The 143369-nt window shown below is 46.5% G+C and overlaps 1 protein-coding gene across 5 annotated transcripts; it reads left to right on the forward strand.

Moving 5' to 3' along the window:
- The first annotated feature begins 35592 nt into the window (after positions 1–35592).
- Positions 35593–95248, forward strand: LRIG2 (leucine rich repeats and immunoglobulin like domains 2). 5 transcript variants are annotated; one of them, XM_062191982.1, is made up of 18 exons: positions 35593–36023; positions 52538–52603; positions 62043–62117; positions 62276–62410; positions 62916–63059; positions 63175–63318; positions 63791–63934; positions 64107–64250; positions 67633–67713; positions 68750–68821; positions 68960–69028; positions 77033–77196; positions 80121–80441; positions 81806–82087; positions 83942–84391; positions 85624–85773; positions 87402–87695; positions 89749–95248. In XM_062191982.1, the coding sequence occupies exons 1-18, from the start codon at positions 35794–35796 to the stop codon at positions 89970–89972; spliced, it is 3189 nt and encodes a 1062-aa protein (XP_062047966.1). In that variant the 5' UTR covers positions 35593–35793; the 3' UTR covers positions 89973–95248. The 5 variants fall into 5 exon arrangements, 4 of the variants coding, with proteins under 4 accessions (XP_062047966.1, XP_062047965.1, XP_062047968.1 ...); XR_009865956.1 differs by lacking the exon at positions 89749–95248 and adding an exon at positions 86639–86794 and having other exon boundaries at positions 35759–36023; positions 87402–87483; XM_062191981.1 differs by having other exon boundaries at positions 35759–36023; positions 87405–87695.
- The last annotated feature ends 48121 nt before the right edge of the window (positions 95249–143369 follow it).

Genomic DNA, 143369 nt, shown 5'->3' on the forward strand with positions numbered 1-143369 from the left:
TTCCAGAAATAAACAATTTGTAAGTTCTTATTTATATATTTGAGAGGTAGAGCGAGAAAGTGACAGTCAGATGGAGCGTCCATCCACTGGGTTATTTCCCAAGCACCTGCAATGGCTGGGGATGGACTAAGGCTGAAGCCAGGATCTGGAAACACAATCCAGGACTCCCATTTGGGTGGTAGGAACCCAAATATGAGTCAGGGGCTGGAACTGGGAGTCAAACCCAGGTACTCCCATGTGGGAGAAGGGAATTTTTTTAAAAAAAACAGATTGATTTATTTAAAAGGTGTGTGCGTGTGTACACTCACACACAGATCTTCCATTCACTGATTTACTCCCCAAATGCCTGCAGCCATTAGGCTGGAACCAGGCTGAAGCCGGAAGCCAGAAGCCAGGAGTTCCATCCTGTTCTCTCCCACGGTGGGAGGGATCCAAGTACTTGGGCCATCATCTGTTGCCTCTCTCCCAGGATGCCTTAGCAGGGAGCTGAATTGGAAGCAGAGAAGCCAGGACTCGATCCTGTAGGCATCCCAAGCTGTGGCTTGATCTGTTGTACTACAACGCCCACCCCAACAGGGGCATCTTAACCACTGGGTACTGCATGCTCTGCAGGCTGTATTCTTTTGATTGTTTCTTTGTTTTATATATATATATATATATATATATATACACACACACACACACACACATATTTTTTGAAGGAGTTCAGAGAGGAAGGAGAGACACAGAGAGATCTTCCTTCTGCTGGTTTACTTCCCAGATGGCCTCAATGGCCAGGGTTGGGTTAAGCCAAAGCAAGGAGCTTCTTTCAGGTCTCCAACATGGATGGCAATGGCCAAGACCCTTGGGCCATCTTCTACTGCCTTTCTCAGGTGCATTAGCAGGGAGCTGGATTGGAACTGGAACAGCTGGGACGTGAACTAACGCCCATATGGGACGCCAACATCGCGCAGGTAGCGGCTTTACTTCCTATGCCATAGTGCTGGCCCCAGGGCTGAATTCATAATTCTAAATGCAACTTCATTATTTTAGCTCTTGATCAGGACAGCCTTTGGTTTGTTAAGCCCACATACACGTATCTGTTGTTTGTTTTCTTAAGATTTAATTATTTATTTGAAAGGCTGAATTACAGAGAGACAGAGACAGAGAGAGAGAGAGATCTTCCATCCGCTGGTTCATTCCCCAAATGGCCACAAAGGCTGGAGCTGGGCCAGGCTGAAGTCAGGAGCCTGGAGCTTCTTCCAGGTCTCCCAAGCACGTGGGCCATCCTCTGCTACTTCCCCAGGCACATTAGCAGGGAGCTGGATCAGAAGTATAGCAGCCAGGACTTGAACTAGCACCCACACAGGATGCTCAATTCACGGGTTGTGGCTTCACCCACTATGCCACAATGCTGGCCCCTTAATTTTATTTATTTAAGAGAGAGAGAGAGAGAGAAGGAGCTCCAAACTCCTGGTTCACTCCCCAAATACCTGCAATAGCTGGGACCAAACCAGGCCAAGGCCAGGAGTCAAGAATGCAATGCAAATCTTCAGCATGCATGGCAGGGACCCAACACTGGAGCCATCACCTGCTGCCTTCTATTGTGCACTCTAGTGGGAAGCTGGAATCAGAAGTCAGAGCCAGGACATGAACTCAGGCACTCCAATATGGGATATAGGCACCACAATGTGTCTTAACTGCTACATCAAACTGCCTACCCCCCCCACATACTCTAATATGGACATAATGCAGTACTGGATATCATTCATTATTGGTTATGCGATAACGTACATCAAAGCTACCATGGATGAATTAAAACGAGAGACTTCCAAGTCCACCATGTGGCTGCAGGGGCCCAAGCACTTGTCCATCCTCTGCTGCTTTCCCAGACACATTAGCAAAGAGCTAATAAATAAAGCAAAGAAATAAAGCAGCTGGGACTTGAATTTGCTCCCATATGGGATGCCTATGTCTCAGGCATCGGCTTAACCTGCTATGCCACAGCACTGGTTCCTCATGAATGATTTTTAAAGGCTTCCTGGAAATCAATGGAGAAGACAGGAAAAGCATTCACTCAGCAAGACAGCTTGGTGGAGAAGGATTTACCAACATGTATGATAAAGAAGTAGACCACAGTGAAGGTCATTGAGAAGAGTTAAAAAGGAGGCATTGGAAGAATAGGTTGAGTCACCTACGGAACAAGTGGAAGGTGAAGAAGAGACTGAAGCAGAAGCAGCAAAGTGGACATTACAGAGATTTGCTCAACTGTGTTTCAGCTTCTCCAGACAGTTAAAGGGCAATATTGAGGAATACAATCCTTGGATGGGACTCAGCATTGCAGTCACTCCTGTGATCACCAAAGGATCAACCTCAGCAGCCCCGCTTTGATGATTTCAACAGGGAGAGATGTTGGAGCTTGGACAGTGACATCCCGGGGAGGGGAATGGGGTGCGGTTAAACCACCACTTGGCATGCCCACATCCCACATCTGAGTACCTGCCTCTGCCTCTGATCCAGCTTCCTGCTAATGCCCATCCTGGGAGGCGGCGGGTGATGGCTCAAATGCTTGCCCCCTGCCCCTGTTTTGATTCTAGGATTGGGTAATGCTTCATTCCATACATATTCATAGCATGTGTTCTGAGGGCTGAGCAGAAAAGCTTGCCTTTGGAGAAAGAGAAAGACTGAAGAAAGCAGAAACAAGGAACAAAAAGCAGATTGGTCTTTCCAAACCTACTTTTGTTGTAAGGTGAGGACAGAACAATAGAAAAATAACTGATTGGCTAACAGTAGGTTATTTCAGTTGCCTAGGAATTGTTTATCATGTCGATTGATACCGGCCTGTTGAGGGCATTTAGTTGTTATCCATCTAATTCTGAATTCTTGGAAGAGTCAGATAAATAGCTTGGTAACATGGAACTAGGAACAAACTGCTCCTAAAAGCCTGCAAAGTCTGCAGGAGAAACACCCAGTGAGACCTGTCTGAGCAGTGTCGGGACAGAGCTCTGAATCTAGCCACCAGGCCTGTGACGAGGGTGATGTGGCCATTGGGTCTGTTTCATCTCATCTACCTGGAGCCACCTCATGTAATCCTTTTTTTTTTTTTTTTTTTGGACAGGCAGAGTGGACAGTGAGAGAGAGAGAGAGAGAGAAAGGTCTTCCTTTGCCGTTGGTTCACCCTCCAATGGCTGCCGCGGCCAGCGTGCTGAGGCCGGCTTACCGCACTGATCCAAAGCCAGGAGCCAGGTGCTTCTCCTGGTCTCCCATGGGGTGCAGGGCCCAAACACTTGGGCCATCCTCCACTGCACTCCCTGGCCACAGCAGAGAGCTGGCCTGGAAGAGGGGCAACCGGGACAGAATCTGGCGCCCCGACCAGGACTAGAACCTGGTGTGCCGGCGCTGCAAGGCGGAGGATTAGCCTATTGAGCCACGGCGCTGGCCAATCCTTTGTTTTAATCTCTACGTTCCTTACCTCTTCCCAGAACAATTAATCAGCAGCCTTCTTTTCAGGGCCAGTGTTTTTAACCAATCATGTTCTAAAACAAGTAATCTCTAGCCTGTGAGAAATGTGCTCTCATTTATATAAAACCTACCCTTTCAGACCAAGCTGATGGATGATCCCCGTGTAGCGATAAATGAAAATTTGCCATCATGGAATACATAAAATCTGTTTACAATCTGACCACTTGGGAACACTTCCCAAGACTCTGAAAACTGTTGGGCAAACATGTGTCGTGGCACAGCAGGTTAAGCCTTGGCCTGGGCACCTCCATCCCATGTTGTGGTGCTGGGCTGAGTCCTGGCTATTCTGGAACATGCCACGCATGGTGGAGACGTGAATGGAATTCTGGGCTTTTGACTACAGCCAGGTCCAGCCCTGGCTGTTGTGGGCGTTTGGAGAATGAACTGGCTGATGGTAGATCTGTCTCTCCCTCTCTATCACTCTGCCTTCAAGTAGATGAAAATAAATAAATATTTTTAAAAGTCATGGTTCTGGTGTCTCCTGAGCTGAGAGCACTCTCATTCTGCCCTGAATAAGTCTTATAATAACTTTTTCACAGAGTCTGTTTGTTTCTGTTGATGGAACTTTAGCGTGAGTGATTCCATTTTTATTTATTTATTTTTTTTTTTTGACAGGCAGAGTGGATAGAGAGAGAGAGAGAGAGAGAGAGAGAGAAAGGTCTTCCTTTTTGCCATTGGTTCACCCTCCAATGGCTGCTGTGGCCGGCGCATCGAGCTGATCCAAAGCCAGGAGCCAGGTGCTTCTCCTGGTCTCCCATGCGGGTGCAGGGCCCAAGGACCTGGGCCATCCTCCACTGCCTTCCCGGGCCATAGCAGAGAGCTGGCCTGGAAGAGGGGCAACCGGGATAGAATCCGGCACCCCAACCGGGACTAGAACCGGTGTGCCAGTGCCGCAAGGCGGAGGATTAGCCTGTTAAGCCACGGCGCCGGCCTCCATTTTGATTTTTTAGCCTGTTGGGACCTAGAGCAGGAGCTTGGCCCAAAACAACGGCCTCCTGTAATTTTTATTTAATAATCCCAGTGTCTAATGCAGCACCTGGACAGAGCAGGTATTTGAATGTTGGTGCTGACTTTGATGTCAATGCCCTTTGTAAAAAACAGGGCAGTTGGGGCTGGTGCTGCCGCGCAGTGGGTAACTGCTGCCTGCAGTGCCAGCATCCCATATGGGCACTGGTTTGAGTTCTGGATGCTCCATTTCTGATCTAGCTCTTTGCTGTGGCCTGGGAAAGCAGTAGAAGATGGCCCAAGTCCTTGGGCCCCTGCACCCACATGGGAGACCTGGAGGAAACGTCTGGCTCTTGGCTTTGGATCAGCCCAGCTCCAGCTGTTGCAGTGATTTGGGGAGTGAACCAGCAGATGAAAGACTTCTCTCTCTCTGCCTCTGCCTCTCTGTAACTCTGCCGTTCAAAATCTTAAAGGAAAAAAAAAGAAGAAGAAGAAGGTGACTCTGTTTGCATGCAGTAGAGTGTCTGTCCTAGCAAGGGGGAGGTGTTACAAGAGAAGGCTGCTTGGAGGTTCCTGTGTTTAAGCAAGAATTCCAGATGTGAGGCAAAATGTAGTGGTAAGCATGGTAGCCAGGATTAATGAACAGAATGCACCTGACAGACCAGGCGGGCATCTCTGGAAGGAACTGAGGGCCCAGCCTGCATTCAGACTGGAGTTTTTACAGATACGGGTGTGGCCGTGGCCCAGAGTTTCCCCTCCCCACTGCCCCTTCTGGGATACTGGTGGACAGAAGGCTTTCAAGAGCATGGAATTTGTGAAATTCCTCCCAGGACTTATCAGCGTGGTGTTCCTGGACCTGGTAGTAGCCCCCTTGGTGCAGGGCAGGGAAGATTCCTCTAAGCTGCCCCTGGGACCCACCTAACAAGGTTCCAAGACTTCTGACGTGCAAACACTGGTCCACTTCCAAGGCTTGCTTGTGCCTTTCTTTCTTCATTCAACTGCACAGAAATTCCCATTTTGGATCAGTCTCTCTCACACACAGAGGCTAATGTCTACCTTGCCGGCTCATGCCACCAGCCTCTGTGACTCTGGGGTTCTGGGGTCTGGCAGGTGCTCTGGACGTGGAGTGCCAGGGAAGAGGAGGACAGGCAGCAAGGTCTTCGTCTGTATGCAGTAGAGTGTCCATGGCTGGGTGGGGTGGGGTGGGGGGTAGGGGATGGGGTGGGGTGCTGGGATTCTCCTGATCCCTGGATAAAAAGAACACTCCATGGGAGGGCGCCTGTTATCTGACCTCATCCCTCCACAAACAATACTCTACTTCATGCATTCTCTGCTCCTTCCCCAAGGGGAGGGGCCAGCAGTTGGCCATCTATGAGGTCTTCTGGCCTGGCGTGGAGAGCATCTGGACGTACTGTTCTGGGGGAGTCATCTTATCAGGATTCTACCCAGGCAAACCCCCGGCTCAGTATAGGACTGTGCTACTCAAACTGTAGTCCTCACTGGCATCATCAGGATACTAGGGAAGTGTTAGGAATGCAAATTCTTGGGCCCCACCCCAGACCCAGTAAATCAGAATTTCTGGGTGGCACCCAGGAAGCTGTTTTTTTAAGAAGCCTGCCAGGTGATCTGTAAGTATACAAAAGTTTGAAAAGTACTGCTAAATGGAATACACACCCACTGCCTCCCTCACTACACACACAGACACACACAGACACACACACGCACACACACAGCTGCCTGCGTCTCCCACAGCTGCTAATGGAGCTTGCTCATTTTCCCGGGGTTTCCCTCGGCATGGCCCTGGGCTTTGTTTTTCTCCACCGTGGATCTTGTTCATTTCCTGCCGCTTCCCAGAGGTTAGGAGAGGAAAGACAGCGGGAATGAAGGCGGGAGGGAGGAGGACGGGGTTAACTAAGGCAGCAGCGGAGCTTCCAAGAACCAAAAAGAAAATGCTCCGTGACAATGTTCCTTTGTGAAAAGTTGAGCTTTATGTTGATGGAGCTGCAAGTCATTAGCAGCCGAAGCACAAGGCGGGAGCTGCCCCGGTCACTCTCCGGGGCCTGATCGCCCTCTGCTGCCGATGGATAAATAACGCTCTGGGGCCACAGCTTGCCAAGGAAAAGAGGAAGCGTCTCTGGGGCCCGGGTGGGGAAGAGGACGTGACCAAGGCCAAAAAGTCACGAAGGCCTCACTTCAGGCTGCGGAAGAATCTTGTTTGCAGGAAAAGAGGCCGTAGCCAATCGGCTGATGTTTCCAGGACTCATCCGACAAACAGTGGGCTCCTGCCAAGAGCTCCCCGGCTCCCAGGATTCCCGGCTCGCAGCCTGCGCTGGCTCTGCAGCCCTCTCACAGCCTGCCTGCCACCGTCACCTTGAGCAGGAAGGGTGTTTAGAACTGGGAGAGGCACAGGCAAGAGCAGAAGCGATAGGAATCTTTGGTGTGGGGCATTGAGGGGCGTGGAGGGTCCAGCCCAGGGTTTTTCTTTTCTCTCCTAATCTCCTTGTCTCAGGCTTGCTTTGTTTCCTTTGTACCAGTGAAAGCCCTCTGTCTTTGGGTCTGCCAGGGAACTCTGGCCCCACAGCTGTGGAGTCAGCCCTTCTCTCCAACTTTATTGCCCCACTTTACGGCAGCGGGGAGGGCTGGTTCATGTGGGTCACCGGTGGAGAGGGCAAAGATTTGTTCCCAGAAGAAAAGCTCAGGCGCAGCAGTGGCTCCTGCCAGCCATGGGCAGTGACCCATTTCCTGCTACCTCCTTCCCCTGCTCCTTCCCAGCCCCTCTGCCTGCAGCTGGCCTGGGGCTGGTCCCACAACCCCGCCCCCTCTCTTGGGACTTCTGTAGAGCGAGGGGCTCCCGCTGGGGAGATACCCTCATGGCCAGGTCTGGAAAATTACTTAAACTGCCCTCTAAGAGCTGGGTGGGGGGAGGGGAGGGTGGGGGAGGGGTGCAGGCAGAGAGGGTGAAGAGCCAGATCCTTGAGAATGTTCTGGCAGCACCCTGACATCCCCCCGAACCACGCTCAGACATGGGGTGAGTCGCCCTACGCGAGGCCCTTCAGCCAAGACAAACACTACTGGATGGAAACGTGATTGCTTGGCTTTTGGTCTGTCTGAAATATCTGGCTCTCTGGACCACTGTAGTTGGATACATTTATCTGTGCGACCCAAAATATATGCTGGTTATCTACATGTATTAAAATCAGAGCATCTGCTACACTGCCTTGAGGTCATGATCCTTGATGGGCAATTTCAACTCCCATAAGTAATTCACTGTGAGCAATTTTATGCCTGGAATTGGACCAGAGGTCCAAGAAGGGGCAGGATTGCGGGCACTTTGGCTGGTAGAGAGGTGATCTGGTCTCTGCACACACAGACAGGCAGAGATCAAGTGAAAAAGAATGGTTATTAGAAGGCATGAACAGCTACATAATTCGCAGGGCCCAGTACAAAACACAAATGCATGCAGTGCCTCTCATTCTAAAATTAAGAATCTCAAGATGGTAATAGTGGAATACTCAATTAAGCCTGAAGCCCCTTCGTCTTCTTCTTCTTCTTTTTTTCTTCTTAAAGATTTATTGGGAACAGTGCTGTGGTGCAGCAAGTTGAGCTGTGGTCTACAGCGCCGGTATCCAATGTTGGCACTGGTTTGAGACCTGACTGCTCCACTTCCAGTCCAGCTCTCTGCTAATGCATCTGGGAAAGCAGCAAAAGATGGCCCAGGTGCTTGGGTCCCTGCACCCACATGGGAGACCGGGAAGAATCCCCTGGTTCCTGGCTTTGGCCTGGTCCAGCCCAGGCTGTTGTGGTCATTTGGGAAGTGAACTAACAGATGCATGATACCTCTCTCTCTCTCTCTCTCTGCCTCTGGATTTCAAATAAATAAAAAAAAAATTTTTTTAAAGATTTATTTATTTGAAAGTCAGAATTACACAGAGAAAGGAGGAGAGGCAGAGAGAGAGAGAGGGCTTCCATCTGCTGGTTCACTCCCTAGATGGCCGCAACGGTTGGAGCTAAGGTGATCCAAAGCCCGGAGCCAGGAGCTTCTTCCAGGTCTCCCACTCGGGTACAGGGGCCCAAGGACCTGGGCCATCTTCTATTGCTTTCCCAGGCCATAGCAGAGAGCGGGATCGGAAGTGGAGCAGCCGGGACTTGAACCGGCGGCCATATGGGATGCTGGTGCTGTGGCATAATGGGTAAATGTTGTTTGTAAAATGTTTTTTTGACAGGCAGAGTGGATAGTGAGAGAGAGAGACAGAGAGAAAGGTCTTCCTTTTTGCCGTTGGTTCACCCTCCAATGGCTGCTGCAGCCGGCGCATCGCGCTGATCCGAAGCCAGGAGCCAGGTGCTTCTCCTGGTCTCCCATGCGGGTGCAGGGCCCAAGCACTTGGGCCATCCTCCACTGCCTTCCCGGGCCATAGCAGAGAGCTGGCCTGGAAGAGGGGCAACCGGGATAGAATCCGGCGCCCCGACCGGGACTAGAACCCGGTGTGCTGGCGCTGCAAGGCGGAGGATTAGCCTGTTGAGCCACGGCGCCGGCCTGGGTAAATGTTTTTTAATTTAAAAAGATTTATTTATTTTGAAAATCAGAGTTAACAGAGAGAAGGAGAGACACAGAGACAGAGAGATCTTCCATGCACTAGTTTACTCCCCAGATGGTCAAAAGCTTCTTCTGACTCTTCTATGTGGGTCATCTTCTGGGCCATCTTCTGCTGCTTTCCCAGATGCATTAGTAGAGAGTTGGATCAGAGGTGGAACAGCCGGGAATGGAACCAGCGCCCATAAGGAATATGGGTGTCCCAGGCGACAGATTCACCTGCTACGCCATAACGCCGGCCCCCAAAGTCCCATTCAAGAGTGAGGTCCAGTGTGATGGCACAGGTCACAGACGCAAGAACCCCGCTCTGGCAGGTTGTCCTCTAAAGCAGGGTGAGGGCAAACGGTCTTGGGGAGCAGTGGTGCTTCCCGTTCAGTTTAGTGTAATTTTCTGTGATCCTCAGCGCATCTGTCACGCTTTGCTTCCGGGAAGGGGGCAGTGGAGGGGAGAGAGAGAGTCTTCCATCAGCTTGTTCACTCTCCAAATGCCTGCAACAACCAAGGTAGCCAGGCTGAAGCCAGGAGCCAGGAACTCCATCTGGGTCTCCCACGTCATCGGGTGGCAGGGCCTAAGCACCTGCTGCTTTCCCAGGCGCATTAGCAGTGAGCTGGATTGGAAGTAAAGCAACCAGGTCTCAAACTGGCGCCCATGTGGGATGCCGGCATTACAGGTAGCCACTTAACTCAGCCACAACGGCTCCCATGCCTCCACCTGCCCCCACCACCACCTGCCCTGGCCCCTGGCAGGCTTTCTTAGGAACACTGCAAATGCCAGCAACATCCAGGCTTCCTGCCACAAACAAACCAGAAGGAAAAGGGAAATCTGGTAGGGATCAGCTTCTCATTTTCAGCAGCGAATGACTCGGAGTCCTTGGAATGTGTATACGAAGGAGAGCATGACCTGGTTCTGCGGTCCTGGGCTGGTGAGGTCTTGGAACTCCTGGCTGCGTAATCAGGTGTAAGTGGGATGATGCGTTCCACAGCTTGTTGTCTACGTGCAGTCTTTTATTTTTCTCGTAATCGCTTGAGACCATAAAGCCTGTAAGGGCAGGGAGTCCAGTATCTCCCTGGAGATCCTCTAACCCTCTCCAAATTGTCCGAGAACTCAGGGGCTCCAGCTTGTCTGGCCAGGTCTTTGGGAGAGCGTGGGGGAGGCCGCATTCTGGTGTTTACCGAGGCTGCAGACTGCGCTGCTCCGGTTCTGCTTTCTTTCCTTCCCCTCCCAGATAGAATCAGTGTTGTATCTGGGGGTGAATGAGCTAACTACATCCTTCCTGACTTCTTTCTCAGAATTAGGAAACCCTGATTAGCATCCAGAACTGCATTTGGGGAGCAGCAGGCTAAGCTGTTGCTTGCAATACCAGTGTCTCATATGGAAGCTCTGATTCAAGTCGTGGCTGCTCCATTTCTGATCCAGCTCGCTGCTGATCACAGCTCCCTGGGCCTGGGAAGCCAGCAGAAGATGGTCCAAGTGCTTGAGTCCCTGCCATCCACGTGGCATCAGACCTGGCTGTTTCAGCCATTTGGGGAGTGAGCCAGCAGATGGAAGATCTCTCTGTCTCTTCTTCTTTCTGTCTCTGTCTCTCCCTCTCCCCTTTCTCTTTACCACTCTGCCTTTCAAATAAATCCATAAATCTTTTTTAAAAAGAACTTAAGTTTTCATAGTTATCAAGTCATTAAAATATCAAGACCTATGCAACAAAAATGAAATTAAACATTGAGGAAGATAAAATATGTTTAAATAGGTTTAAAATATATTTTTAAGACGCATTAAAATATGTATTTATATGTTTATAAGTCACAATAATTAAAATTGCCATTTACAACAAGAATTTATTGTTGCTGCTTCTTTTTAAAAAAAATGTATTTTATTTATTTGAAAATCAGAGTTACAGAGAGAGAGAGAGATCCTCCATCTGCTGGTTCACTCCCCAAATGACAGCAATGGCCAGGGCTGGGCCAGGCTGAAGCCAGGAGCCAGAAGCTTCTCCTGGGTCTCCCATGTGTGTGCAGAGGCTGGAGGACTTGGGCCATCTTCTGCTGCTTTTCCAAGATCAGTAGCAGGAATTTGGACTGGAAATGGAGCAGCCAGGACTGAACCAGTGTCCATATGGGGTGCTGATGTTGTAAGCGGCAGCTCAATCCATTACACCGCAATGCTGGCCCCTGCTGCTGCTTCCTTTTAAAGGAGTTGACAAAATGCAAGTTGATGGAAAAACAGATCTGTTTTGGTTCTTGCTCACCCCAAAGCTCGTTGGGGAAGTGCAAAGGAAGAGATTTCAAAGTGGCCTTTAAGGGGTTGGATGTGGGGGACATGCTCACAGGCCAGCAGCATACAAGTCACAAGGCTAGCCGGGCAAGGAAGCCTTGGGCTGGAGTTGTGCTTAGAGAGGTCAGCTGCTTTGCCTACCAATATGGGGCACCAAATTTCTGGGGAGGTCAAGGGCAGAGGCACCTGAAGAGTAGAGGAGCAAGGAGGCTCTGGGAAGGAAAGGATGGTCATGCTCGGCTCTGCGCTGTTTGTCTTTCCACACTGTAACCCCTCCCCCTCCCCATGTCTGCACACACACAAGTGCCTTGGGCTGGCAACTAAGAAAACAAAACGTGTGCAATGCTTGTGTCACACACTCTTCCAAGAAGAATTTATGTAATCCTCGCAGGACTCTTATTATTCTATTTTTGTGGTTGAAGAAACTGAGGCACAGAGAGACTGAGTAAGTTGCCTAAGGTTGCTCAGGGTTGATGTATTTAGAAACTCCACTGGATAGGAATGTGCCATTATTTATTTTCACTAGGTCCAAAGCATTATACCTGGAATACAGAGAAATTTGTGCACCTGGACTGACTGTTGTTGATCTGTGTTCTGTTTTTCCCATTAAACTAAGGGAGCACTGGAGGGTAAAACTCCACCCACTGGTACTGTGAAATAACAAGAGACCAACAGGCAGAGGGCACAGCAGTACAAAACCCCCAGGGACAAGGCTGGGATGAGCCTGGGGTGAGGACGTGGACACTCTCTGAAATCTCTGAGCCCAGAGGTTTTTGTTTTTATGACTGATGATTGATTTGAAAGGCAGAGTGACAGAGAGAGAGAGAGAGAGAGAGAGAGAGAGAGAGAGAGAGAGAAAGAATGAATCTTCCATCCACTGATTTACTACCTAAATGCCTGCAGCAACTAGGGATGGGCTAGACTGAAGCCAGGAGCCAGGCACTCCATTTGGTCTCCCTCATGGGTGGCAGGGGTCTAAGCATTTGAGCATTTGGGCAATCATTGGCTGTCTTTCCCAGAGCCTTAGCAGGGAGCTGGATTGGAAGTGCAGGAGTGGTGGTGACCGAATTCCCTGTACCACATCGCCTGACTCTGGGCAAAGAGGATTCTATTCCATTGTACAGTGGTTTCAGGGAGGATGGTCAGCAAAGGTCACCCCTTGAATGGAAAGTTACAGATATTTTTACTTTAAAAAATATTTATTTATTTGAGAGGCAGATGCTCTGACATAGAGAGGGAAAGAGAGAGAGAGAGAGAGAGAGAGAGATCGTCCATCTGCTGTTTCACACTCCAGATGGCTGTAATGGCAGGTGCTGGGCCGATCTGAAGCCAGGATCCAGAAGCTTCTCCTGGGTCTCCCACGTGGGTGCAAGGTCCCAAGTGCTTGGGCCATCTTCCACTTTTTTCCCAGGCCATTAGCAGGGAGCTGGACCTGAAGTGGAGCAGCCTGGACTGGAACCGGTGCCCATATGGGCTGCCAGCACCACAGGTGGAGGCTTAACCTACTTAACTTTAGCTTAACAACACCAGTCCCAGATAGTTTAACTTTTAAAAACTTTTTATGGGTTAAGCTGCAACCTGCAATGCCATATGGGTGCTGGTTTGAGTCCCAGTTTCTCTGCTTCTGATCCAGCTCCTTGCTAATGTGCCTGGGAAAGCAGCAGAAGATGGCCCAAGTCCCTGTGTTCCTGCTACGCCTGTGGGAGACCAGGAATGAGCTCCTGGCTTCAGTCTGGCCCAGCCACAGCCATTGCAGCCATTTGGGGAGTGAACCAGGATGGAAGTTCTCAGTTCTCTCTCTGTCTCTCTATCTCTCCCTCTCTCCCTCTCTCTGTAGCTGTTTTTCAAATAAAATAAGTAAATATTTAAAATAAATAAGTAAAAACTTTAAAAAAATTCTCAAGGAATTGTGGTAAAAATTAAAGGGTGTCAGAAGGTTGAAAACATGAAACCATTATAATTAATTTCTTTTTTTTTTTTTTTTTTGACAGGCAGAGTGGATAGTGAGAGAGAGAGACAGAGAGAAAGGTCTTCCTTTTGCCATTGGTTCACCCTCCAATGGCCGCCGTGGCCGGTGCTCTGCGGCCGGCGCACCGCGCTGATCCGAAGCCAGGAGCCAGGTGCTTCCCCTGGTCTCCCATGGGGTGTAGGGCCCAAGCACTTGGGCCATCCTCCACTGTACTCACTGGCCACAGCAGAGAGCTGGCCTGGAAGAGGGGCAACTGGGACAGAATCCGGCGCCCTGACCGGGACTAGAACCCCGTGTGCTGGCGCCACTAGGCGGAGGATTAGCCTGTTAAGCCATGGCGCTGGCCTATAATTAATTTCATAAAAGAGAAAAAGAGGAAGAGGGGAGGGTTCCAGAGCCTCACAACAGAAGTGGGGTGCTTACTCTAGGTGGGGAAAGTCTCAGAACAGTATATTAGATAGTTTATAACAGTATATTAGATAGTTTATAACAGTATATTAGATAGTTGTGGATACTTCATTTCAAAAAGATGCTGACACTTAGAATGTGTGTGAGTTTTCCAGGAATACTTCACATCAAGTTTTTCACGTTGTTTATGTTTGATAAAATTATCAGATGTATAAACTAGGGAGATTCCTAAATTAGTGCAATGCCACATACTGTATTTTTATTTTAGCAAGATATTTATGGAGTCCCTTAATATCACTTTGGAAATGATTAAAAAAAAAAAAAAAACCGTGACAGGATTCTAGTAAATTTTCTTGGGTTGTGAGGGTTAAATATTTCATGGCTGTGATTTAAAGCTTTTTCATCATATCTCAGCTTGTGTTTTCATAAGGACTTAAGAAGGCATTCTTATGAAACTTGTAGATGACAAATTTGGGAATATATATATTTAAGGAATTGGATATGAAGGTCAAAATTCAAGAAACTCTTATTTTTTAAAATAATTACCCCAAAGCAATACAGATAGTATTGTGTTCTGCAATGAAGTCTAGAAATTGATTAAGCAAATAGGAGCCTGTGAAGGAATAGGCCAAGGGAAATTCCTGTGAACCCCCAGAGTGGGGTTCTTAATTGTTTTTCATGGGACTGCTAAGATAGGCAAACAACTAAGGAAATCAAGAGCCCCTCACCCCCACAAGCCACCTCTGGAGCTCTGTGTGGCTGAGTGACGCACTTGAACAGAGTCCTTCAAAAACAGGGGCTATTCAATGAGGTGGTAACCCACAATTTTTATGTAATTATTTTTGTAAATGTTTATTTATTTGAAAGGTAGAGTTACAGAGAGAGAGAGTGGGAGAGAGAGAAAGAGAGAGATCTGCTGGTTCGCTCCCCCAAATGACTTCAACAGCCAGGGCTTGGCCAGGCCAAAGCCAGGAGCCAGAAGCCAGGAACTTCATCCTGGTCTTCCACGTAGGTACAGGAGCACAAGCACTTGGGCCATCTTCTACTGCTTTCCCAGGTGCCTTAGCAGGGAGGTGGATTGGAAGTGGAGCAGCTGCAACTGGAACCGGCACTGCTATGACATGCCAGTGTCACTTTCATAAATCAAGGCATAACAGGATGTAGTATGAAAAATGTGTGTTTCTTTTAATTTCATTTTTTTCCATAAAACTTTTGAAATATGCTGGTATTTACCCTAAATTGTACAGTTATAATTTGGATTTGAACACAGATCTGACTGACTTTAGTGCCTGTGTGTGTGGGTACTATGCACGCTGCCTTCCAGGAGAAAGAAACCCAGTCTACCAAGTCTTAAGTGAAATTGTGTCTTAACCCCTATGGTTAAAGACCCTGAGCCTGTTTAGCTTAGAGAAATAAAAGACCTGTTTTCAAATATTTTCAGTGCTTCATGTGGAAAATATGGCTCCTGAGATTATAATTAGGGCAGCAAGGCAGATCAATGATCTGCTCCACTTAAGGAAAGACCTTATAATACTTGGAACTATCCAAACGTGGAAAGAACGCCTTAGCAAGAAATATTTGTGTCTATGTGTGCCCGGGTTGCTAGGTGCTGGGATGCCGCAGTAACAGAGCGCCTGCCCTCCAGAAATTCCTTGCCAGTGTTTCAAAGCATTCAAGGAAAAGCTGACCAGTGCCCCTCTCTGGAATCCTCGGACAAGTGATGGTATTTCACTTGGGCCTCTACTCGGTGGGGACTTGGACCCGTGAAATCTAAGGCTGCAAGTAACTCAACAATTCCTATTTGCAAACACTCGGATAATTGGATGCTTAAGATTTTATACAATGTGAGCTCTACACACGCTGGGAAAGAAATAGCTCAAGTGTTTCCACTCTACTCACACCCCTCCTCAGTCACAGCTGTGGCTGTTGTTTTAACAGGCATTAAAATCAGACTGGTTTGTATGTGTACACAAAGACCTGTAAGTGAATGTCCAGAGCAGGTTTTTTTTTTTTTTTTTGTAACAGACAAAAATGGGAAATGACTTAAATAATGAATGGATAGATGAACTGAGGTAGACTCATCAGATACAGTTCAAAATAATCAACCACTGATAACATGTAGCAACATGGGTAGATCTCAAAAACAACTACACTCTGTGGAAGAACCCAGGAAAAAAGAGAACCTGGAGTGCCACTTCATTTATGTAAAATTCTACGATATGTGCCAGCACTGTGGCGCAGAGGGTTAAAGCCCCGGCCAGCAGCACCGGCATCCCATATGGGTGCTGGTTCGAGTCCCAGCTGCTCCACTTCTGATCCAGCTCTCTGCTATGGCCTGGGAAAGCAGTGGAAGATGGCCCAAGTCCTTGGGCCCCTGTACCCGCATGGGAGACCTGGAAGAAGCTCCTGACTCCTGGCTTCGGATCAGCTCAGCTCTGGCCATTGCAGTCATTTGGGGGAGTGAGCCAGTGGGTGGAAGACCTCTTTCTCTCTCTCAGTCCCTACCTCTCTCTGTAACTCTGTCTTTCAAATAAATAAAATCTTTTTAAAAATTCTACAATATGAAAATTGCTTTTAAAGATTTATTGTTTACTTGAAAGGTAGAGTTAAGAGGCAGGGTAGGGGAAGAGAGAGTGAGAGAGAGAGAGAGAGAGAGAGATCTTCCATCTGCTGGTTCATTCTCCAGGTGGCTGCAACGGGGAAGGCTGGGCCAGGCCAAAGCCAGGAGCCAGGAGCTTCTCCAGGTCTTCCACATTGGTGGCAGGGGCCCAAGCACTTGGGTCATCCTCTGCTGCTTTCCCAGGCACATTATTATCCCAGGCCCAGGAGCTGGATTGGAAGAGGAGCAGCTGGGACTCGAACCGGCATCCATATGGGATGCTGGCACTACAGGCAGCAGTTTAACCTGCTGTGCCACAGCACTGGCCCCCTTGTATATGAAAATTATAGAGACAGAAGGCAGCTCAGTGGCTGCTTTCAGACACGGTTGGTGGGCACAGGATGGACTACAAAGGAGCACAAGGAACTCTTAGAGGACGATGGATATATAGTGCATTTTTTAAAAATGTATGTATTTATTTGAAAGACAGAATGACAGAGAGAGAGGGAGAGACAAAAGACATCTTCCATCTGCTGGTTCATTCCCTAAATGGTTGCAACAGCCAGAGCTGGGCTGGCCTGAATCCAGGAGACTGAAACTCCATCTGGGTCTCTTACGTGGATGGCAGGGGCCCAAGTACTTACAGTCTTTACCCGCTGCCTTCCCAGCCACTTTAGTGGGGAGCTGGGTCAGAAGTGGAGCAACCAGAACCTGACCCGGCACTCTAATGTGGGATGCCAGGTCCAGGAGCAGCGGCTTAGCTCACTGCGCCACACGCTGGCAGCTGGCTAGAGCATTTCTGTTATGCATAGTTGGTTTATGGTATGTCTATTACACTTTGAAAATGCTAAAGTTTTAAAAAAGAAAGCATGTGGAAGGAAATACGGGAAACCATCAGCAGTAATTAGCTCTGACGTTAGGACTGCGGCAAGGAGACTTAATTTTCCTTTTTGGGACTGTTTACATTTTTTTACAGAAAAAAAAATCCACAGAGTGAAATAAAATGTTTTAAAAAATAAAACTGTTCACGTGGGCAAGAAATGTCAGGCTGCCTCGAGTAAAAAAAAAAATCAATGAATTTGGAAAAAACGTTTCAACATAGGTTGCATGGAGCACAAGAAAGACTGCAGGGGGAATGTTGAGAGGGGGCGTGATGACTGAGAACAGGGAAGGCTGAGCTGCGAGCTCTCTAAAGGCTTCACGTACCCTGTGTATGGGGTCAAATTCTTTGGAACTCAGCACTGATCAGAAAACAACGTTCTGCTTCTCTGAGATTAAAATCGAGGTCATGAGGTTAAGAAATCTGTACTTTGTTCACCCTCAACAACCCGGACTCAGTGCTTAGAACAGGCTGGACATCAGAATGGACACTAATTGTCATAGTTGTGGTCATTCATTATAATCATCACCTTCATAATCAACCTGTGCAAGGCTCTGTGCCAGAGGACGTTAGACGGAGTATTTTTATTTAATCCTAAAAGTCATCTCTGCCACCGATATGATTTTCAGTCCCCAACGTCCTGTTGAAGAAATGGAGTCAAAGAAAAATCAAGGGGGCGAGCACTTGATACGTGGGTTAAGATGGCATTTGGGACGCCTGTGTCCCATATCTGAGTGCCTGGGTTCAAGTCCTGGCTCCACTTCTGATTGCAGCTTCCTGCTAATGCACACCCTGGAAGCAAAAGATGATAGCCCAAGTCCTTGGGTTCCTGTCACCCATGTGGGAAACCTGCATTGAGTTCTGGGTTCTTGACTTCTGCCTGGCCCAGCTCTGGCCGTCACAGGCATTTGGGAAGTGAAGCAGCAGATGGAAAAATATCTCTTTGTACCTTTGTCTCTGTACCTTTCAAATAAAAAAATAAAAATAAATAAATAAGCAAGTTAAAAAAGAGAAGTATTGAACCTGATGTTACAGAGCTAATAAGTGGTAGAGCTGGAGTTCTAACTTGGGTTCTTCCAGATCCAGTTTGCTTACCCACAACTCCAACCCTGTTCTTGAGGCACTCATGGCTGGAGTGGGGGAGGAGAGATTGGTGTAGAAACACTTGGATCCCACTATGTGATAGGCGCTCTGCAGGTGTGTACAAAGTCCCATGGAAGGATAAGGAGAGAACCTCAGCCCTCCCTGGGGAAAGAGGCATTCCAGCTGGACCCTGAAGGACACGTGGGAGCGCCACAGAGAAGGGGAGGGGAGGGGCGGGGAGGGCGGGCAGAGGGAACTGCATGCAGAAAAGGCACTGGAGAGTGAAACAGGAGCGTGTCAGGTATGGAGAAGGTAATTCATTCGAAGAGCGCAGAGGGTGGTGCGGTAGGAGATGAGACTGGAGCCGGTTCGGGGGCAGCCTTGATGGCTGTTGGGGAGCCACAGGCAGTGTGGGAGCAGAATGACAGGGCCAGAGCTGCAATGACAGAGCTGATGTGATTCCTCCTCAGCAGCTTAACATGGAGACCCTGAGACCCTGAGCTCAAACTGGTCATGACTTTGAAAGAAGAGAAGTGACTGCTCTGTTTCTAATTTATCTGCTTTTGTTTAGAGAAGTCAGCTTTGGGTCCCTGGTTCTAGAACAGGCAGGAAGAGGGGCTAGCAAAACACTTGGCATTTTCATGCAAAACAGAAGAAACACCAGGCCTGCTGCCCTGTGCACGATTCCTGCCACCTGCATCAGGAAGATTACTCTGTTGTGAGGCTTCCAGTTTCAGCTAATCAAAAATAGGCTCGGACCAGTAGTTTATTAGCCCATGACGCTGCAAAGTCCAGAGGCAGCCAGCTCTAAACAAGGCTAGATCTGGAAGTACAACAGTGTCGCTCTTTTCTGCTGTCCTCATGCTAAATCTGACCGCTTTGTCCCACGATGGATGGTTAAAAACAGCTTCCAGGGCACCTGCCTTCTCGTTTCCTGCTCAGCAGCAAAGACAGTAGCCTTGTCCCATCATTCCACACGACAGACCTGAGAACCACTCTGATCTCAACAACTTGGGTTACATGCACGCTCTCAGCGAATCCTAGCAACAGTGGATAGAATGTGTTACAAAATACTCACTTTTCAGTTACCTTAGCCTTTAGGTGTGTCCTGCATGGCCCCTAGGGCCGGCGTCCCCAGGACTGCAGACCGCTGGGAGAGTGGAAAAGGATCCATCAACGATCATCCTGCACAGTCCTGTAATAGAGACAGAGGTCCCGCCAGCGTAAAGCTTTGATTTTCACATAACTTCATCCCCTGATTTTTAGTAGCTCTGAAAACTTCACACTCATGGCAGTCTCTGTGTAATCCAGCGATCCTCAACACCTTTGGGGATTCTGATGTCATCAGCCTAGACATCAGTGTTTTGTTTTCAACTCACCAGGTAATTCTAAGGAGTAGCGAGGGCTGAGAACCACTGCTTTAATCTTTCATTATTGCCACTTCTTCAGTCATAGGCTTAGTTTTCTGTTCAGCCCACCTATGCTGATTCTAAACAATTCAGAATAATGCAGGTGTTATAGTCTAAACGTGTTTCCCAAACCTCACGTGTTGGACACTTAATCCTCAAAGTCCTATGCTGATGGTATTTGAGAGTTGGGACCATCAAAAGCAGTTGGGTAACCAGGGCTGTGCCTTCATGAATGGGTTAATCCATTCATAGGTTAGGAGACTCATGCTTACCACAGGAGTGGCTTTCTTATAAAATTGAGTTCTGTGGGACAGGCATTTCCCCTAATGCATTTTTTTTTTTTGACAGGCAGAGTGGACAGTGAGAGAGAGAGAGAGACAGAGAGAAAGGTCTTCCTTTTCCGTTGGTTCATCCCCCAATGGCCGCTGCGGCCAGCGCATCGCGCTGATCCGAAGCCAGGAGCCAGGTGCTTCTCCTGGTCTCCCATGCAGGTGCAGGGCCCAAGCACTTGGGCCATCCTCCACTGCACTCCCGGGCCACAGCAGAGAGCTGGCCTGGAAGAGGAGCAACCGGGATAGAATCCGGCACCTCGACCAGGACTAGAACCCAGTGTGTGCTGGTGCCGCAGGTGGAGGATTAGCCTATTGAGCCGCGGCACAGGCCTCCCCTAATGACTGAGATGCCTGTATACCACAGCTTGAGTAGCTGCGTTCCATTTGGGCTCTGGCTCCTGATTTGAGCTTCCTGCTGATGATGCAGGCTCTAGGAGGCAGTGGGAGGGCTCAAGGGCTTGGGGATCCCAGCCACATATGTGGGGGACGTGCTCCTGGCTCCTGGCTTTGGCTTGGCTCAGCCCTGGCTATTTCCTCCGCTTGAGGAGTGAACCCATGGATAGGCTCGCTCTCTCTCTCTCTCTCTCTCTCTCCATCTCTCTGCCTCTCCAGTAAGTAAGTAAATAAATAAATAACTATTTTTAAGCAGTGGGCACCCTGGCTCCTCTGCACTGTCTTGCCATGCAATGCCCTCTGCCCTGTTGAGATGCAGCAAGAAGGTCCTTGCCAGATGCCTGTGCCCTACTTTTGGACTTCCCAGCCTACAGAACTGTGAGCTGAATAAACCCAATTCCTTTCAAATTTTTAAAAAAATATTTATTTATGTATTTGAAAGACAGAGAGAGAGAGACAGAAAGAGAGAGAGAGAAATCTTCCATCTGTTGGTTCACTCCCCATATGACTGCAACATCTAGGGCTGGGCCAGGCTAAAGCCAGGAGCCAGAAACTCCATAAAGGTCTCCCATGCATGTGGCAGGGGCCCAAGCTCTTGGGCCATCTTCTGCTGCTTTTCCCAGACCCATTATCAGGGAGCTGGATTGGAAGTAGAGCAGCCAGGACTCGAACTGGCACCCATATGGGATAGTGGCACTGCAGGTGGTGGTTTAACCCAGTGCACCACAGCGCCGGCTGCAGTTAACCCCTCCCCCCCCCCTTTTTTTTTTGACAGACAGAGTGGACAGTGAGAGAGAGAGACAGAGAGAAAGGTCTTCCTTTGCCGTTGGTTCACCCTCCAATGGCCACCGCGTTGAGGCCGGCGCACCGTGCCGATCCAATGGCAGGAGCCAGGTGCTTCTCCTGGTCTCCCATGGGGTGCAGGGCCCAAGCACTTGGGCCATCCTCCACTGCACTCCCGGGCCACAGCAGAGAGCTGGCCTGGAAGAGGGGCAACCGGGACAGGATCGGTGCCCCGACCGGGACTAGAACCCGGTGTGCCGGCGCCGCAAGGCGGAGGATTAGCCTAGTGAGCCGCGGCGCCGGCCGCCAAAACCCCTTTTCTTACAGATTACGTGGTCTCAGGTATTTTGTTCTAGTGATAGGACATGGACTTAGACAATAGGCAAAATAGTCACACTTATTAAGACATATTCCAGGCACACTGCAAGTTTTACATGTATTGTTTAATTCCATCCGCTCAACAAAAGAATATTATCTCTTTTTCACAGATGAAAAATCTGAGGCCCAGAGAACTTAACTCAGCTCTCCAAGGTCACGTGTCTCGTATGTGGTTAAGACTGGACTTGAACCCACACTGCTCCCTAACTCCACGCACTTAGTCCCTGTTACTCACTGTTTGTTCTAGAACTGTGACTCTAAGAACTTTCATTGATAGCTCAGCATTCTACCACCCTCTTTAGTCTCTGATACACCTGGGTATTAGGGCCTGCCAGGCCACATGTAGGTGGGGTTTTGTTTTGAAACCATCTCTTGGTGCCTTCTTTACTACCTGCCACATTTTATATTCGTGGTATTGTACATACTTGGGTTACACTTAGCATATATCTACACATATAAAATGGGTGTGATCTAAATATGTGTTCAGAAATTACATATTGTGCACTTAGAGTTTATATCTAGAAACACACGCCTATGTTTTACACACATATAAAAGTTATGGCTGTGGTAGAGGAGAGGGAGCAGCACCATGACCTTCCACCCCATTTTGTCCAACCTATTAATAACCTGTAAAATGGGGAGACAGTCCTTGCTTGTCATTGCTGTGTGAGTATCAGAGGATCAAATGAGATCCCACACCGACTCAGAAGGCTTGCTCGTACTTTTTTTTTTTTTTTTTTTTTTTTTTTTGCCAGCTAGTCAGCTGTCTGCATGAACTCCAGCCAACATACATGATGTACTGGGTAGTGTTGCATCTCTGTGGCTCCCTCCATAGAGCCATAAACTCCCTGCCTTCCCATTTCTCCTGTGTTGACAATCTTCTGGGCTTTTCTATGAGGAGCCTGGGGCAGAGGTCAGGAATTTTATAGGAAGCAGGGTAAAAGACAGAAGGAAAGGCCTTTTTACAATTTTCATACTAGCATGTTGTTTTTTGTTTGAACTACAAAATAAGTCACTGTTGGCTAGGGTAGAAGGAAGTGAGCACTTTTATACAAAACTGGTAAAAAAAAATTTGGGGGAGAGCTAGTTGTCAAATTGGAGATCAACATATCAATCCCATTTTGTATGCTATAATCAAAAATATAAAAACTCAAGCCTATATTTAGACAGAGTTTTACTCAGCAAAAAAAAAAAAATCCCAAAAAAAACAACAAATGGCTAACAGTGGCAACCCCTGGTGGGGGGTGTGGGGGGTGTGGAAGGGCAAGTTGCACCTGCTCCTTTGTATTTTCCTCTCTCCTTTGAATTAGCTTACACGCACTTATTACTTTTTTGCAAAAAATGAAATAAGTCCAGAGCAGAGTAAGCTACTAGATGGGTGCCAGAAGGGGTTCTCTGCAAGGCCAGCTCCCGGTCCTGGGAGGGCGTGACCCCTGCTGGCTTGCCCCCTTGTGCTGTTTTGCCCCACATGCCCAGCTGCTTAAGCAGCAGGTTCCCAGTGGCTGGTCAGCTGGAACTGCTTTAGGAGGACAAACAGGAAGGACACGGCTGCTGGTGCAGAGTACTCCGTTGGCCTCATTGACAGGAACCAACTTTAAACCTTATCTTGTTGAGGGGCTGAGGAGCGGCTGTTGTATTGGCCCAGTGGTTAAGTTTCTTGGGACACACACATCCTACCTAGGAGTGTCTGGATTCGAGTCCCCACTCTGCTTCCAGTTCCAGCTTCCTGAGAATGCACACCCTGGAGGGCAGCCAAAAATGATTTAAGTAGTTGGGTCCCCACCATGCACGTGGGAGAACTGGACTGAGTTCCTACCTTTGGTTTGGCCTAGCCAGGGTTGCTGTGGGTGTTGGAGAAGTGAGTCAGTGCATGGGAGCTGCCTTTCAGAGACATCAAATAAATAAGTAAAACATTTTTTAAATGTTGAGATAAATGTCACACTGTTCGCAACTCCACACTTCTGCCTAGGTCAGGCAGTGAGCTGGATTCTGTCTGTGTGGAAGGAACTGTTAAAATTTTGCTGCTGACGAAAGCGTAGCAGGTTTCCTATTCAGAACATGAGTTTTGTGAAGCCGTCTTTCAAATGCCTCCCTCAATACCCAGAGTGTGAGCCCCGGCTTCCGATCCAGAATCCTGTCCTGTTTTCCTGTGCTGTGGGCTGCTTCCATCTCCATCGCTCTCTGTCTCACTCTTCCAGCTTCTTTCTCTCTCCATGCCCAGTCCTCTCATTAGTCCAATTAACAAACCGTGGCTGTCATTGCAGTTCAGCCTGAGGAACAGGGTCTCTTGGGGACAGATGTTATGGTGGGGGCATGGTGGGGGAGCCGTAGGCCGTCCTTACATCCACAGGGCAGTGGGATGAGGGCCCAGAATTGGCAGCAGATGGGCCTCCCTGTGCCCCATCTCCTGGGACATCATCAGGATAATCAGTGAGAACTTCATTAGATACAGCGAGGGCCTGGCTATTTGGCAGAGCATCATGGTCCCATTCAAGGACGAGAAGATTCTGCCCTAGAGATAATGACCAGCCTGCGGCCTCTGGCCCTCTTCCACCCACTGCCCTTCGGCTCCCCACTCCCCGCCGCCGGGCAGGCACACACGTGCGTGCGTGCAGGCACGCACACAAGGCCCCTGGGCTTGCAGTCACCCGGCCTGGGTGGCTGACAAACAGGGTGAGGCTGGAGGGCCCGGAAACGCACGACTGCCCCTGCTGATTGCTGAGAATACCCAAATGCTGAGATTCCCAAGAGCCCATTAAACCCTCACACATGCCTCATCCAGAGAGCTGGTTCCCTCCCAACTCTGGTAGGATCAAGGATCAGTCTGGGGAGTGGCCGTGAGCCAGTTGGTTAAAAACAAGAAAATAGGACCTGCTGCAGGTGAGCAAAAAAGCTAAGCGGCTCAGGGACAGGTTGGTTTGCTGGGTACCGGCTGGAGGTCAGCATTTTCAGTTCTTTCCTCTCCACACCTTCAGGCAGTAAAACTGGAGTTTGTGCCAAGGTGGGGTGTGAGGTTGGGGGTGCAGGGTCGAGGTTTGATGAAAAGTCAGCCCAGTTATTTTCTCAACTAATTACATGTACTTAGCTCCTCAGGCATATATTTGGGAAAAAGGGGGTCCATGTGACACTCATTCTGCTGACACCTGGCTCCTACCTGCTGTAGTGTCGACATTCCTGTTCACCACCTGGAATTATGAGCTTCTGTGCTGGCCTCAGACCAAACAGAATGGGCCAGATGCTGTTTTCTTTCACTGCTTTGTCTTTTAATCCCCAACCCCTACCCTGCTCAACCACAAAAACACATGTGTTAGTATAAATGACGTTACTGTAGACATCTCAAAAGTGCCCATGGACTGGTCACCTGAGCATTACCTAGCAACCTGTGAAGAAGTTAGACCTGGAGCCAGTGCTGTGGCGTAGCAGGTAAAGCCACTGCCTGCAATGCCAGCATTCCACATGGGTGCCAGTTCAAGTCCCAGCTGCTCTACTTCTGAACCAGCTCTCTGCTAAAGTGCCTGGGAAAGCGGTGGAAGATGACCCAAGTGCTTGGGTCCCTGCACCCACATGGGAGACCTGGAAGAAGCTCCTGGCTCCCAGCTTCAGCCTGGCCCAGGCATGGTGGTTGTGGCCATTTGTAGAGTGAATCCACAGATGAAAGACCTCTCTCTTTCTGTCTCTTCCTCTCTCTCTGTAATTCCGACTTTCAAATAAATAAATAAATCTCTAAAGAAAAAAAAAAAGGAACTAGACCTACTGAACGAGAAACTGTGTTGGGCCCCTCCAGCTTCCTGAGTAGTAAACAAGCCCTCCAGACGATTCTGATACTTGATGAAACGTAAGAGCTCACTGTTGCATGTTTAAGGATAACTTGAAAAAAATGCCAATGCAGGGAAGGTCATTGCAACTGATTTGTATATGAGACTGTTCTCAAGCCTACAGGAATATAAATAGGGATTTTCATGGAATTTTGCTTCTGTCACTGGAAGCTCACATGCAGAGGCTGATTACTTTACCTCCCAAGACAACCCAAATCACGTGCTCACACACACACACACACGTGCATGCTCACACCCTTGCATGTGCGCATGTGTACATGCTCACACATACATACGCGCATGTTCTCACATGTATGCGCATGCTCACATACACATACGCACATGCTAACACACATAAACCCATCCCCTATTTTCTCTCTTTAAAGTGCACATTCTTGAATTTGATGTTTGTCATTCTTATGCACGTTTGTACCACATGTTTACTATATGCTATCTTTGAAAAATTTTTTTATTATTTATTTGAAAGGCAGAGTTACAGAGAGAGAAAGAGATATAGAGGTAGATCTTCCATTTGCTGGTTCACGCCTCAAATGGCCTCAATGGCTGGGGCTGGGCCAGGCCAAAGTCAGGAACTCCATCTGAGTCTCCCCCATAGTGGCAGGGGCCCAAGTACTCAGGCCATCTTCTGCTGCTTTCCCAGGAGCATTAGTAGGGAGACGGATCAGAAGTGTAGCAGCCAGGACTAGAACCAACACTTGCAGGTGGCAGCTTAACCCTCTTTACCACAATGCTCTCCCTTACATTTTATGTATATATATAAATATTTATTTACTTATTCAAAAAGCAAAGTGATAGAGAAAGAGAGAGACACACACACATACACACACAGAGCCTCCATCTGCTAGTTCATTTCCTAAATGACTGCAACAGCCCAGATGGCCCAGGCAGAAGCAAGGAGCCCAAACTCCATCCAGATCTACCATGTGGGTGACAGGGATCCAGGTACTTGGGCCAAAATCTGCTGGTTTCTCAAGAGCATTAGCATGAAGCTGGTTTGGAAGCAGAGCAGTGGGGACTGAACTGGTGCTCTGATATAGGATGTTGGCATCACAAGTGACAACTTCAACTTCTGCTCCACAATGCCAGCTCCTACATAGTATTTTTTGCATTTTGGAACTACGTGTATTTTAAACACACTGTACTTAACTGTTAGACCTTTGCTTTTTTCTACTTACCACTAAGTTTTGAGACTTATCATTGGTGCTATTATGTCTACCTTTTTACTTTCTTTTTATTTATTGACTTTTTAAAAAGGTTATTTTCATTGTACATATTTAGAGGATACTGTGTGATAATTCAACACATGCATTCAGTGGATGAAGATTAAGTCAGGTTAGTAAGCATTTCCATCTCTAAACATTAAAAAATGTTTGAGTGAAAATTTGCACTCTCTACCAATTTTATTGTTGGTGGAAATTTAGGTCAATTCTAATTTTCAGCTTTTATAAACATGCTGCAACTGACATACACATATCTATCTATCTGTCCATAGGTGTAAATCCCTTTTTCCCAAATAAATAGTTTCTCTAGGAAATAGTTCCTTTGTCTACGAATGGTGTTTCTGGGTCATGGGTAATGAGCATCCGTGACTTTATCAGATCTTTCCAAGTTATTTCTAAACTATTGACTTAAGCTGCTACAAAAACAGGGTACCAGAGTTCCTGTTGCTTATGGTCAACATTTGATGTTGTTAGACCTAAATGTTTTGGTTAATTTTGCTAATTTTTGAATGGGAATGATATTTTATTGTAGTTTTAATTTGCATTTCTCTGATTACTGTGAAGGTTAACATGTTTTATGTGTTTATGTGATCATTCAGGTTTCTTTGTGATTTTATGTTTATTTCTTTGCTTATTTTTCTGTTAGGATATCTTTTCTCCATTGATTTGTGGAGCTGCTCTCACTCTTTTGCTTGTTTGATAGATTCTGGATATGAATTATAAATGTTTTCTTTTGATCATGGCTTGTATTTTCGTATAATTTCTGGTGTTTTGTTGCACTGATATATTTCATTTTCATATAGTCAGATTTATGAAAAGTTTCCCATGGAGCTGGGGTTCTTTGAGTCATTTTTGCAAAACTATTTTTGTTAGAAAAGACCAAAATGCTATAACAAGGAGACCACAAAACACAGCGGCATTTAAAGATCAGACACATTTAGGTTCTCTCACAAAACAGTCTGAAGTGGCTTTTCTGTCTGTCCCTTGGCATTCAGGGACCCACCTTCATGTCCCTTTGTGGTCTGCCTTTAAGATCTTTATTTTTTTTTTCCTTTAAGATCTATTTATTTATTTGAAAGGCAGAGTAACAAAGGGAGAAAGAGAGAGGAAGAAAGAGAGACACAGAGACAGAGATCTTCCAGTTGCTGGCTCATACCTTAAATGGCTACAACGGTCAGGGCTAGGCCTGGCAGAAGCCAAGAGCCAAGAACTCCATCTAGTTCTCCTGCATGGGTCATCTTTAGCTACTTTCCCAGGCACCTGCAGGGAGCTGGATCAGAAGCAGCACAGCAGGAACTAAACTGGCACCCTGATGTAGGATACCAGCATCATAAGAGGCAGCTTAGCCCCCTGTGCCACAATGCCAGCTCCAATATGTAATGCCTTTTTTTAAGATTTGTTTTTTTAATTTACTTGAAAGGCAAAGTTACAGAGAAGGAGACATACACACAGAGAGAGAGATCTTCCATCCACTGGTTTACTCTCCAGATGGCCTCAACCACCAATGCTAAGCCGGGCTGAAGCCAGGAGCCAGGAGCCAGGAGCTTCATCTGGGTCTCCCATGTGGATGCAGGGGCCCAAGAAGTTAGGCCTGCTTTCCCAGGAGCATTAGGAGGGAGCTGGATTGGAAGTGGAGCAGCTGGGACTTGAACTGGTAGCCGAAAGGGATGCAGACATCTCAGGTAGAGACCTAACCTGCTACGCCACAATGCTGGCCCTGGTATCTTAAATCTCAGAGCTGCAAGTAGCACAGATCATGCCTGCTCACATCCCATTGTGAGAACTTAATTTCATAACAATACTCCTCTTGGGGGAGCTGAAAAGTGAGCCCAACTACAGCATGCTAACTATAGAAAAAGGGAGAAGGAGTTTGTGGTGGTCTCTGCTATACCTTCTCTACCCTGAGGGCATAAGAGAATTCTCAGTATTTTTCTTTTAACATTTTTGCTTTGCACATTAAGCTCTTTATTAGGGTTTTATTTTCATTAGAGTGTGAGTTAGGAGTCTTATTCTTCTCTTGTGAATAACCAGTTGTTCTGGCATATTTGTTGATTAATCCATCCCTTATTGCTTTGTAGTGTGACCTTTGTCTTACTTTACCTTTCTTTGTGTACAGAACTCTAATTCTGGACTCATCATTCTATTTTGTTCTGTTTGACTATCTGTCTATCCCTATACCTCTTCCTCACTTTCTTCATCATTAAAGCTTTGTTGTAACTCATTCTCTGAAAGAGTAAATTCTTTGCCTTCATTTCTGTTTGTTTTAGTCTTGTTTTTTAATGTCTTTATTTATTTTCATATATTTCAAAGGCAGAATGACACAGAGAAAAGATCTTCCATCTACTGGTTTAATTTCTAAATACCTGCCACAATTAGGGATGGGCCAGGCTGAAATCAGGAGCCAGGAACTCCATCTGGGTCTCCCACGTGGGTGGTGGGGGCCCAAGTACTTGGGCCATCTTTTTTTAAAATGTTTATTTTATTTATTTTGATAGGCAGAGTTACAGAGAGAAGGAGAGACAGAGAGAGATAAGTCTTTCATCCACTTGGTCTGCTCCCCAAATGTTCACAACAGCCATGGCTGGGCCATGCCGAAGCCAGGAGCCAGGAGCTTCTTTTAGGTCTCCCGTGTGGGTGCTGGCCCCCAAGCACTTGGGTCATCTTCTGTTGATTTCCCAAGTGCATTAGCAGGGAGCTGGGTCAGGAGCAGAGCAGCCAGGACAAGAACCGGTGTCCACATGGGATGCTGGCACTGTAGGCAGCAGCTTAACTCGCTATTTCACAATGCCTGCCCTGGACCATCTTCTGCTGCCTTCCCAGGTGAATTAACAGACCTGATTGAGTTCCTGGCTCCTGGTTTCGGCTTGGCCCACCCGTAGTTGTTGCAGGTATTTAGGAAGCAAACCAGCTGGATTGGAAACAGAATAGACAGAACTTGAACCAGTACTCCAATATAGGATGCCAACACTGGAGGCAGCAACTTTAACCTATTGAGCCACAAGCCACCGTGCCACAATGCTGGCCCCTGAAATGTATTTTATCATATTCAAGTTTATCTCTCTTTTTTTTTTTTAAGGTTTATTTATTTGAGAGGCAGAATAATGAAGAGAGAGACAGAGACAGAGAAAGGGAGAGAGAAGGAGATCTTCTATCTGCTGGTTAATCCCTCAAATGCCTACAACAAATGGCCTAGGCCAGGCAGAACCCTGAACCAGGAATTCTGTCCAGATCTCCTACGTGGGAGGCAGGGACTCAAGTACTTGACCATAATCTGCTGCCTCCCAGGAGTATTAGTAGGAGGCTGAACCAACCAGGAGTGGAATAGTCAGGAATTGAATCAGGAACTCTGATACGGGATGTGGGTATCCTAAGTGGTGGCTTAACGCCTTACACCACAAAGCCAGTTCCCCATATTTCTTTTCTTTCATGATTAATGATTGTTTTCTATCTTAAGATATCCATTTCTATTCCAAAGTGAAAAAAATAGCCCATAATATTTTCTTCTAAAAGCTTCCTGGCTTTACCTTTCATTTTTAGATCTTAAATTGATTTTTGTATACAGTATGAGAAAAGATCCACTTTTACTTTTCTCGTGTGTTTATCTAATGATCTCAACCCTGTTTCTTTATTAATTTATTTATTTTTAAAGATTTATTTATTTACTTGAAAGTCAGAGTTACACAGAGAGAAAAGGAGAGGCAGAGAGAGAGAGAGAAAGGTCTTCCATCCGCGGGTTCACTCTTCAGATGGCTGCAACGGCCGGAGCTGTGCCGATCTGAAGCCAGGAGTTTCTTCCAGGTCTCCCACGTGGGTGCAGGGTCCAAGGAGTTGGGCCATCTTGTACTGCTTTCCCAGGCCATAGCAGAGAGCTGGATTGGAAGTGGAGCAGCCGGGACTTGAACTGGCGTCCATATGGGATGCCAGCACTGCAGGCTGCGGCTTTACCTCCTATGCCACAGCGCCGGCCCCCTCAACCCTATGTATTAAGAAGTCCATCCTTTCCCCACTGCTCTTAAGTCCTACTGTTCATAAATCAAGCATCTGATCAACTCTCTGATACATACACAAGCCTATTTAACTTTCCCTGTGGTAACAGTAGACTTTTAAATTATGATAGCATTAAAACATATTTTGATATCTAGTAGAATAAGTTCTACACTTTAACTGCAAGTGTGTCTTTGCTATTTTTAAATCTTAAAATACCATGTGTATTTGGGAATTATATTGGGATTGTATTAAATCTATAAATTCACCTGAGAGAACTGACATCTTTCTAGTAATGATTCTTTCATTCTAAGAGCACGATATACCTCTCTATCTATTTAGGTCATTTTTTATACTTTTCACCAAGAAGTGATTCAATATGTTTTATAATGTTCTCCATACACTTTTTCTCTTTCATTTCTTTATTTTATCTAGGTATCTTTTAGTTTTTTATTACTACCAAATATGCTATCTTTAAATGGCATGTGGCCTAGTGGTTAATACACCAGGTTAAGATACCCACACCCCATATCAGAATAGCTGAGTTGGATACCTGGCTCCACCTCATGACTCAGCTTCCTGATAATGGTATGGAGGCAGGGGTGATGGCTCAAGTAGTTGCGACCCTGCTGCTTATGTGGGAAACCTGGAGTTCTTTACTCCCAGCTGTGACTTGGCCCATTCCCAGCCATTGAGGCCATTTGGGGAGTTAACCAGCAGATTGGAGTGTTTCCTCTCTCTCTCTCTCTCTTTCTCTCTCTCTCTCTCTCCCTCTCTCTCTCTCTCCCTCCCTCCCTCTTTCTCTCTCTCTCTCTTTGCCTCTCTGAAACACATTTATACACAATTTATATTTCATAATTGCTAATTTATTAGAAAAATTGATTTTAGTTTGTTGATCTTATAGTGGAAGCCACTAAATGCCTAGAAGAGTTAGAAAAATCTTTATAGAGGAAGAAGCCAGAAGAGTAGGAGATGCCTAGCCAGAGCTGAGGAAGGGTAACCAGCAAGAGGGACAGCATATAGAGCTGACATTCATGGCCCAGTGTATGAAAGGCAAATAATTTTCTGTGGCTGGGATATAGGCAAAATGGTGATGAAATATAGGAAATGTTAGTTGGGTTGGGCCCTGATTGTAGAGTGCAAATTGTAGGAAAAAGAACATAGTTTTTTATTACAGGCATTGGGGAATCATTAATTTTTTTTTCAGTTTTCCAAATCAACCACATTCATCACCAAACATTAGGAGAAAAATGAAATGTTGGGAATATCAGCTATTTTTAGGCAGGAAGAAGCTAACACCACATTTAAATCAATATGGTTTGGAAAGATCATTTCAGTGACCTCTAGAGGCTGGGAGAAGAAGAGACTGGAAGACAACAGATAGCTTCAGAGGTTATTGCACTGGTACCCATGAGAGATGAAGGTCTGAACAAAGTGGCAGTGAAGAGGTAGGGAAAGATCTGAGATATTCCACAGGGGAAATCAACGGAGTCTGGTGACTGATTAGATGTGGCAGGAAACAAAGAGGGAAAGTGTGGGTAATTCCGAGTTTTCTAGCTTGAGAGAATGGAATTTATTCCGTTAGCTATGAGTTTGCAGAGTGAAGATCTGAGCTAATGGGATTAAGGGTAGCTAAATTTGAAACGGATAGGGTCTACCTCAAAGTCTGGAACCAAAGATCGAAAGGGAGTAGTTTTGTTTTTTAGCAATTTTGAGCTGGGGTATTCTCTGCTTCTGGATCCTGCTGAACTCTTAAACACTCTGGCATTGTGGTGCAGTGGGATACCCACGTCCCTTATTAGAGTGCTGGTTCAAGTCCCAGCTCCTCTGCTTCCAAATCCAGCTTCCTGCTACTGCACACCCTGGGAGGCAGCAGGTGATGGCTCAACTACTTGGTTTCCTACCACCCATATGGGAGACCCATACTGAGTTCCTGGCTCCGGCTTTCAGGAATTCCTGGTTGTGGGCATTTGAAGAGTGAATCACTAGATGGAAGCTCTCTCTCTCTCTCTGTATCTCTCTCTCTCTCTCTCTCTCTGGCTTTCAAATAACTACAAACAGGATCAGGTGTTTGGCACAGCAGCTTAAGCCACTGCTTGGGTTGCCTGCATCCCATATCGGAGTACCTGGGATTGAGTGGTCCAGGTTCCTGCTAATGCATATAGGAGGCAGCAGATAATGGCTGGAGTACTTGGGTTTCTGCCACACATGTGGGAGACCTGGCTCCTGACTTTGGCTAGGACCAGCCTTGGGTGTTGTGGGCATTTGGGGAGTGAACCAGCAGATGGAACAATCTCTCTCCAGCAGATGGAACAATCTCTCTCTCTCTCTCTCTCTCTCTCTCTCTCTCTCTCTCTTTCCCTTGTGTCTGTCACTCTGCTTTTCAAATTAAAAAAAAAATATTTAAAATAAAATTCTTCCCAGGTACTTTGGCACCCAAGGTTTAATTAGACAATTCTAGGGTAATGAATATAAAACCACTTTATTCTATTGTTAATGAGAAATTAACCACTAAGATCTGTTAAAAATGTATATTAACAAAGTCTAAGAATATTAGGGCTTATTCTATGTCTCTCTTTATTGCTATGTATATTGACATTTCTCATAATAAAAACATTTTGAAGAAAAAATTAGGTAATTTTATCACATAGGGTTTAAAATAATTTCACTACCTATTCATTCATCAAGCATTTATTAGGTGTCTATTATGTACCAGGTACCGTGCAAGTCAATACGGGAGAACACAAAGTATACAAGGGTACTTCAAAACATTGGTGGAAATGGAATTAAAAGATAAGTTCATTTTGGTGTAAAGCAGTAAAGGAAAATGTATCTTATGAAAAAATTGTCTGTGGCTATAAGTGCTATCAGAGTGGCAGCAGGAGGTAAGAGCTGGAGGAATTCTGTAGACTGGGGTGACCCACACCATTTATAGATGAGGACACAGGTTAGAGAGCACCAATTTCTGATGGGCTCAATTGGCAGTTTCATAGGAAGATCTGAAACTATAATGTGGAGGTGCTAAGCTGCCCCCTTTAATTGTGGGGCTCCTGCCTATGCCCAGTTTTTCTTTGGAGGTTGTCAAGCCTGCCCAAAAGCCAGGGGAAGGAGGCTAAGAGGAAGTCTCATTGTGCCGTCATGGCTTTTAAAGTTTGGTTTGGATGGGAACATTGGCTGTGGCCTTGATTCCACAAACTATTTCAACATTTTAAAAATGGAAAAGGGCTTTTAAAAAGCATAATTATGAGCGCAAATCTGCCACGGGGAAGATTGATTTTAGTACTTTCTGTAATAACCCTATGACCTGGGCATTATCATTCTTTTTAACTTTCTTAGGTTTTTAATTTATAAGTCAGAAAATCCATACCAGAGTCAAACTCACCTCTGCCACCAAGTCATTTGTTCTAAGTTCTCTGGGCTTATTTCCCCACCAGGAACGATTTCTCACAGTCACTGAGGGATCAAATAAGACAACAGTTACCAATGCTCTGTTTTTATTTACTTTTTAAAATATTTATTTGTTTTTATTTGAAAGGCAGAGTTACAGAGAGAGAGGCAGAGACAGATCTTCCATCTGCTGGTTCACTCCCCAGATGGCTCCAATATCCAGGACTGGGCCAGGCCAAAATCTAGGAGCCAGGAGTTTCCCCCAGCTTTTCCAAGGTCATCAGCGGGGAGCTGGATGGGAAGTGAACACAAACCGGCACCCATATGGGATGCTGGCGTCTCAGTAGCAGCGTAACTCACTCAGCTCACTATGCAACAACTCTAGTCCCTCTTTATTTATTTATTTTTAATGCTTATTTATTTATTTTCATCCACTTGAAAGGCAGGGCGGCAGCAGCAGCAGCAGAGACATCCATGTTTCAATTGTCGGTTCACTCCTTAAATGCTTGCAACAGCTACGGCTGAAGCCAGGAGCCTGGAACTCCATCCAGGTCTTCCACATGGGTGGCAGGAGCCCAAACACTTGAGCCATCACCGGCTGCTTCCCAGGATGCATCAGAAAAGGTTCCACGACTGGAACCAGCACTCTGATACGGAATGCAGGCATCTCAACTGTCTTAACCCTCTGCACCACAAGGCTTGCCCCCCACCCCCAGCAAATGCTCTATGACCAGTATAAATGCACTACATAATAGGGAGCTGCCACATTATTCTCAGAATCTCTTTTATAATCTTGGATATAATACAAGGCTGGATAAGCGCAATGTGACTAGACTCCACTGCTCCCAGTAAATTTCCCGTAGCCTCTGCTTTAGGATAAATAAAAAAAAATTTCCTCATACTCAGCTTTTGCTTCGTTGGCTGCTCAACCCTCTCTTTATCATATTCTTGTCCCACTTGCTTTTCTGACAGCATCGCCCAAGGCAGAGGAAAGAAAGGCATTTCCCGTAGAGACATGCAGGTGCGGTCCCACCAACATGCACTGAACTCCAAGCTAGGACAGAAGCTGAGGAGGTGCACAGATTATTAACAGTCTCAGGTGCCTACAGGCCATCCACAGAGGACGATGAGCTTTGTGCAGGAGAGGGGGAGTTACCGCCCCCTTGCAGGGCAGCAGGCGCTGCAGCCGAGCAGCAGGGGGCAGAGCAGAGCTCTGGAGGCCGACCTGGGATAAAGCTCGTCTGGGAGCTCCGCGCCCCATTCAGGTCTGCGGCTTGCAAGGCAGCCCTTCTGCCGTTCCCTTCGGGGAGCCCTAAGAAGATAAAGTATCTTTTCCTGTGACGACAGCAGGTATGCCGCCAGGCAGGACTTTGGACTCAGAGCGCCTCGCCCCAACGTTTCCTCTTAACGGAGCCACGACGCCCTCCAGCGGAGGAAAGGCACCTGAGGGGCACCCCAAAGTTTCGGGGCACCTTAACTTCCGGCTGCTGGAACAGCTCGGCGGCCTCTGGCCTCGCCCCCTCTGGAGTCCCGCCCCCGACGCAAGCTCGTCATTGGCACCGATTGGCTGAGTCGTGTGCGTGGGGACGTTGCGTCGCGGGGCGGGGCATACGAGGAGGTGTCTGTAGGGCCTCCGTCGTAAGTCCGCCGGCCGCCGCCCCCGCTGTCGTGCTGCTTCTGCTACTCACCTGCTTTTCGAGGGTTCAAGCGACCGCCGCGGCAGGGGGTGGTCGCGCAGACGCCAAACGTCTCTCTGCCGAGCAGCGTTTTGTAGCTGGCGGCTGTTCTCGGCCCGGTGCAGGAGGGGTGGGGGCGGGGGGGCAAAAAATGGCGCCGGCGCCCCTAGGCGGCCTGGAGGTGCAGCTCCTGGGGTGTCGGTCCGCACCGCTCTGGCGGCTCCTCTTCCTCGTCCAGGCCGTTCTGCCCGCCGCTGGGGCTGGCCTCTGTCCCGCACACTGCTCTTGCCGCATTCCTGTGCTGGATTGCAGCCGCAGGAAACTGCCCGCGCCGGCCTGGAGGGCGCTGTCCGGCCCGCTGCCCCCCGACACGGCCAGCCTGTGAGTAGAACGATCGTGCGGAGAGACCCAAGCGAGGGGGAGTGCCCTCTCCGCCGGGGACCGGAGGGACCCGGGCCTGGGCACAGTGCGTGGCCCGGGGCCTTAAGTGTGAAGATGAGTGCCTTTACGATGTTGTGAACTTTATTTTGAGTGGTGGGAGGCAGAAGAGGCTAGGGCGAGGGTTACTGGAGACTGGTATGAAGAGCAGCGTGGAGATTCTCGGGGCCAGGTGGTTTCTCTGGGCTGGGGAGGGGTTGAGGCGGGGTCGTTGGATTTGAAGGGCTCTTCGGGTCCCAGGCACCAGTGTTGATGGAGGGGCGGGTCGAGCACGGGAGGGTCCTCACTCTGGGCTGCAACATTTGGTGTGATCTTCAGCTTGAAGGAGCCTCAGGCACGTGATTTTGGGGTCACGATCGTCGTATGGACTGTCTTGTGTGTCTAGCAGTCACAGTGGTTCGTTGTCACCTGTAGTTATGGTACTTAGTAGGGTTGAAAACTTCATCATGTGTCAGGCGCTCTAGTGCTAATCTGGAATATCTTAACAAAGTAGCATGTTTGTTTTAACTCAGGATTTAGGTAAAGAAGGGGAGGAGTCCTCATGATTTTTACAAAATGATGTGGTGCTTGTTTTCAGTGCCTTACCTTGTACCAGAGAACCCCAAAATGAGTCGCTTGTGTTTATGTCTGAGAAGCAAGTACAGTGTTGAACGAATTCTTCCGGAGTTTTGACAGCTGAGTTTTCATCTTGACAGGCTTGTATTAGAGGCACCTGGAGAACTGCTTAGAGACAGGCTGGTGGCATTGGGAACAACAGGAGGTATTAAACACTGCAGTCATGGGCCTTCCTAACCGCTAACATAGTCATTTCTCTGCTGCTTAGCTGAGCACGTTTATTGACAGCCTTCTAACAGTCTCTAAAAATCTGTCATCATTGAAAAAGAGTAGCTTGAGGTGCAGTGACAATATGAGGGACGATTGGATTTTCACTGGAAATAGTATACAAAGAGAAGGCCTGTGTTGCAAATTTATGTGCTTGCAGATAGGTTATGTATTGAGATGGGAAAGAAAGCCACCTCATACATCCATTGAGAAAGTTAGTGTAAGTGACCGAATGTAGTAAACATAGAATCACTGTATAATAAGATGGTTTCTGTTGTTTTGTGATAGTGCCACCTGCAGCAGATGCTGGTTCTGTTGACTTAAATTTAAAAATTCGTATCTGGGGGCCAGTGTTGTAGATAAAGCTGCTGCCTGCAGTGCCAGCATCTCATACGGGCACTGGTTCGAGTTCTGGCTGCTCCACTTCCTATCCAGCTTTCTGCTATGGCCTGGGAAAGCAGTAGAAGAAATCTTTTTTAAAAAAATTAATATCCATGTGCAGCATAGCCTGATTTAAACCTAACACAGCATTTTTCTTACGTAGCACATGCCCTTTCCTAAAAAATTCTTGGAACAGCTACTTGATAAAAGCAATAAATCTGGCACAGGTTTAAAAGCAACAGGGTTTCATTTAACTGTAATTGAAATTAATGTGGCCTCTTTTCAAAGTTCCTCCATTGGTAGGTAAACAGTAATCAGAAGTATTGCTGTGTGATATATTTATTTTATATCTAGGTTTGATTTTTTTGCTTAATCAAGACAGATTGCCTAAAGCCAAGTGACATTCAAAATTTTTTAATGTCCCATAATGAAATTGACATTTTCATTTGAAATGAAATGCCTTGGAGAGCAATTCTGTTGCAGAAATGTAATTGTATGGAAGTCTTACATTAGCAGAACAACTCTTAGACTATTAAAAGATATTATACTGTTTAAGTTGGGAAATGAAACATTCATCAGCAGTTGTGCTTAGCTGTAAAACCACAAAGTACACTTGGGTTTCTTTACATAATTGTGAATTATTTTAAAATGTTTGTATTTACTTGAAACGTAGAGAGACAGAAATACATAGAAATTTTCTATCCACTATTTCCCTTCCCCAAATACCTGTAACAGCTGAGGCTGGGTCAGACCTAAACCAGAAGCCTGGACATCATGTCACTATGTGGGTGATAGGGACCCAAACACTTGAGCCATTACCTGCTGCCTCCTGGGGTGCACATTAGTAATAATCTGAATCGGAAGCAGAGGTGGAACGCGAACCCAGGCACTCTGATATGGGATGTGGACATTCCAAGTGGCATCTTAATCATGGTAACAAACACTCTTGCCCTGTAATTTTGAGAAATTTTTTTTTTAATGACTTACTTATTTGAAATGCAGAGAGAAAGAGAGACAGAGAGAGACCTTCCTTCCTTCCTTCTTCTGGTTCATTCCCCAAATGGCTGCAATGGCCAGGGCTGGGCCAGTTGCCCAGAACTCCATCTGGTTTCCGTACATGGGTGGCAGGGGCCCAGGCAATTGAGCCATCCTCTGCTGCTTTCCCAGGCATATTAGCATGGAGTTGGATCTCCAGTGTAGCCACAGGGAATCAGCTGGCACCCATATGAGCTGCCAACCTTCTAAGAGGTGGCTTAAGCTGCTGTGCCACAATGTTGGTCCCTGAACTTATTTATTTATTTATTTATTTATTTTTCCCAGAAACTTTTAATTTAAGGAATACAAACTTCATACTTTCCATAAATACAACTTTAGGAATATAGTGATTCTTCCCACTGTACCCACCCTCCCACCCACACACACACCCCTCTTCCTCTTCCCTCTCCTATTCTCATTCTTATTTTTTTACCAAGATCTATTTTCAATTAACTTTATACACATACAGTTAACTCTGTACTAACAAACTGTATGAAAAAAAATCTGTTCTTCAGCAGTCGAGACAAGAGCTGTTCAAAGTCATTGCAACTGGAAGTGTTAATTTCACTTATATAGATAACCTATGAGGTGCTCTATTAGTTATCACAGATCAGGGAGAACATATGGTATTTGTCCTTCTGGAACTGGCTTATTTCACTAAGTATGATGTTTTCCAGTTTCATCCATTTTGTTGCAAGTGACAGGATTTCTTTTTTTTTTTAATTACTATGCAATATTCCATGGTGTGTGTGTGTCACATAATTTCTTTATCCATTCTTCAGTTTATGGGCATTTGGGTTGATCTTAGCTATAGTGAATTGAACTGCAGTAAACATGGGGACAGATAACTCTTTCATATACTGATTTCATTTCCCTTGAGTAAATTCCCAGGAGTGGGATGGCTGGGTCATATTGTAGGTCTGTATTCAGATTTCTGAGGTATCTCCATACTGTCTTCCTTAGTGGCAGTACCAGTTTACATTTCCACCAACAGTGGATTAGGGTACCTTCTTCCCTCATATTCTCGCCAGCATTTGTTTGTTGACTTCTGTCTGAAAGCCGTTCTAACTGGGGTGAGGTGAAACCACATTGTGGTTTTGTTTTTGTTTTTTTATTTGTTTGTTTTTTGACAGGCAGAGTGGATAGTGAGAGAGAGAGAGAGAGAGAGTCTTCCTTTTTGCCGTTGGTTCACCCTCCAGTGGCCGCCGCGGCCGGCACATTGTGCTGATCTGAAGCCAGGAGCCAGGCGCTTCTCCTGGTCTCCCATGCGGGTGCAGGGCCCAAGAACTTGGGCCATCCTCCACTGCCTTCCCGGGCCATAGCAGAGAGCTGGCCTGGAAGAGGGGCAACTGGGATAGAATCCGGCACCCTGACCGGGACTAGAACCTGGTGTGCCGGCGCCGCAAGGCGGAGGATTAGCCTGTTAAGCCACGGCGCTGGCCCACATTGTGGTTTTGATTTGCATTTCCCTGATTAATGGTGATCCTGAACCTTTTTTTCATGTGTTGACCATTTGGATTTCCTCTTTAGAAAAATGTCTAGGGGCCGGTGCCGTGGCGCAGTAGGTTAATCCTCTGCCTGCGGTGCTGGCATCCCATATGGGCGCCGGTTCTAGTCCCAGTTGCTCCACTTCCAATCCAGCTCTCTGCTATGGCCTGGGAAAGCAGTAGAAGATGGCCCAGGTCCTTGGGCCCCTGCACCCACACGGGAGACCAGGAGGAAGAGCCTGGCTCCTGGCTTCGGATCAGCGCAGTTCTGGCTGTTGCAGTCAACTGGAGATTGAACCATCGGATGGAATACCTCTCTCTCTCTCTCTCTCTCTCTCTCTGCCTCTCCTCTCTCTGTGTAACTCTGACTTTCAAATAAATAAATAAATCTTTTTAAAAAAGAAAAATGTATAATTACTTTGCCCATTTCTTCACTGGGTTGTTTTGTTGTTGTTGAGTTTCTTGATCTCTTTATATATTCTGGTTGTCAATCCTCTATCAGTTGCATAGTTTGCGGATAATTTCTCCCATTCTGTTGTTGCCTCTTCACTTTGCTGAGTGTTTCCTTTGCAGTGCAGAACCTTCACAATTTGATGTAATCCCATTTGTCGATTTTGGCTTTGATTGCCTGTGCCTGTGAGGTCTTTTTCAAGTACTCTGCCTGTGCCAATGTCTTTCAGGGTTTCCTCAGTGTTCTGTAGTAATTTGATGGTATTGGGTCATAGATTTAAGTCTTTAGTCCATTTTGAGTGGATTTTCGTGAACTGTGTAAGGTAGGGGTCTTGCTTCATACTTATGCATGTTGAAATCCAGTTTTCCTTGCACCATTTGTTGAAGAGACTGTCCTTGCTCCACGGATTGATTTTAGCACCTTGTCAAAGATAAATTGGTAGTAGATAGATGCATGGGTTGATTTCTGGCATTTCTCTTCCATTCCATTGGTCTATCCATCTTTTTTGTGCCAGTACCAGGCTGTTTTGGTTGTAACTGCCCTGTAGATGTCTTCAAATCTGGTATTGTGATGCCTCCGGCTTTGTTTTTGTTGTATAAGATTGCTTTAGCTATTTGGGATCTCCTATGTTTCCATATGAATTTCAGCATCCTTTTTTCTATATCTGAAAAGAATGTCCTTGATATTTTGATTGGGATCACATTGAATCTGTAAAATTACTTTTGGTATTATGGACATTTTGATGATACTGATTTTTGCAATCCATGAACATAGAGGTTTTTCCTATTTTTTTTTTGTATCTTCTGTTTATTTCTTTAATGTTTTTAAATTCTCACTGTAGAGATCATTGACACCCTTGGTTAAATTTATTGCAAGGTGTTTGATTTTTGGGGGAGCTATTATGAATGGGATTGAATTTAGAAGTTCTTTCTCAGCCATGGCATTCTCTGTGTATACAAAGCCTTTTGATTTTTGTGTGTTGATTTTATATCCTGCCACTTTACCAAACTCTTCTATGAGTTCTAAGTCTCTTGGTGGAGTCTTTTGGATCTCCTATATATAGATTCATGTCATCTGCAAATAAAGATAGTTTGACTTCCTCTTTCCCAATTTGTATCCCTTTGATTTCTTTTTCTTGCCTAATGTCTCTGGCTGAAATTTCCAGAACTATATGAATAGCAGTGGTGAGAGTGGGCATCCTTTTCTGGTCCTGGATCTCAATGAGAATGCCTCCAACGTTTCCCCATTCAATAGGACACTGGCCATGGGTTTATCATAATTTGCTTTAATTGTGTTGTGGAAGGTTCCTTCTTTTTCTTTTTTTTTGACAGGCAGAGTGGATAGTGAGAGAGAGAGACAGAGAGAAAGGTCTTCCTTTTTGCCATTGGTTCATCCTCCAATGGCCGCTGCGGCCGGCACATTGTGCTGATCCGAAGCCAGGAGCCAGGTGCTTCTCCTGGTCTCCCATGGGGTGCAGGGCCCAAGAACTTGGGCCATCCTCCACTGCACTCCCGGGCCATAGCAGAGAGCTGGCCTGGAAGAGGGGCAACCGGGACAGAATCTGGCGCCCCGACCAGGACTAGAACCTGGTGTGCCGGCGCCGCAAGGTGGAGGATTAGCCTGTTAAGCCATGGCGCCGGCCGGAAGGTTCCTTCTATATTCAATTTGCTTAGAGTTTTCATCATGAAAGGGTGTTGTATGTTATCAGATGCTTTCTCTGCATCTATTGAGATAATCATATGGTTTTTGTTCTTCAGTTTGTTAATGTGATGTTGATTGGTTTGCAAATGTTGAACCATCCCTACATACCAGAGATAAATCTCACTTGATCCAGGTGGATGATCTTTCTGATGTATTGTTGGATTTGATTGGCTAGTATTTTGTTGAGGATTTTTATGTGTATGTTCATCAGGGAAATTGGTCTGTAGTTCTCTTTTTCTGTTGTTATCTTTTTCAGGTTTAGAAATTAAAGTGATACTGGCTTCATAGAAGGAGTTTGAGAGGATTCCCCTTTTCAGTTTTTTTGAATAGCTTGGGAATTATTAAAGTTAATTCTTTAAATATCTGGTAGAATTCAGCAGTGAAGCCATCTGGTCCTGGGCTTTCCTCTGTTGGGAGGGTCTTTATTACTGATTCAATTTCCTTATTGGTTATTGGTCTGTCTAGGCTTTCTATGTCATCATGGCTCAGTTTAGTTAGGCTGTATGTGTCTAGGAATCTATCCATTTCTTCTAGGTTTCCCAATTTGTTAGCATATAGCTCTTTGTAGTAGTAATGATTCTTTTTTAATGATTGTAGTAGTAATGATTCTTTTAATGTAGTAGTAATGATTCTTTTTTATTTCTATGGTGTCTGTTGTTACATTTCCTTTTTCATCTCTAATTTTATTGATCTGGGTCTTCTCCCTCTTTTTTTTTTATTTAGTTGAATCTGTGGTGTGTGAATTTTGTTTATTTTTTCAAAAAACAAGCTTTTTGTTTCGCTGATCTTTTGTAATGCTTTTTTGGTTTCAATTTTGTTTATTATCTAGTTTTAATTATTTCTTTTCTCCCATTAGTTTTTTTTTTTAAGGATTTATTTATTTGTTTGAAAGTCATAGTTACGCACAAAGAGGAGAGTCAGAGAGACAGAGTGGGGGGGTCTTCCATCCGCTGGTTCACTCCCCGACTGGCTGCAACAGCCAGAGCTGCACTGATCTGGAGCCAGGAGCATCTTCTTCTGGGTTTCCCATGCAGGTGCAGGGGCCCAAGGACTTGGGCCATCTTCTACTGCTTTCCCAGGCCATAGCAGAGAGCTGGATGGGAAGTGGAGCAGTCGGGACTAGAACTGGTGCCCATGTGGAATGCTGGCGCTGCAGGCGGCGGCTTTACCCGCTACGCCACAGCGCTGGCCCCACTCCTACTAGTTTTGGGTTTGCTTTGCTGTTGTTTTTCTAGGCCTTGAGATGCTTTGATAGCTCATTTATTTGGTGCCTTCCTAGTTTCTTAATGTAGGCAGCAATTGCTATAAACTTTGCCTTTTTTTGCAGCCGGCGCACCGCGCTGATCCGAAGCCAGGAGCCAGGTGCTTCTCCTGGTCTCCCATGGGGTGCAGGGCCCAAGCACTTGGGCCATCCTCCACTGCACTCCCGGGCCACAGCAGAGAGCTGGCCTGGAAGAGGGGCAACCGGGACAGAATCCGGTGCCCCGACCGGGACTAGAACCTGGTGTGCTGGTGCCACAGGTGGAGGATTAGCCTGTTGAGCCATGGCGCCGGCCTTGCTCCACTTTCAATCCAGCTCTCTGCTGTGGCCTGGGCCATGTTAACGTGTTCAATGCATGTGAAAAAAATTTAAATAACTGCACTCCGTCCAAATTATTAATTTCACATTTGTAACAAAATCAAGAAAAATAGAATACTTTGTAAACCAAGTTTTTAAAGGTGTGTATGTTCTTTATCTCTCCTTATTTTGGATGTCTCCAGCTTTTCCCTCCCAAAAAAGATACTGTAATTACATTCTTTATAACAAACAACTGCCAGAATAAGTAGTGGTTATTAGTTTTAAAGGTAAACCCCAAACAGTGTAACAGTAGTAAAATGTGGTATATGTAAATTGTGACTGTATGCTTCTTTAAAAATTATTTATTTATGGGAAAGAATTACAGTGAGAGAGGGAGAGAGAGCTAGGAGGTAGATCTTCCATCCCCTGGTTCACTTCCCAGGTACCCAGGCTGATGCCAGGAGCTTCATCTGGGTCTCTCATGTGGGTGCAGGGTCCAAGCACTTGGCTTGCTGCTGCTTTCCCAGGGAGTTGGATTGGAAGTAGTGCAGCTGGGACTTGAATGGGCGTGCATATGGGATGCCATTGCCACAGGCAGCAGTTTAACCTGCTATGCTATAGCATTGGCCCCCGGCTACAAGCGTCTTAATTTTGAGTTTCTCTTATACATTTTACTTTTTACATGTCTATTTCAAAATCACTAACTAACTTGCTTATATAATCAGAATTCACAGCAGTAAAAGTATAGCCAACTCTGAGCATAAATGTGCTTATTTGAGGAGATCATAGACTTGGTGCCGGGTTAAACTGTGTGGGAATTAAGGAATTATGGATTTAATTAATAATGGGAATCCAACTGATACTTGGCTTTGATTAGACTTTTTCTACCAACAATGTAAGTGATGAGATGACTTTGTTTTTAATATCCTTTACTTTTAAGTATATTTATAACTTAGTAATTATAATAAAATATAAAGTCTGATAAAAAGATATGAACCCAGTTGACACCCAGGATATGCTCATAATGATGATGGTGAAAAATGTCAGCTTTCTTTTATTTTCATATATAAGCAGTAACCTTTGTTCCACTATAACTGAACTACTAGTTTATTCTAAATGAAGAACAGAAGATATTAAAACATAGAGGGGAGGGGCCTGTGCTGTGGCACAACAGGTTAAACCTTGCCCACATTGTATATTGAAACACCTGAGTCTTGGTTGCTCTGCTCCAACTATAGCTTCCTGTTAAGGTGCTTGGAAAGGCAGCAGATGATGCTCCAAGCATTTGGGCTCCTGTGACCATGTGGGAGACCTGGATGGAGAACGGGCACCTGGCTTCAGCTTGGGCCAGCCCTGGCTGTTGGGAACATCTGGGGAGTTAACCAGCAGGTAGAAGATCTCTCTCTCTCTCTCTCAAGAGATGAAAATAAACATTCTTCAGAAGAAAGTTTAATTTAGGGTAGTATTATTGCCATAGAAATGCATATGAATGCTATAGAAAAATCTTACTCATCCAAAGAAGATATCCACCTGGTATTTCCAGCCATCTTTAGTGCAACCTCAGAGCAAAAATGCTTCCAGGAAGCGTTGAGTGATAGAGGAAATCCTTACTCAGATCTTACTTACTCCTAATTCAGACAGTTCTAACAGGCACCAGGTTTAGTCTATGACAATTGATGAGAAGCAACAAGTTAGAAAAAAATGTAAGTAACCTATTACAGACAGGAAGGCTGACAATTCCAAGAAGCGGAAGCTTTTAGTGTCAGCTGTTAGTGGTAAAGGAAAAGCAAAACTATAGACAGAATTTTAAGAGTTGTTTTGAATTTCTTTTTTTTTTCTTTACTCCAACAATATTCAAGGTCATCAGCATGTTAAATCATGGTATTTGAATATAGTAACCCACAGTAGCAGTAGTATTTAAAATGTATAGTCAAGTTCCAGCATCCCATATGGGCATCAGTTCAAGTCCTGGCAGCTCCACTTCTGATCCAGCTCCTGCTAAAGTGCCTGGGAAAAGTAGCAGAGATGGTCCAAGTGCTTGGGCTCCTGTGCCCACATGGGAGACACAGAAGAAGCTCCTGGCCCAGCCCTGGCCATTGTGGCCATTTGGGTAGTAGCCCAGCAGATGGAAGATTCTCTTTCTCTCTCTCTCTCTCTCTCTCTGCCTTTCAAGTAAATAAACCTTTAAAAAAATGTGTAGTCAAATTACAAACGACCAATTTTTTAAAATTTTATTTAGTATTGACTAGACAGTACTTGCATCTGCAGGTTCAAGTGCCCACAAATGCTGGAGCTGGGCCAGAGGAAAGCCAGGAGCTAGAACTCCATCCTGGTCACCCAACTGGGTGGAAGGGGCTCAAGCACTTGAGCCAGCTTATGCTGCTTTCCCACGTGCATTAGCAGGGAGCTGGATGAAAAGCAGAACAGCCAGGACTCAAACCAGCCCTCCAAGATGGGATGCAGGTTCTCAAGCGGTGGACACCCATCCCATTTTATTTATTTATATTTTAACAAAATGTTTTTAAAAGATTTATATATTTATTTGAAAGGCAGTTAGAGAGAGAGAGAGACAGGCAGAGAGAGAGAGAGAGATCTTCCATCTGCAGGCCTTGAAGCTGAATAGCCAGAACTCCAGCTGCCACTCAGATATGGGATGCCAATGTCATAGGCCATGGCTTACCCTGCTACATTCCAACGCCAGCCCCACCTACCCCATTTTAAAAGTAAATTATACTAGGTATACTCTAACAAGACAGGGATTTTGGTTCACAAAAGAATGGACAAATTATGCTATATAAATAAGTGAAGAGTTTTCATACTCAAAATTATAGGTAGGATATTTTCTTACCCTTTAATTTTTGCAATGAGCCCCCTTTTCAAAGGTTTCATTATTGTTGAAGTTCACAATTCTACGTAATTAGTGCTACAGATTCACAAAAACAAAAGATTGCTGATGACTCAGAGCTGGGTGTACGTGCCTGCAGGACTTCTTTGCATTGGCTTGCAGGACTGGATTCATCTCGAGCTGTTGTGATTGCTCTGTACATCCTATAAATAATTTACACTCTTGATGGCGCTAGACGATTACCGTAATGGCACCTCTGGCTCCACATGATATCAGGAACTTTAATAATTTATCATTTATTACAGCACCATCACTATAGATTACCATGAGTGGGAGGTGAGATTGTGACAGACAGGGCTTTCTCTTAAATCTTCACTCCTCAATCATCATGTCCATAAATATTCAGATTATTAGTGTATTAGAAAAGAAAATAAGGGGCCAGCACTGTGGCCAAGTGGGTAAAGCTGCTGCCTGCAGTGCCGGCATCCCATTTGGGCGCCGGTTCAAGTCCCTGCTGCTACCCTTCCAATCCAGCTCTTTGCTGTGGCCTGGGAAAGCAACAGATGGAATACCTCTCTGTCTCTCTCTCTGCGCCTCTGCCTCTCTGTAACTCTGCCTTTCAAATAAATAAAATAAATCTTAAAAAAAATAAAAGGAAGATTAATGACAGTTACAAAGCTAGGTTATGTTTCTCAAACATAGATTACTTCAAGTGCTTAAGTACATTTTAGGGACACTTCAAAGGGAAGTACTTTGCAAGATAGTACTACATTTTCAGGGCTCTGGCTTTAAAAAAGAAGAAAAGACCTACCATCATTAACTTAGCTAAACTAAAAGGAAGTAATGATTAGACATTGGGAAGGACAGTGAAAAATTACAATTTTAAAAATTATCCATATTATTAATCAAAGAATATTATATCTGGTATTTGAAATATTCAGGTTTCAGTCTCAGTCTTTTTGGAGTACATTTAAAAATAAATAGGATGGGGGGCTGGCACTGTGGCACAGCAGGTTAATACCCTGGCCTGAAGCACTGGCATCCCATATGAGCGCCAATTCAAGACCTGGCTGTTGGGGCCGGCGCCGTGGTGCACTGGGTTGGTCTTCCACCTGCGGCACCGGCATCCCATGTGGGTGCCGGATTCTTGTCCCGGTTGCTCCTCTTCCAGTCCAGCTCTCTGCTGTGGCCTGGGGGGGCAGTGGAGGATGGCCCAGGTCTTTGAGCCCGTGCACCCATGTGGGAGGCCTAGAAGGAGCTACTGGCTCTTGGCTTCGGATCGGCACAGCTCCAGCTGTTGCAGCCAATTGGGGAGTGAACCATCGGATGGAAGACCTTTCTCTCTCCCTCTTTGCCTCTCCTCTGTGTGTGTAACTCTTTCAAATAAATAAATATTTTTTAAAAAAATATATCTTTATCTGTTGTGCCAGGCTGTGGCACAACAGATAAAGCTGTCACCTGCAGTGCCGGTCTCCCATATGGGTGCTGGTTCAAGTCCCAGCTGCTCTACTTCTGATCCAGCTCTGCTATGGCCTGGGAAAGCAGTAGAAGATGGCCCAAGTCCTTGGGCCCCTGCACCCGCATGGGAGATCCAGAGGAAGCTTCTGCTCCTGGCTTTGGATCGGCCCATTTCCAGCCATTGCTGGCCATTTGGGAAGTGAACCAGTGGATGGAAGCCCCCCTCCTCTTCCTCTGCCTCTTTGTAACTCTGCCTCTCAAATAAATAAATAAATCTTTAAAAAATAAAAATAGGATGGGGCCCAAATTTGTGGCACAGCAGGTTAAACTGCCGGCATTGGGTATCCCTTATGAGCACTGGTTAGAGTCCCTGCTGCTTCACTTCCAATCCAGCTCTCTGCTCATGCGCCTGGGAAAGCAGCAGAAGATGGCCCAACTAATTGGGCCCCTCCCACCCACTTGGGAATTCAGTTGGCATTTCAGGCTCTTGGCTTTGGCCTGGCATAGCCCTCGACATTGTGGCTGCTTGGGAGTGAACAAGCAGATGGAAAACTTCTCTTTCTGTCTGTTCCTCCAACCTCTCACCCCCAGGAAACTCTGCCTTTCAAATAAATAAATAAATTTTAAAAGTATTTTTATGAGGAACAAGAATACATCTGTGCACTCTTGTATGCATATTAATTTATTCAGTTCTGGTGAAGAGGAGTAGCTGAGTTGATACTGAATTTGTTTACAGTTTTGGAGTGACTCCACCTGAGAATTGTAAATGTTGCTTTTCGGAAAAGAAAAGGTTACTGAAGTTGATAATGTTTCTGCACTTAGTGCAGTGCTGATACATGGACCAATAAATGTTTTTTGCGTGACTATCCAAATATCAGATCGATCATATATTTCCAACTGGATATCTGCTATGTTGATAACTTAAACATCTGACTGATATATAGTAGTTGTTTTCTATCATAGTACTACTAGGAATGTATTTCATTTTACCTTTAATTTTTTTAAGTCTCATTCAATGTGGATTATTTGAGAAGGTTGTAGAGAGATGTATTAGATAGGATTCTGGGCCGGCGCTGTGGCTCAACAGGCTAATCCTCCGCCTAGCGGCGCCGGCACACCGGGTTCTAGTCCCGGTCGGGGCACCGGATTCTGTCCCGGTTGCCCCTCTTCCAGGCCAGCTCTCTGCTGTGGCCCGGGAGTGCAGTGGAGGATGGCCCAAGTGCTTGGGCCCTGCACCCGCATGGGAGACCAGGAGAAGCACCTGGCTCCTGCCTTCGTATCAGCTCGGTGCGCCGGCCCTGGGCGGCCATTGGAGGATGAACCAACGGCAAAGGAAGACCTTTTTCTCTCTCTCTCTCTCTCTCACTGTCCACTCTGCCTGTCAAAAATTTAAAAAAAAAAAAAAAAAAAGATAGGATTCTGATGTATGAGGCTATTTCAAAGCATACATCCTTAAGACATTATCCTATAGAGAGGCTTCAAAGCATTTCAGATATCTATTGGATTCCATCAAAAAGTCTATAGGTTGTTCAAAGGTACAGAGAAAAATACTCTTTCTCCAAAGAGAGACCCTGGACATTTTCTGTAATACTGACTCATGCATATATAAATTGGTTTAATTTTATTGCTTTAGACTTCTTTAATTTAAAAATGATTACCTGGTCAAGAAACCTGGCCAGTGGTTATTTGTGTCCATGATGATTGACATCTATAGGAGAACTATAGGGCATGAGTACAGTTAAGAGTTACACTGCTGGGAAGGCTTTGTGAGCACTATTAAGATTTAAATGAGGGGCCCTTGCTGTGGCATAGAAAGTTAAGCCTCCATCTACAGTACTGGCATCCCAAATGGGTGCCTGTTCAAGTCCTGACTGCTCCATTTTGAATCCCGTTCTTTGCTAATGTGCCTGGGAAGGCAGTGGAAGATGGCCTATGTCCTTGGGCCCCTGGGAACCCTACCCCGCCTGCCCCCGCCGTGGGAGACCTGGAAGAAGCTCTTGGCTCCTGGCTTCATCCTGCCTCAGCCCTGCAACCATTGGGCCATTTGGAGAGTGAACCAGTGGATAGAAGATCTCTCGCTCTCCTTCTCTCTCTATTGCTGCCTTTCAAATAAATAAATATTTTTAGAAATTTGAATGAATGCTTTTAATCTGTAGGGGGGGATAGTTGCTAAACTTTTATAGTCATGAGATGTAGAAGTAGATCATACTTTGCTAACCTGCCACAAAGATGATATAGCTCTTAGTTTACCAGACCAGCCAGTTTGGGGCAGAAAATGGAATACCTAATTTGAATTAGAACAATTGAATTTCTGTTGAAATGCCACAAAAGAACAAAAATCTCTTCATTTGTATGACAGTCTTTTTGTGTTGTTCAGTAGCAGGTGTGAGTTGAATGAAACTATATTAATGTTAGATTTTAAAAAATATTTGTCATTTAAAAATTATGTTTGTTTATTTTCATCTACTTGAAAGGCCAAGTGACAGATAAAGAGGGCGATCTTTGGTTTGCTTGTTCACTCCTCAAATGCCTGCAACAGCCAGGGCTGAGCCAGGCCAAAACCGGGAACCAGGAACTCCATTGGGTCTGCCTTTGAGCAGTCATCCACTAGCCCCCCAAGAAGCATTGTCAGGAAGCTGGGTTAGAAGCAGAGTAGCTAGGACTCAAACTGGCACTCTGATAAAACTGACACTTTTATATGGGATGTGGACATCCTAAGCAGTCACCTACCTAGCTCACTGTGTCACATCCTGCACCCCACAGAATTTATTTTCATTTCATTTTAAAAACAAACACAGGGAGAGGTTTTCCATCTGCTATTTCATTCCCTAAATGCCTGCAACATCTAGGGCTGGGCCAGGCTCAAGCCAGTAACCCAGAATTCAATCCAGTTCTCCCACGTGGGTGTCAGGAATCCAGTAAGACCCTGAGCCATCACCTGCTGCCTCCCAGGATGTACATTATCAGGAAGCTGGAGCAGAAGCAGAGTAGCGGCCTCAAACCATGCTCTCTGCTGTGGGATGCAAACATCTTTGGCAGCAAGTTAAATGCTAAGCCACACACTTCTTCCTGAATATTAGATTTTTATGTGGAGTGAATTCATGTTTTTACCTTATATTCCTAACACCCCTCCATTCATGAGTGTCCTTGAGCATCTTGGAATAAAGGCTTTAGAATTGTAGAAAAGTCATGGCATGCTGTAAATTGAGCTCTTAAGTGAAAGTAGTTTGGATTTACAGATGGGCAGGCATGAATCTAGCTAAGAACAAACTGTTCTGCTGTAGTAAAGACATCATTGAAACCTGCATGTATCTGTCAGCTGCCTGTGGGGGCACAGTGAGATAAATTGCTCCTTAATGTTTCCCTATTGCTGACCGTATTGTAACATGTAGTACATCTCTTGGGCAGACAGCTTGTGTTGGCTGGATTCTACCTTAGCCTTGTAAAGATGCCAGGAAGCATCAAGGTGAATTTTTTAAAGCCTGTTTAGATATTTAGATACATGACTAATTTCAGCGAAATCTCTTACTGTATCTAATAAGCTACTTATTAGAAGCACAATAGAATTTCAAATTGATGATTTCTCCATTTATTGGTTGTGATCTTGGATTGGCGAGTTAATAATCTCTGTACCTCTTTCTGTATTAGGAAAGTGAGGATTGTAAAACTATTTGCCTCCTAAGGTTATTGGGTGGATAGTCAGTCAGTATGTGTACAGTGTGTAGGAGAGTTCCTGGCACATAATGGTAGCTGCCACCATCATCATCATAAGCATCATCATCCTCTCCCTGAAACTGGATTAGCTAGACGATTTTTTTATTTGTTTTTTTTTTTTTTTGGAATCAAGGATGTGGTCAACTCCAATTTTGATATAGAAACTCAGGATGGTGATTTATAAAATCTGTCTTCAAATTTTATTAGAGCAAAAATAACATTATTTAATCATTACAAGGGATGATACGCTTTTAAAATAGCCATTATGGAGTGATCAAGATGTATTGTTAAGTGAAAGAAACAAGGGGCAAAATAATATGTGAATTATTCTGTCATTTTTGTAAAAGTTTGGTGGTACATGTGTGTAAAATATATCTGGAAGGCTACACAAGAAATGGTACATTTTTATTTCTTGCTTTTGGGAAGGGGGTTGGATGGCTGGAGAGAATGATGGGAGATCTGTTGCTATATACCCGTTTATGGTTTTTGATTATTGAACCAGATGAATATACTCCCTAATCAATTAAAAAAACCCTGTTTTTGAGAGGTGAATAAATTTTTATTCACAAATATTTCTGTTTGCACTATTTAAATTCACATTGAATAGGATTTAATTTTTTTTAAACAGGCAGAGTTAGACAGTGAGAGAGAGAGAGAGAAAGGTCTTCCTTCCATTGGTTCACCCCCAAAATGGCCGCTGTGGCCGACGCACTGTGCTGATCCAAAGCCAGGAGCCAGGTGCTTCTCCTGGTCTCCCATGCAGGTGCAGGGCCCAAGGACTTGGGCCATCCTCCACTGCCTTCCTGGGCCATAGCAGAGAGCTGGACTAGAAGAGGAGCAACCAGGACAGAATCCGGTGCCCCAACCGGGACTAGAACCTGGGGTGCCAGTGCCGCAGGCGGAGGATTAGCCTAGTGAGCCATGGCGCCGGCCAGGATTTAATGTTTCTATATTGGTTTCATTTTTACTTTCCAACACTAACAATGTTATTATATCTTCTTTTAGGGATTTGAGTCATAATCGATTGTCTAACTGGAACATCAGCTTGGAATCGCAAACATTACAGGAAGTGTAAGTTATTTTTAATTATTTAAAGTTATGTTAAATTCCTTGAGGTTATTTAATAAATTGTCTTGTTGATAGCTGCCATCAAAAAAATGGAAAAAATAGAGGTTTAAAAACCTGAATAATTGTCCTTGCTTTATTATCACATATTCTGTGGGCATTGGGTTAATGATTTCAAGTTGCAAACTATGTAAAAATACCCTTCTACTTCCCTGGACCAAAAGTAAGATTTCTCCCCTGTTGGGAGTAAATACAGGTTGTTTTTTTTTTTTTTCCTCCAAGTTTTCAGCCAGTGAAACTCTCTATTGTGTAAATTCTTTTAATGTCTTGACTTGTCTAAGATGGATGCATGATGAATGAAGTAGATTTCTATGATAGTATTTTATATCATTTGAGAATATGATATTTAATTCAGTTTTCCTCTTAACTGAAGTTTTTCTTTTGGTTATTTATTTAATTGAGAGCCAGGGAGACACACAGAAAAAACTGCCTTATGCTGATTTACCCCTCAAATGTCCGCAGGGGCCTAAGGTGAAGCCCAGAACTGGGAACTCAGTCTGGGTTTCCCGTATGCGTGGCAAGAACTCAGTCATTTGCGCTATCACCGCTGCCTCCCATTATGTTAGTAGGAAATGGAAGTCAGGAGCCAGAGCTGGATATTGAACCCAGGACTGATATGGAGTTCAGGTGTCTTAACTGGCATCTTACCCATGAGGCCAAATGCCTCTGAAGTTTCTCCTTTTTTAAAGATTTATTTATTTATTTGAAAGGCAGAGTTACAGAGAGGCAGAGGCAGAGAAAGAGAAAGAGAGGTCTTCTATCCACTGGTTCACTCCTCAGATGGCCACAACGGCTGGAGCTGTGCCAGTCTGAAGCCAGGAGCCAGGAGCTCCTTCTGAATCTCCCACATGGGTGCAGGGGCCCAAGGACTTGGGCCATCTTCTACTGCTTTCCCAGGCCATATCAGAGAGCTGGATTGGAAGTGGAGCAGCTGGGACTAGAACTGGTGCCCATATGGGATGCCGGCGCTTCAGGCCAGGGCGTTAACCTCCCTTGCCACAGCGCCGGCCCCAGTAACAATCAACATTTTTTACCAGGAACCTCCACTGCAGGAAAATACTAGCTTCAAAAGCAGACCTCAGCAGAAAGAGCAACAAAAACATCATCAGGCCATAGCTATGGGCAAAACTATAAATGTTTAGCAGTGACTTGTAATAGCAAATCTGCATCATTTAGCAAGATGATACTAGTAGCATCATCCCTGTTAAACAGCAGGGCAGCAGCTAGGGCTTGTGTGGTAGGGCAGACCAGACTTGTTGGCCAACAGCATGAGGTCCATCAGTAATTCCTCAATCTGGTGGAAGATGTGCTAGAGCAAGAGGCCAGCCTTAGTGCCCTGAGGTATTTCCTTTTGCCTATGCAGGACATAAGCCATGATAACAGGTACAGCATCTAGTAGGATCAATGGAGATCAGTTGAGGTGGGCTTGAGGTGCTTCAAACTGTGGTAAGAAATATTCAGTCTACTGTAGTGTCTCCTTTCCCAGGCTTAGCATTTGTGGAGTTCAAAACAACTATATTTTGTGTACTAATAACTTGGATACTTGGACAGCATGGCAGTTAGGTGTACATCCATGTACAGGTGTACATGGACGGTCTTGTTCTTTTTTTTTTTTTTTTAAGATTTATTTATTTATTTGAAAGTCAGAGTTCCAGAGGGGCAGAGGCAGAGAGACAGAGAGGTCTTCCATCCGCTGGTTCACTCCTAAGATAGCTGCAACAGCTGGAGCTGCACTGATCTGAAGCCAGGAGCCAGGAGCTTCTTCCAGGTCTCCCAAGCAGGTGCAGGGGCCCAAGGACTTGGGCCATCTTCTACTGCTTTCCCAGGCCATAGCCGAGAGCTAGATCGGAAGTGGAGCAGCCAGGACTTGAACTGGCGCCCTTATGGGATGCTAGCACTGCAGGCAATGCTTTACCTGCTACGCCACTGTGCCCCTGCCCCTAAAGGCTTCTTATCTTTCTGCTTTAACAGGCTGTTTTTTTCTCTCCAGCAGCTCTGCTGCCAGGGGCATGTGGCAGATGAATGTGCCATGACATATCATGTGTTTGAGCCCAGTCTCGAACAGCATATGTTGTAAAATGGATCCCTTGGTCACTGTCAGTGCAGAAAGGGAACCCATAGACCACAGTTAGAGCTCCACTACTTCACTTCCCAAATGCCTGCAGTAGCAGGGCCAGGGCTGAAACTAGAGTCAGGAAACCAGGTCTCATGTGGGTAAATGGGAACCCAATTACTTATTTTTTTTTTTAAAGATTCATTTATTTATTTGAAAGAGTTACAGAGAGAGAAGTTGAGAAAGAGGTCTTCCATCTGCTGGTTCACTCCACAGATGGCCACAATGGCAAGGGCTGGGCCAGGCTGAAGCCAGGAGCCAGGAGCTTCATCCAGGTCTCCACATGGGTGCAGAGTCCCAAGTACTTGGGCCATCTTCTGCTGCTTTCCCAGGCTCATTAGCAGGAAGCTGGGTCAGAAGTGAAGTAGCCAGAATGCTAACTGGCTCCCATATGGGATGCTAGTGTTGCAGACAACAGTTTAACTTGCTACACTGCAACTCTGGCCCTGGAATACAATTACTTGCTTATCCATCATTGCTGCCTTCCAGAGTATGCTTTGGTGGGAAGCTGGAGTCAAGAGCCTTTTGAAAAATATTCATTATTTGAAAGGCAGAGTCATGGAAGGGGAGAGGCAGAGATAGAGGGAGGAGAGAAAGAGAGAGCTTGCATCTGCTGGTTTACTTCCCAAATGGCTGCAATGGCCAGAGCTGGGCCAAGCCAGAGCTAGGAACCTGAAACTCCATCTAGGTCTCCCACATGGGTGGTGGGGCACAAGCACTCAGGCCATCTTTCCCTTGCTTTCCCAGGCACATCAGCAGAGAGCTGGTTCAGAAGTGGAGCAGCCAGGACTCCAACAGTGCTTCTATGAGATGCTGGCATGGTCGGTGGCAGCTAAACCTGCTGTATCACAATGCTGACTCCGAGTCAGGAGCCTTGAATCAGACTCAGGCACTTCAGTGAGGGACATGACTGTCTTAATCACCAGGCTAAATACCTGCTTCCACACTTCTCAAGACCTTTGATAGTGTTAGTTTGGTTAGCGTTCTTGCTAAGAAAGGCTTGCAAAAGGCCAGCAACTGAATCTATATATAGGTTAAGGCATATTTGTGTCCCTTACTATTTGGCAAAGGGCCAGTGTAATCAACTTGCCAGTCTTAAACAGGTTGGAGGACTCAATATATCTGTATATATCAAGCTGCAGGGCCTGGAGCACCAGTGTACCTGACCTTGGGTCGTGGCTACCACCAACTCTCTATTATAGAGGTAGCCCTGCTTTAATTAGGTTCCATCCTGTTTAGCACTCTTCTGTCCTTTTTTTTTTTTTAAGATTTATTTATTTATTTGAAAGAGTTACACAGAGAGGAGAGGCAGAGAGAGGTCTTCATCCGCTGGTTCACTCCGAATTGGCCGCAATGGCTGGAGCTGTGCTGATCCAAAGCCAGGAGCCAGGAGCTTCTTCCAGGTCTCCCATGTGGGTACAGGGGCCCAAGGACTTGGGCCATCTTCCACTGCTTTCCCAGGCCATAGCAGAGAGCTGGATTGCAAGTGGAGCAGCTGGGTCTCGAACCAGCACCCATATGGGATGCCAGTGCTTCAGGCCAGGGCTTTAACCTGTGCCACAGCGCCGGCCCCTGTCCTCTCTTGGTAATGTACCCCAGCTGCCTGGAGCAGACTAGGACCCGTACTTTAGTCAAGGCATCTGCAGTGAGCCATTTAATACATGATAGTTAATTGTGCACCAGGTTCACGTAGCTCTTATATTTGTTGCCACGTCACAGCTCCCCAGAGAGGATTTCCTGTAGTACATCATTGTTTTTTCCAAGGTGCCATCCACAGTGTAGGGTCACAGTACACTGCCCAGTCGTCAGCACAAACAACCAGTGCCATGGTTCATGAATTACTGTTAGCCCTACTACCCATAGTTCTGCCCATTGGCTGCTCAGATTTTCCCCCTTCTCAGACCAGATTATATCATTGAGTTATACTACAGCAGCAGTCTCGACTCTTGTGGTCCCCCTGTTTGACACATGTATTCTGAGCATGTTTAGGTTTGAGAGTCGCCTCTTGCGCTTGTGAAAGCATAGGCACTGGGGTAATCACCTTTGATGATGAGATAGTTTTGTAAGTCACCAGGCCCAACAACTGTCCATAGATCAAGAGTCAGTCAGCTGTTGGATAGGACACTTCCCTGTTGTAAATGTGTAAGACCCTTACTAAAAGGTAGAGGTTTGTGCTACAGTGGACTGAGGCTGGTAAAACAGGCCGTTTGCCTCCCCCCTTTATAGGTAGTCCAGTGTACATTGTGACTGGTAAAGTCCTGGTCAGTGGCTCCAGTGCCTGGCATTGTATACCAATATACATTATATACAGTGTTCAGCAGTTCCACTAGGAACTGTTGCTCTGTAGGCATGTATCTTACCTGGACCGGAAACATAGAGGTATTTTTTGTCCTTATTGCTCTTGCCAAAGGGCTCAGCATTTTCCATCAGTTGTACTGGTAACATCTAATTGGATTGGCGCTCCTGGTAGAGGGGTGCCCAAGGGATGTGCTATCAAAACTTGACTTTTGAATTCTTCCTTTTGGAGGACTTTTCAGTCCCATGTGTTCCCCTTTTTAATTAGCCAGTCTAATGAGTGTAGGCGTTGTGCTGAATGGGGGGAGAAAGCCCAACAGTAAACCAAAAGCCTGAAAAAGCATGTGTGTCTTTTACCATAAAGCGTACAGAGAATGTTTGCATTTTTTATCATGTATGATTCCAGATACTAAACAGGTTTCATCTGACCAGAGTACCCTAAGAAATTTCACAGATCTTGAATTCAGGGCCTTGAAGTTTGTTGAGTTTGATAGCTCATCCTCTAAATTGGAGGTGGGTGCAGAGGTGACCCACTGTAACCTGTCGGAGTGCACAGTGTTCATCAGTTAACACAAGATCAGCATAAGGCAACCATGCAGTGCTGATAGGAAAGGAGAACAGGGTGAGGTCCCATGCCACCACACCATGACAGATAGGGGGAATATGTAGATATCCTTGGGGCAGTTTCTGGAAAATTCACTATCTGCCCTCCCACATGAGGGCACAGCAACCTCGGGAATCTGCTTGTAAAGGAGTGATGAAAAAGGTTTTAGCAAAATCTAAAACAGCAGGAACAGAACCAAGATGGGATGTTAATTTTTCTATTACCTGGGTAATATTGGGAATGGCAGCATGTGTGGTAGACACTGCCTTATTAATTCCCCAGTAATGTGCAGTCATTCTCCAAGTTCCATGAGGCTTTTTTTATGGCTAGCCAGGGCTGTTAAAAGCACTGTTCACTGTATTGCCTGGCCACAGAGCTGGATCATCTTTTGTCTGTGGAAGTAGAAAGGAGAGTTTAGAACTGCTGGTTCGGCTTTAGGCCTCCCCGTAGAACAACTGATACCGCAGCTAGTCATTTGTCTGCCTTTTCTTGGGAAACACCAGGACCAAAAAGGTTGTGCCCTGTTTGTTTTCTGGTTGCCCAGCCTGGTCTTTATTTTTCTTTTTCCCAAGCTTAGTTTGTTCTCTCTTACCCTGCTGAGTGACAAGGTACATTTTTCACAGCTGGGTTCAGTCTCTCCCACATTGGTTGTAGCTTCCCCAGCATCATACACAATCTTTTCCTTCAAACAGATTAAGGAGAGAGAAACAGAGCTTACTCTTCTTCTGGGGCTGCTTTTTGGCAGCTCATTTTTCACACTGGTGTTACCGGCTCATTGGGCCTGTGAAAAGCCTGAGCACTGGATGCCCTGCCTCATCTCCAATTCCGTTAGGGTGCCCTGAGCTGCTCCCGTTATTCCAGGGAGATGTCTGCCTGGTACGTCTTCATCCAGCCAAGCATACCTCATTCCCATTTTGATCCAGTTCATAAAGGAATGATTTCCTTGCGCTTGGTGGGCATTTTGCAGATGCTGCCTAAGTGTTGGGTTGTGATCTTAACTCTGTTTCAGCTTCACTTCCTGCCTAAGAAATATCTCCTTCATATCCCAGAGTCTCATCATCCAGGTGGTCAGATTCTCATGGGAGCATTTTTTTTTTTTTTCCAAAGTTTTTGCATTGGCTAGCAGTTCTGTGAAGGTATGTTCTTAGATCATTAAGGGCTCCTCTACAGAGGGTGCCTCTTCTTAAGCTGGCTGCCACACGAGTTGGGCTTTGGAAAAGAATGGGGACTCAGACACTGAAGGATCCTCCTTTCCTGTCACCTCAGCATCATTCTTGTCCTCACCCTCCTCCTTCCAAAGGATTCTAGTTCTTCCCGCTCAGGTCATGAGACAATAGCCCTGACTTGTTGTCTTCTTCATTTCCTCCCTCCTATTCAGACAAAATGGCAAGCCAAGGTCTCTAATTTAGAACTGCTCTTCCATTTTTTTTTTTTTTCTGACAAATTAGAAGCCTGAAGGGAGGCAGAAGGATGCATATCTTTTTGTAATTGTAATTTTTACTCCAAATGTTTGCCTTTGCTGCGTAGCCAGTTGTGCCTTGGAAGGTAGCTGAAAAGCCCATGGCAATGGCCAGCCCGCTGTGGTGGCAGCACATTGCCCTTCCTTACCACAGTGACTTAAATATTCAGCAAATAACTGAAACACACAGTGGGCTGCAAGCCATACCACTGCTACTCACAGAGGCAGATAGCTCTGCCAGTGTTGCCTTTTCCTTACCCATTTCCTCAGTCCCCTGTCTGGCTCGCCAGTTGTTTTGGTAAAATCCAGAGTAACAGAACTGGCTACCAAGGTACAAGGTACTGTGGAACCAAAGAAAGAGGACAAATTCCATATGAACTTTATTGGAGATGGGATGAGAACTTAATAGACTCAAATATGATCTCAGGTGCCTAAAAGACATATGAATCTTCACAAGCCAGGAGGAAAAGATTTTATAGAGACAGGTGGCTCAAGGCTAGCTGTAATTCACTTGGACTTTTTGAAGAAATATTAACATTCATAAGAGATATTCCAGGCATCAGATAAGAGTGGCAGGTTATCTTACTTACTTTGTCTACCGCATACGACTTGGGATAACCTTCAGGGTCACATAGAGAGCAGTGGTAGTTGCATTTAAAATGGCTGTTGTCATGTCAACCTGATGCCCTGTTATGCACCATTTTGCCTTTATACTGAGTACCTTGAGAACTGTCAGATTTCTTCTTTTTAAATTCTTTACTGACAGGGTAATAACTTCTTCATACTGTTGTCCCTATATTCTCTTTTGCCCGGCTCCAATTTATTGCTTCTTAGAGCTGGCATTGTGACATAGCAGGTTAAGCTGCTGCCTGCAATGCTGGCATCCCAGATGAGCACTTGAGCCAGCACTCTGATGTGGGATGTCAGCATAGCAGGTGGCTCACCAGCCCCTCCATGAGATTCATTCCTTTGATTGATTTCTTGGCGGCCTTTTACTTCCGGTTTCTTCTGTGTGTTCTAGATTGTTGATGTTGTTTGATGATTGGAAACCAGGTTAATAAAACATGATTGTAATAAATTTGATAAAAAAAAATGTGAGACAACCTGTTAAAAGGATTGCTGGAATAGATGTGACATGCTATCTGTAAAATTAAGCCATAGATTCCAACTCTGAGTGGTCAAATCTCATTTTTGTCTCAGGCATCACTTTCTAACTTTGAATAGCTATTTTTTTTAAGTTCCATTTATTTTAATTTGAAAGAACAATAGTGAGACACAGAGAGATCTTCCATCTTTTGGTTTACTCCCTAACTGCCTCAACAGCCAGAGCTTAGCCAGGCCGAAACCAGGCCGAAACCTGAAACTCCATCTGGGACTCCCAAGGGGGTGGCAGGGACCAAGTACTTGAACCATTACCTACTACCTGCTAGTGTGTGCATTAGCAAGACACTGGATCAGAAGCAGAGTGAGGATTCAGATCCAGGTTTACCAGTATGGATGTGGGCATCCCAGTGGTGGTGGCTGCAGCTTCTGCTTCTTCTTCAAAGATTTATTTATTTATTTGGAAGTCAGTTACAGAGAGGAGAGAGAGAGAGAGCGAGCGAGCTTCCATCCACTGGTTCACTCCCTAGATGGCCTCAGTGACTTGGAAAGAGCCAGGAGCTAGGAGCTTCTTTAGGTTCTCCCATGTGGGTGGCAGGGTCCCAAACATTTTCATCACCCTCAATTGCTTTTCCCAAGTCATCAGCAGGGAACTGGGTTGGAAGTGGAGCAGCCAGGACTTGAACCGGTGCCCATATGGGATGCTAGTGTTGCAAGCTGGTCCCCCAAGTGTTTTCTTAACCACTGTGCCAGGTAGCCACCCCAAACTTTGATAGCTTTAGAACCAAATTGTGTGGGGCCGGCATTGTGGTATAGCAGGTTAAGACACTGTCTATGACACCAGCATCCCATATGAGTGCCAGGTCAAGTCCTGGCTGTTCTACTTCCAATCTCACTTCCTGCTAATGGCCTGGGAAAGCAGCAGATGATGGTCCAAGTGTTTGGGCCCCTGCACCCACCTGGGAGACCTGAAAGAAGCTCCTGGCTCCTGGCTTCTGTTTGGCCCAGGTCCAGCAATTGCATTTGGGGAGTGAACCAGACAATCTCTCTTTCCCGCTCTTTGTAAATTTCAAATACATACATACATACATAAATCTTTAAAAACAACCCAACAAAGTGTGTGTGTGTGTGTGTGTGTTTACAGAAGGAAAAGGGAGGGAGGGCTCTTTAAGTACTTATTAGCTATCATAAATGAAGGTATTCAAAGACTTGCAGAGACTAAAAGTATTTATAATTTCCTAGCTTTTCTAATATTGATATCAACAATAAAACAACACTAAGAAAAAGCAGTTCTTATTAAAATCTTGTAAATTCTCAATAAGAACATTTTTATGCTAGTCTAATTCATTTTGTGTCATATAGGTCTTTTCAAATTTGGTGTTTATAATAAAGAATATCTGTTGTGGCCATTGCTGTGGCATAGTGGGTTAAGCCGTGGTCAGCAGCACCAATATTCCATATAGTCACCAGTTTGAATCCCTGCTGCTCCACTTCCTATCCAGCTTTTGTGTCTGGGAAAGCAGTGGAGGATGGCCCAAATCCTTGGGCCCCTGCACCTACATGGGAGACCCGGAGAAATCTCCAGCTCCTGGCTTTGATCTGCCCAGTCCCAGTCATTGTGGCTATTTGGCGAGTGAACTAGTGGATGGAAGGTATCTCTCTTTCTGCCTCTCCTTCTCTGTCTGTCTGTCTCTCTCTAACTCTGCCTTTTAAGTGAATAAATATACCTTAAAAAATATCTTAAGCTGAAAACTAGAATTCTAGAGGTAATGTTTTTCTTACAAAGCTTTGTATCTGTTTTCTCCTTGCCTAGGAAAATGAATTACAATGAATTAACAGAAATACCATATTTTGGAGAGCCGTCATCTAATATTACTCTACTTTCATTGTAAGTGATTAAGATTTCAGATCTTTTACGTAAATTATGGACAATGTACAGTTTGTTTTCTTGTTTAAGTACTCATGTTATTGATCCTAATTATTTAACTTTCTTACGTCCTGGGGCAGATCATTAGCAATAGCTTCAATATAATGTTTATTTTGTAGAGTCCATAATCTAATTCCAGAAATAAATGCAGAGGCATTCCAGTTCTACCCTGCTCTTGAAAGTTTGGACCTCAGCTCAAATGTAATATCAGAAATCAAGACATCCTCATTTCCTCGAATGCAACTTAAATACCTGTAAGTAAAAAGAATTTACATTAGATTTACTTTAATGTGCATACTTATTGTTGGTATCCCAAATATCTGTTAAAAAAGTGTAAAAAAAGTAAAGTCAAGTTTTTGGATTATTTTTTCTTGTTTCCCTCAAAAGAAAGAGAGTATTATTCTCAGAAAATACTAGCAAGTACCTAGGTTAATTTTTGAGGTTTAAATCTGATTTTTTTTAAACCAACAGCTTTGTTAAAAGCAAATAGAAGTGGTTGTTATATAATGATGATGATAATTAAACATGTATGCTAGTGTTTTCTAGTTTATAAAGCATATTCACACATACTGTTTCATAACAACCTACATGAAGTAGGTCTCATCCTAATTTTGTAGATGAACAAAGCAAACAGTGAACTGTTTTGTAAAGTTGTTGTTAAGTGATAGAGCTGGAGCCCAGTCATAGGGCTGCTTTCCACTGGTAGAATTTTTTTATTTTACTCTATGTTTTTTTTATCTGTTGTCTTTTGCATTTTAGAAATTTGAGTAATAACAGGATAAGCACCTTGGAAGCTGGTTGCTTTGATAATTTATCAAGTTCTTTATTAGTGGTAAAGTTAAACCGGAACCGAATTAGTATGATTCCGCCTAAGATCTTCAAGCTGCCCCACCTCCAATTCTTGTAAGTAACTAAATAGAGGAAGAAGTAGAATTTTTTCTTAGTCTTTTTCTTTATAATTATTGTTGGAGCAGTTTAACAAAAAAATTTTCTGACTGTAAGACTATTTTTGTTAAAGGGAACTTAAAAGGAACAGGATTAAAATTGTGGAAGGTCTTACATTCCAAGGGCTTGACTCCTTAAGATCTTTGAAAATGCAGCGAAATGGAATTAGTAAACTTAAGGATGGAGCATTTTTCGGCCTGAATAACATGGAAGAACTGTAAGTACTAGAAAGGAGCCTGGGACTTTTCAGTGCCGAGCAGCTGGGATTGTTGGCTTGGTTATACGAGGGTACATTCATTCTTTCTCCATCCTCTGATGTGAAATAAGTACACACAAAGCTTTTTAAGTTTGGTTAGCCAGGTGGTATTTTGATTAATTGTTCTTACAAACTTCTCATCTAAAAATGTTTACATTCCCTTAATGTTCTGGCTGATGGAAATTCTGAGAATTTATTCAGAATAGGAATCCTATACCACTTGGCACGTTGATTTTGGAGATCTGCCATTTTAGATAGTCTTACTGTCCTCTAGCACTAATTTTTAAGTAAGATACAAGTATTTATTGAATAGAATTTGTTGGCTCATTTGGATTGAAGAGAGGTATATGTTCTTCTGAGAAATGAGATTTAAAACTACTTGTCATTGAAATGCCTCGTTTTGAAATGTGCTTTCTCCTCTCTAATTCTGCAGAGAACTGGAACACAATAACCTTACTCGGGTGAATAAGGGGTGGTTGTATGGCTTGCGAATGCTACAGCAACTCTATGTGAGCCAGAATGCCATTGAAAGGATCAGCCCTGATGCTTGGGAGTTCTGCCAAAGACTCTCCGAACTGTAAGTGTTGGGTAGCGTTTCTGGGGAGGCTGCCAGCCTAGAAGGGGTTGGAATAAAGCATTCCCATGACCAGTAATGGTATCTAACACCTTTCTTTCTTAGAGTGTGCAAGAATTTGTACGTTGAACCAAAATATAATGAGCTGCTTTCCTTCCATGTTTCCTGTTTTTAGTGATTTGTCTTATAACCAGCTGACCCGCCTGGATGAGTCTGCCTTTGTGGGCCTGAGTTTACTGGAGAGATTGAATTTAGGGGACAACAGAGTCACTCATATTGCTGATGGTGTATTTAGGTTTCTTTCCAATCTTCAGACACTGTAAGTATATCCATTTCCCTCCCTCTCCCTTCCCTCCATGCTAAATTTTTTTAACATGATACAGAAAATTAAAACGACTAATCAGTCTATAGATTTATGTATGCTAATATTTTGTGGTTCTTTTGTACTATGCCTTGAGGCAAGACAATCTTACTTGTCTCTGTCCCCATAAATAAGATTTATTTCAAAACTGTGATAGGCACTTTTTTTTTGTACTTTAACTCTGAGTTAATGACCTGAACAACAAAGCCTCTCTCATTGTGCCACTTGCTGTGAATAAAACACAGTTGCTAGCGTCAAGAGTGCAGTCAGTCATTTTCTTGTTCCCTTGACCCTGGTGATGTACCACACTGCTGTTTAAGAGGATGCAGGATGAGTGGGAGGAGCAGCACTGTTCACTGTTGCGGTTTGCTGCAGGACAGAAGAAATTAACACTTATTATCTGATATGTGCCAGGTACTTTCAGATGCCAGAAATTTTACTGCTGTTTTCTTGAGGAGGTTGAGGTTCAGAAGCATCAAAATAACTTGCTCAAAATCACATACTTTGTAAACGTGTGGGCCAGAAATGGAACCCAGGTCTACCTGATATGAAAGGTCATGTGTGCTTTGTCATCCCACCAGGTAGCAAAATCCCGTAGCTTTTCCTGGGCACCATTTTTTTGGGTCTCTTCCTCCAGTTGGAGAAGGACCTAGGACTAGATAGTTGCTAAAGACAACTTCAACTCTAAAACCCTGTGGCTCTGTAAGTTAAATGTTTTATCCTGATCAAGGAATAGGATTTGTTGAATGAAGCAGTATTTTAATGAAATACAGTAATCTCAAATAGAGCAGAATCAGAAAAAACAGTAAATAGTAGAATTTGTAACTTCTTAAGTTTCCTCTATAGTGAACTTTCTGGTCATCAAGTTTAGAATTGATAAATGATTTCAGAAAAGAGGCTCCCAATTTTGGGATCTAGCCATCAGTGAGAAGGGCAGCATGATAATTTTGTGAAGGTGTATGTGTGCACATGCACAGAGGTATGGTTTTTTTATAAGTTCCTTCTGATTTGTCCTTATAAAATTAAAAATAATTTTCTTTTTTTCACTTTGCTGCATTATCAGCAGTGAAACTAGAGTGGAAATTGGTCATTAGATGCACCTGCAGCTTTTTGGCAGTTCAGGGAGTAACAGTTTTTCACTGGTTACTGCTTGTATAATTAAAATTTATGGATATAGTTGCAGAAGTAAATGATTTCCTAGTGCCTCAGAAATAGTTAAGGTAGAACTAGGATTGAATCTTAGAAACTGCTTAGCTCAGTGCTTTTTTTTTTTTTTTTTTTTTTTTTTAGATTTATTTTTATTTATTTGAAAGGCAGAGTTACAGAGAGGCAGAGGCAGAGAGAGGGAGGTCTTCCATCAGCTGGTTCATCCCCCAAATGGCCACCATGGCCAGAGCTGAGCTGAACCAATCTGAAGCCAGGAGCCAGGAGTTTCTTCCAGGTTTCCCACATGATTGGAGGGGCCCAAGGACTTGGGCCATCTTCTTTTTTTTTTTTCCTTTTTTTTTTTTTTTTTTGACAGGCAGAGTGGACAGTGAGAGAGAGACAGAGAGAAAGGTCTTCCTTTTGCCGTTGGTTCACCCTCCAATGGCCGCCGCGGTAGCGCGCTGCGGCCGGCGCACCGCGCTGTTCCGATGGCAGGAGCCAGGTGCCTATCCTGGTCTCCCATGGGGTGCAGGGCCCAAGGACTTGGGCCATCCTCCACTGCACTCCCTGGCCACAGCAGAGAGCTGGCCTGGAAGAGGGGCAACCGGTTGGGCCATCTTCTACAGCTTTCCCAGGCACATTAGCAGGGAACTGGATTGGAAGTGCAGCAGCCAGGACGCGAACCAGCACCTGTAGGAGATGCTGGTGCCACAAGCCAGGGCTTTTAACCAGCTGTGCCACAGCGCTGACCCTGAAAGAATAAATTTCCTTTTTTTAAGAAAATACACTGACTGCTGTAATACATGGGAATATCATTCTTGCTTCCCAGGGGGTATATTAATTGCTTTGAAGCTGTGAAGCTCTGTATTTGATACTATTCTTTGCCAACTGTTTTAAGTTTAAAGACTCTAGGGGAAAGCTTGGGTCTCCCAAAAATCTCAGTTGTCTTAAATCAGATTTGTAAGCCATATCCTCTGTATCTTGTGATCCTCCTACTTTAAAAAAACTTTTAAAAAATATTTATTTATTTGAAAGAGTTACAGAGCAGGAGGATAATATAGAGAAAGTGATTTTAATCCACTGGTTCACTCCTCAAAAGACCAAAATAGCCAGGGCTGGGCCAGGCCGAAGCCAGGAGCCAGGAGCTTCTTCCAGGTCTCCCACATGGGTGACAGGGGGCCAAGCAGTTTGGCAATCTTCTGTTGCTTTCCCAGAAACATTAGCAGAGAGCTGGGTCAGAAGTTGAACAGCTGAGACTTGAACTGGCATCCATGTGGATGCCAGTGTTGCAGGCAGTGGCTCAACCACTGTACCACAATGCTGGCCCCAGTTCTCCTTTTTGCAGGACCCTGTCTATCATGTTTAATATACTGACACAATTCAGGACTCTGTAACACTCAAAAAAGCTACTTTAAGTTGTGGCTACAGGGCTGAATCTGTGGGCGGCAAAGCACTCTCAACACAGAGATAGAATAATCAGAAATTTATTTATAACTAAAGAGAAAGAAATAGTTAAGAGGAGAAATCACTGTATCGGAGGAAAGATACCAACACTTGAAGTGTTATGGCTGGGGAATCCCAAAATAGTGTGTCTTCAGGATCTGGATGGGAGGTCCTGGGCGGAGTGTCTTCTCCATGGGTGAGATTTTGAAGTTTTTCCCTCCCAAAGCCTCTTAAATATCATTGTGAACAAAGGTGGCTTTTACCCAAGAGTGCTTGTGTGACTGGGGTGTTTATTCTTCCAGGAACTGGCTAGGGACCAGGGGGGACCACCACCACCACCCCACCTCCCTTAGTTCATATCTCAACTGAAAACAGAGCTTGTTTTTCTGTGCAGGTGAGTCAAACCTACAGAAAAAAACAGCACCTGCAGCTCTGGGCTGTGGAATTTATAGGGCAAACAAGGGTCATGGAAGATCTTTCTCTTCATATGAATCCTTTAGACTGTTAGCTAGGAAGATCGTACTCCTGGCAGGTGTCTTGATTTATTTATCAAGGCCAGCTTAATTCTTAGCCTGTGAGAGTCAGTTTGAACTAAAAAAAAAAAAAAGCCAGGATTAAGTCTTCATCATAAATAACTGCTAAAATAAGAATGAAAATCAGTATAAGTCCATTGACACTGCCATGCCCAGATGCTGACCAGCGGTGTGATGGTTGTGCTTTCATAACCTATTTTTCTCTGACATTTTTGTAGAGACTTAAGAAACAATGAGATTTCCTGGGCCATAGAAGATGCTAGTGAAGCCTTTGCTGGACTCACAAGTCTCACTAAATTGTATGTATTTCTATTTGTGTCTACAAAGCGTGTTTTTGGGTCCCAATTGTAAATGTAATGAGTTAGTTTGATAGTGCAGAGCCTTCTGACCACTCTGCTGATGGAGGGGGCTTTGTCAGGTGACTGTTTTTGTTGGTGATGTTGGGGCACTTTTTATTGACAAAGTGTTGCTGTGGGCACTTAGACAAAAGTTACTCATGGAACTGGAATTTCTATTTAAGTAGAAGAAATGCACTGAAAAACCATAGTTGGACTGTTCATCAGTTTAATTGTGAGATTGGTGAGTGATTCATCTAGCAGAAGGGGAGGGTTTTCTCACATGAAGATTTTAGCTCTTCCATGAGAAAAGTTTCTTCCAGCATTCACACTATTTTTTTAAAAAGATTTATTTATTTATTTGAAAGGCAGAGTTATAGAGAGGCAGAAAGAGAGAGAGTCAGTTCACTCCCCAAATGGCTGCAATGGCTGCAGCTAGGCTGATCCGAAGCCAGGAGCTTCTTCCGGATCGCCCATGTGGGTGCAGGGGCCCAAGAACTTGGCCCATGTTCTCTTGCTTTCCCAGGCCATGGCAGAGAGCTGGATCAAAAGTGGAGCAGCTGGGATTTGAACTGGTGCCCCTATGGGATGTTGGCACTGCAGGTGGAGGCTTAACCTACCATGCCACAGCACTGGCCCCCACAGTTTTGTCTTTGATCTGATCTTTTGCCAAGAAGAGAGAAATGGGGAATATAATCTGTTTTAGTATATGATAACTACCAGTTAGCCGGTGGTCAGGATGGTTGTCCAGAGGTACCTCACTGGGCTCCAGCATCTTAATAGAAGGATTCATGCTGTGCTTTGCACTGGTTAACAGTACAAGTTCATAGCTTTCTAAAAAGATGCGTGTTATCATCAAATTATTTACATAAAATGTGTATATTTCCTTGCATGTACATCGACTATACCTCAATGAACCTGTTAAAAAACAGCAAAAATGAATTCTTATACTGATTTTCACTTTGTACAGACATGTTTAATGAATTCAATTTCATTTCAGAATCTTACAAGGAAACCAGATTAAATCAATTACAAAGAAAGCATTCATTGGTCTTGAATCTCTTGAGCATCTGTAAGTATTTTTGAAATACATTTAGCTCATTAAATAAGTAATCTTTGTTACTAGAAGAGGTTTTTCTTCACCATTTTTAGAGTGTTTATATAACTTAATTGTAGAAATGGTGACTGGTAATGTTTCATTTCTCTTCAGGGATTTGAACAACAATGCTGTAATGTCTATTCAAGAAAATGCTTTTTCTCAGACTCACTTGAAAGAATTGTAAGTAACTTAAGCCTTTAAAAATTTTTTAAAAAATCATCAATGAGATCATTGTTTTAAGTGCCCACCCTAGAATTGCTGTTTTCTTTAAAAATTATTTATTTATGTTTATTTTCATTTATTTGAAAGGCAGAAAGAGATGCATAAAAATCTTCTGTTTGCTTGTTCACCTTGCAAATTCCTGCAGTAGCCAGAGCTTGGCCAGGCTGGAGCCTGGAGCTTGGAATTCAATCCAGGTCTCCAGCGTGGTGGCAGGGATCACAGTACTTAGTGCAGCACCTGCTTCCTCCGGTGGTGTGCTTTATCAGGAGGCTGGAATCGAAAGCCGATCTGAGACGTGAATGCAAGCACTGTGATTTGGGATGCAGGCATTCCAAGAGGAGTCTTACCCGCTAAACCCCTCAAGGTTGCTGTTTCAGATAAAGTAGTGAGGGAGGCTTCTGAAAGCACAGCAGTTGAACCAGGACCTTAATGAAATGAAGTGACAAACCACGTGAATACTGGGTGAAGGGCTTTCCAGTCACAGGAAGTGAAATGAGGTCAGAGAGTAAAGCAGGAGCCAGGTCATGTGGGGCCTAATAGGTCATAAGGAATTAAAATTTTTTTCCTAAATGCTTCAGGGAATTTTGGACAGTTTTGGGAAAATCCTTAGTCCAGAGTCTGGCGTATAGTAAAAGTTGAAGAGTTTTTTTTTTTTTTTTTTTTAAAGATTTATTTATTTATTTGAAAGTCAGAATTATACAGAGAGAGAGAGAGAGAGAGAGAGAGAAAGAGAGGTCTTCCAACCGATGGTTCACTCCCCAATTGACCACAACAGCCAAAGCTGAGCCGATCTGAAGCCAGGAGCCAGGAGCTTCCTCCAGGTCTCCCATGTGCATGCAGGGGCCCAAGGACTTGGGCCATTCTCCACTGCTTTCCCAGGCCACAGCAGAGAGCTGGATCGGAAGTGGAGCAGCTGGGTCTCGAACTGGCGCCCTACATGGCATGCCGGTGCTTCAGGCCAGGGTGTTAACATGCTGTGCCACAGTGCCGGCCCCAAGTTGAATAGTTACTATTTTTTTTTTTTTGACAGGCAGAGTGGACAGTGAGAGAGAGAGAAACAGAGAGAAAGGTCTTTCTTTGCCGTTGGTTCACCCTCCGATGGCCAGCGCACCATGCTGATCCGAAGGCAGGAGCCAGGTACTTATCCTGGTCTCCCATGGGGTTCAGGGCCCAAGCACTTGGGCCATCCTCCACTGCACTCCCTGGCCACAGCAGAGAGCTGGCCTGGAAGAGGGGCAACCAGGACAGAGTCCGGTGCCCTGACTGGGACTAGAACCTGGTGTGCAGGCGCCGCAGGCGGAGGATTAGCCTACTGAGCCGCTGCGCCAGCGAATAGTTACTATTAAAAACAAAAATTACAGTGCTATGAAAACCATCATTTGTTGTTTTCTGCCAATTTTTTTTAATTATTATTATTATTATTTTTGACAGGCAGAGTGGACAGTGAGAGAGAGAGACAGAGAGAAAGGTCTTCCTTTTGCCGTTGGTTCACCCTCCAATGGCCGCCGCGGCTGGCGCACTGCGGCCAGCGCACTGCGCTGATCCGATGGCAGGAGCCAGGTGCTTCTCCTGGTCTCCCATGGGGTGCAGGGCCCAAGCACTTGGGCCATCCTCCACTGCACTCCCTGGACACAGCAGAGAGCTGGCTTGGAAGAGGGGCAACCGGGACAGAATCCGGTGCCCCGACCGGGACTAGAACCCGGTGTGCCGGCGCCACAAGGCGGAGGATTAGCCTAGTGAGCCGCGGCGCCACCCTTTCTGCCAAATTTTTAAAGTGGCATATTTTATTTTTTGGTAGGGGAGAGATATGTTGATATTTTGAATTATTTCTCCTAGGCTTAATTTATAAGGGTACACTTTACTGCAATTTAGTACTATTTTTTTTTTTTGCCAATGATAATATCAGCAAGAGGATTCTTTTTACAATTATTAATTTATTTTCATTTATTTGAGAGGCAGGGGAAGAGAGAGAGAAAGAGAAGAAGGAATTGAGGGAAGGAGAGAGGAAAGGAAAGATCTTCTGTCCCCTGATTCACTCCTCAAATGCCCACAACATCTAGCTCTGGCCCAGGCCAAAGCCAGGAGCCCACAACTCCAGCTGTATGTTCCACGTGAGTGGCAAGGACCCAAATACTTGAGTCATTATTTGCTGCGTCTCAGGACACATTAGCAGGAAGCTGGATCAGAAGCAGAGTAGGTGCCACCTGAGCCAGGCACTCCACTGTGGGATGCCTGTGTGTCCTGAAAAGCCACGGCTTAACTCACTGCACCATAGCACTTGCCCCAAGTAAGCTTTAATTCATTGTAAGAACCCAATGTAACATGTAATTTAGTTAGTAAGTGAAAACAAATATAGCTTGAATCTTCAGAGAGTCCTTTAGTAATTTGAGAGTTGTAGCCAAAATTCTTTGCTTGACTATCCTGTAGTCAGGCTCTTGAACCTTCTCCGTTCCATCTGAGTGCTTCATTGTAAAATTCAGTTTTAGCAGGAAGCCACCCTCAATATCTAGTCACCCTTCATCTGATCAGATTCCTCACCCTGCAGCATTCCTCAGTGATGTCTGATCACCCTGGCCTGTGTTTAGCAGGAGTCATATAGGTGGATTTAGCTAGAGTCCTTACTCCTGATGTTACCTCTCAGTAATTTTCCATACAGCAAACCCCACCCATCTCCTTTGCTATAAATTCATCCTTCCAAGGCTGAATTGGGAGTTGAGCCCAGTCTCTCCCCCTTTCAAAATTCCATTGTCATGGTCCCTGTACTTACTGTGGTGGTCCTGAATAAACTCTACCTTACCATGCTTTAACAAGTATCATTGAGTAATTTTTTCTTTAACAGTTGTGGTGCTGTGACTTGGATAGGATCAGATTCATCATTGGACCCCCGGACCTCTCACCCAGGACCCCAAGTGTGCACCTTTGAAGCCTTTGTCTTCACTCCTGACTGATTGATCGGGGATCCAATGGTGAGTCAGACTGATGAACCATTGCTCCGGACGGGTGTCCGTTGAAGCTGGTAAGGAAAGATTTTGATTCTTAGGATTCTTGTATATACTTTGTTTTATTTATTTATTTATTTATTTATTTTTTGACAGGCAGAGTGGATAGTGAGAGAGAGAGACAGAGAGAAAGGTCTTCCTTTTTGCCAATGGTTCACCCTCCAATGGCCGCTGCAGCTGGCACATCTCGCTGATCTGAAGCCTTGAGCGAGGTGCTTCTCCTGGTCTCCTATGCGGGTGCAGGGCCCAAGGACTTGGGCCATCCTCCACTGCCTTCCCGGGCCATAGCAGAGAGCTGGCCTGGAAGAGGGGCAACTGGGATAGAATCCGGCGCCCCGACCGGGACTAGAACCTGGTGTGCTGGTGCCGCAAGGCGGAGGATTAGCCTGTTACGCCACGGCGCCGGCCGATTCTTAGGATTCTAAGCGTACTCTATAAAGCTGGGTTAGAGTCTCAGGCTTCTTTGATATAGAAGGTCTTTTTCTTGACTCTTTGCTTTTGTAGGGATTATTCCATGACTCCCTGGGCTCTTTGGTATTCTATGAGGCTTCTCTTCTCTTTTGGATCCTGCTTCTCCCATGGGAATTTTTCTGTCACAAAAACCTCCTCTTCTCAAATACCTGCAGACTATGTACTCTACCAACTCTGTCCACCTCCTTTTTAGGACTTCATTAGCCTCTTTGGGAAACTTAAGATATCCCCAGACTGGCTGCACCCAAGATCTCTTCCTTCCCATTGCTGCTACTCCTTCTCCTTCCTCTTACTAACTTTAATCTTCCATCCAGTTCCCTTGAATGTTCCCTCCAATTTCCATGAATCCTTTGATAAGTCCCCCTGCAAATCTCCACCTCCTTCAGCCCGTTGTCCACTGTAGCCACTCAGTTGCCTGAATGTCAGCCCCCTACCTCCTCTGGGAGTCTCAGGGGACTCAGGGACGTGCTAAAACAACTACCTGAGACTAAAAAGGAAAAGGGGTAATTGAAGGTAGACAACATACCTTATCTACATACAGGTGGGCTTTGGAGATACACAGACAGCCCGCAGATGTCTTTTCCCATTTTCCCTCCTGGCTTGGCATAAATAAAATTGCTCCCTTCTGCCGCCCTGTAAGCTGAAGCTGGATGACTTGATATAAACTGCAGAGCAATCACCACCATCAGTCATGCGTGGACAGTCTTCACGCCTGATGACACCTTGATGACATTGCAGAGACATTCACACTGCAAGCCAGGAAATTGGTTTGTCCTCACTCCACCTAAAGATGCTTCAAGCCCAGCATCTAGAAATCTAGAACTGCCTTCTGGACTCATTTATCTGGTCGTTAGTGAACGGGGGTGGCAGAATGAGACAGTGGACCTAGGTTGTTCAAAGGAAAGAAGAGACATAGCTCAGCTTTCCTTGAACGAGATGGCATGACAATGACTCCCTGCACGTCCAGCACTCTTAACAAATATCACAGAGTAGTTTTGCTCTTAACAGTTGGCTTGAACCAACTACAGGAATTCTAATGCAATGTTTTGAGACGTTTTGATTGCTTTTAGTTACTTAAAACCTAAGCCATTTTTAGCATACATTTTTGGATCAACATATTTTTTGATATTTCTCTACAGTGCTTCGCATAAACATTTGGAGGTAGGTAAAAGAGTTTAAAATGTAAATTCAGGGGCTGATGTTGTGGTGCACAGTGGGTTAAGCTATTGCTTGTGACACTGGCATTCCATATTAGAATTGGTTCAAGTCCTTCCTGCCTGGTCCTGGGAGACCAGGATAGAGTTCCTGGCTCCTGGCTTTGTTCTGGCCCAGCCCCAGCTTTTGCAGTATTTGAAGAATGAACCATCAGAAGAAAGACCTCTTTGTTTCTGTCTGTCTGTCTCTCTGTCACTGTGCCTTTCAAATAAATAGTCTTTAAATACAACTTTAAAAATTTTTTCCATTGGCCAGTGTTGTAGCACAGCAGGTTAAGCCAGCACTTGGCAATGCCAGCATCCCATTTCAAAGGACCAGATTGATTTCTGGCTCTTCCACTGGGAAGACTTAGCAGATGATAGCCCAAGTAATTGGGTGCCCATCAACCATATGGGAAATTCAGATGGCATTCATGGCTCCATTGGCTTGACCCAGATCTCGCTCTTGTGGTCATTTGAGGAATGAACTAATGGATGGAAGATCTCTTTAATTCTGTCTCTCTACTTTTCAAATAAACAAATTAATATTGGTAAATACATAAATATTTTTCTGTTAAAATTATGCAGTCGTAATAAAAAATTAAAAAATGTAGTTAAACCAAGAAGGAGAGAGAAAGATCCTTGAAAGACGATCATGATATTTTAGAGTAAATCCAACATTTATTTTTGTTTTTTTAAATATTATCTTTTAAAAGATTTATTTATTTATTTGAAAGGCAGAGTTACAGAGAGGCAGAGGCAGAGAGAGAGAGAAGGGTCTTCCATCCACTTGTTCACTCCCCAGATGGCTGCAACAGCCAGAGCTGCACTGATCTGAAGCCAGGAGCCAGGAGCTTCTTTTGGGTCTCCCACATGGGTACAAGGGCCCAAGGACTTGGACCATTTTCTGCTACTTTCCCAGGCCATAGCAGGGAGCTGGATTGGAAGTGGAGCAGCTAGGACTCAAACTGGCACCCATATGGGATGCTGGCACTGCAGGCAGCAGCTTTACCCTCTATGCCACAGCGCCGGCTCCAGTCCAACATTTGTTGAGAGAGTACCAGGGTACTCTGGCACTTGTGAACTGAGTGAGTTTGTGTGTGAGTGATGGAAAGAAGCAAAAGTGAAAGAAGCGACGAGAACTACCACAAATTCAGTGTTATCTATGGCCAGGCACTGTGCTAAATGTTTTAATTAAACATTTTTTTGAGGTAGGCATTCTGCATCCTGTTTTCCAGAAAATAAAAACTTAATTTGGAGATATTTAGTATCTTGTCTTGATAAGAAGTTAAGAATATGAGTCCAAGTCTCATATTTCTCTATGAATGAATGAAAAATTAATAATTCTTAAATGCAAAAGCTAACTTTTGACTTATTTAATTATAATTACCCTTGAGAGGCCAGAGTTGTGGTGCAGTAGGTTAAGCTGCTGCTTGTGATGCTGCCATCCCCTATTGGAGCACTGGGTCCAGTCCTAACTGCTCTGCTTCTCATCTGGCTCCCTGCTGATACACCTGGGAATGCAGTGGAAGGTGGCCCAAGCACTTAGGTCTCTGCCACTCAGGAGACTAGGATGGAGTTACAGGCTTCTGGCTTCAGCCTGGCCAAGCCCCAGCCATCATGACTGGGGAGTAAACCAGCAGATGGAAGATCTTTCCTCTCTCTCTCTCTCTTGTTATGCTTTTCAAATAAATAAAATCCTAGAAAGGACTTCTCTTGATAAAATGTAACTTTTGAGATAATCTTAGGATTTTGATTATGTGCATAGAGCAAGAAATTATATTGTTCTCAGAATTGCTTTCCTTGTGTTAAGTGGCCAGAACATATAAGGTGCCACTGAGAGAAAACACAGATTTTTTCAGATAGGTTTTATGGACCTATGAGTGACTACAAACAGTTTTTTAGTGATTCTTGGTTTAAGTTGCAGTACACACTGCCACAGGGCTGAAGTCTTTTTAGTCTTGATGAAATATTTGAAAATAATTAGGGGCCGGCGCTGTGGCAGTGGGAAGTTTCCACCTGTAGTGCCGGCATTCCATTATGGGTGCCAGATTCCAGTCCCGGCTCCTCTACTACCAGTCCAGCTCTCTGCTATGGCCTGGGAAAGCAGTAGAAGATGGTCCAAGTCCTTGGGCCTCTGCTCCCGCATGGGAGATTCAGAAGAAGTTCCTGGCTCCTGGCTTCAGATCAGTCCAGCTCCATCCATTGCAGCCATCTGGGGAGTGAACCAGAGAACGAAAGACCTCTGTCTTTCCCCATCTGCCTCTGTACCTCTGTAACTCTGTCTTTCAAATAAATAAATAAATAAATCTTTAAAAAAAAAGAAAGACATCATCTTTCTAAAAGAAAAGAAAGTAATTATATATTCTTCACAGCAGAGATTGTTCAGTGGTCTAATACAAATATATATGCTTTTCTTCAGACTTTTCCAAATTTTAAACCTCAAAACTGTAAAGAAGGCCCAGTGAATATCCATTTTCCTTTAACTACATTTACCAATTGCTAACTGTCTTGCTAATTTTCTTATTTATTTCCTTTAACCCTTGCTTTCTTCACACACAAACATATGTGTAAATGAGCACTGTTGTTTTTACTGACTGTTTAAAAGTTGTAGGCATCATGACACTTCACTAAATATCAGCAGGTATTTCTCAAGAATATGGACGTTTTCCTTCATTACCATAATATCATTATTACACACTAGGAAGTTACCTGTGATAAATAATGATATATTTAAAAATATATTTGTATAAAATGAACACAATTTTATATATTTCATATATACAGATTTCAGAGCATGATGATACTTCCTCTCCTAACCTTCCTCCCACCCTTGCTCCCACCCTCCTTCCTTTCTTATTTTTTATTTTAATTTTTATAATGACATGCTTTCAGTGTGTTTTATAATCACAGGCTTAACCCTCCAGCAAGTAAAGAATTCAACAAGTAGTAAGTAAGGAAAGCCAGTGTTTCTCAGGAGTATAGGCCAGGGCTGTGCAGGTCGCACTCAGATTCCCCAGTGTCAAAGATGTCCTTTGCAGATTCCTGTTTTTCCAGTCAGAAGTCTCACACTTGATTTGGTGAATGACTCTTCAGTCCCCTTTCCTCTTGGTCTCATCGTGTCTCTTTCATGACAGTGACGTGTTTGGAGAATTGAGGCTGACAGTTTGAATTTGTTTTCTCGAAAGATTCCAGGTGAACATTTTGGCAAGAAAAATGAATAGGTGTGTACCAAGGTTTTAGCACTAAAGAAATGTAGAATGAAACAAAGGTCTCTTTTCCTCTTTTCTTCTCTGCAGGATTCTGAACACAAGCAGTTTGCTCTGTGACTGCCATTTGAAGTGGTTCCTTAAATGGCTGGTTGATAACAACTTCCATCATTCTGTGAATGTAAGCTGTGCGCACCCTGAGTGGCTGGCCGGGCAAAGCATCCTGAATGTGGACATGAAAGATTTTGTCTGTGGTTTGTATTTTTGTTTAAAAATTTTATATATTACACACTTAACTATCTCAACAACAGATAGTTGCAGGTTTTTGGGGAGTGGTTAAGATGCTGCTTGGGAAAGTTGCATTCCACGTATGAGGACTGGGGTTCAAGCCCAGTTCCCAGTTCCAACTTCTGCTAATGCATGTGCTGGGAAGCAGAAGATGATGGCCCACGTGGATGGGTCAGATTGATTTCCTGGCTCCTGCCTAGCTTTGCTGGCTGTTGCAGGCATTTAGGGCATGAACCAACAGGTGGATGATCTCCATGTCTGTCTTCTCCTTCCCTCTCTCTTTCTCTATCTTGCTCTCTCGCTCACTCTCTCTCTCAAATAAAAAAAGCATTAAAAAAAATAATAAAACCACAGTGCTTTCTCACTAGCATGTAGTATTTCTATATCTATGTGTTCTTCTCCAACCATGTTTCAGTTTTTATGAAACATGGTTAATGTTTTTATATTTTTTAAAACATAGGTTAAATTTTGTATTAAAATTTTTTTTTAAATTAATTTGGCCAGAAACAGATCTGCTATCTGTTGGTTCACTCTTGAAATACCCACAACAGCTAGGGCTGAGCCAGGTCAGCACTGGGAGCCAGGATTTCAGTACAGGTCTCCTCCATGGGTGACAGGAATGCAATTACTTGTGCCATTGTCTGTTGCATCCCAGGTTCTGCAGTTGCCTGAACCAGGTGTTGAACCCAGGTACTCTGATATGGGATGCAAGCATCTTAACCACTAAGCTAAATGCCTTCCCCAAACTTTGTAATCTTTTTTTAAATATTTCATAAATAGTTTTTCCCTCTGTTTTTAGTGATACTAATGTAGGATTTAAAATGTAGGATCTTAGACTGATAGCTACTATTGTTCTTTTCTTTTAATTTTTATTTATTTAAAAGGCAGAGAGAGAAAGAGAGCGCACTCCCATTCCCAAATGCCCACAGTGGCTAGGGTGTGGCCAGGCTGAAGCCAGGAACCTGGCATGCCATCCAGGTCTCTCATGTAGGTGTCAGGAACCTAGATACTTGAACCATTCCCTGCTGCCTTCCAGGGTACACATTAGCAGGAAGCTGGAAGCGGGAATAGAGCTGGGACTTGAGCCCAGACTCTCTGATATGGGATGCAGGCATCTCAATTACTGCCCCATTGATCAGTTTTTACAGGTAGCATAATAGCACTTTTATAAATGTAGGCCTTTTCCTTTAAGGGGGATTTTTTAAAAACCCAGGAGGAGAGTTTATCAAGACAATTTTTTTTTTTTGTATGAACATTTTTAGTAGATCTTGAAAAGTGCTACTAGGTATTTTCCGAAAAGATAGTTTTAATTTATATTGTCATCAGCATTGCTGTACATAGATAATAGTGTGCCCATTTTGTGCATTTGTGTTTTTTAAAGGTTTATTTATTTATTTGAAAGGCAGATGACATAGGGAGAGATACTTTAATCTGATGGTTCATTCCCCAAATGGAGGGCTAGACCAGACTGAAGCTAGGAGGCAAGAACTCTATCAAGGTCTGCATGTTGGTGGCAGGAACTCAAGTAAATGAGCCATCATCTGTTGCTTTGCAGGCTCATTACCAGGAAGCTGGATCAGAAGTGGCATTCGGTTATGGGATGTAGGCAGCTGAAGCAACAGCTTAACCCATGGTGCTGCAATACTGCCCTACCGCTTGTCACTTTGATAGCACAGTGAGATGTTATTCAGTGACAGCATTAGTGAAGAAGCATATACATGCTTCTCTGAATCAGTCCACCAGCATTTTTCTTTCTGAATCTGTAGTGTATTAGTCCTAAGCTAATCTTCAGATGTACATTTGACATGTTTGGAATTTTTCGCTGTTTTCGTTGAAAACCATGTACATAGAAGTACTTTCAAATAGTGTATTGGTGGGTATTTATTGTGAATTATAAGTTCATGTCCACATTTTATATATTAGCACAGAAAAGACAATGACTGTTATACTCCTCTTTACAAAAGAGGGTACTTCAAAAAGTTTCTTGGAAAAAGGATTTTAAAATGTTTATTTTAAATTCATAGTTTTTAAAATTCTTTAGATTCATAGCTTTTCCCATAGTATGCATTTTTCATGAATTTTTTTTTTTAAAGATTTATTTATTTGAAAGGCAGAATGACCAAGAGAGAGTAAGAAAGAGAGAGAGAGATCTTCCATCCACTGGTTCACTCCCCAAATGACTGCAACAGCTGCAGCTGGGCCAGGCTAAAGCCAGGAACAGGAACTTCATCCTGGTCCCACATGGGTGGCAGGGGCCCAAGCACTTAGACCATCTGCTGCTGCTCTTCCAGGCACTTTAGCAGGAAGCTGGGTTAGAAGTAGAGTAGTCAAAACTCAAACCAGCACTCCCATATGGGATGCCGTAATTACAGGGAGTAGTTTAAACTGCTGTGCTGTAACAGTGGCTCCATTTTCCATTAACTTTTTTGACTCCTCATACACATGGATTTTTACTTTATTTTGTACCCAGATAAACTTATCTTTTAATTCCACTTTCCTTGCATGTATCATATACATATATACGAGGGGTATAGATTAAAAACTATTTTGAAAATCTAACACATTTTTTATTTCTCTTCAGTAACTGATAGTGTTTAAGGCACTATCAAGGGGCACACAAGTGACAGCAAGGGAATAGGGAAAAGAGTACTGATTCCTTCAGTCAGGAAATGTGAGTTCCAGTGTGTTTTTAAGCAAGTCATTGACTTGTCTGGGCTTCGTTTTTCCACCTTTGAGCAGGGAAGTGTAGATTCTAGCTACACGGTCTCTTTCAGACTCATATGCTACCTTGTAGACAAGACACAGAGTTTTACAGTGTTTGCTTTAAAATTGAATCCAAAGATGTAGACATCAAGAACTGACTTGGTTACTGCTACATTTTTTCCTTTAGATGATTTTCTGAAACCACAGATAAAGACACACCCGGAAACCACAGTTGCTCTGAGAGGAATGAACGTGACTCTGACATGCACTGCCATGAGTAGCAGTGACTCACCCATGTCTACCGTGTGGCGCAAAGACAGTGAAATCCTGTACGATGTGGATATTGAAAATTTCGTTCGCTATTGGCAGCAAGCTGAGGCAGCTCTGGAATATACTAGCATCTTACATCTCATCAATGTGAATTTCACAGATGAAGGAAAATATCAGTGTATTGTTACTAATCATTTTGGTTCCAATTACTCTCAGAAAGCCAAACTGACTGTGAATGGTAAGGAATTTTGCTCCTTGATTTTTATTTATTTATTTATTTTTTGACAGGCAGAGTTAGACAGTGAGAGAGAGAGAGTGAAAGGTCTTCCTTCTGTTGGTTCACCCCCCAAATGGCCGCTACGGTTGGCACGCTGCAGCCGGCGCACTGCGCTGATCCGAAGCCAGGAGCCAGGTGCTTCCTCCTGGTCTCCTATGTGGGTGCAGGGCACAAGCTCTTGGGCCATCCTCCACTGCTTTCCTGGGCCACAGCAAAGAGCTGACCTGGAAGAGGAGCAACCGGGACAGAACCGGCGCTCCAACCGGGACTAGAACCCGGGGTGCCAGCGCCGCAAGCAGAGGATTAGCCAAGTGATCCGCGGCGCTGGCTGATTTTTATTTTTGCTGTTACTGTTCAGAAGGATTTTTCATGTTCACTTCTTAAACCACTCGACCAAGAAAATTAGACTAAACCTGATATTTGATAGGGGGATCTCAGAGGGCATGGGTGGGGTTTTTGAGTTAGCCTGTCTGCTCACCTATGGTTCCTAATTGGGCTTTGGTTTTGAGTGGTAAGTTCATGGTCCTAGGACATAAATTACTTTCACTGCTGTTTATGCTTTTGAAAACATTCTTTTAAAATCCTCAATTTGCTTCCTAGAACCTTAATTCTCTTCTGAAAACTATGAAATGTATTCCCAAGCTGTTCACAGGGTCTTCTAGTAATTGGGAATATTGAGAACACTTCTAGGTCCATTGATCGTTATTGTCATCTAAATGTTGTCACACATTTTTAAAAGTACTGTCTTATTTCCTATGGCTATAGAAAACTTCTCAAGGATAGCTGGTTTTATCCACTGTCTATCAGGTTGAATAACCATGACATTTTAGGCTTTGTGCAACCACAAGATGTACTTGTGTCTTAATATTATGTGCTTTTTTTGAGATTTTTGAAGGCATACTTTTTTTTAAACATGCAGTTCCCTTGACAGCTTTGTAGATGTTAGCTTGTAAAGCACTGTTTATCTTTGAAGTGAAAGAGTCGTAGTAAGTATCAGGATCTAAAATACAGAATTCAGAAAGGTTTGTGGCCTTTTGCTTTTCCTTTTCCCATCAGGATGATCAGGTAGGTGTGTTGTGCATCCTAGAAAAGTTCATCATCATTGTGCTCCAGTTATGAGCTTCTGGGAGAAGAGGTGGCCTCTGATCTAACACTAGGTTCACTGTCAATCCAGAGAGTGTGTCTTCTTCATAAAGCAATGGAGCCCAACCACAGTTGGTAATTTGCCTACCAGAGTCTCTCATGTATACTGGGGTGTGTGCATGGATACGTATGTGTCTGTTTTCCTCCCAGCCACTTTATCTTGATGTTCTTTGTTGGAACAGAGATGCCATCTTTTCTGAAAACTCCAATGGATCTAACCATTCGCACTGGTGCCATGGCCAGGTTAGAGTGTGCTGCAGAGGGACACCCTGCACCTCAGATCTCCTGGCAGAAGGATGGTGGTACTGACTTTCCTGCAGCTCGAGAAAGACGTATGCATGTCATGCCTGAAGACGATGTCTTCTTCATTGCCAATGTGAAAATAGAAGATATGGGGATCTATAGCTGCATGGCCCAAAATATAGCAGGAGGCCTCTCAGCAAATGCTTCCCTAACGGTTTTAGGTATGTCTGCTGCTCCATGGGTCTCTGCTTTTCTTAGAGACTTTCTGGAGCTATTCTTGTTTTTAATGGGCAGGAAAAATAATTTTGAGATTTCAGTTGTGATTCTTACATCTTTGTTATCATATTTGGCTGCTTTATGAAAGGGTTATCTCAGCTTAGGAGTAATTAGTGGGTCAGATAACTGAAATCTAGGTAAACGTTTGAGGGTAACATTAGAGATGTTTATCACATGAATTAAACCCTTTATGAGCCAGCTTGTCCTCTTTTTTTTTTTTTAAGATTTATTTATATGAAATGCAGAGTCACACAGAGAGGGAGAGACAGAGAAAGAGAGATCTTCATTTACTGGTTCACTCCCCAAATGGCCACAGCTCTGGGGCTGGGCTAGTCCAAAGCCAAGAGTCCAGAGCTTCTTCCAGGTCTTCCACTTGGATGCAGGGGCACAAGCACTTGGGCTATCCTCTGCTGCCTTCTCAGGCACATTAGCAGGGAGCTGGATAAGAGGAGAGCAGCCAGGACTTGAACTGGTGCCCACGTGGGATGCCAGTGTTGCAGGTGGTGGCCTTATCCGTTAATACCACAGGCGGAACTCGTCCATTCACTGTCTGATTACCCGAATGTCTACAACAGTTGTGGCTGAGCCAGGCCAAAGAGAGGAGTCCAACAATGGATTTCAACACGAGGAGTCCAACATGGTGGCAGGGTGCTGCTGCGATCCAGGTTACACATTAGCAGGAAGCCGGAATCAGAAGCAGATCCAGGACTAGAATCTAGGTGCTGTGTTAGGGGATGTGGCTGTCCCTGGAGGCATCTTTACTATTGTGCCAAACACCCACCCATTTGTGTATTTTTTATTTATTTATTTACTTGAGAGACAGAGGGTTAAAGAGCTCCTATCTGCTAATTAACCCTCCAAATGTCTGCAGGGGCCCTGGGCTGGGAATCAAAACCTGGAGCTGGGAACTCAGTGCAGGTCTCCCCCATGAGTGGCAGGACCCAGTCACCTGGGCCAGCAACTTCTGCACGTGGTCTGCATTAGCAGGAAGCTGGAGTCAAAGCCAGAACTAGGTGTCTAACCCAGGCACTCTGATGTGGGACAGAGGCATCCTAGTCACCAGGTGAAATGCCACCCCTAGACTTTGCTTAAAGTAAGTTTTTATGTAGTTAAATACACCTACTTTTTCCTGTAATAACGTACTACAAGGGTTGCTTTGTCCTTAAAAGTGTCTTCTTAAAACGTCATGTGGTGGGGCAGGGGACAGCATTGTAGTGCAGCAGGTGAAGCTGCTGCTTGTGATGCCAAAATCCTGTCTGGGCACTGGCTCAAGTCCCAGCTGCTCCACTTGCTATCCAGTTGCCTGCTAAGGCACTTGGGAAAGCATCAGAAGATGGCCCAAGTGCTTGAGCCCTTGCCACCCACGTGGGAGACCCAGAAGAAACTCTGGGCTCCTGGCTTCAGCCTGGCCTGGCCCTGACTGTTGCAGCCATTTGGGTAATGGACCAATGGACAGGTTTCTCTCTCTGTCTCTCCCCCTCTGTAACTCTGCTGTTCAAGTAAATAAAATCTTTTTTTAAAGAAAAAATCATGTGATTTTACTATAATCATTTCCATGCTAGATTTTTGAATGTTTTCTTTAATTATTAAAAATTACAAGTAATTTTGTAATAAACATATTTGTGTATTAATCTTTGAATTCCTTACTTAGGATAACTTGCCCATTACTGAAACATTAACTTCCAATCCCCCTTTGAGTATATGAAAGTACCATTTACATAATACTCTCACTTGTGTAATTTTGTGGGATTTAGGTAATAAAATTGCCTAACTTGATTTTTTTTAAACATTCTTGGTAGAAACACCCTCCTTTATTAGACCCCTGGAGGACAAGACAATAACCCGAGGTGAAACAGCTGTATTACAGTGCATAGCTGGAGGCAGTCCTGCCCCTCGTCTTAATTGGACCAAAGATGATGGACCACTGCTGGTGACAGAACGACACTTCTTCGCTGCAGCCAACCAGCTCCTCATCATAGTAGATGCTGGGCTAGAAGATGCTGGAAAATACACCTGCATTATGTCTAACACCCTTGGAACAGAACGCGGCCACATTTACCTGAATGTCATTTCATCCCCTAATTGTGACTCTTCTCCGGGTAGCATTGGGCATGAAGATGATGGCTGGACCACAGTCGGCATTGTCATCATTGTTGTGGTCTGCTGTGTTGTGGGTACTTCTTTGATCTGGGTCATTGTTATTTACCACATGAGAAGGAAGAGTGAAGACTATAGTATCACCAACACAGGTAAGTGATAGCCAGATGACATCTAGGCTTGTACTTAAGAATGTAGTCTAGGATGTTGCATAATATGCAGTATAGCAAATTGAGGAGCTGTGGTACACTACTCCATATGGAGTAGAAGGAAGTTGTTCCATTGACGTTTCCAACTTCCTTGGTATAATAGAGCCTCTTTGAGGAATATTTTAAGAATTTGTGAACAGTCCTCCAGAACTTTGCTGTTACAAACATGTTTCTTTGATGCCTAAAGCAGAGAGTGGAGTTCTCATGTCTGTGGTCCGTCTTTAACCGCCCTCACCCTGAAATCTACAAGAGAGGAGATCCAACCAAATAGTTGTAAAAGTGTGTTTATACATAAGGGTTTCACCTTCAGGTGTGGTTCTTTTGGTAATACTTCTTTTTTTTTATTTAAAGATTTATTTATTTAAAAGGCAGAGTTACAGGGAGAAAACGGAACAGAGAGGAAAAGTCAGTTTCTGTCCACTGGTTCAGTCTCCAGATGGCTGCAGTGGTCAGGGCTGGACCTGGCTGAAGCAAAGAGCTTCATCTGGGTATCACACATGGGTGTAAGGGCCCAAGCACCTGGACCATCCCTTGCTGCTTTCCCAGGCACATTAGCAGGGAGTTGGATTGGAAGTGGAGCAGCCAGGACTTGAACCGTTGCCCATATGGGATGCTGGCAATGCAGGTGGCACCATAGTGCTGGCCCCTCTTTTGATAATACTTTTAAATGAAGCTATGGGAAAAATTATTTATTTATTTATTTATTTATTTATTTGACAGAGTTGTAGACAGAGAGAGACACAGAGAAAGGTCTTCCTTCCGTTGGTTCACTTCCCAAATGGCCACTATGGCTAGCGCTGCGCCGATCCGAAGCCAGGAGCCAGGTGCTTCTTCCTGGTCCCATGCGGGTGCAGGGGCCCAAGCACTTGGGCCATCCTCCACTGCCCTCCCGGGCCACAGCAGACAGCTGGACTGGAAGAGGAGCAACCAGGACTAGAACTGGCGCCCATATGGGATGCCGGCGCCGCAGGCGGAGGATTAACCAAGTGAGCCACGGTGCCAGCCCCTGGGAAGAATTATTGTGACAGACGGTTTTGGAAAGTACTAAGAGTTGTTGGGATTCCAGGTCCCTACTGTTTTCCTAGCCAATAGTATTAAAGTGGAACATATTCCCAAAGTAGTGAGTGTTGGCATCAGCTGCCTGGCTCTCTGAGTTACAGATATCTCTTTTACAGAGGAGCTCAATTTGCCCGCAGACATTCCCAGCTACTTGTCTTCCCAAGGAACCCTGTCTGAGCCACAGGAAGGCTACAGCAACTCGGAGGCAGGAAGTCATCAGCAACTTATGCCTCCTGCCAACGGATATATCCACAAAGGCACTGATGGTAAGGACACGCTGTTGGTGGTGGTTACAGTTTCATCCTGTCCTATTGAGTTAGTAGTATGTAGTTTCCACATTAGTCTGAAGCAGGATTTGAAGTCAGATGCCCAATGTAAACATTCAGCCCATATAAAATAGAATGAAAATTTCTGATTTGTTTTTTTAAGGTCTCTACTCTTTGAAATCTGCGGTAAATAACACTGCCTTCTAGATTAGACTGAATTACTTCTAGGTCTCTTCCAGTTTTTTTTTTTTTTTTTTTTTTTTTTTTTTTTTTTTTTTTTACAGGCAGAGTGGATAGTGAGAGAGAGAGACAGAGAGAAAGGTCTTCCTTTGCTGTTGGTTCACCCTCCAATGGCCACTCTGGCCGGCTCGCTGCAGCCAGCACACCATGCTGATCCAAAGGCAGGAGCCAGGTACTTATCCTGGTCTCCCATGGGGTGCAGGGCCCAAGCACTTGGGCCATCCTCCACTGCACTCCCGGGCCATAGCAGAGAGCTGGCCTGGAAGAGGGGCAACCAGGACAGAGTCCGGTGCCCTGACTGGGACTAGAACCCGGTGTGCCGGCGCCGCAAGGTGGAGGATTAGCCTATTGAGCCACGGCGCTGGCCATCTCTTCCAGTTCTGATATTCTGTTGTTTGATCATGAGTAAGCAAGTCACTCTTCTTTTTTTTTCCTCTAAAGATTTTATTTATTTATTTATTTAGTTAGTTAGTTAGTTACTTGAAAGGCAGAGTTACAGAGAGGCAGAGAGAGAGAAAGGTCTTCCATCCATTGATTCACTCCCCAAAAGGCTGCAACAGTCAGAGCTGGGCCAACCCGAAGCCAGGAGCCTGGAGCTTATTCTGGGTCTTCCACCTGGGTACAGGGGCCCAACCACTTGGGCTATCATCTGCTGCTTTCCCAGGCACGTTAGCAGGGAGCTGGATCAGAAATGGAGCAGCCAGGAGATGAACAGGCGCCCATATGGGATGCTGGCACTGTAAGTGGCTGCTTTACCTGCCACACCACAGCTCCAGTCCCAGTAAGTCACTCTTTATGTCTCACAATATTGCCTTTCCTTTATCATTCTGTTTTCAAAACACATAGTCCAGGGAGCTCTTTTTAAACCTTTTCTTCTGTTAGTCACCCTCTCGCCAGAGAGGACTCGTCTGTGAGACACTTTCATTAGGTTGCTTTTAGCAGTTGGCATTGTCTGACCTCTTGGCTCATGAAAGTAACATGGTTTTCATGAAGTGAATTCTTCATAAGTATCAGTTCTTAGCATTAGTTTGCTTAAACCAAGTATGTGTCTTACAGCGCAGTGCTAGCCTTGTCTTGGCTCCCTTGACTGGAGCTTGACCTGCCAGGATGGACAGAGATGGTTTAATGTAAGTATTTCAAGGCCATAGGCTCTGGAGCTGGAGTGCCTGGCTTCAAATTTCAGTTTCTTACTCTGGCAATAGTACCTTGGTCAGGTTACTGAATTTCTTTGAGCTGTAGTGACTCTGTCTTCCATGGAGATGTTGAGGAATAAATGGGTTAATTCATAGAAAGGCTTGAAACTTCACCTGGTTTGTAAAGTAAGTGCTAGCAAATGATGATAACTGTTAAAGAAAAGTAATGATTGACAAAAGTTTCCATGTCGTCAGTAGGTGGCACTGGTCCCCGGGTGATGTGCTCAGATTGTTGTGAGAGTGCCAACATCTACTCCAGGACCCGAGAGTATTGTCCGTACACCTATGTTGCTGAGGAGGATGTTCTAGATCAGACATTGTCCAGCCTAATGGGCCAGGTACCCAAAGAGGCATATTTGACACATCCTCCCCAAGATGCCACAGTCCTGGAGAGCCTGATAGCATCGGTAGACAGAGAGCTGTCTGCCTTTCCCACCAATCATGAGAGGATGAACGAGAAGAGACTGTCCTCCTCACAGATGAACAGTGGTAAGGGGTGCATTTTTAAAGTTTTGTTTTCATTTTTACCTAATTGCTTTTTCCTTGTCACATAAGCAGCACTGTCATTTGACAGGAAGCAAACAAATGGGTATACTTGAGTAACTGGACTCTGTTACCTGGCATAAACTACAGTCAGAGAATGCTACCTAGTAGTGTTACAAAGAAGTCTGCATCTACAGGATGAAGACTTCTGTGGGGTAACCAGATGACACTACTGAAAACTCAGAGGCCACCAGAAAAAGCCTTAAGAACAGTTTCATAACGAGCATTAATTTTTTCTTCCATCTTTAAATGATGGAGATTTAAAATCCTAGGAGTATAATTTAGGCATGATTTGGTGAAGGTTTTTACTGAAAAGATTGTGAAATATTTGGTTGCTGTTCTCTCGGGTAAATGTTAAATCTTAGTAAGTGTTTTCTTTCTCCTTTAAGGTCTGATCAGGGTCTTAAGTAGGAAGCAGTTGTGAGGTAATATCCTTTGTCCTATGTGGCCCAGGAAAAGAAATGCATGATATACCGTACAGATTGGTTTTTAGTAGCAACTTGGTTAGTAAAACAGACCTCTTTCTGTACCTTGGAAGGCAGGTCAGCATGTCTGCCTGTCAGTCCAGCCTGTACAGCTGCCCCTTCCTGTTAGCATGAAATGAAGAGCCCTGGAGGTGGGCTGGGGTAAGAACTACAGGGTTACAGAGAAAGGCCAAGTACACAGTGGAGCTTCTGGGGACAGGTCTGGCAGGAGTGATTGATACACCTGAGACCTAAGATGTGCCCTGTGGTCCTGGAGACACCGTCTCTGAAGGTCTCTCAAGAGGGTACATACAGGCCAGAGAAAAGGACTTGCTAAAGGTTGTCTCTTAGCTTTACATCCAGTGTCCATGAAAAAAATGTACCAACACAAAGTCCATTTTTCCATGTCCTAGTAGAGTCTCCAAAAAAGGGTTTCGGAAGAACCAAAAACGCAGTGTACCTTTTTTCTAATCTTGGGAATGTCTTCATCTTTAATCTGGTCTGTGAGTGCTTTGGGGCATTGCCAAGTTTTTATGGAGGGGGCTTTAACTTGTCCTCCAGGGGTGGTCTGCAGACCATCGGCATCAGCTGTCCAGGAGCTTGCTAGAAAGGCACAGTCATGGTCCCACCCCACACCTCGTGAGTCAGCGTGTATGTGTGACGAGATCGCCGGGTTCTGCAGTGGCGTGTGCAAGCTGGAGAAGCCCTGCATTCCACATGGGTTCTTTTTTAGTGCTGACTGTGTCTCCAGAACATTTTCCTGACTTTTTTCAAAACGCACCCTGTGAAGTTAGTGTAACTCTCAGTGAAGAGTCGTTGGGGAAGAGCTCACTGTATGATGGTAGTGTACATTTTGGCAACCAAAGTGCAGATAATTGATTAAACTTAGCTACTTTGGGTTATTATTTAATTATTATATGCTAGAAGTTGGGAGGGGATGGTTGTTTTAAAACAGTTTTAAAGCGTGTTTAAAGATGTAATGGCTGCAATGAATTGACGGTTATTATGTGTGTCATGAAGCTCTCATTACAACATGGATACCAGGAAGCCTCTTCTAACCCTTTTTCCTATATCTGATGTTTTATTTTAAAATGTTTATAGCAACAGAACCACCAGAGTAGCAGGTAAAAAATGATAGAATGAAAACATGATAGAGGAGGATAACTTGAAAAAGTTTGTGGAAAATGGAATTAAAAGTTTATCTTATTGCACAGTTTGGGAACCTGTGCATTGCATCTTCCTAGTATACATTTTCCATGTACTTTCTGAAGAGCCCTAACATGTAGGGCATGCTCTCAGGGAGTGGTTGGTTTCATTGAGGAAAGGGTTTGATAGGCTGTGCTTGCAGGTTTTGGTTTGTTTGATTTTTTCGGGTGTGGCTAAGAATTGGCAAGTACACATTGGGGCTCAGTGTCCTTCCTCAGAAAGGCTGGGCATGTGTATCGCGGATCTGGCTAGGACAGTAGGTTGGAGGAAGTTACTTTGGAAGCTCGGGCACCGTTGAGTTGATAATTGCTGTGGTTTGTTCTCCGAAGCCCTGCAGCATCCTCTGTGGAACGTGAACAGAGACCTGGGCCTGCCTCACCCTCCCTTCTCCCAGCAGCCAGGCTTTGACTCTCCACAGCTCCATCCAAAGGAAGGCCTGGCAGAGAGAGATCCAGACTGCTCGTCCTCCCCCGTGTCCTGCCACAGGTTCCACGACCACGCTGTCACTTCCAGGAGGACTAGGGACATTCAAAACTGCACTGAGGGCACATGAAACTCACTGCAGGGGGAAGTGAGGGCCGAGACTCAGAGTGGTGCATTTTGTATTTACTACCTCAGCGTTCCGAAGAAACCCCGAAGTCAGCATTGGTTTTGCTCTTGGTTTATGATTACACCTGACCGCACCAGGGTGGGCCAGGCGTTTGTTTGGGCTTGTGCCTGCTGAAGAAAGGGTAACAGCTGACAGAATGGGAGCGAACAGTCAGGCACGCAGCCCCGGCAGAGGAAGGTAAGGGCGAGTGTGCTTCCTGCTGGCTCCACGGGCAGTGCCGGGTGTGTGTTGCCCGTGCGGAGGTCTCATTGCTGCTTCATGGTCCAGATCCTTCCCATCTTCAGAATGATCCTGAGAAAGCGTCACTACTTTGATGTTCTGCTTTGCCTTCGGAGAACGGAGAACGGAAGTAACTTGGGGGCTTCCCGGAAGTGTGCCTGGGAGTCTCTGGGGATTTGCAGCAGCCTGTGGAGATTAGGGCTTTGATATTCAAAGTCTTGGATGGAATTTGGGGGCTTGACCAGCTGGTACCAGGTCAAAGGTTTTTGTATTGTGAATTTATTTTTGTCCCTATTGCCCAGGGATTTCATTGTAAATATATGTGTATTGATAAATAATTTTTTATTCATTGATCATATGTGTTGGTTGTAGTGTAAATATTTTTATATGCCAAAATTACATATAATATCCAGTTATAATATTGACAGTAGCTTGTCAGATCATGGTCAGATTTTTTATAACTTGGCTTAATGAGATCTAAAAACTTGGTGTGAAGATCTCAGAACATATTTGTTTAGAAACGTGTTTAGAGGCAGGATGCCTAGTGGCTGTGTGCACACAATGCAGTCTTGATGTAATTAACCGCCTTCTTCCTGCCTAGAGATGCACTGTGTGATCGTTTGCCATCTGTGTATGAGTGCCAGGTGTTGCTCCCCTTCTGGCATGAAAGGCTCGCCCTTTGAGCTGGCAGTGCGTCACAGCTGTGCTCAGAGAGGGGTGCTGGTTGTGGGAGTGCCGTCTGCCGGCAGGCTACTTCCTTGACGGGGAAACCGAAGATTGCTGCTTTTCTGTGCTGTTTTAATCTCTGTGCCGTTGCGCATGGTATACTTTCAGAAGGGAAGCATGCTCTTGGGAGAACAGGCAGAAATTCCTATGCCATTAATAGTGGTGTGGTCCTCCTTCTGTAAGTACAATAAGCCAAAATGTTTTCTTGGATTTCTGATATCAAAGAGCTTTATATAAACAAAGAACACTCTCATGGAATGTAATGAAATTCTTCCTTCTTTGTGCTTACACAGGCTGTCCAGTTCTTTCCTCTAAATCTAATCTTAGTTACTTACTAGACGGCTCTAATCACTTAAAATGTATGTAAGTCATTGTGTTCTGAACTCAGAACTGCTCAGCTTTTTGTCAGAAAGTGCAGCTGAGTTTCCTCCTTGTTTTTACCCTAAGTGTGTCTAACATGGCAGCAGCACTTTTGAAAGTACTGCAGTGCCTTGCCTTTTCCTCTGTATGCTGTCAGCCTCTGTTTGTTTTCACTTGGAACCACTTAACTATCACAATGTTCCCATCCCCTCAATCTGCACTCCCTCCTCTTGTAGGATTATAGTGTGGCTTGTCCGGGGCTCACTCGGAGCTGAGAGACTGCTCCTTACCAGCAGTGTAATCGGAGGTCGCGTCCCTTTGCTTCGCTAGGCTCTGTCTTCTCATTTGTGAAATGAGGGCATTTACTGGATGCTCTGAGGCCCTCTCCAGCTGTCACATTCTGGGAACCTAATTCCCTCCCGGAACCAAAGCGGATTATGTGACGTTAATAAAAAGCTGCTCTCATGAAATGTTCGTTAGAGTAGAACAAGAGTGATGCTGCTTACTCTGACTTGAGCCAGATTTATCTCCTTTGTAGCGGGAGTAATGGTCTAAGAAATATTCATGAGGAGGAAAAAAAAAAACCTTCTTAACAGTACCAGTAAAGCTGAACCCCTGAACAGGCCTGCAGCTAGTGCTGTGGTGCCCCCAGGCATCAGGATCCGCTGCGGCGGATGTGTTCAAGCTGTCCCTGTAAGATTGCACATGCAGGCAAGTTCTGACAGGCTTTCTTGAGTAAAAAGGTGGAGTTGAGGCTCGGCTGCCAGGGAGAGCCAGGAGCATGAGCTGTCGCAGGGGAGAGGGCAGAAGAGGGCCCGTGAGCCTGTGCTCTGGGCATTAGCCCCTCCCCCTGGCTCTGTTATGCCAACTCAAGTAGTTGAGATGTCCCCCCAGATATTCCTACTTTGCCTGAATAACTAGTCTGGGATCTGGTGAAATGTGAAGTAGCTGTGGTCTTTTTTAAAAATGAAGAAATTCTAATCCTAGGAAAAGGAATTCCTGCAATTTTTCATGACAGCCTGTGTTTTAAGCAAACAGTGCTTTACCCTAAAGATAAACAGGATTAGTGACTCATCCATGTTTCTTCCTGGCAGTGCGTGTCTCCTCGTGCTAATTCCATGGGATGTGGCAAAGCAAGGCAGGCTGAAATGCAGAGAGCACCCACCCCCACCCCACCCAGTTTGTAGTCCAGTGGCTTTTTTTTTTTTTAATTTATTCATTTGTTTGAGAGGCAGAAGCAGAGAGAGAGGTCTTCCATCTGCTGGTTCACTCCCCAAATGGCCACAACAGCCAGAGCTGGGCCTATCAGGAGCCAGGAGCTTCCTCTAGATCTCCCACAAGGGTGCAGGGGCCCAAGGACTTGGTCCATCTTCTGTTGCTTTCCCAGGCACATTAACAGGGAGCTGGATCAGAAGTGGAGCAGCTGGTCTTCAAACCAGTGCCCACACGGGATGCCGGCACTGCAGGCAGCGGCTTTACCTGCTACACCACAGCGCTGGCCCCCAGTGTTATCTTTGTGCCCCTCTTAGGCTGATCCTCCCAGTTTACCTGGAAGAAGCAGCAGTATTTTGCTTCAACTCCAAGGTTGTTGCCAGCATAGGATCTACCCCTCTGCCACTGATTTTCTGTCCTGGTAGCTTCTCAAGTACTTTTTGCTTTCCAGAATGCAAATTGTCAGAAACCTAGCCCAATGTACAAGTGCCCCTACAGCACCACCTCAGACTGCTCCAAGTGTGGGTACTTCTGTCAAGTAGTGGGCATGTTTAAAAACAGCTGCCTTCACATTGCCCACTGCAGGGCTGTACAAGGAGCACTCAGATGCGAGTTGTTTAGGCCCCGTTATTCATTTTCCGTTGCAGAAGGACTTAAAGGGTTGTCATGTGGAACGAGGAGTTTATTCCAGAGGACAGGAGTCACGTGACATGCAGGGGGTGTAGAGTGTCCTCGCTGGTAACCCTCTATCAGCGAACACATTTATGGAACAGTTGGAATAATCAGCCTTTCGGGAAGGATAGGTAATCATCGGTGAATAGTGTTGAAGAAATCCTTGCACTGAAATGGAATACGGGCAAGGGGACTGTTAAGGAAACTCCCAGAAGCAACCTGATAGTCTTAAGAACTTTGTCTTGCAAAATCCTCTGTGCTGGGTTTAGAACACTTCAGAAATTTTTAAAAACTGAATATTGGGGCTTTGATGAACCTGATTCATGCCTGAAATCATGAAATTCAGAACTTATTTTTTTAAAAGATTTATTTATTTATTTAAAAGGCAGAGTGACAGGGAGAAAAAGACAGAGACAGACATTTTCTATCCGCTCATTCACTCCCCAGATGGCCAAGGCTGGGCCAGGCTGAAACCAGCCAGAACTCCATCCTACGATAAATACTGCATATTGTGCCCATTTTCCTGATGTGGAAATGGAGGCTTAGACATACATGCCAAGGGATTTCTCAAGGTTTCAAGATTCAAATCCTTATCATTGACTACAAAGTACATGCGCTTTTTTTTTTTCTCTCCTTTTTAAAGCTTTATTTATTTGAAAGGCAGAGTTACAGAGAGAGAAAAGGAGAGAGAGCTTCTATCCGCTGGTTCACTCCCCAAATGGCTGCAATGGCTGGGGCTGGGCCAGGCTGGAACCAGCAGCTTGGAACTCCATCTGGGTCTTCCACTGGGTGGCAGCGGTCCAGGCACTTGGGCCATCTTCTGCTGCTTTCTCAGGTACATTATTAGCAGGGAGCTAGAGTGGAAGTGGAGCAGCTGGGACTTGAACTGGTGTCCATATGAGATGCTGGCATAATAGGCAATGGCTTAACCCACTGAGTCACTATGCTGGCCTCCATAACATATTCTTCTGAGGAAGTCTATATATATAGTAACACAATTGGCATTACTGTAATACAATAATTAAAACCTGTAGCGTGTCACTACTGTCCTCTTACTCTTTGGTTGACTTTGTTTCTTACCTGTGGGACCACAGTTGAAATGGGCTTGGGATTTGTGATCAGCTTATATCCAGTATTTTACCCAAGTGTGTTGACAGCCTTTTCTAATAATTTTAATAGCCACAGAAATGCTAGTGTTTTACGTGCCGCCCTCCATTTCTCACTTGTTAAGGAATGCGGATTATGGAGGTAATTGTGGCAACAGTTGGTCTTTAGAAGGTGAAGTGTTTTTTTTTTTTTTTCCCTTCCAGCCTGCAAGTGACTTCCATTTTTCTGTTCCATGGTCTGTTTCCCAGATCAGTGAGGCAGATTTTCCCCCCTACTTCTACCCTAAACTTTTTTTGTTGTTTGGAGGACAATCTAGGATCAGTTAGCCTTGATTTTCTTTCTATTTGGACATCTTCCTGCTTCGTTGACAAAAGTTAAATTTCACAGTTAAGAAAGATATTACAAGCTGCTTTAAACCAAACAACACCTGAAAATCCAAGAACCATCTGGAGGTTTTGTGGATCATAAGGTACAGGTGTGTGTGTGTGTGTGTGTGTTTCAGGAGTTAAGATTTGACCTTCCCTCAAGGTTGTGTATTGAGTGTTTCTGAGCAGGCCTGGTAATCTTCAAGGGGCGGGGCGGGGCGGGGCGAGGGTGAAGCAGCTTACCTGAAGCTGTTTTCAGCTGAGCAGAGCCAAGTGCTCTCCTACCAGCTGTTCTTGTCCTTCAAGAGAAACTGATTGGGTGGTCAAGTGCTCCTGACCTGCAGTGTGGCCTCCTGGTCGGTGGAAAGGTGGATTCCCCTTTGCCTTCCCAGCCCCAGCTTCCGCTCTGACAGACAGAGAGAAGCGCAGGCCAAGTTGTTCAGTGTGACCCTCCCCTGGTATCTAGTTACGTTCCTCACATGTAAGAATGTATATTTTACAGAGCATGTGTTTGTCTACTTGTTTGTCCACTGTGATGTGTCTTCAATAAAGCTAAAATCCGTTACGATTTCCTGGTCTTCTCTTCTTGGGGTGCAGGGGTGCGTTTGGGAGTTCGTGCCCTCTCAGGGGGGACTTCCATTTGCCAAGCCAGGTAAAACGGGGTAGAGGTGCCTTTCTCTAGTTCTTGCCACATTACTCTGCCTGGCGCCTGCCACGGGCCACACCCTGCAGCCGTGAGCTTCCAGAGGGCAGGCCCCGTGTGCCCACCACAATGCCAGATGCCTGGCAGGTGTGGAACCATACACTTACTGGTTGATGAGAAACCAGTTCAGAGAAGTGTTGGAAGGCAGCACTTCAGTTTGCTAAAGCTTTCACTGGCATGATTTGACGGACATGCGTGTTAACATCAGCCTTGTCACTGCGCCGTCTCGTTGGGGCCAACGCCTTTGTGACTGGTACCTCTGAAGGCCGGGTGCCGGGACTGACTCCGTGGTGGATTTCCACCGCACCGTGGGCTTCACGAGGCGCTTCCCCCGGGCCTTCTCCAGTTGAATCTCCCAACACTCTTAGCCTGTAGATTGGGTGGACAATTTTAATCTCACATTGAGTAGTTAAAGAAACAGGGTTGGTGAGATCATCACGTACCCAGGGTCAGAAAGCCTTCCAATAATCAAGCCAGGATCCGAATCCAGATTTTCCAGCTGGGATGCAGGGTGTTCCCCACTGTGGTTCTGCAGTTCTGAGCAGACGCCTGTATAAACACGAGCAGAACCTCGGGCGTGAATCGCTTCCACTGTGCAAGTTTGGACGAGAATGTTCCCTGGCAGCTGATCCTTACTAAATCTCTGATGGAGAAGTAAGACTGTTATTCTCTTGGAAGGTGAAATGCAAAAGTGTTAGAGTTTTATTGTGTTTTCGTTTTGGGGTTGGGGCGTGCCATGTCCACAGTTACGAAGGTCCCTGTTCACACACGCAGGTGTTACAGAAGCTTTGACCGCGTGCTTAGCTCTTGGTGCTGCAGGCCAGTGGCTACAGGTCAGCAGCTTTGTAAAAATACAATGATGACTTTCTAGAAGAGGAAATCGAAGATAAAATACAAGCATAAAGGTTTTATAGATTCAATAGACACAAAGTTATTCTGTCAAACTGCTTTTAAAATGTGTAAATACCTACACATTTTAAATACACAGTGGTGGGCTTGGCCCGGGTCTGCCAGCCACGTTGGGAAGACTTCTCTCACCATGCAACGATGCAGTCACGTGTCATGATAGAGTTTGGTTTTTCTCATTTCTGGGGGTTCTTTTAAAAACTTTTTCTATTATTTATTGGAAAGAGAGAGTTCCTATCCACTGGTTCACTCCCTGAATGCCCTCAACACCAGGGCTGGGCCAAGGCAGGAGCCAGGAACACAATCCAGGGCTCCCACGTGGGTGGCAGGAACCCAGTTATTGCAACCATCACTGCTTCTTCCAAGGGTCTGCACTGGCCAAAAGCTGGAATCAGGAGCCAGCGCCAGCGCCAGCGCTGGGAATAGAACCCAAATTCCAATATGGAACCCGAGCATCTTAACCACTAGGCTGAACGCCTGTTCCTGGGGTTTCCTTTAATCTTGCTGGTAAGGAATGGTTGACACAAGACCGGGCTGCTGCCTACAGGCCCTTCTGACTGGAAGCCACGACTCCTGCTGCCGGTCCTGCTGTGTCTCTGGCCTCTGACTTAGGAGGGAGATCCTATCAGGAGGGGACGCACCGTCTGACCCTGTTTTCTTCTGCTACCCTGCTGCCTTGTTTAGCCAATCAAGAAACATTTTTTGCATCTCTAAGATAGAGATTTGCCACTATTCTTTAGTTCCCAGACCATCACCAGAGCTAGCTGTCCAAGTGCTTTAACAAAAAGAGGGAAGCATTAGTCAGGGTTACTCTGGGAAGGAAGCAATGCCCTTCCAGCACACACATCCTGCCTTCCCCTCTCAGATGGTTAAGCACTTGAGCTGCTTAGCACTTGATTGTCACAGTGGCCCCTCTGAGGGAGATGCGAGTAGTCCTGACTTTGAAACGTGTTAAGAAACCTGTTTTCATTCCCATTTTTAGCAAGCAACAGAACTAGGAGTTGAAATTAGGTCTTTTTGATCTCAAAGCACAACATTCCCTATGCCCAGAAAGGAACAAAGTGAGCTTTGACCAAGCCCTACTTTATTGTAGGGGCTCTCCCTCTCCCTCTCCTTTGAATTGTTTATTGTTTTGGCTGAATTGTGCCTCCCCCACCTCCCTAAAATTCACGTATTGAACCCTAGAACGTCACACTGTGATTTTCTTTGGAGATAGGATGAGGTCTTCCATCCACTGGTTTACTCCCCAAATGGCTGCAAGGCCAGAGCTGAGCTGATCAGGAGCCAGGAGCTTCTTCCAGGTCTCCCACGCGGGTGCAGGGGCCCAAGAACTTGGGCCATCGTCTGCTGCTTTCCCAGGCCATAGCAGAGAGCTGGATCGGAACAGGAGCAGCCGGGACTGAAACTGGCGCCCATATCGGATGCCAGCACTGCAGGCTGGGGCTTTAACCCCTGCGCCACAGCACCGGCCCCTGGAGATAGGATCTTTAAAGAGGTAATGCAGTTCAAATGAGGGCCTTAGAGTGGACCCTGATGGGATCTGACTGGTGACAGGAGATCCAGCGTGGGAGGCCCAGAGGAGAGACCCAAGGGATGTGGGCTCCTGGACAAGGTGACCGCCTATGAGCCAGACAGCCCCCAGAAGAAAGCAGACCTGCTGACACAGTGACCTTGGACTACTAGCTTCTGGAACTGTGAGAAAACAGTGGAATGGCAAACTAACACAGACTCCCAACACCCCAGCCAGGTTGGGAGCGTTTTCTGTGGATTCTGCAAATAAGGAAGTTGACTGGGTTATGTGATGTGCCTGAGGTCATGTGCTACACCTGCTCCAACTGAGCTGCACTGGCCTCACCCCAGCTGGTCCTTCGTACATGGAAATGCACAGTAGGCGCTCGACACTCTCAGACACCCCAAGGGGAAACGAAATGAAGCCAGTGAGCAGTGCTAGCAACTGTGCAGTGCTGACCCTCTGCACACGCCCAGCCTCACAGAAATTCAGACAAAAGGCATGTGCGCTGCATGGTGCTCGCTGGAAAGCAAGACACCGTCTTTATGGCATGAATGAGCACATCTGGGAACAAAGAAAAGTTATTTGGAGCATTCAAGAGTAAGTACTTTGGAGCCCCCTGTCTTGCTCTTCCCTTCAAAGAGAAATGCCGTTTTTGAATTGGAATGTAGAATGACTGGCTGTCTCTTTTCCAAATGCTTCATCAAAGCCCCTGTGAATTCCTTTGTCTTGCAGACAGTAGGGATGTGGGTAAGGTTGGCAGGGATGGAGGCGAGCTTGAATAATTGATTCGCTGGGGCAGCTCCAGCGACAAGTACAGGGGTGAGTTGCATGGCAGAAGCGGCTTAGTGCAGAGCAGAGAGCCCATTGTCCGTGGCCTTGTTCCGCACACAGGTGACCTGTGGCTCGGGGACTGCACAGATAGCTCTCCATAAAAGGACCGTAAGGGTAGGATTCAAGTGTGTGATGCTGAGAGCTTTGGACTTCTGGAGCAGTGGAGTCGGGGGAAAGCAGTGCACCCTGTTGGCAGGGGTCTGCCTCGCGGCTCTGCCCTGGCACGAGGGCCCGTGTCCTCTGGCACCCCTTCCAGTCCTGAGTCATCTGTGGTACCTGTGCCATTTCCAGAAGTCCCCTGAACACAGAAGACGAAGCCGCCAGGCAGGGAGGCAAGGAGAAGAGGAGCACACTGCGGTGCTGCCGCCCGTGGGCAGTCCTGAGGCCCTAAGGAGCTCGCTGTGTGCCTTACTTGGTCCATCCTGGAAAGGCAGGGTGACCGAGGGAGAGAGAGAGATCTTCCTTCTGCTGGTGGTTCACTCCCCAAGTCCCTAAACAGCCAGGCCTAGGCAGGCTGAGGCCGGAGCCAGGAACTCCCATCTGGGTCTCCCACGTGGGTAGCAGAGACCCAAGTACTTGAGCCACCACCTGTCGCATCCCAGGGGGCACATTAGCAGGAAGCTGGGTTGGAAGTGGAGGCGGGACTCGATCCCGGCACTCTGATAGGACAGCAGGTGTCCCAGGTACGGCTTAGCCGGCTGCACCACAACGTCCAGCCCGGGGGACAGGGAGTTTGTAAAGGGAACTCCCGGTTACAGAGATGGGCGGCTTATTTTGCCCAGATGCCCTTTAGGTGTCTAAAGTCCTGTCCACGATGGTTCCGGAAGGTGGTGGTGATTAGGAGCAGCTTACAGCTGCCTCTGTGGCTCTCACAGCCGGGTGCGGCCTTAAGAGGACCTTTGCTTAAGAAAAGTGTGCTTCTGTTCTGGTTTCCCTCTCTCCCTGTTAAACCCAAATGTTTCCTCCATCGATGCTCTTCCTGCCCTTTCCCCAACCCCCAAGAAAAGCCCGTGTGGGTACAAGAAGCAAGGAACCAAACTCCCGCCAGTTTGCCGTCGGTGGCGGGAGTCCCATGGCCAGGTAGGGCCAGCCGGTTTGGGCACGTGAGGACTCCTCACCAGCCCAGGCTGGAGGTCCCTGGGCCCTGCGTTGAGTGCGTGGGTTACAAAAGTCAGCAGTGGGCTTACTGCCTAGGTGCCTTGGGCCTCATTCGCCTCATCTGTGAGATGGAGATGACCACGCCCACCTTCCATTTGCTGGGAGGACTTGCTGAGCTAATGCACAGAAAGTAGCTCGGTGCTCCCTGACTTGGAGCCACTGCTAACTGTTGTCACTCGAGTGCAGCACTCCCTCCCCTGTCCCCAGCTGGGTCCGCTCAAGATGGAATGCAGAATGGTGGCAGTTTTCCCAGTGAGGCATTTCAGTGAGAGCTCCTCCAGATATCTGGGTTCTGAGCTGGATTTTGCTTAGAAACAAGAAAGAATCTCCTGAAACTATGATGAAATGAAAAGTATATTCAGGGGCCAGCGCTGTGGCGTAGTGGGTAAAGCCACCGCCTGCAGTGCCGGCGCCCAATATGAGCGCCAATTTGAGTCTCAGCTGCTCCACTTCCCATCCAGCCCTGGCCCAGCTATGGCCTGGGAAAGCAGTAGAAGATGGTCCAAGTCCTTGGACCCCTGCACCCACGAGGGAGACCTGGAGAAAGCTCCTGGCTCTGGCTTCAGATCAGTGCAGCTCTGGCCATTGTGGCCAACGGGGGAGTGGGCCAGCGGATGGAAGACACCCCCCTCCCTCTGCCTCTCTGTAACTCTGCCTTTCAAATAAATCTTAAAAAAAAAAAAAAAGAAAAGAAAAAAGTGCATTTAGCTAGGAGTCTGTTGGACTGGGAGTGACCAGCTCTGTCGCTCATGGACTGCATGATCTTGGGGAGACCTTTGACTGCAGGTTCTTTTTTTTTTTTTCTTTTTAAGATTTATTTATTTGAAAGCAAAATTAGATCTTCCATCTGCTGGTTCATTCCCCAAATGGCTGCAACAGCTGAGACGGGGCCAGACCAAAGCCAGGAGCCAAGAGCTCCATCCAGCTCTCCCATGCGGGTGACAGGGACCATCTTAATGCTGCTTTCCCAGGTGCATTAGCAAGGAACTAGATTGGAAGTAGAGCAGCCAGGACTCGAACCTGTACTCATGGGATGCTGGCGTCACAAGCGGTGGCTTAACCCATTATGTCACAACGCTGGCACCTGACTACTAGGTCCTGTTTTGTCTTTAAACTGTCGACAGGTGCTCTCAGAAGCTTTGAAACAGTATATTTCTTCCAGGCACAGCAAAGCCATCCTCGCCACTGCTTGCCATGCGTCTTTGTTTCTTCTAGCTGTTTTCCAGTGGTTTTTTCCAGCACACAACCATTTTACCCAGAGAACAATAATTATAGACGCTCACATGGGAGTGTGTAGGGCAGAGAGCCTGCTAGGCTTAAAAGAAGTGGGAAACAAAGCGTGGAGAAATCGTTTTGTGTGGGAAGCGCTAAGCCTCCCGGAATACATCCTGGGTGAGACTCATCCTTGACCCCAAGCTCCCCAGATCCCCAAGGACCGTGTGAGACTTCCCGCAGCAGGCTGGCTGGCTTCTCAGGACTTCTCAGTGAGCTGAGCAGCAGGAAGCTACACTCCTGCCTAACGAAGGAATGACCAGAAACACCAAAACCAAGGGCCGGGGGCGTGGTCAAAGCAAAATCTCGCTCAGTGTAGGAGCCTGCCTTCCTGTTGGTGGCGCCAGGCTGTTCTTCCTCACCATTCAAGCTGGGACCCTGGGGCCGCTGGCACCATCCAACTTGCATGGTCTTCGGGCTAAGACAGTCAGAACCTCCTCTGAACTGTCAGTTTCTCTTTGATGCCTTGTACGTTCAGTCAATCACTTCCCAATAAATGGCCCAGGATACATGTGCACTCATCCTCAGAGTCGGCAACCGAGTCCAGCCAAGCAGAATCTGCAAACTCCTAAGAAGGAGCCCTGCCCCCACCTCCACCCCACCCCCTCCACGGCCACACTGGCCTGCAGGGCTAGGCAGAGAGCCTCAGCTTCCAGGTGGGAGAGGAATGGGTGGGTTGGTTCTGGAAAGCAGGGCAAACTAGAGTGCTTCCTTGGCACATTTGCTCTTCGAATGTAGATTTTTATTTATTTTAAAGGTTTATTTTATTGGAAAGGTAGGGTGACAGGTAGAGACTGATCGTTCATCTGCTGGTTCACTTCCTAAAGGGGTACAACAGCTGGGGCTGGGCCAGGCCGAGGCCAGGAACCTGGAACTCCATCCAGGTCTCCCCGGTGGGTGGCAGGGGCCCAAGGACTTGGGCCATCTTCTGCAGCTTTCCAAGGCGCATTAGCAGGGAGCTGGATCAGAAGTGGAGCAGCCTTGGTCCCAGAACGGGCGCTCGGGTATGGAATGCCGGTGTTCCCCGGTGTCCCCCGCAGCGGCTCACCCTGCTGCACCACATTGCCAGCCCCAAATCTAGATTTTAGAATATGAGAGGACACTGGTCCCAAGCTACAGATGACCCACGCCATTGAGAAGCTGAGACATTCGGCCCCTGGACATCTCATCAGCAGACCGCACAGGGCTGCAAAAGGAACTGACGGTATCCTAAGGGTCGTGCCATTTTCTCGCCTTTTTGTCTTTCGGGTTTTATTGAGACATTTAGAACTGATCCTCCACGGCGGCTTGAGCCAGACTGGCCTCCAGGTGGCGCTTCGGCACCGAGATTGGCGGCGGGCGGCCGCTGGCGGCCGCTCAGCCGCGGTTCCTAGCGGATGCCATCAGATAAACGGATTCATGGGAAATCGGGCCTCTCCCCAGCACGACACTAGGAAGGCCTGCCCTTTGTCCCTGCCCAGCCCGGGACTCCGGCGAGGTCAGGGGCGGCGCAGGGTCCTGCCAGGGGATGGGAGAGCGAGACCGGAGCTGCAGGCTCCCCGGCGTTCGGGAGGCCGCTCCCAGGCCTGCAGCCCGCGACGGAGCGACTGAGCACCGCCCTTGGCTGCACCTGCCTGGCCGCCCGCCGAGGTGGAACTTCTCCGCAGCCCGCAGCTCCTCCCTGCCCCCACACCCTGTTCCCACCTTGCGCGGGTCTTCCAGGACTGCAGTACCTGTCAATACCAGCAGAGGGCGACTTACCCCGGGCAGCGGCTGATTTCTATAGTGGTTTCAGGGCTTGGCACCCGGGAGGTGCTAAAAATTACATTTAAGGGAATGCTGAGCACATTTAAGGGGACAGTAAGTGGTGGGGTCCACTCTGTAGGACGTGAGCATGGCTGCACTAGCTGCCGATGCCCTCACACGGGGGTCCAGTAGAAGGCACAGTGTGCAGGAACCTGAAGGGGCCGGCGCTGCAGATCGGGGAAGATACCCCGGGTCAGGCACTGGGGCCCTGGCTGCCTGTCAGGTGGATACTAGAGGATGTGGGTGGACCTGGGGAGCCTTCTCTGAGGCCTTCCTAAAAGGATGGGCAGGGACCTGCATTGTGGCACAGTGGTTACGCCACCACCCACTATGCCAGTATTCCATATAAGTACAAGTTCGCGTCCCGGCTACTCGGCTTCTGATCCACCTCCCTGCTATTGTTCCTGGGAAGGGACTAGAGGATGGCCCAAGTGTCTGGGAAACCTAGCCATTGTGGCTATTTGGGGAGTGAACCAGCAGATGGACGATTCCTCCTCGCCCATCTGTCTCTTCCTTTCTGCCTGTAACTCTTTCAAATAATTTTTTTTTTTAAAAGCATGGGACGGTCAGCACACTGACCATCAAAACCGTTCCATCTTTATCTGACATTAGTGTGTCTTGGATTAAAAACTCTGAGACAGTTTCGTTGTTACCCATCCTATCCTATTCCAATCCATGAGCCGCACTTTGTGTGCCTGGTTTAATGTACATACCACTGGTGATTTAGGATCCTACAATGAGACTGCACAGGCTCCAGCCCCAGCTCCCCTGCTCCCTAGCTGTGTGACGTGGGTCAGCCATTTAACCTCAGTGTGCCTCTGTCTCTCACCTTGTAAGGGACAAGCACAGGCGTGTTTAACTCATGGCATTATTGTAGGGACTTAGAGGGTCACTTCATACAGCTGGGACTGTGCCTGGTCAGAAGGTGGAGGTAAGGGTGTGTCCAGCGGGTGGCTTTGTGGCACCCGGGGCTTGAGAACTGGTCTGTGTTCGCCCCATGGGGGCTCTCGCAGTTTTGTAGAATTCCTTTATTTTAGCTGCCAGGTTCTCAACTTTCACCCACTGGTTAGAGCTTCCTTTATTTTTTCAAAAAAGATTGGTTAATTAATTGATTAATTAATTTGAAAAATAGAGTTAGAAAGAAAGACAAAGATCTTTCATCTGCTGGTTCACTCCCCAAACCAATGGCCTGGGCTAGGTCAGGCTGAAGCCAGGAGCCAGGAGCTTCTTCTAGGTCTCCTATGTGAGTGCAGGGGCCCAAGGACTTGGGCCACCTTCTACTGCTTTCCCTGTCCATAGCCGAGAGCTAGATCGGAAGTGGAGCAGCCAGGACTTGAACCAGCGCCCATATGGGATGCTGGTGACACAGGCAGTGGTTTTGGCCCCTAGATTATAACTTTCTTGAGGTCTAAAGAAAACAGAAAGTGATTCGAAATATTTTTCTGCTGATGGGAGCAGTGGCATCTTTTATGTCATATACAGCCTTTCCTGGTGGCTCTGAGAAGTGTTCAAGGGCTTCCTTCTCTGCAACAGTGCACATAGCAGGTGACTAATAAATGCTTATGGCTGGAAGGGAGGAAGGAGATACTGTCTCAAGGAGGACAACATTCATTAGTACAGAGCGGTGTCTACGGGTGAGGTCCCTATGGAATATGTCCTTGTCCCCTTAGATCCTCTGACTGGGCATGAAAATCACCAAGGAAATGTGATCAGCTCAGAGCAGGAGGGCGGGTGGAGGAGGAGAGGGGGAAACTGGAGCAGCCTGTAATCTACCAGACACATCGGGCTTTCCATCGCACTTGGTTCCACTGGCTCAGGCCAAGTTGGAAACCTTGCAGCTGCCCTAAGACACTCGGGCATCTCCGGTTGCTGCCGGCTTGGAGAGTCACCCTTGAGGGAAGCTTGTTGTTTGTTCTCTGGCCTCTTAGGTGCCCTGCTTTGTGGCTACAGACCTGCCAGCTCACCAGACACCGCTGGGGGTTTCCGCAGGACAGAGATGGCAGGTGCAATGCTCCCAGCTTTGCACCTAGTCAAGCTTTTCTGACCATGGCAATCTTACTCCAATTCTTCTACCAGATTATACTTCTAATAGGTCCTCACTCACAACCCAGCTCCTCCAGCCCGAAAGCCTTGGAGGAGACAGACTGTAACCAGAGATGACTCTGGTGAAGGTTCCTTAAGGGGGTTGAAACTGAAACTCACAGAGCTTTTCTAGTAAACACTCTAGCCATTTAATCAACCAGGTCGTTGGTGGTAAATAGGACTGTCTCAATTGCCTGCCAACTCGATTGCTCGATAAAGCCTGCCTGGGGAATTGTGTCGAGAAGGATTCTGAGTAGCGTATATCCTCACATCTAGGGCTGAAGGCAGGTGCTGGGATCAGCCAGCCATGTCCGTCCCAGGTAGCCCGAGGACAGGGAGGCATGTACCTGCTGCACAGGAGGCTGCTTATTTGTAAGTTGGAAAAGTAAAGATGGTTGAGTGGTCCACTCTGCTGATTCAGTTCAGTCACAGTAGACTTCGAGCGATTCAGCTCTAACACCTGGTGCTAGCTCCGGGAGGAAGGCAAAGAAGGAATTAGGGTGGGGACGGAGGAGTGTGCTGGTTCCACGTCTCTGTAGCACCTTGTCAGAATTCTAAGAGTCAGGTAGAGAGCCGGAGGGCAAGAAAACTTTCTATGTTGTTCCAAGTTGGAGTTCAAGACCTGGGCAGATCCTACAATAGATTCAAGCCATGGGCAGCCAGATGGAAGGGCATGGAGTGTTTCCCAAACTGGGTTCCATGAATCACTTAGTGTCCACAAGATGATAGAGGCAATGGTGGGTAATAAGGGAGTTCTTGGTTATTCAAGTTGGGAAACCTCTCAAAGAAATTCAACAGAATTAACTGTAGCTGTTGGCTGAGGGAGTTATAAAAGAGAAAGGCAAGAACCTATGACAGTAAGAGAAGTCGGTCGGCTCAGATTTGGAAAGGCTGGGGAATTGGTTCTGACCGGGAAGCCCGGAGGAGCTGCTGGTGGGAGAAATGACCCACTCAGCGCTGGTGTTTGGAAAGTACCTGTTGACGACATGGATCAAAGACTGAAGGAAGCAGGGGCTGGGGCTCCAAAGGCTACTCCGGAAGCCGTTCTGTGGGGTGCACACAAGACTTGTGAACAGGCCACCTAGGGCAGCTGCAGTGGGGATGCAGTGGGTTCCGGTCCAAAGCCAGGAGACGTTTCACCAGCAGGACGCCAGGGCCAGCCTGGCGGCGGGCAGCACACACAGCCGTGAAAGGCTGTGCCATCCAGGCCTTCACCACGGCCCTGAGACCAAAGCCAGCAGGGCTGGGGCAGATGGGTGAGATAGGGACTTTGGTTATCCGGATGAAACTCTGGACAGCTCCCAGGCGCTGGTGTGGCTCCTTGGCAGACAAGCGGCCATTGTCTGTCGGGGCCACCCAGCTCCTCGGTCTAAGGCTAGGGGGCAGCTGAGACCTTGCCTGGTTGGTGGCTTTCCACTCACCCTGAACACCAGAACCCTCCCAGGAGCTCAACAAAATGCAGGCTCTCGGTCTCCATTTCCGGAGACTGGATTTCATAGCAGAGCCTGGGAATCCGCATTTTGTGATGTCTCGTGTAGGGTCAAATGTAAGCACTATTTAGACCCCTGACTGCCTTTTATTGGTGAGCAAACTGAGGGCCTGAGGGGAGCAAGGACTTGCCCAGGGTCACAGTGACAAGGGCACCAGTCGGCGACGGTGCTGGGACCAGGAGCCTGTGCCTGGGGCCCCTCCAGTGTGCTGGGAGCTAATGGTTGCTCCTATGGCTCAGCTCCAGGCTGAGGGTTACACACTGACTAAGCAGTTCAGAAACTTTTTCCTGTGCCCACCCTGTGAGCCCAGCCAGGAGATGTGCTGTGTTGGGTGTAGGATGCACAAGAGAGAGGGCCAGGGTAAACCAACAGTGGTTCTAAGAGCGCACGTGTAGTGCAGCCCAGCCAGGGCGCCAAGACTGCACCTGTGAAACTCATAAGCCTCACAGAGCACACCTGACATCAGTATCACCCCCATTGTGCAAAGGGAGGAAATCCAGGCGCAGCGAGGTGCAGAGGGAACCATTCCCCTGGCCCCAGGGGCCCGCTGAGCTGCCACTTCCCTCACGCCATGCCCTCAGAGCTGGCCTCTTGCTCTCCCTCCTCTCTGGGAGCCTTCACTACTGAGTGGCGTGGGAGTTTGGCTCCTGGGTCTTCCCTGAGCTGAGCCGGCAGGGCTGGTGGGCAGCTGGCAGTGTGTGCCAGGGTCCTGCCGTGCCAGCAGGCTGAGTGGGGCCAGTGGGACAGCCAGGCAGGCCAGGGAGGGATGCTGCTGCCCTTGCCAGCCCCACCTTGCTACTAGAGAGCTGGGCATTTTCACATATGTAATGGGCAAGGGCAGCACTGCAGGGTTGTGGGTTTGTTTTTTTTAAGATTTATTTATTTGAAAGGCAAAATTAGAGAGAGAGAGAGCGCTTTCATCTGCTGGTTCACTCCCCAAACGACTGCAATGGCCAAGGCTGAGGAGCCTGGAGCTCCATCCAGGTCTCCCATGTGGGTGCAGGGGTCCAAGCACTTGGCCCATCTTCTGGCTGCTTTCCCAGGCACATTAGCAGGGAGCTGGATGGGAAGTGGAGCAGCCAGGACTCGAACTAGCACTCATATGGGATGCCAGCATCATGGGTAGCAGCCTACCTAGCTGTGCCACAATGCCAGCTCGGAGTTGTGGGATTTTCAGGAAGCTTTTGGTGATGGTGGACATAGGTGAGGCACAGTGACACAGGTGAAGCCATATTCAATCTGTCACTCAAGGACCTTGATTGGTTAGCACTCACTTGACAAAAAGCCCCCCTTGAGTTTGGTAGACAAGTTTTTCTCTCCTCGAGGGCCCGGCAGTGAGTTCTCTGGGCTGTGTTTCTACTTTGCAGTGGCTGCTAGGAAGCTCAGGATTCTCTGTTGCTAAGGTGACCGCTCCATCTGATTTTGAGTTCTCTTGATAGAACAAGTTTCCCTGTCTTTAGTTTTCTCTCTGGCTTTAATGGCTATTAACCTCCAACCCAATTTTAACCCAATACTATGTACTTTTAATTTTCAGTCCCCTCAAACAAGCAGAAAATAAAGGACTTAAATTTCTTTGTTTCTGTACAATGCGCTGGATCAAAAGTGGAGCAGCCAGGGCTTGAACCAGCACCATATAGGATGCTGGTATTACAGGCAGTGGTTTAACCCACTGTGCCAAAGTGCTAGCCTCTGGAAGTTTTTCTAAAGGATTTTATTTATTTATTTGAGAGGTAGAATTATAGATAGTGAGAGAGAGAGAGAGAGAGAGAGAGAGAGAGAGAGAGAGAGAGAGAAAGGTCGGTCTTCCTTCCGTTGGTTCACTCCCCAATTGGCCGCAATGGCTGGAGCTGCGCTGATCTGAAGCCAGGAGCCAGAAGCCAGGTACTTCTTCCTGGTCTCCCATGCAGGTACAGGGGCGCAAGCACTTGGGCCATCTTCTACTGCTATCCCAGGCCATAGCAGAGAGCTGGATTGGAAGAGGAGCAGGCGGGACTAGAACCGGCACTCATATGGGATGCTGGCGCCAAAGGCGGAGAATTAACCTGTGCCACGGTGCCGGTCACTGGAACAGTTTTTATCAGGAGACATCTGGGGACATTTTTGGTTGTCACAGTGGAGAACTGCTCACTGGGGCATTGCTAAACACCCTTCAATGCCCAAATCAGCCACCGAAACAAAGAATTCTCTGACCCTGCATGTCAACAGGGCCACAGGAACCCTACAACATGCCAGCCACTTATCACTCATTGCTTTAGGGGCTGGTGTTGTGGCCCAGCGGGTTAAGCCACCACCTGTGACAGTGGCATCCCATATGACCACCAGTTTGAGTCCCAGCTCTTCTACTTCCAATCCAGCTCCCTGCTAATGCACCGGGCAAGGCAATGGAGGATGGCCCCAGTGCCTGGGCCCCTGCCACTCATGTGGGAGACCCAGATGGGGTTCTTGGCTCCTGGCTTTGGCATGGTCCAGCCCTGATTATTGGGGCCACTTGGGGAGTGAACCAGTGGATGGAAGATCACTCTGTCTCCCTCTCTCTCTGTCACTGTGCCTTTCAAATAAAAGAATGGAATCTCTTTAGGCTTGCTTTAGCCTGGTTTCCTGTCCCTTATCTGTTTGGATGACTGGGCACAGCTCAGAGTGGGCTGGGTGGTTGTGTCCATAGCAGTGCATCCTGCCTAAGGAAGCACACACCCTGGTGCTCCCGGAGCCTGGCAGGGGGACGCCTTGTGGGAAAAGATGGCTGTGAGCAGGAAGCAAGATGCAGAAGCCACCCATTGTCACTGCTGGGTGGAAGAAAGGCAGGGACTGCAGAAGGAGCTTGCAGGCTTACGTCAGGGTGAGTGTGCCATCCCTTGAGTAGAACCATCCAGAAAGCCCTGGGTCATTGAAGCCTCAGACCCCAAGTGCTTCATGTGCCCCCATGCACTGGCTGCTCCCACTCTGTGCCCATGGCACCTCTGCTCCCAGCTTCCCAGACACTAACCCTGCCCTATCTGGTCTTTGTCTGTGGATTCCTTCCTCCGCACCCCTCCACCACACCTGGACCCCCACTTGCCCTGTCGCCCTCCAGCGCCCGGCACACTGCTGGTGCCATGTGAGTAAGTGGCAGCCGAACGCTGTGAGTGCAGCCTTTGTGCGCTGCTACAAAGCTCCTCCTAGAGCTGGCAGCCTGGCCACCCCTTTTGGAAGGCTGTGCTATGGAAAAACCCTGCAGGGGAACAGGCAGGGCTGGGCTGGTGGATGTGGGAACTCGGGAGTCGAGCATGGAGCCCAGCGCAGGCTGGCATCACATGTGTCTCCGTGGTGGTGCCTGGTGCGGAGCTGGGCAGGCATGGGGCTGGCTGGCAGCCGTGATTTGCTCTAAACACATCACTGCTCTGCCCTGCTGTCCATCTGGACAGACAGAAACCACTTCTCCCAGTGGGCCGAGGGGGCGGCCGCAGCCTGCTCCGGGCAGAGGCGGGACACACGCAGCAGGGCGCGCCATGCAGGTGCTGGGACAGTGGTCACCCCTGCCCTCGCCGTAGGCTTGTCTCACCCTCTCCCAAGCATGCGCACTCTAGGCTCTGTGGTCCTTGAGGAGGGGCTGTTGGTCAGTTAAGTAGATTGATTAACGGCCCACCACGTGCATATTGGCCAAGCGTTGTAGACACCACAGCTAATGTGAGAGACTTAACAGGGAGCCGGGATTCTGAGCGAGCAACTGTGAGTGGAAGTCTGCAGCGAGTTCTAACTATTTACTAAGGACTGCAGGAATGCTAGGAATTCCATGGATCTAATTTCCATTTGGAAGCCACATTTGGGTCCCATTCCTCGAGGCTGATCCTACCCAGAGGCCAGGTGGCGGCTCTGGCCAAGGGCTGATCTGATAAAGAATGCAGGCACGTGGGCCAGTGTCCTACGTAGTGACCTGTTACAATGCATGGGTAGGCAGAAGAGCCTTGCAATTGCCCAAAGATCTATTTTGTCTTTCCTGCTTTGGTTGTTGGTGTTACTGGGTCTCATGCTCAGGAAAATAAGAATAACAGCAGCCAATCCCAGACCAGAAACTGCCACAGCCGGAGCAGGTGTCAGGCCCCCTGACATGGCCGCTGATGACAATGCCTGCAACAGCTGAGGGAGCATAAGGGGAGGAGCGTGTCCCCTGCCCCGTAAAGAAGCTATGAGCTTTGGAGAACCCCTAGCCCAGCATACCCAGGCACCAGGACTAGGACACTGGTGACAGGAAGAACATTTTTTAAAACAAACCTTTTTTTTTTTTTTTAAGATTTATTTATTTGAAAGGCAGAGTTACAGAGAGGCAGAGGCAGAGAGAGGGAGAGTGGTCTTCCATCCACTGGTTCACTCTCCAGAAGGCCGCAACGGTCAGAGCTGTGCCAATCTAAAGCCAGGAGCCAGGAGCTTCTTCTGGGTCTCCCATGCGGTGCAGGGGCCCCAGTCCGTGGGCCATCTTCTACTGCTTTCCCAAGTACATTAGCAGAGAACTGGATCAGAAGTGGAGAAGCCAGAACTTGAACTGGCACCCATATGGGATGCCGGCACTGCAAGTGGCTGTTTTACCCACTATGCCATAGTGCTGGCCCCAGGAAGAACATTTTTTAAAAGGTTTACTTTCACCAATTTGAAAGGCAAAGAGAGGGAGATCTTCTATCCACTGTTTTACTCCCCAAATGCCTATAACAGCCAGGGCTGAGCCAGGCTAAATTCAGGAACTCAGAACCCCCATCTGGGTCTCCCACATGTGTGGCAGGGGTCCAGGCACTTGAGCCATTATCTGTTGCCTCCCAGGATGCATCAGTAGGAAACTGGATCAGAAGTGGAGTGGCTCAGACTTGAACCAGCACTTCAACATGGAATATGGGCATCTCAGGCAGTAGCTTGACCCTCTGCACCACACTCTCTGGCTGTTGAGAGTAATGTTGCTATGAGCATTGCCATAGAGGTTTTTGTATGAACATATGTCATCATTTCCGTTGGGAACATGCCTAGGAGTGGAATTGCCAGGCTGTGTGGGATCATTGGAGTTCTTGATTACAAATGGCCAAAATGTCTCTGGCTCTCTTACAACAAGGAAATTTGTTGGCAAGATAGTAGCTTTCCAGCATCTATAAGAGAGATGCTAAGGGGCTGGACCTGGAAAATGGGGCCAGAGGGGTGAGCAGATAAGTGGGAAGCAATGGAGCTGCAGGGGTGGGGGAGGGTGATCCCTCCCTAAAGTGTCCCAGCTGACACCCCTATATCAAAGGTTAATAATCATCATCTTAGTCCCATGACACGGAACTTTCAGACTGGAGACCCAAGATGCCAGATGGACGGTCCATTGTTAGGCTTAGGCTGCATGAATTGTGGGCAGCTGTGGGGAAACACGATAGGACCAAAAGACTCTGATCTGATCTAACAGGCTTGTCACCACGGCGCCAGCTTGCCTCTATTCGCTTTTGCTGATGGAGTAGTGAATTACAGTTAGAGACGAAAGGAGGGATACAAGTTTTCTGAAGTACATTCCAAGGGCGGAGCGGGCCAGTGGCGAGGGCGGGTGGCCCTCTTCTTCCCTGGCGTGGGGCTTTATCCCTAACACGTGATTGGCGGTGACTGGCGATGTGGCCGGGATGCTTAGGATGGACATTTCTGTTTGACATCCGGGAGTTGCATACCTTGAGCTCTCGGTGCGGGTGGCGTCCCAGCATTCATTGGGAATGCCCACTTGGGGTGGGCAGTGGGTGGTGGCAGGGGTGGGCAAAACCGCAATGCTAATTATCAGGGTCCCGCTGACGTCCGACTGGTTCTCACTGCGCATGTGCCATAAACTAGACTCTGCTGGTTTGGCTGAGTTCCGTTTTGTCAGAACACTTGAACCAGGAAAACAACTGCGAAGTGGGAGGCTTGGGGAGGGGTCCCTGGCCCCTCCCTGGTTGCTGGTGCCTCACTACCTCACTGAGGTAGTCTGGAACTGAGGCCTGGCTCGGGGCAGGACACCTCCTGGAACAGGGGTCTTATGACCTGAAATCAAACAGCGTAGGCCGGAGCATGTCTCGTGGCCAACTCTTACACAGAAGCACGGGGGAAGGTTGTGAGGGCCACGGTTAGGCTGTATGGCTGGCTCTGGGGGAGAAGCCTTGTTCTGGGATCCGCCCTGGGGAAGGCGAGCTCTACTTTCTGTGGCTTGCCTTGGAGGAGGAGGGTGAGACACAGGAGAGCAGGAGAAGGGCGGGGAGAAGCTTTGCTTCTGAGGCCTTCACTTTGCGGGTACCATTTTCTGAGCCCCAACCTGGGCACCCCCTAGAAATGCCCGGGGCTGTTTTCTGTTGCAGCTTGCCCTTCCGGCACTCACCCAAGATTCAAAGTCTAGGAGAGGGGCGCTGGTGCTGTGGCACCGGCATCCCATATGGGCGCTGATTCTGGTCCCGGCTGCTCCACTTCCAATCCAGCTCTCTGCTATGGCCTGGGAAAGCAGTAGAAGATGGCCCAAGTCCTTGGGCTCCTGCACCCACATGGGGGACCCAGAAGAAACTCCTGGCTCCTGGCTTTGGATCGGTGCAGCTCCGGCCGTTGCGGCCATCTGGGGAGTGAACCAGTGGATGGAAGACCTATTTGTGTCTCTCTCTCTGTCTGTAACTACCTCTCAAATAGATAAATAAAATCTTAAAAAACAAAACAAAACAAAAAACAAAGTCCAGGAGAAGATCTCCAACTGGCCAAGTCTTGGGTACACATCTCCCCCTGCCTGCTTCCACTAGCTCTGTGCAATGAGGGGAACGTTCTGGCCACTTTGGCCCCGTGGCACAAAGAAGACGTCCCGCAACGGGCAGCTTCCCCAAGGGGAATGACGGCTGCAGCGAAGCTGGAACTGGGGGCAGTGCTGGATGCCCAACCACAGGACTCACATCTCCTACAGCAGGGCCAGACTAGGAGGGGTAGCTAGCAGGGAACAGAGCCAGTGCCTGAAGTTGATGCTGGAGCCACCCAGCCTCTGGATCTCCAGCTCCGTGGAGCTGTGTGGCTGGGAGTTGCTGCTGCCTGCAGCCGAACACAGCCTGATGGAGGCGGTGGGGACTGCACAGGCAAGGCCATCCAAAGACCTGGCTCCCGGCTCCACTTCTGCCAGGTGCCTCTTAGCCAAGCCATTTGGTTTGTCTTTCTTTTTTAGTCTTGAGTTTATTTTGTTTTATTTTTTAATTTATTTTTAAAAAAGATTTGTTCATATGCAAGAGTTACAGAGAGAGAGAGAGAGAGAGAGAGGTAAGTTCACTGGTTCACTCCTTAAATGGCTACAACGGCTGGGACTAGGTCAGGTGGAAGCCAGGGTCTCCAATTGGGGTGGCAGGGACCCAAGTACCTGAGCTGTCCCCCACTGCCTTGCCATGTGCATTAGCAGGGAGCTGAATTGAAAGTGGAGCAGCCAAGACTCAAACCAGCACTCATGGGATGCTGGCATTGCAGGTGGCAGCTTAACCCACAGTATGGCAACAATGGCCTTGTGTTAATTTTATTTAATTTGAGTGTTCTGAGTCACTTGTGTGCCATGTACCAATGCATATGTATACTTGGAAATACAGATTAAAAAAAGATCTTACAGCTTTCACTTCAAAATTTTAACCTTAGGAAAGGTACAATAATCAAATGGGCTGAGGAGAAAATTCAGACGAGTGGACTTTCAGGTTGGTTCCTGTTTCTTAGCTGGACTGAGGAACAAGCAACTTGATGCCAAAGAGAGCAGAGCTTCAGACCTGAGCGGATCCTGGGCTCTGTGAGGAAGACAGGGAACCCTTAGAGGGAGTCAGGGTGACTTTCCTGTGTTATTTCAGGAGTCCCATGATCATGGAAGGAAGGAAGGAAGGAAGGAAGGAAGGAAGGAAGGGTGGAGGCAAATGGAGAAATCAGGTCCCGGGCCTACGTTGTAGTACAGTGGGTTAAGCCAATGGCTTTGAGCTGGCATCCCATGAGTGCCAGTTCGAGTCCTGGCTGCTCCACTTCCAGTTGAGCTCCCTGCTAATGCACCTGGGAAGGCAGTGGAAGACAGCCCCAGACCTTGGGCCTCTACCACCCACCCATATGGGAGACCCGGATGGAATCCTAGACTCCTGGCTTCGGCCTGGCCCTGCCCTAACCGTTGCGGCCATTTGGGGAGTGAACCAGTGGATGGAACTCTCTCTTTCCCTGTGTGTCTTCCCCTCTCCCCTCCCTATAACTCTTCCAAATAAATAAATAAATCTTACCAAAAATCAGGTTTCAGAAAGGAAAGAAGAAAAAAAAAAACTTCAGAGATACAATCTGAATATCAGCTTGAATAAGCTGACTTCTGATTATAGAGCCCTTACAAGTCTGTGGTAGGAAAAATGTCTCACCTTCATCAGGCACATACTTACAAATACATAGAAGTAGATCTGACAGTTTTCAATGAAAACATTTAGTCTGTGGACTAAATGTTGGGCAAAGGCATTTCCACAGCAGTGGGTCCCTGAAACAAAAGCCTTTTTCCTTTATTCTTTGAGAGAATCCTCTCCCTGAGGGGTGCCTTTCAAGAGCTGTGGTTGTTTCTTAAAGACTAAGCAGAGATTTACATCTCAAAAAGTACAGAGGGTTCCCGTAAGTTTTCCCTAAAAAGATGAGAGGAGTTTTTTGGGGTGTGGGGAGGGCATATTCATCCACTAGAGGTCTAAGGAATCGCTGTGTGGGTTTTCCTTGCCTTTACTTAAAGGCAGGCAGTCTCTTTCTAGTTTCTTGATTTTTTTTTTTTAAAAAAATTTATTTATTTATTTTTGAAAGGTTGAGCATCATAGAGAGTGGAAGAGACAGAGGGAGAAAACAAGAGAGAAAATTTCCATCTGCTGGTTCACTCCTCAGCTGGCTGCAACAGCTAGGGCTAGGCCAGGCAGAAACCAGGAGCTAAGAACTCCACCCAGGTCTCCCACGCAGCTGCAGGGGCCCAAGCACTTGGACCATCCTCCGCTGCCTCCCAGGTGCAGGAGCAGGAAGCTGGATCAGAAGCAGGGAGCAATGTGTGATGTGGGCCTCCCAAGAGGTGGCTTAACCCACTACACCACAACTCCAGCCCAACCTTCTGATTTTTAAAAACACTATCTGCAAGCATTCTGGGCTTTAACCTATTTTTAGAGATATATTTCTGTTTTTTTGTAAAGACTCAATTTTCAAGACAAAGACAGTTGCATTGAATCCCCTAAGAACTGATGGATAGCTAGGTGCTGGCCAGCCAGTTCAGCTGTGTGGTATGTAATCTGTTCTATCAGGGAGCAGATTTCCAATAAGATGGAAATCAAAAGAGTTCTCTGTTTCACATTGGCCACCCAGGAAGCCAGTTGAGGCCTACTGAGTCTGAGAATAAAGTTTACCTGAGCCAAAGTGAAGATGACCACCTGGAAACGCATCTTTGAGCTGCTCAGATCAGGTGCTCCAAACGGCACACCAGGGCAGATGGTGCGGTACAGTGGTGGCAATGCTGCTTGGGATGGCTGCATGCGGGAGGGAGCGCCTGGGTTCAAGTCCCCCCTTGGCTCTCAGTGCCAGTAATGCACACCCTGGGTGGCAGCAGTGATGGTCCAAGTGCTTGGGTTCCTGCCACCCACATGGGAGACCCAGACTGAGGTCCTGGCTCCTGGCTTTGGCCTGATGCAGCACCAGCTGTTGCAGGCATTTGGGGCGTGAATCAGCACCTGGAAGATTCTCTGTCTGTATGTCTGTTGCTTCGCCTTTCAGCAGGGAGGGCAGGAGGATATTCCTGGAAACATGGAATTAAAATATAAATTCACTTTTAAAAAATGGTATCTGAGCAGTTTGAGTATATAGACAGTTTTGTTTTTGTTTTTGTTTTTGTTTTTTTTAATGGAGGGACAGAGAGGGTGACCGCAAATTGCTTGTTACAATTGCATTGGTTGACAGGAATAGCACAAGCTGCTGATGGCTCTTGCTTACTTCACTCTGTACATTCCAGGAAAAGGAGTGGAGGCACAGAACAAGCTCTGTGTGTGAATTGCTTACAGACTGAATGGCATCAGCTGATTGGCAAGGATTAGCCAGTACTTTAGGATCTTACATGACTTGGGGCCTATGGGCTCCTCCCCCGCCCTCGTTAGTGATTTTCAGTAGGCCTCCATCTTACCTGGTTCTAAATTCCTTTCTCAGTCTTTAATAAGCTTTAATAAACTGATTGCTTCCTTTCTGAGTATGTGGTTCCGTTTGACTCAGGAGAGAAAGTAAAGCAAACAAATAACAGATTTCCTATCGTGCTACAAGAATCAGCCAACATGCTCAGCCCTGGGTATACCTGGCACAAGACTCAAGGCACAAATATAATTCAAATTAATCCTTACTCAACAGCAAAGCTCAAACTATTAAACAAGATCCAGATAACTTCCAAAGGTAGGTCAAAAGAAAATAATTTTGACTAGTTGCAAATGGGGTGCAATCCCACATGTATGTTTGGCCATGTTTCTTGGGGTTCCCAACCTTTCATTGGCTATGTTCACACAAAGGTCTAACAGCCATGTACTCCTGCTGGATAGAAAGTAGGTGACACAAGCTGTTATTGAGAGGCAGAAGGGTTACTAAGTCAGGAGAAACACAAATACAAAGTCAAACCAGAAAATTCACAGTAATTCTTACCAACGCATCTCTCCTGAGTCCAAGAGAGTCACTCAAGGAATTGGAACTGGATTCAGAGGAGGGGAGCTTTAAGTCAAGGCCCCAGGAAGATCTTAAAAAAAAAAAAAACTTCTATGTAAAGGATGTTAACTTTGTTCAAAACGCAATTCCTGCCTTTAAATCTTGTCAAAGAAGTCTTTTACAGCTATTCATTTATTTCCTTAGTATCTTTTCAAGTTACCGATGAGTCAGCTGTTTAAGATAAGAGAGCTCTCTCCACATTTTCTCTTTTAAGTATAGAAGTCTTACTAATTCAAAAGATCCAGTGTCTAGCCAGTAAGAATTAAGGTCCACTCTGGTGTATTTAGCAAGACGGTGTAGCCCCTTTTAAGATCCAGAGCACCCCAGTAACAGCGTACAGAGGAAAGCTTTGCTACGGGTAGAAGCAGGCAATCAGAAGCTGTCTGTAGGGTGAAGAGAGGGTCACAGATGGGAACCCCCCCAAACTCCAGAGTCATGCTTCACCCAATGACCTCATCATGAAATGACATGAATAGAAACGAGAGGCCTCGTGAAGAGGGTGCAGGATGGACGCCCTCGTGTTCCCTAAAATCTCACTCTCAGACACAGGGTGAAGACCGTCCCCCCCCCCCGTTAAGGATCATGTTAGTGCACGGGCGATCTTCAGTCTTCCCAGGGCCCTGTGAGCATGCGGACAGGTGAACAGTGAGGGGGGTGCATCCAGTCGCAGACCTGTTCATCTGGGATACCAGACGTGCCTTCCTGGGACTGGATTTTCCCAGCACTCACCAGGCAACAGGAATTGAGATGACAAAGGGCCCTCAAGGATGGCACAGACTCTCCTGAATGCTTGGCACCTTCGGGTGGGGAGGTCCACACGTCTCTGGCCCCAAGCCCTTTCAGATGGGCTCCCACTCTTGGTTGGTGATGACCAAGAGCGACTTCAAGGACAGGAGAGGAGCGAGGAACCTCACTTGGTTTTTGTTTGAGAGACCCAGGGCCAAGTTTTGTGTGAGGAACCGCAGGCTGGCCATCTGTGAGAACCTCCTCATCTACATAGTTTGCAGCAATCGGTCGACTACAAGGCCTACGAAAACAACCAGGTGAAACAGTTGAAATGGACTGCATAAACAACTAGGAAGAACCCAGGTGAAACAGATGGACTTTCAACCTGAGGCTATATGCGCCCTTTCATCTGATTGGACAATATCAGCATAAAGGGACATTGGGATCTGGGCGGGGGGCACGGCCGCTATTGCTGACGTCCGCTATTGTTGGCGGCCGCTGCTGCCGCAGCGGCCCCTCCTCTTCTTTTCTTCTCTTCCCCACTTTCCTTTTACCCCCACAAGTAAAAGTTCCTTGAGAACTGATGAACAGTGACCGTGTCATGACTATGTTGGACCCTCGCTGGCGAGGGTCCGACATTTTGTTTAAAGAGATGCTGTCGTGGTGAGAACCTCAAAACTGCTGCATCGCCGGAGCAGCCTTGAGCAAAGAGCTCCTAGGGGCTTTAGGCCCACGCTGTATGATACAGAACCCCTTCACGACACCTGACAGGGAAAGGCAAAGGACAAAGGAACACGGCCTACGTCTGGGAGGAAGTGGGAAGACGATGAGTACTCAAACCAAAATATAGCAGAGCTGGGGCCGACACTGTGGCTAGTGAGTAAAGCCGGCGCCTGCAGTGCCAGCATCCCATTTATGCACTGATTTGAGTCCTAGCTGCTCCACTTCCGATCCAGCTCTCTGCTATGGCCTGGGGGAAAGCAATAGAAGATGGCTCAAGTCCTTGGGCCCCTGCACCCACCTGGGAGACCTGGAAGAAGCAACTGGCTCCTGGGTTCGGATCGGCACATGTCCAGCTGTTGTGGCAATCTGGGGAGTGAACCAGTAGATGGAGGACCTCTCTCTGCCTGTGCTTCTCTGTAATTCTGCCTTTCAAATAGATAAATAAATCTTTAAAAATATATACATATAAGTATCAGGGCCGGCGCCGCGGCTCACTAGGCTAATCCTCCGCCTTGCGGCGCCGGCACACCGGGTTCTAGTCCTGGTCGGGATGCCGGATTCTGTCCCGGTTGCTCTTCCAGGCCAGCTCTCTGCTGTGGCCAGGGAGTGCAGTGGAGGATGGCCCAAGTCCTTGGGCCCTGCACCTGCATGGGAGACCAGGAGAAGCACCTGGCTCCTGCCATCGGATCAGTGCGGTGCGCCGGCCGCAGCGCGCCGGCCGCAGCGGCCATTGGAGGGTGAACCAACGGCAAAGGAAGACCTTTCTCTCTGTCTCTCTCTCTCACTATCTACTCTGCCTGTCAAAAAAAAAAAAAAAAATATATATATATATACATATAAGTATCAGAGCCATTATCCTTAGGACAAACCCAAGTCACTCCAATGCTTTTCTCCCATTAATCTAAACTAGGGACAGAAATAGAGAAGTAGAGTTTTTTTACCTTCTATTGGACTGGCTTGCACAGAGTTGATTTTAGCCAGCGCTGGGTTGTCAGGTTCAGTCTTCCCTTAACTGCAGGGTCCAGAGGAGCAGAATGGTTTTGATTGATCTGAGTCACGGCCCCAGATCGGCAGGGTGCAAGGGGAACTCTCCCCTGCACCAGCTGGAGGTTCACTGGAGTCAACTGACACGGATGGATTAATTGGAGGAAGAGCACCCATCTACATGCAAAGAAGCAGTCACACGGTGTATGGGCCCTGGCTCGAGGTTTCTGAACCTGTTCCCCCCTCCCCTTTTTTTTTCACAGAGCTGTTGCGCAGTGAAATGCGGGCTACACGAGCCCTGTGCAAAGCAGTGTTATTTTCCCCACAGGCTCTCATAATCAAATGAGACGGGAGCAAAAACATAGTAATAAATGAACAAACAAACAGCTGTTTTCTCCAAGGCTTCCACATCCCGGGTTCCCATTTGGCCCAAGCTTCCCCGTGGTTCTCCAGACTTGGCAGTTGGGTGGGAGGCAGTAGGAGGCCGGAAGGAGGAGGCGAGGCTTTGAAGTAGAATTAGGTCAAAGCTGATCATTAAACAGTGTGTAGGTTTGGGGAATTTGCTTTTCCTTTTCTCTGTTCTTAAGGAAGTGCTGGGGAAGCTGTGGGAGAGGAAGGAGGGGGGTGCCAGATGCGCCAGCTGTTTCACCTCCATTTTCGTATTTTCCCCCTCCCCGATGCCCTTGGTGGTAGTGGTGGTTTCCTCCATTTTTCAGGTGCAGATGTGTTTGGGGGAGTGCAGTCTCCCGCTGCAGGTGTGCTAAGAACGGCCCCGGCCCCCATCAGCCTGCACACAGCCCAGGCAGACTCTGGCCACCCCACTGGCTCCTTGGGAAACAGAAAACCGTATTCCATTTTGTGTCTGAACTCCACAAGTTTAACGAAGCTTAGAGAAAGTAGGCTGAGGGAAGGCGCTGGTTCCTCAGCTTGACCTCAAACCTTCCTTTTGCCTGTGGTACTGAGACCCTGGTCCTGTCTGTAGGAGCCAACGAGAGATTTGAAGGACACTCAATAGGTAACTGAGCCTGGTGGGGGAGAACTGAGTCGCTTGGGGGTTGACCTTGGCCTTGTGTTCCCCGAGTAATAAAAGACACAGTGTCTGACAGCAGTTTGAGGATACAGCAAAATCGAGCAGGAAGGGACAGAGAGGGAGCTCCCATGCCCACCCCTGGACCTCTGTCGCCATCCACATCCTGCACCCGACTGGGGGATGGGCCACGGTTGATGAACTCGGTTACCACCCCCAGTCCCGCGTTGGCATGCCGCCAGCCCTGTGCTGGTGTGCAGAGTGGCTTCACCGCCCTGGGCATTCCCCGTGTTCCGCTTTCTCACCCGTCTCCCCATAAGCCCTGGCTACTACTGTCCCATAGTGTTGCCTTTTCCAGGAGGTCAGGTACCTGCTTCTTTCAGTTAGCCGTAGGCACTTCAGGTTCCTCCATGATTTTTTCTTGGCTTAATAGCTCACTTCTGTTGAGCACTGACTACTGTCCCATTGTTTGCTGCACCACTGTTTATCCACTTACCTACTGAAGAACATCTTGGTTACTTCGGAGCTTGGTGATCGTGAGCAAACCTGCTATAAACACCCATGTGCAGGTTTTTGCGTGGATGTAAGAGAATATGTAGCTTTGTAAGGAAATGCGAAGCTGCTCACTGGCTTCACAGTTCCCCAGTGCCGTCTCCACAGTCTTATCACAGTGTTGGTGGTGTGTGGGATTTGGGCCATTCCAATAAGTCTTTTTCACTTGCAATTTCCAAGTGGCGTGTGAAACTCTGCCATTGTTGAAGATCTTTTTATATGCTTCAGTGCCATTTGTATTTCTTTGGTGAGGTGTCTGTTCAGGTCTTTTTTGTCATCTTTCAGTTGCTTTTAATTGTTGACCTTTAATAGTTATTTGTACGGTTTGGATAATAATCATTTATCAAATGTGTCTTCATTTATTTATTTGAAAATTAGAGTTCAAGAGAGAGCGAGAGCGAGAGAGAGAGGCCTTCCATCCACTGATTCACTCCCCAGATGGCCACAATGATGAAGACTGGACCAGGCCAAAGCCAGGAGCTTCTTCCAGGTTTCCCATGGAGGTTTCCGGGGTCCAAACACTTGGGCCAAACTCTGCTGCTTTCCCAGGTGCATTAGCATGGAGCGGGATGGGAAGTAGAGCAGCTGGGACTTGAAGGGGCACCATATGGGATGCTGGCATTGCAGGCAGCTTTACCTGCTGTACCACAACACTGGTTCCCAAACATGTTGTTTGCAAATATTTTCTCTCAAGTTGACTTCTCATTGTCTTCACATCTTATCTCAGAGAATTGAAATTTTTCATTTTAGTGATGTCCGACTTATCAATTGTTTCATGAAGCATGCTGAGTCTAATAAGTCGTGACTATACCCAAGGTCATCTAGGTTTTCCCCTATGTTATTGTCTAAGAGCTTTATAGTTTTTGTTTTACATTTAGGCCTTTGAACTATTTCAGTCAATTTTTGTGAAGAGTGTATGTCTGTGTTTCTCTTTCTCTCTCTCTCGGCACATGAATATCTGATCATTCTAGCACCACATGTTGAAAAGACTGTCTTTACTCCATTGTATTGGCTTTGTTCCTTCATCAAAGATAAGTTGGCTGTATGTGTGTGAGTCTGTTTCTGACCTCCCTATCTGTTCCATTGATCTTTTTGTCTATTCTTTCACCATTGCCACACTCTCTTGAGTACTGTAGCTTTATGGTAATCATAAGGATGGGTAATGCCAGCCCTCCAACTTTTCCTTCAGTAGTGAGTTGGCTGTTCTGGATCTTTTGTCTCTCCATATAAACTTTAGAGTCAGTTTGTACATATCCACAAAACAACTCGTGGGTATTTTGATTGATATTGCTTTGAATCTATAGATCATTTTGGGAAGAACTGACATCTTGACAACACTGAATCTTCCTCTTTCCATGAACATGGAATATCTTTCCACTTACTTAATCCAGAGGTTTGTAGTTTTCTTCATGTAGATTTTCCATATAATTTAGACCTATTTCATTTTTTATACTTAAGTATGAAGCTTACACCTAAATATTTTGAAGCCTAAGTATTTAATTTTTGATGAGTGTGATAATGTGTTTTTAACTTCAAACTCCCCTTCCTTGTTCATTGGTGGTATATAAGAAAGTGATTAACTTTTATATTTTAAGTTTATATTCTGGCACCTGGCTCAGCAGTTTTTGAGAGTTTTATTTTTCTATTTTTTGGTCAATTCTTTAGGATTTTCTGCATAGATAATCATGACATATGTGAACATGGACAGTTTTTTATTCATACCTAATTTGCATATTTTTTTTTCTGGCCTTATTGAATTATTAAGAACTTCCAGTACAGTGTTGAAAACAGTGGTGAGAGAGACATTCTTGCCTTGTCAGGGAAGCTTTGAATTTTTATCATTAAGTAGATGTTAACTGTAGAATTTTTGTAGATGTTTAGCAAGCTGGGAAAATTACCTTCTATTATTCTTAGTTTGCTCAGAATTTTTATCATGAATGGGTGTTTTGTCAATTTTCTTCTGCATCTATTGATATGATCGTTTGATTTTTCTCCTTTAGCCTATTGACCTGATGACTTACATTAATTTGTTTTTGAATATTGAATCAACTTTGAGTACAAGGGATAAACTCATGGGGTAGCTTTGCTGTAGACTGAATGTCTACATCTCCCAGAATTCATATGCTGAAATCTAATTTCCTAACGAGGTCATGAGGGCAGAGCCCTCACCAATGAGATTAGTACCTTTATTAAAGCACCCCATAGACTCTCTTGTCCTTCTACCATGTGAGGCTGTAGAAAAAAAAAAAAAAAGGACCAGAAAGTGAGCCCTTATCAGGCACCACATCTACTGTCGTTGGAATTCCTAGCTTCCAGAATTTTGTGAAAAATAAATATTTGCTGGTTAAACCACCAGTTTAAGACATTTTGTTATAGCAACCAGAATGGACTAAACAGTCATGGTATGTAATTATTTTTGTATACTTTTGGATTTATTTGCTAATATTTTAATAAATGTTTAATATTTATTTAAAATATTAATTTGAGAGAGAGAGAACATCTATCTACAGATGCTCACAAATGGCTGAAACTGAAGTGGGTTGAAACTGGGAGCTGGAAACCCAGTCTAGTTCTCTCACATAAGTGGCAGGAACTCAGTTCTGTTCCTGGAGTCATCACTGCCATCTCCTAAGGTCTGGAGTCAAGAGCTAGAGCTGGGAATGCAACCCAGGTACTCTGATCTAAGATGCAGGCATCTTGACTGGTACTGTAACTGCTAGGCTAAGCACCTGCACGTATTGAGAATTTTTACATCAATGTTCATGAGAGATATTGGTCTGAAGATTTTTTGTAATACCTTTGCCTGCTTTTGCTATTAGGATAATGCTACCCTCAAAGAGTTAGGAACCATTCTTTCAGCTTCCATCTTCTGGAAGAGATTGTATACAGTTGGCATAATTTTTTTTCCTTAAATATTTGGTAGAATTCACCAGTTAATACATTCAGGTCTAGTACTTTCTGTTTTGGAAGTTTAATGGCTATCAATTCTTTTAATATCAATATCAAATTAATATCATTATTAAATTAATATTAATATCAAAATATCAAGAATTTAATAAATTCTTTTAATAGCAATTACTTTAATAGCTATAGGGCTATTCAGATTATTTCTTCTGATATGGGCTGTGGCAGATTTTCTCTTTAAGGAATCAGTCTATTTCACCTTGGTTTGAAATTTGTGGGCTTAGAGTTGTAGGTGTTGTTTATTGTTCTTTTTAATGTCATGGGATCTGTAATGATGTCCCCTCTTGCATTTCTGATATTAGTAACTTGAGTCTTTTTGTGTTCTTCTCAGTCTGGCTGGAGGCTTATTGCATTTATTAATCTTTTCAAAAGACTTAATTTTGTTGATTTTTCTCTATGGATTTCCTGTTTTCAATTTAGTTGTGGCTCTAACTTTTTTTCTTTTCCTATAAAACTTCTATTTAATAAATACAAATTTTGAAAATACAACTTTTGGATTATAGCGGTTCTTCCCCCCATAACCACCCTCCTACCCGCAAACCATCCCATCTCCTACTCCCTCTCCCATCCCATTCTACATTAAGATTCACTTTTAATTATCTTTATATACAGAAGATCAACTCTATACTAAGTAAAGATTTCAGCAGTTTGCACCCACACAGACATACAAAGTATAAAGTACTGTTTGAAGACTAGTTTTTACTGTTAATTCTCATTCTACCTTAATTCACATTAAGGACAGAGGTCCTACATGGGGAGCAAGGGCACAGTGACTCCTGTTGTTGATTTAACAATTGACACTGTTATGTATGACGTCAGTAATCACCTGAGGCTCTTGTCATGAGCTGCCAAGGCTATGGAAGCCTCTATTTTTTTTTTAAGATATATTTATTTATTTGAAAGAGTTACACAGAGAGAGGAGAGGCAGAGAGAGAGAGAGAGAGGTCTCCCATCCGATGGTTCACTCCCCAGTTGGCCACAATGGTTGGAACTGCGCCAATCCAAAGCCAGGAGCTTCTTCTGGGTCTCCCATGCGGGTGCAGGAGCCCAAGGACTTGGGCCATTTTCTACTGCTTTCCCAGTCCTTAGCAGAGAGCAGGATTGGAAGTGGAGCAGCCAGGATTCGAACCAGCGCCCATATGGGATGCTGGCGTTTCAGGCCAGGGCATTAACCTACTGTGCCACAGTGCCAGCCCCTGGAAGCCTCTTGAGTCCACAAACTCTGACCTTATTTAGATAAGGCCATAATCAAAGTGGAAGTTCTCTCCTCCCTCCAGGGAAAGGTACCTCCTTCTTTGATGACCCCTTCTTTTCACCTGGATCTCACTCACAGAGATCTTTCATTTAGGTCATTTTTTGCTGCAGTGTCTTGGCTTTCCATGCCTGAGATACTCTCATGGCTTTTTAGCCAGATCCAAATGTCTTACAGGCTGATTCTGATGCCAGAGTATTGTTTAGGACATTTATCATTGCTGTATATCTTGCTTCCCATGTTGGGTCGTTCTCTCCTTTTTATTTTTTATTTTTTTTTCTTATTTTTTAATTAAACTTTTATTTAATGAATATAAATTTCCAAAGTATAGCTTATGGGTTACAATGGCTTCCCCCCTCCCATAACTTCCCTCCCACACGCAACCCTCCCCTTTCCCGCTCCCTTTCCCCTTCCATTCATGTAAAGATTCATTTTCAATTCTCTTTGTATACAGAAGATCAGTTTAGTATATATTAGGTAAAGATTTCAACATTTTGCCCATATAGCAACATAAAGTGAAAAAACTACCATTGGATTACTAATTATAGCATTAAATAGCAATGTACAGCACATTAAAGACAGAGATCCTACATAATTTTTTTTTCAAATTAATTAATTTTATATGCCATTTCCATTTTAACACCAGGTTGTTTTTTTTTCATTTCCAATTCTCTTTATATACAGAAGATCACTTCAGTATATAATTAGCAAAGACCTCATCAGTCTGCGCCCACACAGAAACGCAAAGTATAAAAATACTGTTTCAGTACCAGTCATAGCATCACTTGGCTTTAGACGACACATTAGGGACAGATCCCCCATCAGACACTTGTCTTATTTATGTGATCCCTTTGACACTTAATTCTATCTTCATAATCAGTTATGAACTTAAACTGATCACTTTAACTAGTAAGAAGGCATTGGAGCCAACACCACGGCTCACTAGGCTAATCCTCTGCCTTGCGGCGCCGGCACACCGGGTTCTAGTCCTAGTCGGGGCGCCAGATTCTGTCCCAGTTGCCCCTCTTCCAGGCCAGCTCTCTGCTATGGCCAGGGAGTGCAGTGGAGGATGGCCCATGTGCTTGGGCCCTGCACCCCATGGGAGACCAGGAGAAGCACCTGGCTCCTGCCATCGGATCAGTGCGGTGCGCCGGTTGCAGTGCCGCGGTGGCCATTGGAGGGTGAACCAACGGCAGAAGGAAGACCTTTCTCTCTGTCTCTCTCTCACCATCCACTCTGCCTGTCAAAAAAAAAAAAAAAAGAAGGCATTGGTACCTGCCAGCTTGATGGGATTTGGAGTCCCATGGCAAGTTTTAGCTTTACCCTTATGGTTAAGTCCTACGGAACATGTGCCATACTGCACATCTCCTCCCTCTCTTATTCCCAGTTTTATTTTGACAGGGATCAATTTTCATTTGGATTTAAACACCTAAGAATAATTCTGTGTTAAGTAAAGAGTTCAACCAATGGTATTAATTAGAAAAAGAAAATACAAAAAAGAATAAAATAGTAAGCTGTTTCTCGACAGTCAGGACAAGGGCTGATCAATTCATTGCTTCTCATAGTGTCAGTTTCACTTCTACAGGTTTCCTTTTAGGTGCTCCGTTAGTTGTCACAGATCAGAGAGAGCATATCATATTTGTCCCTTTGGGACTGGCTTATTTCACTCAGCATGATGTTTTCCAGATTCCTCCATTTTGTTGCAAATGACCAGATTTCATTTTTTTTTTTACTGCTATGTAGTATTCCATAGAGTACATATCCCATAATTTCTTTATTCAGTCTTCTGTTGATGGGATTTGGGTTGACTCCACGTCTTAGCTATTGTGAATTGAGCTGCAATAAACATTGAGGTGCAGATAGCTCTTTTATTTGGCAATTTAATTTCCCTTGGGTAAATTCCAAGGAGTGGGATGGCTGGGTAGTGTGGTAGGGCTATATTAAATTTTCTGAGGTATCTCCAAACTGTCTTCCATACTGGCTTTACTGGTTTGCATTCCCACCAACAGTGGATTAGTGTGCCTTTTTCCCCACATCCTCACCAGCATCTGTTGTTTGTTGATTTCTGTATGTAGTAGCTCTAACTTTTAATATTTCTTTCCTTCCACTTCCTTTGGACTTATTTTGCTCTTCTTTTTCTAATTTCCTAAGATAGAAATTTAGATGATCATTTTTCATATTACTTCTTTTCTAATACATGCATTCAATGCTGTAAGTTTCCCATAAGTAGTGCTTTTGCTGTATTCCACAAGTTTTGATAAGTTGTGTTTTCATTTAGTTTAAAAAAATTTAAATTTCTTTTAAAAAATTTATTTTGAGATTTATTCTCTGGATTTTGTTATTTTGAAATGTGTTGTTTAATTTCCCAGTATTCTGGTATTGTCCAGCTTTCTTCCTGTTATTGATTTCTAGTTTAATTTCATTGTGATCCAAGAGTAGAAATCATGATTCATGTTCTTTTAAATGTGTTAAAGTGTATTTTATGGTCAATCTTGTTGAATGTTCTACGTGAGCTTGAGAAGAATGTGTAATCTGCTGTTGATGGATGAAGTAGTTTATAGATGTCAATTACATCCATTTGGCTGATAGTGCTGTTGAGTTAATGGTGTCCTTACTGGTTTTTCTACCTGCTGAATCTGCCCATCTTGACAGAGGAGTATTGAAATCTCCCACTATACTGGTGAATTCATCTATTTCTTCTTGCAGTTCTGTCAATTTTTGCCTCACATATTTTGACCCCTCATTTGTAGGCACATACACATTAAGGATCATTGTGTCTCCTCAAGGATTGGCCCCTTTACCTTTATGGAATGTCCTTGATGTCTGATATCTTCCTTGTTCTGAGTTGACTCTGAGCCACAGCCAGCACCAGCCCCGCAAGTGCACTTTTAAATACCACTATACTACTTCATGGGCAGGGAAACTACCTTGTAATAAGGAAATGTTCATAATTCCTCCCTCCTGTCCTTGATACCATTGCTACCATTCAATTCCTTTATACACAGGCAAATATGTCAAGTATATATGCCTGTACACATGATATATATGTATCTTTTTTTTTTTTTTTTTTTGACAGGCAGAGTGGACAGTGAGAGAGAGAGACAGAGAGAAAGGTCTTCCTTTGCTGTTGATTCACCCTCCAATCTTTATACAGGTATAGGTCATCAAAGATATTATTGTTTCAAACAAACTTAAATCTGTTAGATCTACTAGAAATATTAAAAATACAAGTTTTTACTTTTCACTTACTCATTATCTGATGCTCTTTATGAATATTTGAGTTTGTCACTCATGTAATTTTCTCTCTGAGCAACTTATTTTATTTTTTTAAAAGATTTTATTTATTTATTTGAGAAGTAGAGTTACAGACAGTGAGAGGAAGAGACAGAGAGAAAGGTCTTCCTTCCGTTGGTTCACTACCCAAATGGCCACAGTGGCCAGAGCTGTGCTGATCCGAAGCCAGGAGCCAGGTACTTCTTCCTGGTCTCCCATGCAGATGCAGGGCCCAAACACCTGGGCCGTCTTCCACTGCTTTCCCAGGCCACAGCAGAGAGCTGGATCAGAAGAGGAGCAGCTGTGACTAGAACTGTTGCCCATATGGGATGCTGGTGCCGCAGGCGGAGGATTAACCTACTGCACCACAGCACTGGCACCTTCTTTTAATATTTCTTGCAAGGCAGGCCAACAGCCAAAAATTTTCTCAATTTTTGTTTCTCTGAAAAAGCTATTTCTCCTTCACTTCTGAAAAGCAATTTTGCAAAATCCAGAATTCTAGGTTGGTGAGTTTCTTTCTCTCAGCCATAAATATTTCATTTTCCTTTCTTCACACTTGCATGGTTTCTGAGAAGTTGGATATAATTCTTATCTTTGCTCCTCTGTGGGTAAGATATTTTTTCCCCTCTAGATTCTTCAATTTTCTCTTTATCATAATTTTTTGAATTTTATTTTTTTAATGTATATGTTTATTTGAGAGATAGAATTATAGACAAAGAGAGGGAGAGACAGGTGTTCCATCCACTGGTTCACTCCACAAATGGCTGCAATGGCCAGAGCTGTGCTGATCTGAAGCCAGGAGCCAGGAGCTTCTTCCTGGTCTCTCACATGGGTGCAGAGGCCCAAGGACTTGGGCCATCTTCTACTACTTTCCCAGGCCATAGCAGAGAGCTGGATTGGAAGAGAAGCAGTCGGACTAGAACCGGCACCCATATGGGATGCTGGCACCACAGGTAGAGACTTAGTCCACCAGGCCACAACGCCAGCCCCGATTTTTTGAATTTTAAATATGATATTCTTAGGTATATATATATTTTTGTCATTTATCAGGTTTGATATACTTTGAGCTTCTTAGATATGCGATTTGGAGTCTGGCATTAATTTTGGGAAATACTGTTCATTATTGCTCCAAATATTGCTTCTGTTCCCTTTTCCTTTTCTTCTCCTTCTGGTATCCCCATTGTACATATACTATCCCTTTTATCGTTGTTCCAGGGGTCCTGTTGCCTTTTATTCTCCATCTTTTTTTTTGCCATTGCTTTTCAGGCTAGGATGTTTCTTTTATCATATCCTCAAGTTCAGAAATTCTTTTCTCAGCCATGTCCCATCCAGATGTTTCAGTTTTGTTGCAGTGTTTTTGATCTCTAGCATTTTTTTCATTCTTCCTTAGAATTTTCATCTTTCTGTTTACATAACCCATTTGTTCTTTCACGTTGTCTACTTTTTCCATCAAAGTCTTTATCATGTTAATCATAGTTTAAAAATTTCTTGGCCTAATAATACCAGAATTCCTGCCATATGTGGACTCTGGTTCTGATGTGTACTCTGTCTCTCCAAGCTGTGATTTTTTACCTTGCAGTGGGATTCATCACTTTCTGCTGAAAGCTGGTCGTGGGGCAGTAGTTGAGAGGAGTTTCGGTCAGTGGGCCTTTGGTAGTGCAGTTACAGGGAGCGGGGAAGCGTTCTGTCGACCAGGGCTGCGTCTCTGTCTTTCAGTGAGACCCTGCCCCTGGACTGTGAACTGCATCAGCGGTTCTGGGGGTTTTCTGTCCCCTTAGGTGGGACATGATGTCTACAGGGTGCTAGACGTGGGTGCGTGCCTCTTCCCGCGTGCATAATTGGAGTCATAGGGAGTTGGCTCTTTCCCTTCCCCCAGCTTGGTCAGGTTCAATAAAATCCCAGCAGGGTAGGCTCTGGCAGATTAGCTTCTCCTGCGGACAGGCCTTGTGAAGTGGGTCGCACTGCTCTGACTCCCTCAGAAATGGTGACCTCCCCTCCCCCTGCCAGAATCCCGAGGGGTGCATGAGCACCCGTTAGAGGTTCTGAGGTCAGTCCTCTCTGACGCCTGGGGGCCGCCTCTCCCTGAGCCCCCTGATGCACGCTGGACCTCTAACATTTTGTCAAGCACAGCTCAGACTTTCCTGTCCCAGGACGTTTCCCTCACAGGTCTCTGCCGCGGTGAGCTGCCCTCTGCCTGTCTCTCCGCCTTTGGGGCAGGGACTCAGCTCGTCTTACAGACCTGCGAAGGCTTGTTCAGCATGGATGCTAGTTCAGCATCATACTCACCGCTGCAATGCAGGGAGACTCCATCCATGCTCCTTACACGCCACACTGGAAACTGCAGGCTTCCTTTTGTTGGTTTTGTTTTTGGTCTTAATTTTAAAATTTTATTTATTTCAGAGAGAGAGAGAGAGAGAGAGGTGGAGGAGGGCAGTACTCCCATCCGCTGATCCACTGGTTCACTCCCCAGATGTCTGCAGCAGCCCAGAGACCAACACCAGGAGTTGAGAGCTAAATCCTCCCTTGTGGGTGGCAGGGGCTCAGCTACTTGAGCCCTCACTGCTGCCTCCCAGAGTCTGCATTAGGAGGAAGCTGGACTCAGGAGCCAGAGCTGGGCAGCAAACTCAGCTCCTTCTTCTGTGGGATGCAGGCATCTTAGCCATCAGGCCAAATGCCCGTCCCGGCCTTTTTAAACATTGCATTATGGGCGTATATTACCTATTCAAAAAATAAAATGAATGATGTTTTGTGTTCATGTCTTGGGTCTGCTGCTTCCACGAGTGTCCGGAAGTAGTCATTTTTTTTTTAAATGACAATGAACATAAAAAATGGGCCTCTCAAGACTGCTCAGAACATTAGATCATATAACACACATGCAAGTGCCGGCATCAGATCATATAACACACACGCAATTGTCGGCGCTTGTAAATGTTCAGTCCATGGCAGCCAATTGGCTACGCTAAGAAGCTCTAGTCATGGGAACTGCAGTGGGTCAGCCGCTGTGTTTGTGCTACAGGAAATCTATATGGATCATTTTATAATATTTTGATTTTCAGCCTGAAGCAAGCATGGTGAGTCCACCATGAGAACAAACCGCAGTGAGAGGGAAGAAGTGGAGTGCGGATTCAGACAGATCTGCCCACAGGTCCTAAGGCTGAGCAGCCCCGAGGAGGGCATTCAGCTTCCCTGCCCGCAGCCCCAGGACGGCTGTATCCCCTGCTGCCGTCTCCGTTCCCTGTCAGAGGCCCACCTCCCAACCAGCTCCAGCTCCACTCGCTGGGAATTAGCAAGCAGGAAGAAGAGCCGCACCACACAGTAGACGCCAGACCAACCCCCGGCAGAGGCTTCTCCATCTCCTGCTGCACGCTCCTCTTCCCTGCCAACCACTTCCTCTCCTCCTGGTCACCTCTTAAAGCTCCTCTGTTGTCGGGAGCAGGTCCTCTGTGCCCTCAGCTCCCAGGTCCCACTCAGCGAAACGAAGTCCCAACAGAAGGCCCCTCTCTGCGTCCTCACAGGAAGTCTCGGCGGAGGTGGCCACGGGCAGCCTCCATCTTCTTTGGGTAAACTGGGTAATTCTCCTTATTTCACAAAGATGTGATGTGTGTGGTCAGAGCTGGAAGTTAGGCTCAATCTTCTGACCTCAAGTTTAGTGTCTCCTCCCGCGGCTAACTGAAGACCATACAATATCATAGAATCTTGCTTCCTAGAAACCTGCTCAGCTCGAAACTTCAACTTGACTGGATGTTTTCTAATGGTGAACTTTATTTTTTTTTTTATAGAGAGAGAGGGAGAGAGAGAGAGAGGTCTTCCATCTGTTGGTTCACTCCTCAAATGGCAACAGCTTGAGCTGGGCCGATTGGAAGCCAGGAGCCAGGAGCATCTTCTGGGTCTCCCACACGGGTGCAGGGGTCCAAGGACTTGGGCCATCCTCCACTGCTTTCCCAGGCCTTAGCAGAGAGCTGCCTACTATGCTGCAGCACCTAACAGTGAAACTTCAGAGGAGACAAAGTATTAGTCGGGGATGTGACAATAAAAATCCAATTGCTAGAAGTTCTGGGAGTCAGTTCAAATTCATTCCAACATCTCCTTCTTGGTGTATCTGTGATGTCTCTCCGCAAGACTGAATTTAGAGCAATGACCCCTGAAGCAGAGTGACATTCTCCATCAGCTGAGAGAGATCTTATTATGTTCACTGACCTCTGCGAAGGCAACGGTGCACGTTGAAGAAATCAGAAATCACTGGCAAGACTTGAGATGTGATGAGGTCTTCCACTTCCTCAGCCTAAGCAGGGATTTCATTGTCTTTGACCTTCCAGGGGCTCAGGAAAGGGGCTCAGGGTGACTGAGCGTATCAACAGGGTCTGCAGAGGGGGCAGGCGGCTGGGGCAGGCGGCGGCCGGCCGGGAGTAGAGGGTTCGTTTGAGGCTGCAAAGGGCCATGACCTTGGCTGGCAGTCTGAGACAGGTGTCAGCAGGCTCCCGCTCTTTCTGAAGTCTCTCAGGAGCCTCCCCCATTTCCTTGTCTCTTCCCAGCTTCCGGTGGCTGCTGACGTTGGCATTCCCTGCTTGTGCACACACTCTGCCAACCTCAGCCTCCACTGCCGCCTGCTCGTCTCCCCGTGTGTCTCTGCTGTCTCCTCTTTTGTTTTTGTTTGTTAAAGATTATGCATTTGAAATGCAGTGAGAGAGAGATCTTCCATCTGCTGGTTCATTCCCCAGAGGGCTGCAACAACAGGGCCAGTCGAAGCCAGGAGCCCAGAGCTCCATCTAGGTGCAGAGGCCAAGCACTTGGGCCGTCTTCCCCTGATTTCCCAGGTGCATTAGCAGGAAGCTGGATTAGAAGCAGAGAGCTGGGACTCTAACCAGTGCTCACATGGGCTGCTGGCATTGAAGGTGGCAGCTTAACCACTGTGTCACAACACTGGCTCCCTGTTGTCTCCTTATAAAGACCTGTCATTGGATCAGGGCCCCACCCACCTTAGCTACTTACATCTGCAAAGATCCTATTTCCCAGTAAACTCACATTCTTGGTACTGGGGGTTAGGACTTCAAGGCATCTTTCTGGGAGACGCAGACAGCCCACTGCAGCATACTCTTCCTGTCTCCGGAGTTCGTTAGCAGAAGGTGCCTGCTGGAATGATGTGACAGCGGGGACAGAATTGGCAGTGCCTGCAGGCCAGGAGGTGAAGTTGCCAGGTAAGCAACTTCCACACTTCTGGGAAAGGGGCGGTGGCAGCTTTGGGGACCAACTCAACTCGTCTCCCTCCCCCCATCCCTGGCAGAGGCCACTTTCCAAAGCCAGCCCCTGAAGGGCAGGGTACCTCTCTAGTCTTCATGTAACCCATCACTTCAAAATAAATGCTGGAACGAAAAGATAATGCAGTCATAAAAAAAAATGTAAAACAAAAAAAAATTGTGTTTTTTAAAATTATTTATTTGAAAGGCAGAGTTACAGAGAGGAGAGGTCTGCCAACCACTGGTTCACTACCCAAATGGAAACAATGACCAGGGTGGGGCCAGGCTGAAGCCAGGAGCCAGGAGCTTCTTCCGGGTCTCCTTCATGGATTCAGGGGCCCAAGCACTTGGACCATCCTCTGCTGCTTTTTCAGGCACTTTAGCAGGAGGCTGGATAGGAAGTGGAGCAGCTGGGACTCGAACCTGTGCGCATGTAGGATGCCAGCGCTGCAGGCAGAGGCTTAACCTGCTATGCCATAGCGCCAGCCCAATACTTCTTCCATAAACTTTTCAAGTCCCTTCATACGGTTTTATGTGGAGGTTAACATCCCTTCCAAGGTAGGTACGTGTATAATTCATCCCAGTGTTTAAGAGCAACCCCCTGGAAATCTGCTCAGATTTGTTACCCAATAGTAGTTTGGAAACATTGCGTCTGATGCTGACTCAGGCTTGGTGGGGAGAAGTCGCCACAGGCTCTGAGCTCTGGCATTGATTCCTGACTTCCCAGCGGGAGAAGCTCAGGGGTGGAAGCCCACAGGCCTGATTGCCTTTTTAGATTAATATTTAAAAGGATGGCCGCCTCCATCCAGCCTGCCAGCCCAGATCCGTGCCACAAGCCAAGGCTCAGCCTTGCTGTGCGCAAAGGCCATGAGGAAGACTTGGTGAAATGTTAATTAACTGAAGATAAACATACAGAGGGAGGCTGAGTCCATTAGCCGGCCCCACCACCCAGAGAGAAGGCCTTGCTAATCACGCCCCGCAGCAGGTGGAGTGACCTACAGGCTGGCGGTGTCCACGTGCTTGCAAATTAGAAAGCATATTTTCAAAACAAATACGCATGGGGTCCCTGTTCGTCATGTTGTTCCTCCTGAAAAGCAGGCGAGCTGGGATGTTAATGAGCAACTGTTTGCAATATTTCAGGCCCGGGAAGGCTGAAAACACAAGTGCAGCAAAAACAAGGCTGGATTTGTCCTTCCCTTGGGAGAGGGAGGGGAGCTGGAAGGGAAGCCAAGCAAAAGCAATGAGACGCCAAGGACCCCTCCCGCAGGAGGAATATACAGAACACAGCCGGCCTGGCCTGGCTGACCGAATCCAGAAGGGGCTAGGAAAGCAGGTGTGGCCCAGGCACACTATGTGCTCACAGCCAGAGTCAGCAGGGCTGGATCTTGGAAGAGGTGTCCAATTCAGCAACCTCTGGGTTGTAAGACGGCCAAGCAGCAGGGCTGCAGCTTGAGTTGACGATGTTCTAGAAGGAAGGTTTTATGCAATTTGGTCAGCAAATAGGCACTTCGTTCAGCCATTAGCCTGCGTGTTCATTGCTTCCTATGTAAGACGTTTGACTCCAGGTCTGGGCATGCAGCAGAGAAGGAGAGCTGACAAAACCTCTGTCCTCATTCAGCTCACATTCTAGCTGCAGGGGGAGACAGACAACAAATACCCAGGGAAGCATCAGGTAGCCATGAGGATGGAAACCTGACTGGCGAGAAAGAGCTGGCCACGTCAAGGTCTGCGGAGGGTGCTGCAGGCTTCAGCAGGTGCTAAGGCCCTGGCAGGCGGGAGCTGGGTGTACTGGAGGGATGGAGAAAAGCAGCAAGAAAGGAGATGAGCTGTGGAAAAAACGACCAGGCAGGGGCAAGGTTAGGGAGACCGGATTTTACTCCAGGTGCAGCTATTTGTTTTGTTTTGTTTTGTTTTGTTTTTTTTTGACAGGCAGAGTGGACAGTGAGAGAGAGAGAGAGAGAGAAAGGTCTTCCTTTTGCCGTTGGTTCACCCTCCAATGGCCGCCGCGGTAGCGCGCTGCGGCCGGTGCACCGCACTGTTCCGATGGCAGGAGCTTCTCCCATGGGGTGCAGGACCCAAGGACTTGGGCCATCCTCCACTGCACTCCCTGGCCACAGCAGAGAGCTGGCCTGGAAGAGGGGCAACCGGGACAGGATCGGTGCCCCGACCGGGACTAGAACCCGGTGTGCCGGCGCCGCAAGGCGGAGGATTAGCCTAGTGAGCCGCGGCGCCAGCAGGTGCAGCTATTTGTGACTTCGTGTGAAACCCAGCATTTCCCCTGGGTTACAAGCCTCCAGAGGACAGGACTACATCGATCATGCTCACTCCATACCCAGCTTGCATTCCCGGGCAGGTACTGAATGCTGTTTCTTTGTCTTTGAGTCCCATCTTCCGACTCTTTGTAGTGTGGTGGGCCGGCCTCCAAGCTGACTGCCACTGGCCCGTTCTTCTGTGGGTTGGCCCCGGGGCCGGCCTTTTGCAACCAGTGAACTCAGGCAGGAGCGATTGTGTGTGGCATTTGCGTCCAGGCCCTAAGAGTCCTTTCAGCATGCATCCTGTCCTCTGGGACTTCTTGCTCTGGAGGAGGCTGGCTGCCGTGTCGTGAGGGTATGCAAGCAGCCATGTGCAAAGGCCCATGTGGAGAGGAACCGAGACCCTGGACAAGAACCAACAACCAACCTTGTCGTGTGAGCCAGTCACCTTGGAAGTCCATCTGCTTTCTTCCTTCAGACTCTTGGAGTCCGAGCTGACACATTGCAGCCACATGAGAGACCCCGAGCCACAGCTGCCCTGATGAGACCTTCCCAAACTCCTACCCAGCAGAAACCACGGAAGGGGACGGGTGTGTGGCACGGTTACACCGTAAGCCACATTGGAGTGCTGGACCCAACTCCCTGCTATTGCACCTGGGAAGGCAGCGAATGATGGCTCAAGTACTTGGATCCCTGTCACCACCCCCGTGGGAGACCCAGATGGAGTTCCCAGCTTCCGGCTTCAGTCTGAGTGGCCCCGGGCTGAAGGCAACATTTGGAGGGTGAACCAGTGGATGGCGATCTTCCTCTCTGTCTCTCTGCCTGTCAAAAAAATAATAGAAGTTGGATTCCACACTTGTCTCTCAGCCTTGAGTCTGCTCTCCAGACAGTCAACCCCTCTCCCGTCAGCCCCTGCAGGTCCCCCTGCCCTCCACAGAGACACACTCTGAGGCCCTGCCTGGCCGACTCTGTCCTTGTGGCGCTCCCTCCCCTAGCCTCAGGGACGTCTCTTCATCAGCATCCATTAGCAGACAGCATGTGCACCAGGTGTTGACCTTGAAAATGACCGTGGGTCAAAAGTCACAGATCCCTGAGGCTGGAGGGGGCCTAAGGTCTGGTCTAGACCACGCTCTTCTTAGGGGATGAGGAAACTGAAGCTCGGGAGTCCTCATAACTTGCCCGAGGTCACACAGTAACTCGCCCGAGGTCACACAATAACTCACTCAAGGTCACACAGTCCATTAGTGCCAAAGTTGAGCCAAGTCCAGTTCTCACAGCCGAGTTAACTATTCCAGGGGCTTCTAGAAGGTAGAGACTGTGTTTGGGCTTTCTTTGAGTTCCCTGTGCAAAGTAGGTGTTCATTTAGTATTTGTGGAGTTGGTGATTGACTGCAGCAAAACACTCCCTCTCACATAAAAAGAATAATTATTTATTTGAGAGGCACAAATGCTCACGATAGCTCCTGGCTGGGGCTGAAGCCCTGAGCTGGGAACTCAAACTGGGTCTCCCACGTGGGTGGCAGGAATATAAACACTTGAGGCATCAGGGCTGCCTCCCAGCGTGTGCATGGATGGGGAAGCTGGAATCAGGAGCCAGAGTCCGACTTCTGTAATGTTCTGAGCTGTAAAACCAGCGTAACAGGAGGATTAGGAAATGCAGGTAAAGCACTAGGTATATCTTGGCACCCAACACATGCTATTTTTTAAAAAAATCAGCACTCTATTTTTTTCCGTTTTATTGTGAAAATTTTCAAACACAGGGTGGAAGAGAAAAATTTATGGGGGCTAGCTGTACACTAACTACCCAGGTTCTACCATTAATATTTGATTAAAATTTGTTTTCACTTTCCATCTCTCCACCCCCCATCCTTTCAGAATCGATATTTAGTAATGCATTTCAAAGTGTCCTGTAAATTACAGACACAGCAATCTACACGATGCTTTCCTCTAAATACTTCAGCCCATGTATTATTAACTAGAGTTCACAATTTATTTATTTATTTGAAAGTCAGAATTACATAGAGAAGGAGAGGGAGAGAGGGAGAGAGAGAGAGAGAAAGAGAGAGAGGTCTTCCATCCACTGGTTCACTCCTCAATTGGCTGCAACAGCCAGAGCTGTGCCGATCTGAAGCCAGGAGCCAGGTGCTTCTTCCAGGTCTCCCATGTGGGTGCAGGGGCCTGAGGACTTGGGCCATCTTCTGCTGCTTTCCCAGGCCATAGTAGAGAGCTGGATTGGAAGTAGAGCAGCTGGGAACTCGAACCAGCACCCACATGGGATGCCAGCACTGCAGGCGGCAGCTTTACCTGCTATGTCCCAGTGTCAGCTCCAAGTTCACGATTTATTTAGATCTTTCATTGCATATGGAATCTAGATACAATGAAATGTACAAATATTAAGTGTATATTTGCTGGGACTAGGCAAATTCACCCTTGTAATCTATTTTTTTTTTTAAAGATGTCTTTATTTATTTGAAAGGCAGGATGACAGAGAGAGAGGGAGACACACACACACACACACACAGAGGGATCGTCCATTCACTGATTCACTCCATAAATGGCTACAATGGCTGGGACTGGGTCAGGCTGAAGGCAGAGCCAGGAATTCCAAGCAGGTCTCCTACATTGGTGACAGGAGTATTGGCACTTGGATCATCATCCAGTGCTCTCCCAGGTGCATTAGCAAGGAGCTGGATTGGAAGTGGAGCAGATGGGCGCTCTGTTCAATACTGCTGAAGGCAGTGCAGGTGGCGGTGTACCCCACTGTACCACAATGCCGGCCTCTAGCCGTGTCATCTAATCCTCCATCAAGATATGTAGAAATTTTCCATCACCTCATTCTTCTTCCTTATCTGTCCCTGTCCCACCCCTAGAGTTGTCCCAAAGCACTGTATGAGGGTTTTCTCCCCCATCGGTTACCTAGTGTAGAACATCGTATAAGTGGAATCATATGTAGCATAGTTTGATAGGTGGCCTTGGGCCCCCACAATTCTCCCCTCTTTCCCACTTGTAGTTCTCAAAATAACCAGACTGTGCTGGGAATAAATGCAACTTCTTGAGGTGAGAAGGAGCAGGCTGGGACACGGGAAGGCCTTCCACACTTTGGCCCAGCAGGTCATACAGCCCTGGAGTTTAAAACCCAGGAAGGCTTCTTGCGGGGGTTCTTCCACTGCAAGTAGCGCATGCACAGTGGAGACCCCACCCCCTCCTGAGCTGTGGGACTGGCACGCCATGAATCCTAGGCTTTCTGGTCCTTGCTGCCTATCGGTAGTAAACCTGCTTCATGCAACGTGAGTATGCGGATGGCCTATCTTGCTGGACTTGGATAAGTTGGCAAGCAGTGCACGGCGAGCCTGTGTGACAACACACAGTGCACGCCTGTTCTGTAAGGCTACTTCCGCTCAGCACCGCGTGGTGAAGGTCATCGATGGTGTCGTGTGACCAGTGCTCCATCTTTTTTACTGCTTGATAGTTTTCCATTATATGAGTACACCACCATTTCTAACCTGTTATCTCGCTACCCACTTTTAATAAATGCTAATTACCTCTCTTCTTTCCTTACGGTAGATGATCACCAACCACATCAACCATGGCCAACATCAGCCGGAAGGGAATTGTATCTCCGAGACAGAAAAAGTCCCGAGCCCGAGGGGAGAAGTGGCTGCTTCTCACAAGTGAGTTCTTCCCAGTCTTAAATCAGCGCGTGGACACAGCAGCATCGTGGATAGAAGATGAGATTGAAATTTCCTCCAGGGAGATCCCTCACCCTGTCTTATTCTCATTCCGTACATTTCTTCCAGCTTCCTCCACCATGAAATGACTTGGAGCCAATTAAGAGCCTTCTGCTTCCTCATCAGTGATATTTATGACTATGGAAATATTTATGGTGCATGGAGAGGGCTTGGGTCAGGCAAGAGACAGAGTTTTCACTGTGCTTGTAAATGAGATTTGTCTCCTGCTTATTTTCACCAGGGTTGTAAAAAGGAAGAGTGGGAACTCCTCCCTGCACCCCCACCTAATCTTTGCATTCAGGCTGCGAATTAATCGGTGATAAGCCTCCCCCCCCCCCTTTTTTTTATTACTGGCCTTCGTGCTTGGAATGAAGGAGGCATTTTGGCTTTCTGGACAATTTGCTAGTGTCACCTCCAATGCCCTGTCCAGCTAGAGCTATAAAATAATATGAGAAGATATTAAAAAAACTTGTAAAAATTTATCTGAGGGGTAGAGGGAGGAGGGGGGTGGAGAGAGTGGGCGAGCTTCTATCCATCCACTGGTTCACTCCCCAGATGCCCACATGGCCAGAACTCAATCCACAGCTCTCAAGAGGGGTGACAGAAACCCAGTCGCTTGAGCAATCACCCCTGCTTCCCAGAAACCACATTAGCAGGAAGCGGAAGTCAGGAGCTGGACTTGGTTATTGAACCGACTCTGATGTGTGATGTGAGTGTCTTAAACACTGGGCTGAATGCCCAGCCCCAGAAAAGCACTTTTAGTACAATGACAGAAATTTCTTCATGCTATAAGAGTCTTGAGAACTGCTTGTGTTGTGGCATAGTAGGTCAACCTGTAGCGCCGGCATCCCATATGAGCACAGATTTGAGTCCTGGCTGCTCCACTTCCCATGCAGTTCCCTGCTAATGCACCTAGGAAAGCAATGGAAGAGGGCCCAAGTCCTTGGGCCCCTGCTACTTTCACAGGAGACCAAGATGGATCTCCTGGCTTCAATCTGGCCCAACCCCGGCTGTTGCAGCCACTTGGAAATGAACAAGTGGATGGGAGACTGATTTCTCTCTTTCTCTCTCTTTCAAATAAATCTTTAGGGAAAACAAACAAACAAAAAAGAACTGCTGGAGCAGCAGCATAGAGGAGGGACCTGGAGCCGGCACTGTGGCCAATGCCTGAAGCATTGGCATTCCATATGGGCACCAGTTCGAGTCCTGGATGATCCTCTTCTGATCCAGCTCCTTGCTATGGCCTGGGAAAGCAGCAGCAGACGGCCCAAGTCCTTGGGCCCCTGCACCCCTGTGGGAGACCCGGAAGAAGCTCCTGGCTCCTGGCTTTGGATTGGTGCAGCTCCAGCCAATTGGGGAGTGAACCATTGGATGGATGACCTCTCTCTCTCTCTCTCTCTCTGTGTGTGTGTGTGTAACTCTGACTTTCAAATAAATAAATAAATAAATAAATAAATAAATAAATAATTCAAAAGAGAGAGAGAGATCAGACCCGTTCCTGAGTTTGGTGGAATTGCCAGGGTAGCCAGCTTTTTAGCCCAAATGTCCATTTTCCTCTACCCTCCCTGCACACCCTCACTCCTGGCTCCCAGGAACCTCCTTTCTCCTCACCACACCCATGGCCCCTGCCTGTGCCTGGGATCCCATCCTCTGCCCCCAGACCCAGCTCACTGCCATCTTCAGACACTCCCCTTACAGATTCTGCACCCACCTTTGCCCACAAACACTGCTTATGGCCCTATTGACTTGGAAGTTGTTTCTCCAAATAGATGCAGGTGTCCACCCCACGTGTGTGACGAATGCCTCCCACGTGTCCAGCTGCCCTCTCCCGTCCCTTCTCTCCTGGACGCTTGGAATCCGCACTGTCTGCTTTGGCGTCCTCCCTCTTAGCCCTGTGCAGTCCCGGCCGGCCTCGGCGCTGCCCTGCAAGGGCTCCCAGGGCCCTGGTGCACTTCCCCAGGGTGGAGGCCGGAGCAGTCCTGCCTTCTGCTCCCGATGGCCGGAGCCCTCAGCCAGTGCCCTCCCCATCTGCCTCTGTGACTCCACCAATGCCCTGTCCCTCCCCACACCTCTGTCGTTCTGCCCAGCCCTGGACTGGGCTTGAGTTCTCTCCTGTGTCCTAAAGATGGCCACTCCTCCAAACGGTGTCCTCGGACCCTTGGCATCCCCCACCACAGTCTCAGCTCTCCCTTCAGGCAGTATCTCCCCCACCCACCTGTGATGCCGCACAGGCCCTTGTTCCAAGGTGCCATGTACCTGAGTCACCCTACACCTACCGCCAGCCTTCGCCCCAAGCCTAGGGGTGGGAGCCGGGGCCTGTGCTCGCCGGGAGCTTATCATGGAGGCAGAGACACACACGCAGATTTTGCAGTGCACCGCAGCACACCCTGGGGTAGGCCATGAGACTCATGCCCTCTGGTGGCACGAGAGATGAGCGGGATTAATAACATGGGTGCTGACTCCGAGCGCAGAGGAGCTGTGGGCTCTGTCGCCCAGGGCATGGCCTGTACAGGGTGTGTGTTGGGGGGCAGGGGTTCAGCAGGGATGGACAGAAAGAGGTGTCTGTTCCAGGCCTCAGAACTGGGGCAGGAAGGACTTTCCAAGGAGTGTTCTTTCTACCATCATCCAGCTGTTCAGGTCATAATGCTTTTTCTGTCTTTTTTTTTTTTTTTTTTTTTCATTTGAAAGGTGCAGTTACAGATTGGGGTGGGGAGGAGAGAAAGAGAGAGAAAGAGAAATTGAGATCAAGATCTTCCATCCACTTGTTCACTCCCCAAATGGCTACAATGACAGGGCTGTGCCAGGCTGAAGCCAGGAGCCCAGAGCTTCATCCAGGTCTCCTGTGTGGGTGCAGGGTCCCAAGCACATAGGCCATCTTCCGTTGCTTTCCCAGGCATATTAACAGGGAGCTGGATCAGAAGTAGAGCAGCTAGGTCTTGGACTGGCACTCGTGCGAGATGCCGGCATTGCAGATGTTGGCTTAACCCACTATGCCACAATGCTGGCCACCTTTTTGTTTTAATTTTCATTTTATTTCAAAGGCAGAGATAGAGAGATCTTCCATCTGCTGTCTCACTCCCCAAATGTCTGCAACAGCCAAGGCTGGGCCAAGCTGAAGCCAGGAACCTGGAACTCAATCTGGGTCTCCCATGGGGGCAAAAGGGACCCAAGCACTTGAGCCATCACCTGCTGCCTCCCAGGGTGCGCATCAGCAGGGGGCTGGACCAGATGCAGAATAGCCAGGACCTGAAACAGGCACTCTGATACGGGACACAGGTGTAAAGCAGCGCCTTAACCACGGAGCCACAACACCTGCCCTCAGGGTGCTTCCTGCCCTGAGTAGTGCTGCTTCCTGGGGGGCTCCTGGAGCCCGCCCTTGCTTTTCCCCCAATGCTCACGATGACCAGGCGGTGCTAGTAGCATTCAGTGCCTGGGGAGGAGAAAGGGCCAAGTCACACTGAGAAGGTTGGTCCCATGTCCTGTAGTGGCTCCTAGGCTGAGAAGCACTGCACACAGGGCTGTGGGGGAATTGACTGTCCCATGCT

The sequence above is a fragment of the Lepus europaeus genome, chromosome 5 (genome assembly GCF_033115175.1).
Source record: "Lepus europaeus isolate LE1 chromosome 5, mLepTim1.pri, whole genome shotgun sequence".
Classification (NCBI taxonomy): domain Eukaryota; kingdom Metazoa; phylum Chordata; class Mammalia; order Lagomorpha; family Leporidae; genus Lepus; species Lepus europaeus.

Coding starts and splice junctions, on each gene's coding strand:
- LRIG2 (XM_062191982.1), top strand. CDS start 35,794: ATGGCGCCGGCGCCCCTAGGCGGCCTGGAGGTGCAGCTCCTGGGGTGT. Junction 52,604..62,042: donor TCGCAAACATTACAGGAAGT/GTAAGTTATTTT, acceptor CTCCTTGCCTAG/GAAAATGAATTACAATGAAT. Junction 68,822..68,959: donor CTTGAATCTCTTGAGCATCT/GTAAGTATTTTT, acceptor ATTTCTCTTCAG/GGATTTGAACAACAATGCTG.